Source organism: Colossoma macropomum, unplaced genomic scaffold (assembly GCF_904425465.1).
Source record: "Colossoma macropomum unplaced genomic scaffold, Colossoma_macropomum, whole genome shotgun sequence".
NCBI classification, from domain to species: domain Eukaryota; kingdom Metazoa; phylum Chordata; class Actinopteri; order Characiformes; family Serrasalmidae; genus Colossoma; species Colossoma macropomum.
Window position 1 is genome coordinate 12,719,547 of NW_023494801.1, and position 144,179 is coordinate 12,863,725.

The 144,179-nt window shown below is 37.9% G+C and overlaps 4 protein-coding genes across 9 annotated transcripts in view; 1 reads left to right on the forward strand and 3 right to left on the reverse strand.

Annotated features, from left to right (window-relative positions):
• LOC118821756 overlaps positions 1-2,304 on the reverse strand; it is a 5,880-nt gene extending 3,576 nt beyond the window's left edge. Inside the window, exons 1-5 of the mRNA XM_036590484.1 lie at positions 2,173-2,304; positions 1,954-2,052; positions 1,668-1,727; positions 1,031-1,136; positions 430-677 (exon numbers count right to left, since the gene is read on the reverse strand). Coding sequence (XP_036446377.1) covers positions 430-677; positions 1,031-1,136; positions 1,668-1,727; positions 1,954-2,052; positions 2,173-2,304 — 645 coding nt within the window. The remainder of the gene's footprint in view (positions 1-429; positions 678-1,030; positions 1,137-1,667; positions 1,728-1,953; positions 2,053-2,172) is intronic.
• A 20,959-nt stretch (positions 2,305-23,263) lies between these two features.
• copz2 (COPI coat complex subunit zeta 2) lies at positions 23,264-38,230 on the reverse strand. Of its 3 annotated transcripts, none has more exons than XR_005008308.1 (10): positions 38,131-38,230; positions 35,909-35,977; positions 35,537-35,621; positions 33,975-34,066; positions 31,570-31,625; positions 30,263-30,340; positions 30,093-30,144; positions 29,536-29,709; positions 26,572-26,610; positions 23,264-24,720 (listed from the first exon to the last, which is right to left on the reverse strand). XR_005008308.1 is itself a non-coding variant. In XM_036589494.1 (10 exons), the coding sequence occupies exons 1-10, from the start codon at positions 38,218-38,220 to the stop codon at positions 24,673-24,675; spliced, it is 642 nt and encodes a 213-aa protein (XP_036445387.1). In that variant the 5' UTR covers positions 38,221-38,230; the 3' UTR covers positions 23,264-24,672. The 3 variants fall into 3 exon arrangements, 2 of the variants coding, with proteins under 2 accessions (XP_036445387.1, XP_036445388.1); XM_036589494.1 differs by lacking the exon at positions 29,536-29,709 and adding an exon at positions 26,199-26,231; XM_036589495.1 differs by lacking the exon at positions 29,536-29,709 and having other exon boundaries at positions 38,131-38,224.
• Positions 38,231-51,553: 13,323 nt separating this feature from the next.
• Positions 51,554-62,816, forward strand: nfe2l1a (nuclear factor, erythroid 2-like 1a). Of its 2 annotated transcripts, none has more exons than XM_036589638.1 (6): positions 51,554-51,766; positions 52,578-53,247; positions 58,422-58,613; positions 59,320-59,409; positions 59,505-59,648; positions 60,026-62,816. In XM_036589638.1, exons 2-6 carry the CDS (start codon positions 52,726-52,728, stop codon positions 61,346-61,348), a joined length of 2,271 nt encoding a protein of 756 aa, XP_036445531.1. In that variant the 5' UTR covers positions 51,554-51,766; positions 52,578-52,725; the 3' UTR covers positions 61,349-62,816. The 2 variants fall into 2 exon arrangements, with proteins under 2 accessions (XP_036445531.1, XP_036445532.1); XM_036589639.1 differs by lacking the exon at positions 51,554-51,766 and adding an exon at positions 51,777-51,888 and having other exon boundaries at positions 60,026-61,348.
• Positions 62,817-64,710: 1,894 nt separating this feature from the next.
• On the reverse strand, positions 64,711-78,727 carry cbx1a (chromobox homolog 1a (HP1 beta homolog Drosophila)). 3 transcript variants are annotated; one of them, XM_036589617.1, is made up of 6 exons: positions 78,531-78,727; positions 73,684-73,774; positions 70,959-71,130; positions 68,880-69,054; positions 68,509-68,600; positions 64,711-66,123 (listed from the first exon to the last, which is right to left on the reverse strand). In XM_036589617.1, the coding sequence occupies exons 2-6, from the start codon at positions 73,718-73,720 to the stop codon at positions 65,979-65,981; spliced, it is 621 nt and encodes a 206-aa protein (XP_036445510.1). In that variant the 5' UTR covers positions 73,721-73,774; positions 78,531-78,727; the 3' UTR covers positions 64,711-65,978. The 3 variants fall into 3 exon arrangements, with proteins under 3 accessions (XP_036445510.1, XP_036445508.1, XP_036445509.1); XM_036589615.1 differs by having other exon boundaries at positions 68,509-68,603; XM_036589616.1 differs by lacking the exon at positions 78,531-78,727 and adding an exon at positions 78,414-78,435 and having other exon boundaries at positions 68,509-68,603.
• Between the last annotated feature and the right edge of the window lie 65,452 nt (positions 78,728-144,179).

Below are 144,179 nucleotides of genomic sequence, written 5' to 3' on the forward strand. Positions count from 1 at the left end.
ATCCGTATATAATTGCATGAGCAGAAATGTGTCTGCTGAGTGCTGACTAGCAGATTAGGGGATAAACAACAAAACGAAAGATGAAGGCTACGGGAAGCTGGAGCTTTCCCCAAACCAACCACCATCATATGATCCAGGAAACATCAAGGCCAAGCTTGTCCACTTGTATTGTAATGGGGAAAAGAATAAACAAAAGTAAAACAGAAAGGACATATAGTTTTGGTCAAAATACAGGGCTTATTCGAACTGCTTGAATTGCTACATGACACTGTTTTCAGTTTAAAATGCCACACTGACCCATGGAAATGCAATGAATAAAGAATACATTCTTTTAAATTATTTAAGTATTAAAAAGGCAAATAAGGAATTCACCATGAGCATCATGAACACGGACTGAAGAAGGATAAGATAATTATATAGATAGGTTACCTCTTGGTATAGAAGTGTTTCACTTCTTGGTGTTTTCTCATTTACGTCATGACCACAGCCCTGCTGAGTGGAGCTCTGCTGCTCTATCCCACTGTCACTTTGGACTTTTGAAGCAGGAATCGGACTGGGTGCAGAGTTTCCATCATGTTCTCTCGGAATACTGGGGGTCATATTTAGACTGCAGCAGTTCAACCATCCATCGCTTTTGCTGGCCATCTCCTCAAGAGTTTGCGCCAACTTTCCACAAGCTGTACAGAACACAGAAACATTGCTGCTGAGTTTAGTTTCACCTGATTCCAAAAGATCTTTTTGGACGTACAAACTTTTGTTGGAATATCACTGCTGTAACAGAAAATCATCAAATTTCACATACTAAGTTCTTCCTTTAAAGAAACTCATAAGCCTGTTTGCAAGTCCAATTTCATGATGAATGAACTCACAGAAATGGTTAAAAATAACTGATAAGAATGTTTAAAAATATTAAGAAGATGATTCTGTGTCTTACAAAGATGTCATTTCAGAGATGTGACAGCAACAATATATGGCTGCTAGTTAAGTAAGGACTGATTCAATTTTCAGACACCAGAGACCTCATGCAGACCTGTGAGAGTCTTGATTTGCTCCCTGAGGCTGTCCGTCTCCCTCTGCATGCTCAATACCATGGCGATGAGTTCTGACCTTGTGCAGGTCTGGAGATTTCCTAACACCTGGAACAAAACCAAAGGGCTTACTATTGTGATCGTGCGGGAGAACTACACATAGAACATCACACATGGATGTGAACACATGACTGAAAAATCTTACATTTATACTTTTACATATATATATATATATATATATATATATATATATATATGTACATCTCACAAACATAAAAAATATTTTGTCATGTCAAAGCCTCACAACTCCATTTTCTTTAGTTTTGATTTCTTTACATTGTTTGAATACTTCTAATGACTAATGGACCAATTTTACTTTAAATAAAATCTTGTTCCATTAATATACACTTTAAGAACATTAAGAACATGTTTTCCATGTCCTGTAAAGTTATCATTTCTGAAAGGACCAAAATAATCTGGAATAAAATCTCAGTACATGAAAAGATTTCTTCACTCTCCTATATATATATATATTGGATGTATGAGGTTTTGTTGCAACACTGTTGGATTACTGAATTCGCCCTGTAAAACTGCGTGAAGTGAATATTTTAAACTTTGCTGCTTGAGGTAAGGAGTTACCTCCATAGTGATGTCACCATCTCCAATGGTCAGTCCTGCTGTGTTTTCAACTTCAAAAGTCTGTCAGAAAAGAGTACAAAGGGAACACTGATATACTGTCAAATTTCACGCTAACATCTCACCAAAAGTGACTTGATAAAGAGGACACAGCTTTCAGAACGAGTGCAATAAGCTTCTTAGTTTCTTCTCACTGTGAATACGCCCACCATGGCACCGTGGGGCAATGAGTGGATCAGAAAGTGGATTGCTTTGAGCAGGGTGGAGGTAAAAGTAAGTAAAATCAGACCCTCGTTATGAGCTTCAGAGGACCAGCATCACATGATGTAAGCTTCTCCTGCTTGTCTCTGAGAGGGTGCAGCTGCTGCCTCATCTTCGACGGTCTATGCTGGAAAACACTTGGTATAATTAGCTACATAATAGCACATCTCCAACGGCTAGCTGCCCTGCCGGCGACAAAAGGCTAATATTTACATCCACTGAAGACTTAGCCCAGTGGCACACTCACCTCAATAGCTTCACACTGTGTTTGCTCTGAGTCTCCTCCTTCATTGTCGTTGTTCAGAAGGCGTTTGGCCGCTGTCTTCCTTCTCATCTTCCGTCCATGGAAAGCTGCTGGATGCTTGATTATGCTCATCATGGCGCGGCTGAGCTAACAGCTCGAGCACTTTCTCACAAGTGGCTGTGAGGAGCAGTTTAGCGAGCTTAAAGCGTCGGATAAACGCGCTAAACCCTTTAAAAAAACACAACAGATGTTTGATATAGATCTCTAATGATGGTCCTACAAAAAAATCTGACAAATTATCTGGTAGCTGAATGTAAAGATTTAATTTATGCTAACCGTCAAGTTTGGATTCAATAGGAAGTGATATTGCGACTTGTAACTGAATGTGTATCCGTGAAAAAATTATTATTATTATTATTATTATTATTATTATTATATAGCTATGTATCTCTAGATCCAGGAAAAATATATATATAACCTATGTAATTTTGCTTCATTTGCATCATGCTTCATATTTATTGATGAATGCAGCTATACATTTTGAGAAATTTTGTTGCAGACATTATTATTATTATTATTATTATTATTATTATTATTTTTATTTATTTATTTATTTATTTATTTATAAGTTGCCATTATTATTCCTGCTCCTGTTTTCCACAAATGCTGGCCTTGCATTCCTGGCAACTCTCTCTCTCTCTCTCTCTCTCTCTCTCTTGCTGTTATAATGGCTGCATGAGCACAGATGCTGGAGAAAGGTTGAACAAAAGTTGACCCTGTGGAGTCCCAGGTGACCAAGGGTGAAGACTAAGTGTGTCCGGAAACACCTGAGGTTCTGGAAGTGGAGGCTGAGCAGAGATTGCAGGGTAAGCCAGGGGGGATTAGTGGGGCCTCCGGGATGGACCGAAGGGGAGCTGGACACTCATTAACTCACTCAGATGTAAGAGTCAACGGCTAATAAAGTGCTGGGTTGCTTTAAATAGCTATTTAGATGGAGTAACTGACTATATACATGCTTATTTGCTGGATTTTTGGCAGTCTATCAGTATCCAGTCTCTTTTCCTGTCTTATACATAGGATGAATTAGGCCTCCTCCATAATTCCATAGCTTTTTAGGTTAGTTTGGCCATTATACATTAGACATGTATTAATAATGGATTAAGAGGCTTAATAAAAAAAAATTGAACTAGTTTAAGAAGTTTTTTTTGAAGTCTCCCTATTGATTTAGAATTTAAATGAATGAAACTACACACCACACAGGTAAGCTTCCAGGCTTTTTCTTCTCTCTCATGTTTACACATCACCAGCTTCCCTCTTACCAATGAAGATGTCAGAAAGGGTTCTTTGGAGAGATGCCACAGAAGAACTACTTTTGGTTCTCTAAAAAAACTTTCAATGGATGGTTCTTTACAGAACCAAATGAGCTGTTGGAGTATGAAGAACCTTTAAAGCATCCACATAAGGCTCTATACCAATGAAAGGTTTTTCTTTGATCCATACACCCAAGAACAGTTAAGGAACCAATAAGAGTGTAGAGAAAAGAGAGAGCTCTGTAACTGACAGGCTAAAGAATATGTTCTGCAGTACAAGGTAAGGGATCAAAGTATGAAATAGGGTTTGCTGATGGTAACATGTAGTAGTTTCTCTCAGAGGTGAAACCAAAAAGTTGAGTCACCGGAATGAAAAAATGACAATTTGTTCCACAGGACTGTCTCTTTCTTCCTTTGTCTCTATTTGTCTATTGGTCATGCTCTGGCACTGAGTGAGTTTTGATTGACCAGACAGGGTTGTCGAGGGTGAACCTTGACCCCTCTCCCATCAGCCAGAGGGATGCATAAACCATTTAGGGGACAAAGAGGAGAGCCAGTCACCAAGATGGAGACGGACCAGGCAATGGAAGATCTCCCTTTCTCTCTCTGTTACTGCTATCTCCTGTCTCATCCAGTTCTTTTCTCTCTCTTTCTTTAAATTCCTCTCTTTTCTGTATTTCTCTTTCTCTCTATTTTCCTGTTTCTCTCTTTTCCTTTCTCTCTTCCTGTCTTCCTATTTCTCAGTTTCTATTTCTCTGTTTTCCATTTTCTCTGTTTCTCTTTTCCTCTCTCTGTCTCTCTCTCAATCTCCCTTTCTGTTCCTCTGTCTCTGTCTATCTCTGTCTCTTTTCCTCTGTTTCTCTCACTCTTTCACTCTATCTTCCTCTCTTCTCTCTTCCCTCTTTTCCTGTCTCTCACTTTTAATCTCTCCTCTTCTGTCTTTTCCTCCGTTACTATTTCTCTCTTCTCTCTCACTCTTTTACCATTTCTATTTTCCTTTCTGTCCTCTCTCTCTCTCTCACTCTCTCTCTCTATCTTTTCCTCTTGTTTCTCTCTCTCTTGCACACACAGCACTGACATCAGCATTAAAGTGCATTGGTCAGTAATTATATTATTCAGTTTTTTATATTTATTAATTTTCAAAATAAAACGTAGCTATGGAAGAGTATAGGGTGTTAAAATGATGTGAAGGATTGTGGTCAGGGGTGTAACAACTCATAAAATCCATAATGCAATTTCAAACGATACAGTGATGTCTCGAGTCTATCCATTTTTCAATACATTTCAACACAAAAATAAGGAGTAGTTGAAAATCTGACTTACATCAGTATAATAATATTTCCATATAAAACATAAAACAATAGCTATGTGTGATAGTGTGGCAGTCATGTGTTCTAGCCATAAACTAATATGCTCATCCTAAGCTAACACATGCTAACATGCTAGTGACAATACAGTGACATGGCTAAATACAGTATAATACATTGTATTGGTACATCCTACATATTAGTTGTGCTCTTTCCATTTAACTTTGAATGCAGGAGTGTGTGTGTGTGTGTATGTGTTTGTGTGTTGTGTGCAAGTTCATTTGAGTCTCTTTTGCTTCAGTAAACATGCAACCGCACACACTCTGGTGGTGACGGACAGCTTGAAGGCATACTCAGCAGTCTGTGACTCAGTTAGACTCCCCGCCACGCCAGTTTCTTCTTTCACTGCCAATGCTTTACCCCCTCACTGACTTCATGAATATGCAGTGGCTGAACACTACAATGCTTTTTCAAGATCCTTGGCATGGAAAGATTGAGGATTGACATTTGGGTTACAGACAATGCGGGCCATTCCGTGTCCAGGGCAGCAATGTGGATATGATGCAATAGTGGCCAGGCTGTGTGCACAGTATAATAACTAGTCATAATAATTAGGTAAACATGAGTTCCTTTGACTTGTGTAGGAATTATTATTTTTCAGTTCAGGTTTAAGGTTAATCACTGGCCTGGTAACTACTGTGAAATCAATATATAAGTTATGTAGTTATAAGTGTAAGTAATTGAAGTGTAAGCCTACATACAGGCCTCTGCAGTTTAAGGGGTAAGTGTAACATTGGTGGTTGAGCTAGTTAAGTTTCCTTCTTTCGTTTAATGCTGGAGGTGTAAGGCTAATGTTGCTAAGACACAGTTGAAATCAGTAGTCACCCAAAAATATTCTGTAAATACATTCCCAAAACTTCTCTCAACCAGATCAAACTGCATTCAGGTCTTCAATAAGGCTGAACAGATCTGTTGATGTGGTCAGGACACAGTATGACATACCCTGAGCTATAAAAATGAAAAACTTCACTGTGTAGCTGAATTATTATGGGGATTATTATAGATTAGAAAACAGGTGTTGTGCTGAAGTCATACTGTGTTCTACAACAAATCAACAAGTCTGTGCGACTTTAATGAAGACTGGATGCGCTTTAAGCAGGTTGGGAGAAGCACTGGGCATGTATTTGTGGAAAAGATTTGAGTTAGCAACATTAGCCGCAGTACTCCTACTTTGAGATGCTTTGTGAATATTGGGCCTTGGTGATTCTTCAGACAGCCTCTTTAAAAGGCTCAAAACTAGTTTTCATGTAGGAATAGGCAAAATAAGAAAAATATTTGAGCCTTCTGTAAACTAGCTTCTCAGCTGAAGGACCAGGCCATCGTCCGCTATCCTTTTATATCAAATAAAGTATTCTATCCAGATTCCAACAGAGAGTTTAAGTAAACATTTGTGTTGGTTTTATGTATCATGGAGAAAAATCCACTTGCTGATTAAAGCCATCTTCTTGGGATGCTAATCAGAATTCTTCTAAACCTTTACAAACCCTTATGATCTTTATCAAACACATGGGGTGGAAGTTTCTAGAATGTTCCAGTGCAGTGCAATCTGCAGTTCCTCACCCGGAGAACTGCTCTGCTCAGCATCAGCCTTTTTCGGCCTTTAAGGGATTACAGTGATGTCATTGGCAAGGTCTCACCCCTATTGGCAGTCATCCTGCCACAGGTCACCGCTAAGTCCGAGCAGCGCAGCTTTTTGCATGTGCAATAATTTAGACGCTGACTTTGATGATAATAGCACTAATAACGGTTTGACAGTGACGGATGGGTGCAGGCGGTTCGGAGGCCTGTGAAGTGACCCCCAGCCCAATCACAGCACTTCCAGGTTAAATGTGACCCCAGGCAGCTTGAAAAAGGGGTCTTTTGCAGGATCTGCAGAGGTGGTGAATGGATGAAGAGGAAGAGAGAAAGAGTAGGGAGAGAAAGGAGGCTGAAGAACAAAGAGATGCATAAACTACACCCTTACATGCTTAGGAATGATGCCATAGAAGAACCACTTTTGGTTCCCTAGAGAACATTTCAGTGCATAGCTCTCAGTGGTAACACTATTGAAACATTCTTCCCGATACATAGGTTGCATGTTTAATTGTGTAGCTCCCATCTGCCTTTTTTGTTAGCTGTTGAGCTCAGGTGAAATACCCTGTTCTTTCTCTCAGTGTTCCTGCGAAGTGGTTCTTCTGTGGCATCACTGCAAAGAACTCTTTTTTGCAACTTTGTTTTTGAAAAGTGGACACCTTATACATGTTCACTGTCCACAAGACATCTGCAGTGCGTATCCCAAACCCTCACAACTCTCAACAGCATCTTAATTAGGCCCTCAAAAGATGCAATAGAAGTGCCATGGTCATCGCATCCCAACTGTTGCCTTCAACATGCTGTCCAGATTCTTTGCCAAATCCCTGCAGTTTCCGAATACAACCCTCTGGCCACAGCCGCAGCCTCTTGATCAGTCCAGGCGCCTCCCTCGGCAGTGGTGGGAATGCTTGGCCAGGCCATGTGTTAGACATTAAACGCAATCAGCGAGTGCGTTTTTCGTGAGCACGCCAAGAGATTGAGAGGAAGGCAGATCCAGGTTGATGAATAGCAGAGCCCCTCTCATGCCTGTCTGCTTACAGGGAGCCTGGATAATCAAAACGTGGCCTGTTTTCTTTATTTATGCCACACGTCAGCGTGGCGGATTTATCGTTATTGTGCAATGACTCTTGATTAGCAGGAGGACATGGCCAGCTAAGTGCAAAACGTCCACAGGCTCTTCTCATCCGCGAACAAGGTTTATTGTGAGTTGTGATGAGCAGAAATGAGCAGTGCCATGGGAAAAAGATGCATGAGTGAAATTGTTTTGAAAACCAAGAGGTGACAAGGACAAAGTGGTCTTTGGGGCTTAGATCGTAGTAAAATTTGCAATATTCAGTGATTAGCAACGAGCTGTCTTCTAGTTCAGCGCCCAAACAACTGACATCTGATTATCATATAGCCGAAACATCAAAAAAAGATGGAAACATTAAAGTACCAGACCATACCAAGGCGATGCTTTGATTATACCATAATTAAAATTTCCACACTAAACAACTGTTGAAATATATATTGACCATTCAGATAAATGCCTTTGAAAAACTGTTCTGATGTACTTATGGCTTCATTTCTGACACACATTGCTCTATCGCACCCTGCCAAAGACATTCGGTGCAATAAGAATAATCAGCACAGTGATCTTCCCTCCTCATCGACATTAAGAGTAAGCCATTCTCTGCCATTCCCGCACTCTCACATTGATCCTCCTCTATCACCCTTAATCACCACTACAGCCTCATGACTAGAGAAGTGCCAAGTAACACGCTACCTGTCAGATCCACTGAGGTAAAAATTAATGGAATCCTAAGGGTAAAGTTTGGACAGTGAAGAGTGTGAGTGGGCCGAGTATCGAGCCCTGGGGCACCTCTGCAAGTCATAACTCAGAGCTTAAGAGCGGCAGCCCGCCCAAGGAAGCACCATCTGCCAATTGATTTAGTGTCATCCCAGGTCTCACCTCCTCCTTATGATTATGTGCCTTATTAAGTGATTTGCTGAGCATGACAGATTTAGTTTATTAGCTACTTTCCATGGCCGCTTTTGCCGCTTGCTCTTGAGGACATTTGTTTGAATTGGCTCTTGGTTCCCCCTCTGTGTCCTTCAGCTTGTTATTTATTCTACCTTGCCTGAGGGATGGCCTAGATACTGACTGCTGTTACTGTAATATTTGAAAAAAAAAAGAAAAAACATAAATCCCTTTAAAGTTCACCATATTTTATATGTTTCTCAACAGACATAACAAATATAACAGGGAAGTGAGTAGTTTACAGTCAAAACACAACTACAGAATGAGGATGCACCCTATGGAGAGAATACTGATTTGCTTTCACCTTTGCGAGACAGAGGTTATGCATACATTTACAGTACCAGGATTTATTTGTTTGATATTTGTTTTAGCTTGCATGCATACATCCAAAAATGTTTAAATGTGAGTTCAGTATAATCATAAGCATTAGCCAAGTGCAACAAGTTAAGCAAGAGGCTTTTATCTTCAAAGCTGATGCTGGGGTTGCTTTTATCAGAAGTTTCAGACATCGAATTATTAGAAATTACTGGAGGAAAATGCCTTTATCTTCTGTGGAAGAACAAGATGGATATAGAGCACAGTTTCACTGAATTTATGACATACTTTTCACTCCTGTGTGTTTATCATGTCCAAAAAAAAAATCTGCATTCATTTTTCTACATCATGTGACCATAGCAACTGTTTACACTGTGTCAAAATTTCATGATAATTGAACCAATACAAGTTATTTACATTTACATTTATGGCATTTGGCAGATGCTCTTATCCAGAGCAACTTACAATTTGACCATTTTACACAGCCAGGCAAAAGTAGTGTTAGGGGTCTTGCCCAAGGACTTGTATAGGTATAGTGTAGGGTGCTTACCCAGATGTCTAAAACAACTAAATATAATAAATAACTCCTTTTAAAATTAATTTTATGTTACCTTCCTTCAAAAGTTAAGAACATTTTTCGCCTTCTCTTGTAAAGTTACTATTTTGAATATACCTAGTTTTTTTTGCAATGCAAAACTCTTTGAAAAAGTGACATGTAAAGCTGTTTATCTTTTGGAAAACACTAAAAGGAATAAATGTATGTATGTGTAAACAAGGTCCCATCCAATACCAAGATCAGCTAATCAATCCTTTATTATTAAATCATGTGTTCTTTTAACTTAATTCTTCTAGCCAAACACTCTTTCTGCTGAGATAAAAAGATTTAATCTTGGCTACCTAAGACTTTTGCACAGTGCTGTATATCTAAAAATGCTTTAGCTGGTATCTGTAGATTACCACTTTTTTTATCTTTATCATATATAAACATGTATGGTATTGCATTAAGTATGTGATGGGAAAATATCAGCTGTATGGTTTAGAGGTCAGAACTCTGAACCTCATGTCAGGGGTGTTGAGAAATATTTGACAGTATGACGTTATGTTCAATGCATGTCTTGTTTCTGAGTGTGTGAGTGTGAATGTGTGTGAACCACATCTTACGACTGCCATCAGAGATTAGAATCAGTCCTGACATAGATATTTCCCCCTTGCATTGCACTATAGCGGGTCACTCAGTGGCCTTTTCTCTAAATGCTTACTCACCAGGAGCTGACTGCACAGGCCAACAACAGAGGCAGCCGGTGGCCCTGAATGGCCTTCTGCTGACTAGACTCTAGCAGCCAATGAATGGAGCTGTCATTGCTGTCAGTCTTACTTTCTGTGCCACAATCGCCCTATCACACCCACGCATGCCATCCTGTCTGCCTCAATTACAAGCCAAAAGGGACAGCTCCAGCCACAAGCCACGCCCCCTGTGTGACAAGGCAGGAACAACCAATCAACTCATTCTCCACCCAGAGAGAGAGAGAGAGAGAGAGAGAGAGACAGAGCAAGAGCTTGATGTGCTTATCCACAATATAGTATTTCAAGTTCCTTATGGTTAAATTAAAGAGAAATTCTACTGATTTTTCCATTTTTTGTATAATTCAGTCACTGAGATTTGAACATAGTCATTCAGAGTGATTTGATGTGAAATGTTTCATTGAAGAGAAACTTGCTGACTGCTGCTTTCTTGACAGTGGTGGTGATAGGAACCATTGGTTGTAATGCCAACAGCACAAATCTAACTATTTTATTTGCTACCCAAAATGACCAGTGAACCTACATGTGTCTTCTGATTTTTATTTGTAATGTTGATAATAGTAAAATAGTGGTAAATCTTTAAAAATACATTTTATTTGTGAAATATTTTGCCTTATAATACCATGAAAAACATGCTAGGCCAAAAGCTTATCTCAGAACTATCATAAAACAATGCCAAAGGCATCATGCAATGCATTTGTTACAATTTCATTTAATAGATGAGGGAGCTTTTAGAGGCACTAAACGCTTTGGATATCTGGCTCCTATCACCACCACTGTGACAGATTCTGACCTAAAAGTTTCTATAGAATGGCACATTTCACATCAAACTACTCTGAATGACTTTGTTTACATCTTAACAATCTAATTATTCAGATATTATAAAACAAATCAGCAGATTTCCCTGTAAGATACCCAGAAAACAGTAACATTGAATTGGCTTGATTGCTTTTGCACATTAATAAAATATATGACATCAACACAAATATGTGTTTCAGTCTGCTTACCTTTAGCAATAATTATGTTGATTTAATATGTTTTGTTTATATGGATATTATGTACATATGTATCAATAATATTCAGAACAGTGCTTTTTCAGTGTCCACACCAAGTCAGATGAATCCTTTTCTGAAGTGATGTTATGTAAGTGCACATAACGCCAAGAGTGTGAGTATTTAGTCAGAATGAATGTGTTAGCTCCTATAGATTTACAGAATCAAACGAAATATTTGGTCAAAATTAAAAATATGTCACATGTTTTGCGAGCATTGATTAAGTTTGGGAATAAAATAATGCTGTGGTTACCACCCTATACTGATTTATTAATTTTGCCTAGATCGTGAAGGTTTCAGTATTCCACGTTAATAATACAATGCGTTCTCTCTTTCTTTCAGAGTGTGGTTGTGCTGAGAGGAGTAACGCATGGCAGTGTGAAAGTAGGCCCAATGGAAAAGCCTTTGCACTAATCTGCTCTAATGCTCGCGCGCCCTCTGCTGGCTGTAGTGGGATGTGGGCGCAGTGCAGGCCTTTCAGGGGTCATGCGAACAGACAGAAACACGCAGGGTTTGGGCTTTTATTAACTCTGAACAGCCAACCAGTCTTTCTTTATTAATACTTTAAATACAAATAACTTTAAATAATGGCTTAAGAAATTAGTAATAGAGTATAAAGCCAGTGTGCTTTGAGTACAGCAGTGTAAACTACATGCACTAGAAAAATGCCATATACTGTCTTTATTACTTATTATCAGTAAAATTCTAGACTAAATAAATCGATTTTCTGAGGACAATATTTTAATTTTGAGCTTCTAATAGTAAGTAAACAGAACAAAAATTTACATTCTGTTTAAACTTAGAATTTGAAGTTCAATGAACTCAAAATTTAAGGCAACCGGGTTATTTCCTAAGCTAAACCATTGAATATTTTTACATTACTACTAGTAGTTGACGTAGTAATAGTATGCTACTAACAATAACAATAATAAAAATAACAGTTCTTCTTCTTTGTAATAACAATAGTAATAATTATAATAATAAGAAGACTTTTATATAATATAATATAATATAATATAACATAATATAATATAATTTTTGTTATTGTTAATTATAGAATGCACTACTACTACTACACTTTTGTCACTGGGCTGGTCTCCTCAAGGGTACATCTCAGTATCTTTAGTCAGAGAACATAATTGTACCATAATCCACATATTGACTCCACACAGCCCGTCTCGTCTCCAGGCTTTTTATTGTATTGTTCCGTTTTAAAACATTAGGTTATGAAAAGATACTTTTCAGCTGGGATAAACTTATTTAGGGTACACAATTGGATCCTAAAACCACTGCGGTACCTTTGAGGCTAAATTTACATTGTTTATACCTTGATGAACGAAAAATGTACCTGCACATCACCTTTAATTCTAACAGTGTATTAAACGAATGTAACCACTATTCATAATAATTCACAAACTTGTTCTTTTAATGCATGATTTAAGTTAAAGGAGTTAATTTATGAGTATATCGCTGTATTTCCAGCCTGGACTCTCTGGATCCCATCAGCACCAGTCTGACCCCTCAGTGTGGGCCTCACTCACGCTCTTTTTTCGGAGCTCGAGAGCGTCATTGCGCGCGCGGGAATCATTTATTTCTCCAAAACGACTCCAGCAGCTTCACATTCTGCTGATTGCTTTCCTGTGTGCTGTGAATGCTCTGACTCTCCAACGCCAGCTCACATATTTTCAGGGAGCTGTCGCCATGTTTACCCTTCGCGAGGATAAATCGCCTCTCGTTCTCTCCTCCTTCACCTCCTCCTCATCCACCTCCTCCACCTCCTCCACTTCGCCGAGCCCGCTGCCCACAGCCGCGCGACGGTTTATTTGTTTAGTAGCGCGGCATCATTTATTTCCCCGCGCGCTCTGTTTGGGCAGATGGCGCGGTCCCGCGTGTTTATTTGAAAGGGGCCGCGTGGCACGCGAGGGTGCCCTGAGTGAGAGAGCGGCCCTGGCATCGAATTTGACGAGAAGCAGGAGAGAGAGAGGGATAGAGAGAGAGAGAGAGAGAGAGAGAGAGAGAGAGAGAGAGAGAGAGTCTGCGTCTGGCTTCACGGATGGAGTCTTTTAATGAAACATTCAGTTCAGCCATAAAAACTTAATTTAATATGATCTTAAACGGTGACGGCGCTGTATAATTTGGCGCAACATACATAACGTAACATAAGCGAATAATGACGCGAAGCAGGCCTGAAAAGCCCACACAGACTCTGCTCTGGTCTTTCCACCTGCTATGAGCTGGATTTACTTTTATTTATTGCGGTGGATTTCAATTTAGAGCGTTTTCAGCCGCGGCGCAACGTCAGCTGGAAATATGCGCCAAAAATCAACATATGGCAACAATATCGAGTTTGCATTGCTGTGTCATGAAAACCTTGCTTCAACAATCAGCTGACTGAATAATATTATCTTTACACCTGATATCTTTAAACAGTATAAGTTCATCACAAAATTCCTCTTGCAAAGTTATCCGCACGAGTCTCGCAAAGGCCCCTTTGTGTGAAAGGGCCTGATGATTGACAGCACACATTACGCTGGCCACGCCCCAGGATCATAACCACGCCCTCTTCCACGAAAACGTCATTTCTGAAGAAACCAATCCTGAAAGAGCCAATCCATCAATGTCTTCTCGTTCGCCAATCAGGTTAAACCTATTAAACGGTCTCCAGCCAATCACGCTCTCCTTATTTTCATCAGCCCCATATATACGCACGAAGGCAGTACTGACTGAGCATATGCGAAAGATTTAAAGCAAGAGACGAGCTGTTAAAAGAAGAATGAGATCAATGAAATAACGTCCTGATTGTCACTTTTAGAGAAGCACTGTTGTCTATTTATTTATGTATTCATCTATCGGGTCCGACTGCAAGTGCTGGAAAAGGCCTCGAACAAAAATAGCCCAAAACTGCACTTGAGTCTGACACACTGATGATTATGCTTACTGGTTATTATCTGTGCAAAAACGTTTTTAAAGCCCAAAATGACCGTTAAAACCACGTTCAGAAGTTTGTGAAGCGCACGAACGTACACCCCCCCAACAACAACAACAACAACAACAACACACACACACACACACACACACACGCACGCACACACACACACACACACGCGCGCGCACACACACACACACACGCAAGCGCGTGTCAGCAACATACAATAAATTGAAAAATGAGTAAGGGTTCATAAGGTCTTGCCATTCAGCAGCTGACTCTATGACATAACATGGCATCAGTTATACGTAGATATGCCATATGGAGGAGGTATGCAAAGATATACAGGCAGCAGTCAAAGTCAGTGTTTTCTACCCTTTTTTCTTTTCTTTTCCTTTTTTGTTAGACTGAAAAGAGGTGATGCTTTTCTTGATTCATGAATACAATAAATGACAACTACACAACTATTGCCAAAAGTAAGTAAAATGGTAAAAAAAGACACAATGTTGATATACTGTATTTCCTTAAAACCATGAGTGCATTTCATGCTTAAATTGTTCTTCAGATTGATGGAGAGTGTGTTGTTCTTTGGAGAATCGTTTTGAAAATTGTTCTATTATATAGCACCAAAAAGGGTTCTTCTATTGTTACAAGCTTGACATTGTAACAATAGCAGAACCCATCTTGGTGCTGTATGGAACCATTTTTAAACAGGCTCCATAAAGAACCATATATACCTCATTCTCCATCAGTCCGAAGAACCATTTTACCATGCAAAGAACTGTTCAGCAACTACGGTTCTGAATACAACCATTGCCTTGAAGAATTCAAACCCCAACTCAACCAGGGGACCAGCCTGATGTCTGGAGAAGTGAAGTTTATTCATTTGTGCACAGGTACCAGACACCTAGCCAGCCCATAAGACACTGGGCTGATGCAGTTTTATAGCAGGACTGATGCCAAGATTAGGCTCAGCCTATACATAACAAGTGACAGGTGTGACAGACATGACCATGTAGGGGTAAACAAGAATAGGCAGGAGAACGTTCTAAATACAGGCACAGTACAGGCCACACAATACTGAATATAATGACATATAACACAACACTAAACACTTTACAGAGCAGTACTACAGTTTCTACAGCCTTTACTAAAGAACATTTGAAGAACCATCCTTTTTAAGTTTTACACACTTATGTGCTTTGTCTTATCGAGCACACCTGATTCCACTAATTAACAACCTCCCTGTCATCTGGGTCAGGTGTGCAGAGTGGAGAATACACAAACATGTCCAGATGTTGCCAGGACTGGGGTTGGGAACCTCTGCTTTAGCTCCTTGAACCCCAGAGGCCAGTATGTGGACACACACTTTAGTCCCTCAATCTTAATAACTGAATAATAAATCTGGAGTTGACGTGCAAGTTCAAGAGCTTCTGTTTCAGGTGATCCTCACTGTAGTCTTCCTTAATAAGCAGACTAAAAACTAAAAATAAACACTGCAAATGTACCAACTGAAATTGGAAAGGTATTTCCAGTGGGGAAACGGAATAAAAGATTGAATAAAAGAAAGATAGAATGATTTCCTTTTAGAGCTTTTGATATGCATATCTTATATCACAATGAAATATACACTGAAAAACGTTACACGTTGCATTGACTTGTACTTTTGTGTTTTTTTTTTACTTTCAATGGAACTATTGCCTTTACTTGAGAACTCTTGAAGAACCATCTTTTCAAGTGTGTGGGGTAGAATTAAAGTGTGCCTAATACCGGGAAGGCGTGGCGCTGTCCGCGGTGCTGAAGTCGCGCTTGACAGACAGCTGTCAGACCGCTGAGCTGTCCGCGGTGCTGAATTTCACTCGAAGAGTTGATGAAGAGATTCTACACCATGCGAACAGTGAGCAACACAAGCGATTACAGGACGGACCGATAATTCAAAGCTAAGTGTGATTTATGTTAAACTTGTGAGGGAACATTGTGTCCTCTTGAAGGCATTGCGTCGGCCTCGCTTCCACTTATAGTCGCTCGTGCTGTCTGTGTTTTGCAGCTGTGGCGCTGTGAAGTCTCTTTTAGCTGGGCTCCCTTTGAAGAGCCTGTAACAGCTGGAAATGGCTCTCATATCTTTTAACACTCTCGGATCGTCTTTAATGGTCGTGGCGCACTTCCTGAGGATATGGGCACACATGTGACACATGCCTGCACTGCCTGACCCGTCTACCAGAGATGCGTGCATCGCACGAAAGGAAATGGGATCCAGTATGGTCACCGTGGGTTAGCTGATGAGGACAGGTCATAAGAGGAGGGCCTTAACAAACTTTACCACTCAGAAAAGGTTTTCACATGCCTTTAGAATGTCTGCATTGGTAAAAGGGTTCCTAAACATTGTTAAAAGGGTTCTTAGCTTGAACGTAGCATCTTAACCTTTACATTATATGGAGTTTTTTCTCGAACATCAGATTTACAAAAATTCGTCTTTAAAGAACCCTTTACTGAAAGGTTATTTGGGTAACCAAAACATGGTTCTCCTATCGCTTCAAAGAGCCCTCCAAAGAAACAACATGGGGAATCTCAGAAAGCCCGTGGTAAAATTTGCATTTGGCCACCAGGTGGAGCTAATCATTTTCCCAGGGAGACCATCTTTACACCACTCATATGATCATCTCTTGTTTCCAATGTGTGTATCTCAAATAGACTGTGCTAAGTACAGTTAACACAGATGTAAACATTGCTCTTAAATTAAACTACACGACAGGCCACACTGACCAGCGTACCCCGCATTTTAACATTTATTCACGGTTGAATCAACGTCGTGGATGAAGGTTAAATCACCGTTGGATTTTGTTTTGATTTTGAAAAGTGAATCAACGTTGATATCGCGACGTTGTTTCAACGTCTTACCTTTCAACATTGAAACGCACAGAGAGCAATAATCAGCTGGAATACTGCACACCGAGCTTGACTTCAATTTGAATCCAGGCCCAATTCTGGCCCAATTGCTCGACTCACATCCGGGTACGCCATGATATTAACACTCCCCTGCCCAGCCAGCAAAATATACTCACTTAATTCACTTCCAGATACTTTCTGCATACGTCTAAATCTCTATTTATCAACTACATGTACCTGAATCAACAGCATAGCATTTGCTCAGATGCAGCCTAACATTCACTTTTATTTAGAAACAGCATAACAGAGAAAGCAAACAACCATAAAAAAGAAAACCAACTGACCCAAGACAGTACAGCATAGGTGAACACAGCTGATCAGTCAATAGTCTGCCACAGTTTTAATGTGCATTATTTTGTCTTCAGCCAATATGTACCGTATCATGCCTTGTAAAGTCAGCAATTCTTAAAGCTCAACTGTTTGCACTTGTATGCATTCATGAATTTCAATGACAACGCTAAAAATCATTCGGAATCAATTGCTTTAATTGTCTTGATGATTTAGCTTTTACTTTTGTATATTAACTCAAGTAAACAGTATAAATAGAATACTTCCACTTTAATAGTTTCTACTTTTACTCAAGTTCAGAAGTTTTGTACTTTGCTCTCTCCTGGCTCCTGTAGCTTAAAATGTGGTGAGTTAATAGGGAGCATAGAAGTAAAAGAGGAACAAAAGACAATGACACAGGACTTATAAATTTTAAAAATAAATCTATGATTGTATGAAAATCTTACAGAACTGTTCTCTCCCAATCATTATTACAGTCAGTCAATAGTCATCATGAGAGAGGGAAAGATAGACATACTCGTGTTGACATATGGTTAAAGTATAAAATATTCAAAGACAGACATACTTACCTTGGACAGTTACACTGGCAGAAAAATGAATGAAAACAAACAAGTAACCCAGGTGAAAAAGAAATAAAAGTTGCTTCGATACCTAAAAGGTGCTCTTGGTGAATGAAGGACATGCAGGTGACTGCAAGAAGAGGGAAGTAGAGACAATCATGGCAGAGTGAAGTAAGATTTCAGAAACATTATTCTGACTGACCTCTAGTCAGTGACGCAGTGATTTCTTGTACTAACCATAAATGTTTTTATTCTGCTTACTATACATAAATTAATATTCTTATAAAGCGGATGCTTAAACCTCAGTTTATGCAACCATGTGGCAGAATGTAACCAACTTATAGCTCAGTTAGGATAACTAATTAAGGAGAAATTCAAAATTTCTAAATACTTCACTCAATGAGATGTGGACATGTGGCTGCAGAGTCATTCAGAGTGGTTTGATATGAAATGGTTCATTGTAGGGAAATGTACTGACTCAGATTTCTTTATAGTGGTGGTGATAGGAACCAGGGGTCGCCATGCCCATCACACATTTTATTTACTACTCAAAACCAACTGTGAACCTGTAGGTGTGTATTGCGTAATGTTGATGTTGGTACATGTGCTTATCCATCACAAAGGAATTCAAATTGATTGATTAAGATACATTAAGTCAAAACTTTATCATAAAACTACCATAAACATTGATTCAGTCATCATGCAGCACATATCTAACAATTTTATATAATAACTTTAAGAGGGGGCTTTCAGAGGCATTCAATTCCTCAGATGTCTCCACCATCACCTCCACTTTGAACACTTCTGAATCATAGCTAGGTTTCTCTAGGACAGGGCGTTTCACACCATATCACATCATATATTTAATCCGTGGAGTTCCCCTTTAAGTCTTAACTAACTCAAGCACCAGTCACTCGATGTCTCTCCCTCTAAATATTTCTGCTTTATCTTCTAAACTCATGCGAGTGAAGCACCAAACCTGGTCTGTGATGTGAAGCCATAGGCTTGCTAGCCAGCAAGCTAATAAGCCCACACATCACAAAGCCTGATTAGTTTCTGATTTTGGGACACTCCTGCACCATTCAACTTCACTCACTCAAATTTTATGCTCTTATTTTGAAACTTATAACATTTTTCTTCTCAGTCAGTAAAGTGATCTTTTCTTTATGCTGTAGAAAACATGAATATTTAAGATAATATCCGATTGAAAATTATTAGTTTTTTTTTAACTTAAAATATTCTGTTGTCTGACTGTTCCTGTAGTCTCTCAAACTCAAAACACAACACAACACATACCCTCATATGCAAAAGTTTGTGCGCCCCGGCGAAGTGAGCTTTTGTTGCTTTCCTTTCGAACAAAACTTCTGCACATTAAATAAATGTTGAAAGAAAATAAATAAAAAAAGGAAAAAAGTTACCAGATTACATGTTACTGTTTTTTTTAGGATTCTGTTTCTTCTGTTTATAGTTATTTGTTGTTTTATGGTGTAGTATCTTGGCCTATTATCACTTTGACAAACATAAAGAGACAAATGGAAGTGTTTGTTAATGTTGTTTATTGATGTTTAAGTGAAAAATACACATTCTGGTTCTTCACTCTCTCCCTTTACAACACCAAAGTGTTTTCCAGAAGCTAATCTTCACTTTACTCTTCACTCTCGTGTCCTTCAAGGCCTCCTTTCTAATTTTCTCCTCAGCCTTCTTTTGCATTTTGAGCTCCTTGGCCTTCTTCTTTTGGATCTTCTTCCATTCTTGTCTTTCTTCCTTGCTCATTTTCTCACTTGGGATTCGGCTTATGCGGTTTTGCAGCTCCTGCATCAGCCTGTGCTTCTGAATGACCACCAAAGGAACCACTGATAGAATCCTGCTCTCACTCTCCTTAATCACAGCTATGGGATCCCTCATCATCTCCTGTTCACGCTCCAGCTCCTCCGTCTTCTGCTTCATCATGGCCTTGTACTTGACGTTCACCACCAGATTTTTGGAGCGGAGCTCATCCGATATCGCCCAGATCTTCTCCACCTTCTTCTTTTCTTCTTTCCACATCTTTCTCATCTCCTCCATCTCTTCGTCTTTCATCAGGAGCTCACCCTGTAGCTGCTCATTCGCCTCTAAGAGCTGCTGGATGCACTTCTTCATCTGAGCTTCTAGATGTTCTTTCTCTAGTGCCTCACCAGCTTTTCTCATCTGTCCACTCTTTTTTGGGCTCCTCCCTCTCTGTCCTTCAACCTTTCAGCTGTCTCACTGGATGCTTCTTCCATCTTTCTGGCTTGGTCCACCTGCCAGTCCTTTGTCTTGAGGTCAGCACTGAGTTTCTCCACACGCAACACCAGGCAGGCCTCCTTGACCATCCACCGTCCTCGTTCCACCCTTCTAATTCTTTCTACCTGCTCTCTTTCTTTCTTTCTGTCCATCCTCTCAGTCACCAGCAGATGGTTCAAGTGCTTTATGTGATCCCGAAGCCTCTTCCATGCCACTTGGATTCTATCTTCATCAAGACAAGAGATCTTGTAATCCAAGTACTCTATATCAGTTCTTACGTTCTCCACATAATCACCTTCCATTTTTCTTTTCACGCGTCTAGTCGAGACACTGCAATGTACAGATCGTTAGTTTGAAGAAATCCCCAAATAAAGCATACAATATTTAATGCAACTGTAGGAGAGATGCTGACCTTCCACTGCTATGCGAAGTTCAGAAGTGAAGAATTGATGTTCTGTAGGCTTATTTATAGACTTTCATGAATGCCGTCACAAACGATCGTGATGACGTCACTCCACATATAACTTTGCCCTACCAAATCATTCTGCAGCAAACCCCAACATTATAATGCCTGCAGTTTCCTATCAATAGTTTCCCAATGACGTCACAATCGCGCTGCCACCAATTTTGTCGTCAACCTAAAGTTCACTTAGCGGTGCTGTGGCGGTTTGTAATGAGATAATAAAGCCATAGCCGATCCAGCAAAGGCAGTAAAACACATTTTTGAAACACCTTTTAAACGTGTAAAGCACATTAAGCAGCGTATTTGAGTGTACTGACTTGATTTCACTCTACTTGTGGTTGTACTGATGACAAACGAGAGCTAAAATCTGAGCTGACATTTCCCGCTGCGATATTATTTTCGTGTTCCAAACCGCACACTAGCACACTAAATAGTATACAAAAGTAGCGCATATATCAGTAGAAGTGCACTATTTAGTGTAGTAGGTGAAGTACATAAGTGTTTGGTTCGGGACGCAGCGTTAGATCAGCCAGTGAGACGCGACCAGCAGCTCCAACGGCTGATTCTAGCGTCGCTGTGCTGCACATTAACTGCTCAGTAAACATCTCCAAGCAAAAGTTTGACGTAATTTGTTGATCGAGGATCAGTTATTGGCGTAAACCGCTGCATTTATTGAGTTAAATTAAGGCATTTATTGAGCTGAGCTGATGTTGGCTTTGTATTCGCCAACTTTCGAAATTCGTTCTACATTTAAGGGATCTCGGTGTAACTGCAGCACCATTTAAGGTGGAACTGAAAACTCAAATGAGAAGCTGGCGGGTAAGAACTTGAGCTTGATATATATGCATGAGTTTATTATTTTTGAACTTTGGCAGCTTTGGTAGCCACTTTTATCAGTTTTTATAAAATATAACACACTGGAATGTTCTGAACTCTCGAGAAACGCAGGTTATACGGATCCAGTCCACCAATCTAGCTAATCTTCACCAAACGCGTTTTGAAGCCTTCCGAAGTTTCCAGCCAGCTGTTGACCCTTTTCCTATGTTTACTTGTAGACCTTATGTAGCAAAAGCGACACAAAAAGCTCCAACAGATCAAAAGAGCAATTCAAAAAGAGCAAACAATGTCATTCTGACAGTGAACTGTTAGTTTAACACTTTATTATCTTTTATTACTTCACTGCATTAGATGGGTTACATCACCAGACCCAACCAGAAGTACTTTGTTGCACATCTAATGTAGATGCAGTCTATCTCTTGATGTGGAGGCAGAAACAGGGGATTTGGAGGCAGCCAAATAAGTTCTTGTACGTTTGTACACTCTCTGAAATAAAGGTACGAAACTGTCAATGGGGCAGTACCCCTCTTGTTACTGGCGTGGTACCCTCAAGGGTACATCTCAGTACCTTTAATCAGGGATCATACATTTTCTAAGTTGTACTGACTCCACACACCCCGTCTCGTCTCCAGGCTTTTTATTTTATTGTTCTGTTTTAAAACATTAGGTTATGAGAAGGTACAAATATGTACTTTCCACCTGGAAAAACTTATTTAAGATACAAAATTGGACCTACAAGGGTTCATTTACATTGTTTGTACCTTGATGAACGAAAAATGTACTTTCACATTATGTTTGTGTTTCTAATCAGAGCAATGATGTGCACAGACTGGCTGAATGTACCACACTGTAAAAATGAAACGTCTGCTCAACTTAAACGTCTAAGGTAACTTTTATACACAGCGTTTCTTGAGTTAACCTGAGGACACCTAAATCAATCTTCCCAGTTCAGCCAAAAGATCTCCCTCGCATTTCTAGTTCTGCCTCTCACATAGACAAGTAATAAATCATTTATTTTTTACTCAGTGACCCCGCTAGCCTGGACTATTTCCATCACGCAGTTTCTCTTCCTGGGCTCCCTGTTTTGGGGGGCTGTGGCATTGCTGGGGCTCCTGGTGTCGGGGTGGAGGCGCGGTTGGGAATTCTTTATTATTTACATCACTGATGTGCAGAACGAAAACATCTGACTTGGGAAATCTTTTGACGAAACTAAGAAATTACTCAGCTTTCTGTGTCCATCCCAAATCCCAACGGGGTTGAACCCCAAAATGTTTTATGATAAGCAACAACGAGGCTTGTTTAAAAATAAGATATATATTTTTAATACGTAGTTCGACTTAAATGTCATTAAATCTACCTCACGCTTGCATTCGTTAGAACTCACTAACTGTTCCAAATCACTCATCTTTTCTTGTCTTTTTAATGGCGAAACAACAACAACAAAAAACATATCTACACAATCTACACTTCAATTTCTTTGTGTCGTATTTTAATTCAATTGTTCTGTTTATTAACATCTTACTAACGAAGTCGGTAAGTTTATAACGCTTCAGGTGTTAATAAAACGCTGCTCATGCTTTTGGATCGCTTGTTTGAAAAGTAGATCCTCCTACGTGAAGTAAAGCCAGTCAGGTTTGGTGAAAGCTGCTATTGGATCAAAAGGATGGGCGGAGACGCCCTGGCGTCACGCGCACAGACCTCTGGCGTCCAATAGCAGGACAAGCCACGCCCCATGAAGATATTAAAATTCATGAGATACACATACGTAAAGAATATGTAGAATGAGTCATGATGATTGGTCCGCTCCAAACGTCCAACCACCAATAGGAATAAAGGTGCCAGTTGTACAAAAAAAAGCCTCAGCAGACACCAGGCATCATACCAAAATAATATTTATTAACATCTAGTGACAATAATGTCTGTTACATCTATGAAGGAGCAAGTTCAAACTGTTTCCTAAATAAAAGTCTGTTCACACACTGTTAATGGGAGGTAACACTAAAATAACACCAAAATAAAAACGGCTTGCGTCGTAATGCAATGCAACTGTTTTAGCTGGAGTAAGGCTACCGGTCCAAAAACAGCATGTTTTAACATTTTTATTTCAACTTATTACAACTAGGTATTATTAAATGTGGCCAAGAGGCATCATGTAGTATGAATATTATACACACACACACACACACATATATATATATATATATATATATATATATATATATATATACATATATATACATACATATATATATATATATATATATATATATATATATATATATATATATATATATATATTCCTTCAGTAACATTCTTGACTTAGCATTAATCAATTTGACATTAATTTGGTGCAAATGCTCTCTAAGCTTGAACACAGATCTGTCTATTTTTTTCAAAGGGGAGTTCTTAAGTTTTCAATCTTACTAAGTAGTAAGTAAGTAGAAAGTAATAGAAAATCCAGATTTGATTGTGAAAACAAATATGAAAATTACATGTAAAAAATATATTAAATGGGTTAGGTAGGTTAGATGTTCATAACTATACAAACTTACATCTGTTCAGATCAGATTAAGAAATGTTCTGTGCCATTTTTCCTGGACCCCTCAAACTACCAAGTTTCCCTTTCTTATACTCTTTGGTTTCTGAGCATGTTTTTATTTTAGTCAAAACATTAGCATTTGGATAACATAATGTAACATAATGTAACATACTGCCACTTGTTTAACTGCATCTACATTTTAAATAGTTCACACTCATGACAAACAGATCAAAAAGTGACATTTGTTGTGCATTAAAACAGTTGCATCGCTAAATTGCAAATAACACACCAAATGAGTTGACTTACAATAAGAAAAAGTGGCCCTAGTTGCAATGACGCTTAAAATAATAAATAATTACACAGAGTTTGCCACAAAAGCCATACAGATTTGAGTACTAATTTTTACAGCTCAGTTAACCTCACTGGCTTGTGAGAGACTTATGCAGGCATGTTGGAAATATTCAGTGCAAACCAGATCAGCTTTTACTGACCACAATTCAAAATCCAAGAAAACTTATTAAATAATTGCCCTTCAGTTTAAAATATGTAGTTACTGGGCCTCTTTTGTAGTTTCATAACAGCATAATCTGTTTAACAAAGCATTCAAGTCTGAATGGCTTAATAACAAAAACAGCTACTTTCACAATTCATTAGCCTAGAGAGTTTCATAAACAAAGCTGCATAGCTACAATGCTTCCCATTCCCTTTAGATCATTTACAGGTCTGCTCTCATGGCAAAGGAGATTACTTCAGTATTGACCACTTGATCTGTTCTTTTGCAGACTGTAACACCTGGAAAAAAGTAAAAGAGTGATATGTTTAGTTTATGTAGTGATATGGCCATATGTCCTGTGAGATCTGCCCATAATGTTGTTCATGCTGAGTGAAAAAGAAATAAAAGACTATTAAGATTTGCAACACATACAGTGGTCAACTATAAAGATGATGGGAATGTGCAATGATATGTTTGAAGGGAACTTTTCTCAGAGAAAATTTTACATTTCCGCCACCAGGTGGCGCATGGAGACCACTATTCAGTAAGAGTGTTTTTTTCAGTAACATGCAACTGGATGACATCAATGTAAAGGGGAAGTCCACTGATTTTTCAAAATATCTGCATGATACTATAGTATTATTATTATAGATGTAAACAAAGTCATTCAGAGTGGTTTCGTGTGAAATGCTCCATTCCAGAGAAACTGAGTCAGAATTGTGATGGTAAAAGGAACCAGACGTTCAGGGCATTTAATGTCTCTAAAAGCTTCATCACAGAAAGCTATTACATGAAACAATAGGGGAAAAGAATTAAGAATAATGATATCCCAGACACTATTTCATGACAGTTTTATATATATCTTAAAATTTGTATGACCCCTGGCTCCTATCACCACATGGGAATGATTGCAGCTATATTCCTAATAATTTTATTCAGACCACAATATACAGTAATGTAAGATATCCTAGGGTTGAGTATTTCTCTGTTGAGCAGAGTTCAAAATCTGTCCCTTGCTCAATTAGAGAGAAGGCTCTTCTGTTACTCTTAGGATAAATGTTCTCTATAGGACCATTTTTAAACAATTCTTTAAAGAACTTTAAACAACAGATTCTCCATCATAGAGAAGAACTATTTAACCATGCAAATATCCATCCAAGTATTCAAAATCACTCAGGGCCTTTTTGAAGAACCTCTGAAAAGTCACTTTTAAGGGTGTATTGGTTTGTATAGGTTCTGAATTTGTATACTTGGATTTAAAAATAGATTTGTTGACTTCAATGTTAGCAAAAATAAATGTGTAAAGAAATGTAATCTAAGAGAGTTATATTTCGTTTGACAAACCTTCTTTTGGAACTGCAATTTTCAATTGTTTACTTGAGTAGGATTAACTATAGTTGTATGAGCTTTTGTCTAACAAGCTTTCTAATGAGCTTTTTGTCTCATTTGTAATATTGTGAGTGTCCAAACAAGCACACACACACACACACACACACACACACACATATATATATATATATATATATATATATATATACACACACACACACATACATAGACAGACACTGTCCAAAGAAAAACTTGCATCTCGATTTTTGTCTATTATTTGAGCTTAGAAGCTGCCTTTACACCATGTGAATATTCCATGATAAATGGACCAATAGAAATGCTCCCAAACACACTGGTCAGTCACTTTCTCTTACCATTCTCAGTCAGACTGCGTGTATGCATGTGTGTGTGTGTGTGCGTGTGTGTGTATGTGTGTGAGCACACTTACATTAGAGGTGAGAGCCAGTTTCTCAGTGATATGCTATGTGGGGTGAGGGTTACAGAGCAGGGTTAGTGTATAAAGCTCAGATTAGACACAAAAAAAGCACAGCTGATACTGCTGAAAATGTTAGAGTGTTAGAGCGGTGACATGCATCAAGACTGAGATGCATTTCATCTAAGCACAACATTAAGCAGCATTCTTATTAAAGCAGTATTTTGAGCACTCTACTAGCATGAGCAATGTACTAGGCTTGCATACTACACTAGGACACAGCAGTGCACAGTGTAGCGTCTGCTCAGAATTTAGTTACAAAATTAAAAAAGATTACAAAAATGTATGAGGGACAAAACTTTTGTGCGTGCAAGTGCATTTTTATTACCTGAGCCACACTCTGCTCTGATAGTGGGTTGTCATCAGCCTGAAACAAAAGACAAACTTTAGACAGATAAACCAGAGCACACTGTAACAGGTGGATGCACATACATACAATCGTATACAAAAGACTGGACACCCCTGGTCAAATGTAATGTTTTGTTGATTTTCTGAGTGAAAATGAATAAAGTGCTTCATTCCAAAATGCTGTAACAACACTGGATATAACACAGCTTTTGAACAGAAAAACAGTTGATCTGTAGTGGAAACACATTTTCATATCTCTAATTAAGGTGGTATATATCAAAATATCGCATCTCAACAGCATACATCATGAAAAAAAGAAAATTCTTCAAAGTGGCCTACAATGTTTTTTGGAATGAAACCCTTCAAGTGTGTTTCTCTCCAGGGAACTCACCTTTGCATATTTTCATACACAATTACTGTTTATTTGCTAAATTTAACATATTAAATAAAATAAAAAAATAAATAAAACAAACATTGTCTGTGTAAAAGTTATGACTCATTTTATATTTGTGTGTTTTTTCCAAATGTTAAACACAAATAAATAGAAATTATGCACTACATTTTGAAGAAAGATGCCATATTTAATTTATTCTCTGTAGAGAATGTGTTAACTTTTTTCACATAGAAAATCAACAAGATTTATTTTTTTATTTGCTTGGAGGAGTTTAAATGTTTGCATATGACTATATATAAACCAAACACAAATAAGAAGAGCTGGACAAACAACAAAACACACCAAGCAGTAAAGTAGATGATATATTGAGAAAAGGTAAATCTGATTAAATTTTAGCTATACAGACTAACAATGCCTACAAATAACAATCACAATCGGAAGATTTTTGCTCAAAACACGTAGTTGGCAATTGGCCAATTTATCACTTGATTTTGGCTAATTTGTGTTGTAATTTTATGATGTAAATTAGTCAGGTAAGTGCACTCTGGCTGTTGGAATGTCGTTGCTACACCTACAGTCATATGCAAAAGTTTGAATACCCCTGGTTTGTTGATTTTCTAAGAGAAAATGAGTTACAACATCCTCATAATTAAATATTGCATTTTATGTATATTTTAATAAATATGTATTATGTTTTTAGTGCTGAGTTTTTTTATGTGTTTAACATATTTTCATTTGAAAAATTTACAACACATGTAATTTGACATGGGTGTCTGGTATACACCTGTATACCAAAATGTGGTAGCACAATTAAGCTTGACTCATTGTGTTAAAAATGCATTACTTTCAATGCAGAGCTTTATTTCATTCATGTTGCTTAGATATACAGCTGATATTTTCATTTAAGAATTTTAAATGCCAGTTTGCCACATTAAAGATCAAATAATGTTCTTTATATTATAACTTTGGCCAACAGAAAATTACTGGAAATGTGCTTGTGTGTTTCATGTGTTCATTTAGCCTACACAGTGTGAGCTTGGGAAAAAAGCAGTTTGCCAATTTGGCTGTAAAGACACTGGAATCAACCATAAAAATTCATAATCCCCCCCAACTTAGCTTCATAAGACAGTTAGTCTCACTCTGAGATTTAGCAGGGCAAAACAAAAGAAAAATGTAATGATAAAGTCCTAATGGTGCTATTATAAAGGTCTAAATATAGTAAAAACTGCTAAGCATACGCCCTCAAACAGTACTTTAGACAGAACATGCTAATCACTGCTTTAACCCTTAGAGGTAAAAAAACAGATACATGTTGTCATACGACATTAATTACAGTACTGTGTAAAAGGCACAATTACATTCAAAAGGCTATTAATTTGGTGAGACAGCAATTTATTTGCCCAATAAACAGCCACTAATATTGCAATAACAACTTGACCATTTCCAAACATCTCCTCGAGGAAGCCCCATATTATTTGTAGTAGTCGCGCAATACCTGCTTTGGCTAATTAATGCCTCATTAAGGTAAATCAGGTGTGCTGGTGAAACTGAACAAATCAGTGCAATTGCTGGGGGCACTAAGGAAAAATCTGGAACCAAACCTGTGTTCTTCTGACCAGCTCAGAAGATATCAACTACTTTTCTGGAAACAATATATTTTTGAAATTCTTGCATAAATGTTTGTATTTATTTGGATGTTATAAGATGTTTTACCTGCAAATACACAGTTAGTGTCCATATGGTTTAAAACGACTTGCTTACAATTTTTTATGTCCCACTTGTAGTTTGTTGAAACAAAGAAATTTGAAACATATAGCACATTTGTTTCAAGTCTGATGCAAAGTTATTTTTGTGTGTATTGTGTTGCAGAAAGAAAAAAACTTTCTTTACTTTTTTAAAATGTTTTTGTTGCCTCAACATAAAAAATAGAAATAAAGTTGATGCATATTAAAAGCTACTTACACAATGTAAATTGGCTGTAAATGTGATTAACTGCTTAACTCATTGTGTCATTAAGTATCATCACTGTTAAAAAAAGCAAGTATCTCCACAATCTTTATTTTTCTACATCATTTGAACACAGCAGCTGCTCTTTAGCTTGTGTGAAAATTTCATGATAAATGGACCAACAGAAATGCTCCAAAATTGCTTGAAATAAAATCTCTTTACATTAACTTACATTGAATATTAGGAACGTTCTTGCCTTCTCCTGAAGGTTAGCATTTCGGAAATACTTGTTTTTCATACAGTGACGATATGTAAATACATGATTACGTTTAATTTCATAGCAACCAAAAGTAATACCTTGCGGCATCTAAGGGTTAACTAAGAGTTGAAAAATTAATGTGGGGTTTAGTTGTGTTAATGTGTCCAGTTAAACAAAAAACAGACAATTTTAAATATATATTGTGTTTAAATGCTCAAAAGCAAGTATCAGTGTAAGTTCTAGAAGATGGCCTATGTAAGACTGTCTTCATAAAGTCTGCTCGGGCAGCAAAGTGTCGTTTCTGCTTCAGAGAGTGAGCACACTTTTCCACACCATGCAGTTACCTGACCATATCCTCTCTCCCTCCCCCCACAGCCCTCTCTCTCTGTGAGGAGAAGGAGGAGGAGAGGAGGGGTGGTCTCTGTGAGTTATAAAAGCTGGCTCTTCTGGCCCTGGCCCTCCATGTTACCCGTGATGTAATCGAAGAGGACAAAGCCAAAGGCCTGCTCCGACACACACTGACAGGGTAGAGGAGTGAATATTTAGCCATGTGAGACTGTATGTGCGTCTGAAAATGCAAATATAGCTTGAACGGTTTGTATCATTCATGCCTAATGCTTAATAATGATGTTGCTCAGTCAACCTGAAGCTATTTTCTTCCACTGTTAACAGTCCAGACAGAAGCCAACCTAACAGCCCCAACCAAGCCCAACCACAAAACCCACAAACTCCTGGATCATCTATTCTACCTAATATGCGGCACAGATTTGAGCCAGATTCTCAGAAAAACCACAAGCTAGTCTGAACTCAGCAGGAACCTGTCCACTTCTATCATGAGGTCACAGACACAGCCTGTTGACTCAGGCTGGTAAAGTTTTCCTCACTGTGTTCGTGCTCTTACCCTGTAGTTGACCTTCTCCACTACCTGCTGAGGGTCGCTCTCCAGGATCACCCTGCCAACCAAGAGCAGTGAGGGTAAGATGGCAGCAACAAGCCACATGTACAGCAGTGAAGGTAATTAATTACTGTCCCTTTTTAAAGCTATACACATTCATAGACTCAAGCTCTTACCCCCCATCAATGATCTCATCCACCACCAGAAAGACTCCATCCAGATTATCCAGCAGACATCGTCTCTCTACATTTTTCCTGAAACAGAATGCAGGCATGTTTAGTCTCTACATTCTGTGATTTGATCACTCTACACTGAGCCACTGCTTTCAATAGCATACAGTACTGTGCCAAAGCCAGAGACCACCCAACCTTCATTGATTTAATTTTCTGTCAAAACAGCCAATAAGCACACGTTGTTCATTTGTCAAGGTCAGGAAAAGCAGAAAACATAGTGAACAGAAAATTACACTGAAACCTCAACAACTAAATATAATATCAAAAATATTTATTTATTATAATTTATTATAATATTTATTATTTTTTTGTGTCCACTTATTAGCTGGGCCTTCAGGAGCCCTTTATCATGGCTTCCATTCTTTTCAGGAGACTTACTGTCAGTTTTTATTTTAAAGGAATCTGCAGGGATGTTTTTCCACACCTCCAAAGTTCAGTCTCAGAAGTTGGTTGACATTTCTGCTTCTTACAATCCAAGTGATTCCAAACACATTCAGTGATGTTGAGGTCTGGATCCTGGGGTGGTCAGTCTATTGTTTGGACAAAATCAGCAGCTTCTTTGTTTGATTTGCAAATATTCTTTTTTGTCTATTTCCTTTTCTCAGGAATGGCTTCTTGATATCTACACATCCTTTCATTTTATAGTTTTATAGAATTATAGTGCTGAGTTTTGTTCTCACTGTGGAAGGATGGACAGAAACACTTGTGGATTTTTTCATAGCTGAAGCAGCTTGATTTTCTCCTCTCTCTCAAAGATGAATGTTTAATTGACATTGACAGTTTTGTCTACCAGGTCATATTTTCTCTATATCTTTAAATAACATTTTAAGCTTTTGGAAATTCCTGTTTTGTCTCTTATTTCGCTTTGACTTCCCCCACCCTTATGCAAATGGATCATCTCAGATCTAATCTCCTCAGAAATATCCTGAAAAATGGATTACTTTTACTTAATGGACATTTTGACTGGAAATGAAAGGTGGTCTCTGACTTGTGCACATGTGCGGGTGTGTGCACACATTTGTGACATTAAATAAAACAGCAAAAAACTTTCTTCTAGTGTCTAATTCATAATACATTATAACATAGATTGAAATATCCTATTATTGAATACAAAAACAACATTCACATGACAAGTGATTCCAAATTTCTGAACAGTAGTTTATGTCTCTTACTGTATGTATTTATCACTTAATAATTCTTGTTTTACTAGTTTGCATGTAATGTGAACTGTGTGTTTAACATGAACACACCTCAAGATCTGACTGAGTGATTCAAATAAGCAATTCAGCACTGCCATCAACATGAGCTGTGGAAAAGAAGAGAGATGTCAGATTCTTCATGCATCTTTATTTAATCTCTGTTTCTTTCTTATTCTTGATACAACACTGTAAAAGACTTAGGCCACCTGAGAAAATTACATTTAAAACGAATTATCTGAGCAGTAAGCAGAATCTGTTCAAATAAACATTATTATAAATTTTGATTTTATGTGTGCTAGCTCAGCGTGTTTGCTTAATCATTTCCAAACCTCACTATTCACAGTTACTATCCAATGATTATTTCAAGTTAAAGGGAATTCACAGATTTTTCAAAATTTCTGCTTAATCCAATGACTGAAATGGAAACAAACTCATTCAGAGTGGTTTGATGTAAATGGTTCATTGTGGAGATTCAGATTTCTGTACTGTGGCAGTGACTGGAACCGGCGTCACAATATCTATAGAACAAATATAGCCATTTTACTTACCTTTCAAAACCACCAGTGAATCTACACGTCTTCTAAATTTTAATTGCAATGTTGATAATTGTAAAGTTGTGATAAATCTGAGAACATAAGTTCTCATTTTGCCTCACAGCACCCTGCATTCACCCCTCCACCATGACGGATGTCATGAAAACATTTTAGACCAAAATTGTCTCTCAAAACTAGTGTAAAACAGCATCTCAGACATCAGGCATATTCATAACCATTTCATGTAATAAATCTCTGTGAAGAAGCTTTCAAAGGCATTAAATGCTTTGGAGGTCTGGTTCCTAACACCACTACTGTGAACAATTCTGTCTTAGTAACCTTCTCTAGAACAATGCATTTTACTCCATATCACTCTAAATGACACTGTTTAGACCTTAAAATCTTGAATTAAGCAGAACTTTTAGAAAACTGGTGGAATTCCCCTTAAAGGTAAAGCAGGTGTGCTGCTAGAGGACTACGCAATCCATATGGGGAGAAAAGGAACCAAACCGGTGTTCTTCTAACCATCTCGCAAGATATCAATAACTTCTCTGAAAACAAGGAATAACTGTTACTTTTTACTGTACTAATGTTTTTGGGCATTTTTTCTTATGTTATACAGTGTTTTTGGAAGCAAAACACACATATTACCCAGATTTTTAACAATATTTTATGCACAGCACTGTGTACTGTATATAAGGACTTGACTGATATATCATTTAGTAGATCAAATCAAAAATAAAATTAAGATTCAATCTTGTTTTATGTTCTGACAGAACTTTTTATAAGGGCTTTTAAAAATAAAAAGTAAACATGTAAAGTGCATCCAGATCTAACCTTTACCAGTAAAATAGCATGTTATAGCACAAAAGAAAATTACGTGAAGAGGGCTGATGAAAAATAAACCAAATTAAGATTTCTGGGAAACTCCACTGCCAGCACTCCAATATTTATATTATTCAAAAAGAAAAACAAATTTTCCTTGCTTTTTGAAACAAAGCAATTTGTAACATGTAACATGTTAAAGTTTTAAGATGTACCATTCACTACCCAGTCCATACAGTCCGTTTATGGAAATTATGCTACAAACAGCCCATTTTGAAGTCACTGTTTCTGTGACGCCATAACAACCAGCTCATTTACATATATCCACCTATTCAGCGAACAGATGCTTAGCTCCCCTAATTCACATTAAAGTTTTAAGGAGTGTTTCAGCTCTGAGTGTGGACAGCCAATCAGAACACAGCTCACTTATCTTATTTATCTTAAATCTGAAAGGCACATTAAGACCTGTTTAATTCTAAAGGATAAAGCAAGTTTAGAAAATAATAATGTAAAAATGAATTACTACCATTTTTGGCAAAACCACAAAATGTACACTAAAAATGTAGGATACGGGCCCTTTAAGACTTTGTGAGTTTTCCATTGTGACAACTGAAAACTGACAATTATATCCGTCAGTGAGGCTCTGTTTAACTACAACTATTGTAGTCTGTTTAATTTTTTATCCTATGGAACTGTATCACTACAATGATTGGTTATTGCCATTTTTAGCTTTATTATATCAGTTCTGGTATCAATTACACGTAACATTTTATTATATATAACAACACTGTTACTTCGGTCAGGACCCATTGTATACGTAGCAGACACTAAAAGAACAGACTCATTTCATTTTATGTGTTTATTATGATTCGTTCTATAATAATAGCTGATTATATAAAGTGAAACACAGAGACCTAGTCTGGATGTGCTCTCAGAACATTCAGCTTGACCTAGAAGATTGTTTACCTTTGCCGTGTTGAGCTGTGACCACCCATTTGGATAAACACTTAATTCAGCATACATGATAATGAGTGGAGAAAGAAACATACGGCAGCTCCAACATTTGCTTACTGACTGATTTTGCACAGAAATACCCACCTCATTCTCCTGTGCGCTGCCCACCACATAGAAGAACAAATCTATGCTGCTCTTGTAGACTATGGTCATGCCCTCCAGGAAGGCTATTTCATCTGAAAGAGCATATGGAGGCAACAGGCTGTGGGTGTTACTGAATAACATTCAATTCCTAAGGACAATTTTAAAACTCAGACAGTCACATACATGCATATACAAGCTTGGCCTGGGGACTAGCACGTAAAAGAAAGGTTTTAAACTTGATCAGTAACAACCTGCAGATACAATAGAGGACAGTCACTATTCAATTTCACCTTTTTTAGGGGGAAAAGAAAGAGTAGTATATGCATGTGTAGTGCATCTTAGACAAGACACAGCCTAGAAAAGGGTGGGAATGTGAGGGTGGGTTAGCAGTATTAATATCCAACAGTATCACCCCATGGGGCAGAGGGGAACTTTCTATTGTATAAGTGCTGGGCTTCATTCACACCACTGACAGAAACAGCTGGGAGTGGATGAACTAGTTCCCTGCCCTCTTGTTAAATTGTAAACTGAGATACAAGTGTGAAAGGGACAGCCTACAGTTTCTGATAACACATGAGACTGTCAGAGACAGTGGTGGGTCACTTGGTAAGCTATACTCACAAAAAACAGACTGTCTAGGAAATAAGCAGACATATTGTATAATTTATGAACTGGCATTATAATGCTAACTAGCATAACTAGCATTATAATGTTCCTTTGCTATGCTTTCACACTCCAATCTCTTCACATGTTCCCAAGATCTTTTGAAAAGATACAGTAGTATGCAAAATTTGGTGTGCCCCTGGTCAAATGACATGTTTTGCTGATTTTTTAAGTAAAGATCAGTAAAGACCACATCCTCTACAAAGAACACATATTTGCACATTTTAATGCACAATTACTGTTTATCTGCTGAATCAAACATATTGGATAATATATATATATATATATATATATATATATATATATATATATATATATATATATATATATTGTTTTTCCAACATATGTACAATTGAGTGAAATTAAGTGTAAATTGTGCAATTAAAACTGCAGGAAAATGTCATATTTAAGTTTGATACCTGTAGAGGATGTGTTAACATATTTTCATTTAGAATATCAACAAAATCATTTGAATGGGTTCACACTCTCACATAACTAAGCTTCCAAATAAAAACCATAGCTAATTAATTAACTAGCATTATAATGATCACTAATGTAACTGGCATTATAATGTTCTGTTTCTATTCTTTCACACTACAGTGTTGTGTGTTCCCAAAGATCTGGTAGAAAGCTAATATGAGGATTCCAGCTTTGGGTCTGGGTTTAGAGAACGTTAGAACGTTTTGAAGCTGTTTAAAACCTGATAGATCCATTTTACTACAAAAAGGCTTTTATCTGACACCAAAACAGTTCTCTTCAAACCACTGAACTCACGATATGTCCTGTATTAGACATGTTTACTTACTCTTGATGATACTGTATGCTCTTAAATAAAACTCAGGGTTAATATGATTCATCTTATACACACAATTTGGCATACAGAAACCTGAAGAACTTACTATCTGCTTTATGTGTTTTGTTGAAGACATTCTTCTCAAAATTCTTCTGCTCCTTCATTGAGGGGTACAACTCCGGGTCATAGTACTGAAAGTGCAGATTCACAACTTGTAATACACACGTATTATACATGTTATACATGCAGAGAATATAATAAAAAAGAACTAATAAATAACCCACATTTGTTTTAATCAGTTTGTCCGTGTTTTAAATGATAATGCGCACACAGGACTGTAAAGCTGTAGCTAATCTTTGCAGTTGAGGAGGGGCTTAAAGTGTACGCATTTCACTTTTACTTTATTGAGCTTCAGCTGTCTGAAAAAGAAAAATAAATCCAAGGATCTCCTCTACAGAATAATAAGATTGGCAAATACCTTTGAAAGCAGTCTGTTTCCATCGTTATCCAAGATGAAGACTGCTTTCACTGTGTACAGAGAAGGTTCCTTAATAAAAAATAAAAAAAAAATTGCATTACCATCTTTCGCTGCATATCATAACAGCTTTTTAATAGCTACAGTTATGTTTAGAGCTTAATATATGTAATCAGTTTTTGAACTGAGAAAAATATATTATGTAATATGTAATATGTGCAGTACGTTTTGCAGCTGAGAACTTCATTGGTATACAATCACATAATCATGAAAAATGAATTAGTGTCTGGAAAACCAATCAAAATGGAGCTGAAACATCAAAAAACGCATGAGAACCCTGCAGTTCATGGGAGCAGGCAGGTGTGTTGGTGGTGGTGGAGTGGGGGTGGTAGGTTGTGGATGCTTTTTATGTCTCTTCTTCCATTTCGCAGACTGAGTCTGTCCGGACCAAAGTTCTGTTATGCACTGACTGCCACTGATCCAGAGTCTGAGTGTACCACAGAACTTGGGCCCAAAGAACAGAACAGAAGAGTTTTGGGGGAGGTGGGCTGAAATAAAACTGGTTAATCACATTTTAGGAAGTGACATTTTGGCCTTTCTTAACACCTGTACAGTTCATCATGAAGCTGCGTCATTTTCACATACCTCACACTACACAGGCCACAACCAAGCAAACCATTTGGAACTACTTATACTTTATATATTTACATTATTTACATTTTAGCTTGATAAAAAAGTAAAAGGGCCCATATCCTATATTTTTTTCTCCACTCATAATGTTTTTGTGGTTTTATGCACCAAATGAGTCATAATTCAGTTTTACATGAATATTTTCTAACTACTCTTTATCCATTACAATTAACAGGTTGTTTTTGTTCCTAGGACTGATATAAGTAAATGAGCTCTGTTCTGATTGGCTGCCCTATCACATACCTTATTAAAAAGTTCAGTTTAAGCTGAAAGACTTCTTATAACTACTGCATGAATGGCATGAATGGGTAGGGCTAAAATGCTGTAGGCTAAACAGGCACATAAAAGATATAAACTGGTTTTTGTGACATCACAAAAACAATTAATTCAAAATGAGCTGTTTTTGGGGTTTAGTCTCCATATGTGGACTGTCTGGATTGGGCAGTGAATGGTAGGCTTTGTACCTTTAATAATGGTTATATAGTTCATCTATCTCTTTTATTTAAAATAAGCAAGAAAATGTTTTTTTCCATGATATAGGCCCTTTAAAAATGCTGATTTAAAAAAATAAAAATCTAATGGGCAGGCACGTACCAGTCCTTTTACATGGCGGTGGCTGGACGTGGGAGTGGAAAAAAGTAAATAGTGGTGTGTGTGTGTGTGTGTGTGTGTGTGTGTGTGTGTGTGTGTGTGTGTGTGTGTGAGGAAAAAGAGAGAGCGAGAGAGAGAGAGAGAGAGAGTGAGTGAGAGAGAGAGAGAGAGAGAGAGAGAGAGAGTTGTTTGCATAGAGGAGCATTTACGTATTTACGTGTCAACTAGTAAAACAGGATAATATACAGGATATAATGTGTTCCTGCTGCACAAAAGGCAAACTGGAAAGGTCCACCTGTGGAACCAACCAGCGCAAAAAGCGCAGACTCTCCAGTAAGCACGGACGCGCCACTACGTATCGAGGACGTGGCATCCACGTCCCACTTGGCTGGGCTCAGACAGCTCAACTTTTATCCAAGCCTACTGGTGTATAACTTTATGCAACTGGCAACTAAAGCACAACTACCATGTTGCTCTTCAGCAATGTCGCCGCTGAGGCATCCTCACAGAGAGAAACGGTCCTCATATCCTACGTGCAAAACCTGATTTTCTCTTCTGCCATACTCGCCTGAGTAACATCTGTTAGATTTGCCTTCTACTCCACACAGTATTTTTCCGCGGAGAAAGAAAGGAAAAAAGTGAAACACATATAGTCAATTGCCACTATCTACATTTTATTCCATAAAAAGACCTGTACCAGTTTTTTTCGACACCTACGGACCCCTGATAATAATGGCATAATGTAGGCTACAGGAGCTTAAAATAGTGTTTCAAGTTAGCACGCTAGCTTTTCAGTCAGCAACATATGCTGCTCGAGAACATACACAGAAACGTACGAACGTCGTCATTCTGCAAAAACGTTTAAAAACCGAAAGAATAACACCACACGGAATACAGATATCTTTCTTTCTTCAAACTGACTGCAAATGAAATCTCAGACCTACCAGAGCCCCGGAGTCCATCGCTGTGTTCAGTGTTGACGTGGACAGCTTTGAGCTGTCACTCCTGCGCTCTTGTAAAAGCCCGTGAGTCATGAAGGGGCGGGGCGACGCCAGCCAATCAGACGAGCGCGAAACTGATCTCTATCGACGTCCATGTTGGCTCTAAGATCACAGTGGCCTCCTGTTACCATGGCTCTCCGGTAGAGAAACGGAATGGAGGTGATGCTGCCTTCAAGTCCTGGCGGAAATATGAGCGCACACGAACGCCACCAGTGACTGTAGTTTAGTTATTCAAAAGCCACACATGAACGTGAATCGCTTTTTTAACGACTTTCTTTTATCCACATGCTAAAAACTGAACACATAGCTGTGCGATTCTGTGATTAAAATATTATGTCCGTTTTTGCTCATTTCTGTTGCAGAAGTTAAAATCTCTCTTTAACGACAGAAAAACAAAAGTAAGCAAACGGAAAAAAATTCGCATCCATTAGCATAACCTACGCTAACAGTGTACGCGCATGACTGCAATGAGTCATTAAATGTGTCTTTAAAGCTAAATTTAGCATAACCTTCAGAAGGTCTTGGGGAGATAAGAAATAGTTTGCTCGACGCAAACCGTTATAAAATGGGACGAGCGGTGGCCCTGCAGAAAAGTGACCATCAGAAACCTTTAGGATTGAAACCGAATGGTGTTTCTTTCTAATTGGAATTGGCTTCCAATGGAGACCACTAATTTCCTGTAGAACACCTTTAGATCCCATCAGGAAACAATCAAACGCCTTCAGAATCAGCCATTAGTCAGCTGTTAAAACATATCCTTTACACTGTGATATCAACCCACCAAAAAGTCAAGTTTCTTTAATTTTAGAAAGTAGAAGGATGTATTTCACTAAAAAACAAAGAAAACTCACCAACATATTTCCTTTTTTCTATAGTCAACGGGTTTTGGGCAGCAGGAGGCGGGCTTTACTGCTAGAGCGTGATGATTGATTGGCGAGCGGAGCAGCTCATTGGCTGTTCGCGCTCACTGACGTCATGGACATACCTGAGGTGCCGTTTTAAACTCCTACAGCTCGAGTTTTAAAGCTCTTAAAAATATAACAGCAGTGTTAAAATGTTTTATGTTGTTATGTGTTCAAGAAATTATCGAATTCTTTTACATTAAAAATGTTTAAGCATTTATAAACTATGATTTTGCTTAAATGCTCCATACTAACCCATTAATTTTGGACTCACTCGGGAGCGCCCTCTAGCGTTTGAGAAAACCGGAAGACATTGCAGAGAGCTAATTCTCCTCTCTACAAGTTCTCTGACACAACTCTCTGAGCCACAGATGAGGAAAAAAGAGATACGCAGTTAGTGTTATTTTTAATGTTAACTTATTGTTTACCAATCTGAACACTTGGTAAAGAAAAATCCACAAGTTTGGCCAACATTTCCTTGACTAATAACTGATCAGCTAATAGCTAACCTAACGTTAGCTAACATCTGCTAACTTTAGCTGGTGTGCTGTGCAGTGATGTTCTCATGTTTCTTAGCAAACGTTAGCTGTATGACACCAGAAATTTTAGCTTTTTTAGCTAAGACTTTATTTATTGACGATTGTATTAGTTTATTGATTGCTGATTGGTAACTAATTGGTTATTAGCTAGCTAGTATGCTCTCAGTTACATTTATTTTTGAGAATAAATGATCACCCTAGCGGTCTAGCTGTCCGAAGCGATGGGATATTTATTCAGACTGCATCAGGTGCACTAGTTCTACAATTACACACTGTAGTCCATCTGTTTCTCTGCATACTTTGTTATCCCCCTTTTACCCTGTTCTTCAGTGGTCGGGACCCCATGGACCCTCACAGAGCAGGTACTATTTGGGTGGTGTTGTGCTGATATGAGTGGATCAGACACAGCAGTGCTGCTGGAGGTTTTAAACGCTGTGTCCACTCACTGTCCACTCTATTAGATACTCCTACCTTGTCAGTCCACCTTGTAGAGGTAAAGTCAGAGACGATAGCTCATCTGCTGCTGCACAGTTTGTGTTGGTCATCCTCCAGTCCTTTATCAGTGGTCACAGGACGCTGCCCACAGGACGCTGTTGCCTGGATATTTTTGGTTGGTGGGCTATTCTCAGTCCAGCAGTGACACTGAGGTGTTTAAAAACTCCAGCAGCACTGCTGTGTCTGATCCACTCAGACCAGCACAACACACACTAACACACCACCACCACGTCAGTGTTACTGCAGTGCTGAGAATGATCCACCACCCAAATAGTACCTGCTCTGTGAGGGTCCATGGGGGTCCTGACCACTGAAGAACAGGGTAAAAGGGGCTAACAAATATGCAGAGAAACAGATAGACTACAGTCTGTTATTGTAGAACTACAAGTGCACCTATATAGTAAGTGGAGCTGATAAAATGGACAATGAGCGTAGAAACAAGGAGGTGGTCATGATGTTAGGCCTGACTGGTGTATGTGTTAGAGCAGGGAAGGTATAATACTGTGCAGGGAAGAGGGTCCCTAGGACTGCACGCATTCTGTGTATTAGTTTACATCTGTCTTGTACCCTAAAATTGTTGTAGTTCAGAATTAGTCCTTTGCATATTGTTTATTTAGATTTGGGTTGATGGGTTGTACAAAATGTCTTAGTGACAGACACTATGACAAAGACTGACTGCATCAACTACATCAACTGCATGCTACTGTGAAACAGCATATGTAATGTGAAACAGGATAAAACTTCACTGTAAGTACTCATTGTGTAGGTAGCTTTTGTGCTAAATCTAAAGCTAATCCAGTGGTTCCCAAACGTATTTCAGTTATATCCCCTGCCCTGCACATTTTTAGTGTTTTCCAAGCTTCCAACACACGTTATTCATCTAAACAGATAATTAACAATCCCTAACTGAATTGAAGTATAAGAGCTGGGAAAACGTTAAAATGTGTTGGGCGTGAGGAACAAACTCTTGTCTAAACTATTTATTGCAATTTCATCATCATGACCATCATATGTAGTGTCCAAAATGAACAATTTGTCCTATGTGCTTTATTTTATTAACAACAAGTAAACTGGTCGTAAAACTGCATCATAGTGAGGTGATTGGTAACCGCATCATTGTTAAGGTGAGAGTAATATAATTTTTACACACCCCTTGGAACTGCAAAGGGTAGTTTGCAGTTCCAAAGGGTGTTTGCCATGATGCTCCATTTTTGTGACAAATACAAGCAAAATACACATGCAGAAATTTGTAGACACCTGGTCGTCCAATGTTTATTTTGAAATTAGTGGTATTAATAGGGAGCTTGTTCCAGCCTTCGCTGTAATATCAGCCTCTACTCTTCTGGGAAAGGCTTTACAGATGATGGAAGATTGCTGTGAAAATTTGTTTACATTCAGCCACAATTTAGAGAATTAGCATTAGTTGGGTCACTCCAACTCATCCCAGAGATATTCAGTGGTGGTCCTGGGCCTGTCGCAAGAACGACAAATCACCTAATCTCAATTATTTGAGAAGATCTCCGTTTTTTGAGATGACTGCAATAATTTGCCACAGTAGTTAGATTTCACAGTCAAATTATGCTGCAACGAACAAGCTTTGAATTGGTTGTAATGGTTCGAGGTGAATATGTTTAAATAAACAGAAGCAGAAATGCAGGGGTGTCCAGTCCAGTCGCGCAAAGGGCTGGTGTGGCTGCAGGTTTTAGTTGCAACAAAGACAGAGCTCACATGATCAGTTGTTTAAAGACGGAGACTGACTGATTAAACTATTGGAATCAGGTGTCCTCCTCTTGTTTGGAACAAAAACCTGCACCCACTCTGGCCCTTTGTGGATAACATTGGGACGCTTACATTAAAAAGAAAGTATCCACTCTCCCTAAACTGCATGGAGTACTAACCTACAATCTCAAGGGATGAAGCAAGCAAAATTGGGACTGGGAGGTGGGACTTGTCCCAAACCTTCGAAAGTTTTTTTTTCAGTGGAGCTCACTATCCAGGAAAAATGTTTTACTACTATGCGGCAGTGCATGTACACCATATTTTAACGTTTTAATTTCCATCCTGACTCAATAATGATACTTCTTCTAATTTTAACACAACAGTTGTACCTAGTGCAATTTTAAATAAAATAAAGTAAAAGTTTAAAGGTTTACAAATGCTCAGCTTGTGACAGGCACCTTTACTAAACATTTTGTTGATGTCACACCAGAGAACAGATTTTACAGCCAATGATTGAAAAATTAGGTATACAAGTATGTAATTTTATGTGAATATTAAAAAAAAAATCCAACTTAAATTTGAGCTGACAAACTAATTTTTATCTGCACTGATGATAATTTTGTAAGTAAAAGATGCCTGATCTTTGACATAAAATATTTTTCCTTTTTTTGTGGCATCTGTCTTTGTAATTCTAGATTTCTACATGTTCCTGTTAATTGAATTCCTGGGCACCAAAACAGTGGCAGTGGTGCCCAAAAGCTGGTATGCTAATGGGATGACCTATTGGCCAAATTACAAAAGTGATAATCGGATAGAAAGAGCAGTGAAGAATGCAGAGGAACCTGGATCAGACTGGGAAAAACATGTCAGAATTCTTAAATCATGCAGTAAGCTATTCCAAGAAAATATTTTTCATTAAAACTGAGGCTGGCTTTACACTTCAAAACTTTCACACAACTAGATGTAGGTTGCAAGTTTCGTTAAACATAATTCTGTGCAACTTGACAGTTACTCACTCACTCATTTACTTACTCATCATCTAAGCTGCTTATCCTTCTGGGTCGTGGTGAACTTGACAGTTACACAAACCAAAATAAAATATACCAGTACACTGAATTATTCTACTAGTTTCCAAGATTAGTAGCTACTTAGTTTTCTCGCTAATTTAAATTCCACGCAACGTGTTGTTTACCTTTGCATCTTTATTTGTATTGCCTTGTGTTATTTTTCCAAGTATCACTGTTACATTTGCAGAATGAGAGCAGTCCTAATATGTTAAATATTCTAGATTATACCAACCAAAACGATTGTGATAACAGCAAGCTATTGTCGTGGCTGAGTTTCAGAGTGGTTTTAAGTGAGTTGTGTGAGGCTTTACATTATGCAACACAAGTGATGCAAGTTTCATTTAAGTTTCAACCAATCAAATTCTTGTGAAAATTTCATTGTATAAAGCCAGCCTAGCCATTTTAGGCAATTTCAGAAAATGCAGTTAATTTAGGGGAGGTAGCTTTCCAAGAGTAGTATACACTCACAAACACACATATAAATGTTGTTCACATAAATGCCATTCAACAAACATATCTATAGCAAAAAAACTTTTATTTTAATTTTTATTTTATTAAATTTATTTATTTTATTTTATTTAAACATTATTTAATGTTTGCAGTTAATGTTTGCAGTTATTGTATTAATAAGGGATTATGCAAATCAACATTATATTTAATTGATTTCTGTAATATTCTTCTCCCACTGCCAGTCACTTTTTTGGAGACACGGACAATGACAGCAAGGAGGAAGTGTGTCCAAAAAAAACCCAAAGGTTCACAGAAACCACCCCAATCTGAGAACACCCTTTCACCTCCTGTCACACCCCCTCCTCCAAGCAGTGGTGCAGTACCTCCTCCTCCACTGTCTCCCCTGCCAATGCTGTGCACTACTCCAGAACCTCCCTGTCCATGGGTTTGTAACATTTTTAATACTTTTTTTTTTTGGGCTTCAATTTTTTACTTTTTTTCATATTTGTGATTTTTTTTTCAGTTTTCTCCTCCCCTCCTCTTCTTAAGACTTTTGAAATGTGAGTTGTCACTTTGTATGAGTTGTAACTTTATGTAAATCCCTGCACTGCACTGTGAAACTTTGTGCTCTTCTACAGATTCCAAATAGAAGTCATTCAGCACCAATACCCAAGCAGCCCCCTACTGCAAACCTGTACAAACCTGTCTGGAAGGGGTGGAGGTCAGGAACAGACAGTATTCCCTGCTCTGGTGAGTATTACTATTGTTAATCTATATATGCTTATATTAAATTATTTTAACTGTTCTTGAAGCTTTAATGAGCATAAACGTGAAGAAATTTTTTAATCACTAGGGCTGTTTACTCCAAGTAAATAAATCATAGCAGTGTGCACTAAGTCTGGGTGATGTGTCTGGACATCAGTGATGATTGACAAGTAACCTGATGACAGTCTTCAGAGGTCATAACTGCTGTGTTGGGAAACAGAACTGATACAGAAAGAGGAAGAACTAATTTAATTTTAAACAACTTGTTTACTAATATTAAATAATATGTAAATGTAATACTATATTCCCTTTTACTGTCAAAACAATGGATTATTATGATAATTATTATAATTTCCACTGTGCCAGGGAGTTTCCCAGAATGTGACATTTTCCATACAGCTTAAGATAGTTGGGTTGAGTGTAATACCTAATATATGTAATTTTAGTATAGTAACACCACTGAAGCTCTTCTGTTATGACAATGGAAAATGCATTGTTTTTTAAAGGATAATTCTACCAATTTTTCAAAATTCCTCCATAATTCAGTGTGAACCTACATGTGTCGGGTTTACCACTGTACCATGAAGGTGTTAAAAAATACAGTTTAGCCCAAAACATTCTCAAAATGATCATAAAACAATGTCATAGACATCAGCAAGTGTGTTCATAAACTTTTCCTGTAATAACTTTCTGCGAAGGTATTAAACTCGTCAAGTGTCTAGTTCCTATCTCCACCACTGTGAACAACTCTCAGTTGGCAAGTTACAGAGCACTCTGAATGAATTTTTTTTACATCTCAGTGATTGAGTTATGCAGAAAATTTGAAAAATACGTGGGATTTCCCTTTAAACATACAGAAGTCAAAAGTCTAGAACATGTTAGAATTATTTTGAAAACATTTTGAAAAGTCAAGACATTTTTGTGCTAATTATAGTTTTTAGATATTGCCCAGACATCGTGTAACCTATATATAGTTTACCAGTAAACAGGGAATGTTCATTTTTGTTGTAATTTTTATTGTAAACTGTTTTTGCAGCTGCAGAATTGCATATATTGTCATTACTGGAGTATTTGAAGCACCAACAAGACCAGTTAATTGCTAAAGTAAATTATCTCTTGAGTAAATGTGATCCAGTTGAGCAAGTAGAAATACTGCCAAATACAATGGAATTTCCACTGGGTTCAATGGAAGAAGTTGATGACTTTGAAAATTGGCTTAAAGACCCTGCCAATTCTCGACAGAGACAGAATATGGTATGATTCATCACACAGTTAAAAAGGCCCTCAACAGCACATAGGTTTTTACAGAAGTCATTGATAAAATAGTAAAGCTTAAAATCTTAAGGAGAAGAAATGATAATAATAAATGTTTTAATATCATACACAGTCATTATATATTGATAAACTTAACAACTTAGAGCCTAAATAGTTGGGGCATTATTTGGTAAATGCCTCTGAGGGCCCTCATAAAAATGATGTGCCTATATTGTTTATATTTTTGAGTTGCCACAAGACTCCTAAATGTAAAGGTTTTTAAATTATTTTCAATACAGTTTTGTAGTTTATAGTTTATAGTTTATAGACCCTGGAACACACAGTTAACTACAGATTTTCATGTGAATTCCTAATTCATGTATAGTGGGACTGCAAAAGTGGGCTTTACACTGGTAACTCATTTGCTGTAGCCAAATGGCAAGAGAGTTATTAAGCAATAGAGCACAAGAGGGAGTGTGATGTGGCAAAAAACATCACAGCTATGATTTAGTCACAGGGTGCACAAGCTGAAGACAAAAGAACAATTTTGAAGTCTCATAAAAATGGAAACAAAATTTATAAAGTCAAGTAAAATAAATGTAATAGTCAAAAAACCTAAACAACAAAAACTTACATATTGTTTATATCAAATATCATACATGAAAAGTTTGAAATATAAAGTATTTCAATAAGCTAAGATAACCGCTTCGTTAGATCAATATAATTTTGTAACATGTTTTGTCTTTCTTTGGCCAAGAAAGCATCCAACCAGAGAGAAAAAAGTAGGATCTTTTTAAATTCTTATCTGTATCCTTATGCAGCATTGTGTAAAAGCACCTAACCAGTTTGTTTAAACATTTATCTGGGCAGTAAGTGAGTGTTTGCCAGTAAACACCAGATAACATTAGGATAAAATTAAACAATAAAAAAACTGCATTAAGAAGTTACAAGGGTTTCTTTAAACTTTCTTTAAAAAAAATCTTGTGAGCTACTTTGAATAACTCAGGTTTGGTTCCTGACTTCTTTTGCTCTCCAGCCACTGCATAGATTTGTTTCAGTTACATCATCACCCACATTAATTTAAAGGAAAATTAATTAGATAAATTAATTAGATAAATTAGGTATTAGATGGTCAAACAAACAAACTGAAAAATCACTACTTATTTTATTTGCAAGTTCTTTTGTATTCATTCTAATGTTATTGTTTTTCTAAGCAAATAAATACTTGCTGCCCTGATAAGTACATTTCAAAGTATTATCTTCTCAGGTTCCTAAAACCTTTGCACATTACTATGTGTATAATGCACATGCTGTAAAAATGATTAAATATGTATGTATGTGCCCTCCACAGACCTAATTTTTTGTCATTTTGTACTTGTTCTACACTCCTCTATCTATCTATCTATCTATCTATCTATCTATCTATCTATCTATCTATTGTTCTACAATTCTCTATCTATCTATCTATCTATCTATCTATCTATCTATTGTTCTACAATTCTCTATCTATCTATCTATCTATCTATCTATCTATCTATCTATCTATCTATCTATCTATCTATCTATATGTTTTAAATATCTTTATAATCATTAATGTTTCCTTTTTTATTTTTTATTTATTTTTTTTGCTTACCAGCACTGGTATTTTCTTTAGGAAATGCAAGAAGTTTGCATTGTAGTGCATGTAGTTACTAAATGATAAACCTTAGTATGTCACAAGCCTGGGATTTTAAGGAGTTAATTGTTTAATTAGTGCAGATATAAGAGAACTTTCAGCCTGTTGTTTTGATTTGAGGGTTTTCATCCAGAGTTGTGCCAATGAAAGTCAAGGAAACCATTGGAAAGCTGAGAAACAAGAATAAAACAGTAAGCGACATCGGCCAAACCTAAGACTTACCAAAAACAACTGTGTGGAACATTACTAAGAATGAAGAGAGTAACCACAAAGAGACTGGTAGGTCAAGGAAGACCTCCACAGCTGATGACATTCTAATGAGAATTCTCATCATAATGAAGAAAATTCCACATACCCCTGTGGATTTGTGTGTATTTAACAATGATTATTGTCTGCACAAGACTTTAGAATAGATGTACAGAGGGTGCACTGCAAGATGCAAACCACTAGTTAGCCACAGAAATAGGATGGCCAGATTACAGTTTGCTGAAAAGTAAAAATACACTTTTTGAAGCATATTGTGGATATCTTCAGTAATTATAGACCCCTGACTAGTTACATGTTTCCTTACAAAGTGAGGATAATTAGGCCTGTTTAATTGATGTAGTTCAGTGCAGTTTTGTAAAACAGTGAATAAAATAAATGACTATAGTTGTAGATATATAATTATTATAATAGTATTTTTATATGTAATACTACAGGTTCTATTTTGTCTGTTCTAACTTATTAAATCTCAGAAAAACAAAATATTGTGATGCATACATTTCTTGTATTCTGAAAATGTCTTGAAGTTCCAAATATAATATTTTTGCTATATCACTTACCCCTACAAGTGCATGGTGGAATCAGGTAGATTTCAAATTATGATCATTGGCTCATGTTACTCAAAGAGCAATATAACATGAAACTTATTCATCATACTTTACCTGATGTCTACTTTTGCTGAACCAGTTGAGTTAGACTTTATAATTAAAAGTTCTCACATTTTAGAAAGAATATCTTGTACTTTAATCCACAACTTTAGTCTTTTTGATATCCTCTCTAGCATCTATCGGGGGGCACAACACAGGGGATAAGTTGGAAAGGTGCAAATGGGAAAAAACATTCAGTCAGATGGCAACAAAAACTTTGCTACTGTGGAAGCAGTTTTAACATTTATATTCAAAAGGGTTTATTACATTTACTCGATTTTAATTGGTGAATTAAGGCATACAGAGAGAGGTTGGGTTCTGAGTGACTGTTGGGTTCTGCTGCTGTTTGACTTCTCATGTATCATTTCTCTGACAGTTTCCATTACTCAGCACAGCCTGTTAATAACAATATTACATTTCATATGCTTTGACTCACTTTACCATAATTAGAAATGTTCAGTTAAACATTGTAACGCTAAACTGGCTACTTTTGCAAAAGCTAATAATGCTGACATTAGCAAGCTGTATTCAAAAGCTATTTTGAATATATATATATATATATATATATATATATATATATATAAATATATATATATATATATATATATATATATATATATATATATATACATTCAAAATAGATTTAGGTAACACTTTATAATAGTTATGTTTAATAAGCCATTAACTGCCCATTAATAACTGTGAACAAATTATTAGTCCATAAGAATTTGAAAATGTACAGATGTTTATAAATAATTCATGTAGTTGCTGATATGTGTATTCATATTTATAAGTGATTTACATGCTGTTTTTCTATACATTTACAACAAACTCATTCAGTAACAAATAAGGAGTTAAAGAGTCTAAAATATCTTTTGGATAAGTAATTACATAACTAATGTGTGAAGTTATAACTATTCTTAACAGATGTTTGTAACATCTTTTCTTTAGTTATAGACCTTTTTGCAGTAGCTAACGTAAAGTGTTTAAAATTAGCTCATGTTTTTAAAACAAAAGCTGATCTTTGGAGTTTATTGCGTATTCAAAAACACTGTTTGGGATAGAAAAGTTAGGGCTAAAATTGCACAGGGTGAAGAGAAGAGGTGGAGACACTGCCAGAAGAGTGCAGAAACTGCAACATGATGCTCTATTTCACATAACAGGCATATTTTTGTATGATAGTGTGATCTGTTACCAGGAGTTAAACTTCACACATGATTATCTAATTACTTAGCCATAAGATGTTATATATCGCTGCTGTCAGGACAAAACCTTGTATATCCATTTTTGTAATTTTTCAGTTTTTGACATAATTTGAAAGTACCTGTTGCTCTTTACATTGTGTGTAAATTTCATGACGAATAGGACAAAGGAAATGGCCCAAAGTGACTTCTTGGTGTCTGGTTCCATTGACTTACATTAAAAATAAAGTTTTTTCCTTCTTCTGTAAAGTTACCATTTTGGAGATACAATGTTTTGTTCTGACAACAATGATATACAATATGTATATATTAATATATATACATGCTGGACAAAATGTAAAACTTATCTGTTATAAAGTTCTGCATTTTAGTAATTTGCTGCAATGATTTGTATGTGAACAGATGTTGAACAACTCATTATTTATTAGTGAAAGGGTTTGTTGTACATGAACAGCATGTACAGTGTTTATAAATGTTTACAAATTCTGGTAATGATCTGTTTACAGCTATTTATGGTCAGTTCATGTTTATTAAAGTTCATTATTAGAAAGTGTTAGCTATATTTATCATTTTACGTTGTATGGAATACTTTAAAATATACAAAATTAGCTAAGCATGGATGTTGTAATATTGGTTCATTGTATTTGTTCCTTATTGAATTGGTGTAATATAATAGTTTACACCATAAAAATGCTACATTCACTAATACATTTGAATCAGTAGATTTCTTTAATATATAATGGAATAAATTAGTGTGTGTGTGTGTGTGTGTGTGTGTGTGTGTGTGTGTGTAAAAATCTCCATTTTTTTTATTTTTATTTTTCTACATTGGCAACTGTTCTTGTGCTACAATTACATGATTACTGTAAAGAGATTTTGTGTATTTATTTTTATTTGCAGTACATTTTTATTTGAACAGTGAGGATATTTCTAGTTCAAATATGTATATATTTTTCATTGTTAATTAATAATTATTAATATCTAATGACTTATTGTATTTATGTGTGTCTTATTATTGCCCTATTATTTAAGAATAATATCTCAATAAACATGTGGCAAAGATGTCATTTGTTATGAAATTTACTTTTACATTTTAGAATACATGTTTTTTGCAATGTCACAGACTTTGGAAGTTAATTGTTACATTTGTATGCATTTTGTCTGTAATTGGTCAGCATAATTAAGCCAAAAAAGGAGTACTAGCGTTAAACAGCAGAGGATTAGCTGTGAGATTTGGGTTGCTATTAGATTGAATAATTGAATGAACATTTATGTAATTTACTCAAAAGTAGTTTTAAAAAGCTTTAAAAGCAGTTACATTAAAAAAAAAAACCTTGGTTAAGAGCCGGAGCTGATCCTAAGCTGATCCGGAAGAGGATGGCAGTAAAAGGATCCGGCCCGTATTTGGACCGGAGGAGCACAGAAACCATAAAGATCCAAGCCAGTGCCGTCCCAGTATTGTTCCAAGTCCGGAATCCAGATCCGTGCCGGATTTGGTCTGTTGTGCATGTGGACTCCGGACCAGATCTGTTTTACGGATCCGGTCCGGATTTTATGATGGATCTGGTCCAGATCCGTGCTGGATACATTTTGCTATCTGGTACCAGATGTGGCCTAGTTGACTGCCATGAGTAAAAAGGTACACCGAGGCAGCCTATACGTTCAATGATTCAAATAATTAACTGTTTTGGAGTCCATAACTAACTAGTCCATGGCCTTAGTTTGCCAGATTTAAGAGCTCATTCAACACAGAATTCATAGCCTATTAGGCTATTACTACTACTACTACTACTACTAATAATAATAATAATAATATGTATTATTATTATTATTATTATTAATATATAACGTATATTTGTCTTAGACTTTTAAAAGACAGCATCCATCACGATCAAGTTCAATAAAAGTAAAGTAATATTAAAGGCTAACCTATGTTAACTTTAATGGCCTTATTAGACATGTGACAGTTAAGGGAGTTCAACCAGTGCCGCCCAGGTTTTATAGTCTAACTTACAATACTTGCAGAGAAGCTTTCATTATTGCATAACATGAATGATCATGGCCTTTGCCTGACTTGGGACACCACATTCAACCAAGGGTTCATAGCCTACTTACACAAACAAATGCTACAAGTATGTTGTTCAGACTGGTAAACATGAGTCTAAAGTATCCAATGACAGAAAGGAAAAATGTCACACACCATATATACTAAACGTCATGAATGTTGGATGAGTTAGGCTGAGACTCGAGCCACTCCCACTGAATAAACAAGCGGGGCAAACAAGAACTGTGAGGTAACAAGCCAAACCTCACAGCTGCACTACTCGCTAACAGTCAGGGGTTTTATTGGCCGATGTGGCTGTCAGTCACCTGTAGCGCCTTTAAACAGTCAGAGCGGTGCTGTTTGGCTCTGTAAAGCAGCGGCAGACCGACCTGCCTGAGTGAATGAAAACCGAAACTGCCATCGCGTCACTTTGGGAGGAGATGTGAGGACTGCCGGGTAGAGCCTCCACACATAAATACACACTCGCTACACTTAAATCAGTTCGCCTACTACTCACAGAGGAACAAACTTCAGCCGAAACTCGCCCAGTGACGAGGTAAGGAGGGCTTCTTTATTATTATAGGAACATGGACGGTTTTTATAGAGCAGTGTGTGCGATGTTAAGGTCCTGAGTGGCGTCAGGCGAGCTGAACTTTCGGTCATTTTACACAGCAAAAGGTAAAATATACTGATTTATTTTTGACATTTTTTAAGAAGTTGATCACTTTATTTGCTAAAAACAAATATTAGACTTTAAATAACTAAATAAATAACAAATAAACAAAAACTGTATTACACGTCAGTCTTGCGTTGCATTGTGACTGTCAGTCGTTTTTCTGACGTTATTTTGAAACGTTTGTCCGAGGTTATAAGTGCAGTAACATAGAAGCAGACTGTGATTGTTTTGGTCATCGCAGATCAGCAGCTCTGCGGGTCACATCTGAGTTATGAGGGGAAAGTTCCTGGTGAATAACAGGAATGACACACCAAGCCCAAAACTGCCATGTTTCTTTTCCCGGGTAACGTTCAGATTACATCATGCGCGGTGGGTCTGAAAGCGCTGCTACAGTTCACAAACAAACAGAAGTAGGTCAGCGGGCGTGACGGCCATCGACAGCCTGCTGTCTTTTGCGGCTCACTGCTGACCAGTCTCTTATCTTCAGGCGTGAGTTTTACAGAACTGAACTACAAGCGCATTCTGGTACATTCTAGGAGCGAGAAAGTTCAATACGCCACCAAGTGGACCTGGCTGATGTCCAGCGTTGAGCAATCAGACAGCGTTACAGGGGGGAACAGACGCAGTTTGACTGTTTATTAGGCTTGTCCCGTGGTATTAACCTATAATATGTTGTTTTATTTTGTTTTAGGACTTTCCAAACACAACCTCCGCATCTACTGGACTCAAAACATTAAGGAGTTTTACTTTTATTATTGAAAGTTCCAAATAGACATTATTTGGGCTCAAACCAGCCCACTGGCAGAGATCCCTCCCCACTGGCTGTTTTTGGAAGTGCCATGCAGTCCCTGAAGAAGTACTTCACTGAAGGCCTAATTCAGGTGGCCATACTGCTCAGTCTAGCAGGGATAAGGGTGGATGTGGACCCTTATCTCCCCCCTCTCTCTGAGATCATCCAAGGCCAAAGCTCAGCTCTGACTCAAACCCAGTTCCACAACCTCCGGAACTCGCTGGATGGACACAATCTCCATCCGAAGAGCGTGGACCTGGACAGGTTCTTCACAACACGCAGGCTGCTGCGCTGGGTTCGCTCGCTGGACCACCTGCAGGTTCCAGCAGCGCAGCTTGAAACCTGGCTGGTCCACAGGGAATCTGACAACAGTGTGACAGCGATGCAGGGCCAGGCCGGAGCACTGCAGGGGGATGATGGGCTGGTGGACATCGAGGACTCAGCCAGCTTGACCCTGAGGATGGGAGGTGGAGGGATGGCAGAGCTGGGGTACAACCCAGTTGGGGACGAGAACCTGGAGGATCTGTCCCGATTCTCAAGAAGCCAGACGGATAATGAAGACATTAAAGAGGTGGGTTGAATTTACAGGTTGGTGCTAAGGGTGGGCAGATCAATACAGTCTGACGTTTCCTTCTAGGTTTTCGATACTACATAAAAAAATCTATAACGAATATTTTAAAAAGTATATTTGTTTAATCAAATTTAACATGTAAATGTGTGTTAGGACTCCACACACAGGCATTAATAAGTTATATTGTGATAACAGTTCATAAAGTGGAATTCCGTTTTTAAAACTTTCTCCATAATTAAATGGTAAAGATGTAAACAACATCATTCAGAGTGGTTTGACTTGAAATGCTCTTTTTAGAGAAACGTACAGAGTCTGAAATGTTTACAGTGGTGGTGATAGGAACCAGACATCTGAAGAATGCCTCTAAAAGTTCCCTCACAGAAAGCTCTTACATGAAATGGTTTCGAAGGCTTGCCTGAAGTCTGAGACATTGTTCTGAGATAGGGTTTTGGCTTAAAACATATTCTTTTTAATCTATTTATGGCAGAGTAGTATATGCGGGTGTTCAAAGGCAAATGAGTCCCCAAAGAAAACTTACTTTTCGGACTTTTTTACCATCATCAACATTACATATAAAACACATGTAGGTTCACTTGTGGTTTTGGATAGTAAATAAAAAGGCAGTATTTATGTTGTAGACCTTGTGACACCTGGTTCCTTTCACCACCACTGTAAAGTAAATAGAGTCATCAAGTTTCTCTACGATTAACCATTTCACATCAAACCACTCTGAATGATTTTGTTTACTTCAACCACTGAATTACACAGAAATTTTGCAGAATTGGTTCAGTTCCTCTTTTACACCCATAACTTCTTAAATACACCATTTTATAATAATAAGTTGGTGAACAGGCACACAACCCTGGAGACTGGACAGTTTAAGACTATTACAAAGACTTTCTGCTTCATTTTTATTGATGCCAGTTTTTGGCATTATTCGTGTAGGAATCACAAGCTTTCTTTCATGTCCAGAAGAGCACTGTCTAAGGTATCAGTATTGCTAAAGGCTTTGCTATTAGCCTTCATATTGTGGTCGCTGTCCCTAGTTACTGGTGTAGTTCTGCATTTTCACATCTGATTAAAATATTATGCTAAACATAATTAAAATATATTAAAATGTTAAAATATATTCAAACTCATTATTCATGCGCAATATATGTATCAGTTCGATTCTCTCAAAACCAGCAAACCGGCACTCATCTTCTTCTGCTTCTAACCCCTGAAAGCCAATAACCATTAACCATTTTCTACCATTGCAAATGTGCTTTACATTATACAGCACAGTTTGCTCTAAATGTTTGTAATGCCTCCTACATTACCAGGAAGTAGGTTATCACTGTCCTTTGCCCTGCAGGTTTATTACAGAACAAAGTTAACTTAAGACAGACATCTTATTTTCATCTTATTAACTTTTATATAATAATTTATAGACACCATGTGTGATGTATTATACCAAAAGTAGTTAAACACTAAAAATAATTGTACTTGACCACAATTTAACTTGAATTAAGTGCAGCCATTAACACCAATTGGCCCTGCAAATGACTTATTTGTTTGTTATCAAGTACTGGAGAAGAACACATGAAACAGCGTAGGCAGTATGTGTTATAGTAGGGGCTGGGCTTTAGGCAGTAAGCACTGGATATGTCTCTGGCATGTCCTCTCCGGTCTTGGTCACATTTCTCCCTGTTACTCAACAGCTGATGCTTGTGTGTTATGTTCCGCCAGCTGTGAGAGGCACACCAGGGCCAGGGGATTCTGGGTAATGGGCCCAACATATGATTTTAGGAATGTTGCTCTGGTCTTGCGCACACACTGTCTGTCACACAAACAAACACAAACACAAACACTACATACATTCAGACACACACACACAAAGAATGTCCAAAAATAGCTTAAAACTGCACACAAGAAAATGTATAAACAGAATCACTTTACATTCACTTCAGTGGCACATATGTTTATAGTATTATTTAATTAAAAAAGACCCTGAAAAATGTCTTTGCGACCTCACAGTGTAATGTTTACACAAATTACATAAATGTAGCTTTAGGCCTCAGCTTAATAGGAGTGTGGGAGAGTAACGTTTTGAGTGTTGTTATTTTCTCTCAGTGTTTAGGAGGTATGTCACCACAGAACCATAAAGATAGACAACAGCTCTCTGTCCAGACTGAGGGGACTCAAGTCACTGTCTGAGCTGGCGCTTGCAGTTGGCTTTAAGCCAAAACAACAGGCTGCAGGGGATTTTAGGTGTCTCTTTCTCTTTTCTCTTTCACTCTCTTTTGATATGCATCGATGGCAGCTTCTGCTCTTATTGCCAAGAATTAGGGTCTAATCTATTTATCGGTCGATTGATATATTGGCCAATATTGACGTTCCACAGACTTATCAGTATTGATGAAAATCCTGCTAATAAAACACCAAGTTTTAGTGACTTGTTTTATATTGTAATAAACGGACACATCTGACATGAGAGAAGCCTTTAATTTCTGAGGAATTAAGGGTTTGATGCTTGTCTACGACTGACTAGGCAAAGCTGGGCACAAATCACCACCAGGGTTAAAATAACAAACATATCAAATGTGTCCAAACCTAACCTTGTATAACATGTTATAACACAAAATAAAAATCTACAAAAAAAGAAGAAAAATAATAATAATTCTGACAATCTTAGTACTGGTTGGGCTCTACTAGGGATGTTACTCTAAACACACATAATTACACACATACATACATAATAGTAGCTTAGTGTCTCAGTCTGTCCAGCATAAAGGACAAAAACATGTAGGCTGGCTTATGTTGTTTGGCGTACAAAACATATTCAAGGTCACTGCTCTCATATTGTTCTATACCAACAGTCATTAACCCTGGTCCTGGAGATCTTCCTTCTAGCAGAGTGTAGTAGCAGCCACAACCTGCCTCACCTGCTCCAGCTAATGAACTTCTTTGGAAGTCCTTCATTGTCTGGATCAGATGCAGTAAGGTTACATAAGGGGGCAATATGTTAAATGCAGGCCGGAACTAAACTCAGCAGGAAAGTAGCTCCAGGTGGAGGGTTGATGGCCACTGTTTGATACATTCTCTTCTTTCAGAGCTGAGAAGATGAGGTTTTTTCCATTCTTAGACACAGCTGTTATATGATTGTCAAGTCCACCCAGTTTCAGTGGTCAAACAGGCTTGCCTGTACACAACCTACAACACCTATTTCTGGACAGAGGGCCTTGCTTGTTGGTTAGTACTGTATGTGAAGTGAGCTGAATTTTTTCTGGCTCTTCTGAGCTAAATTTACTAGCTGCCAAACCTGTTACTAAAAGAAATTCCTGCAGGCTTTAACACTTCTGAAGAAGTAATTTGTTATGAAAGAGAGAGAGAGAGAGCATGATGATTATCAGAGACTGTCGGTCTAGACTTATATATATATATATATATATATATATATAGACCGACAATCTCTGATAATGTATGTACCAATAATATATAATATATTATGACAGCCAATGAATGAATGCCAATCAGAACAGTTTTGTTAGACTCCACCATAAAAACAGATAAGACGAGGTTTAGTTTTGTCGTATATTACACTCCTCAATCTCCTTTCAAAGTCCTCCATTCTGTCTCGCTATAGGCTTTAAAAGGGTGCCTGGGTTTACCAGTCAGGCTTGTCGTGACCTGTATGGATACAGTTTAGTCAGAGCCTTGTTTGCAGCGTGGCTTGCATGACCCTAGCCGGGGCTGTTTTGCAACCTGAGTAGACATCACTGGACATAACTTGTGCACATTCACTTTCGCAATGCTTGTTTACCAGCTGCTGATTAAGTGACTGGCACACACACAAGACCCCTGCTGACCCTTTAGTAGACTCTAATCTTCGAGAGCCACACAAAGAAAAGACTGCGCTCAATCATTTTTTCAGAAAGACACCCCAGTGACACCTAAGTTTAACCTTGAACTTTCCAGTTCATTGCTACAAAGGCCCAGAACACAAGAGACAGGAGTACCCCTATTTATCAAATAAAACAATTCTATTACAGTTTATAAAGTTTCAGTCTGGGACAGTAAGCTATAGGTTTAGGCCATGATAATGTGGCTATTGTTCTCCTTCTGCTGACCCACTGACCTCTGACTTGCAAATTCAGTCGAACTACAGAGGGAGATGTGCCTTTGAATCTAATTATAGTAGCGAAGGGAGACAGACAACCAGTTGCTTTCACTAAGTCCTTTCCAGAGTACATAAAGGTTAAGTGTATATATAGACAGTGACTGTCTTTGTTTCAAATGTGTTAGTGATCCTATGAGGAGGTACAGAAAAATGAACAGAACTTGATAATTCAAGTAGTTAAGTACTTGACTGACCAGATTTTGGCAGTTTGATTAGATTCAAGACTGTAAATAAAGCCATTACGTTGTCCATTTCAAAAGACATATGAATTCCTGTTTGAATACCCACCTCATTTTTCATTCTCAATACAGAGGACTGATTTGACATCATTGATTGTATACATCCCAGTAATAGCCTGGAAAGTGGGGGTGGGCGATATGGCCAAAATATTATATCACAATTCTTCAAGACTTTTTTACTAAACACGATATGCATCACAATATTTAGTTTTTCTGAGATTGTTGTTGGAACAACAATCAATAATCAACAATAAGCTGGAACAGACAAAATAGTATAATAATAAAATACTATAATAATCATAATAATAACAATTTTTATTCAATGTTTTACAAACTGTACTACATTAAATGCAAGTAAACATGCCAAATTATGCTCCCTTTGTATTGAAACGTAGTCAGTCCGTACTGACAATATCCACAATATGCTCAGAAAAGAATGTCGTGGCATAATTTATCACAATAACATCATCATATTACCCACTCCGACTGGAAAGCCTAATCTAAACCACCCTTGGAGCATATTAAACAATCTGTATTGGAGTACAGTTGTCAGATGTTTTTTTGTAAAGGCTGGTGAATTTCTACTAGCAGTGTCAAATATAAATTGAAATATAAAATTAAATACAAAGGCAACTGACAATTATCTGTTATCTTGTGTGTTGTAATACATTGTTAATATGTATGATATGTAAGTAATTTGGAATGTGCTGTTAAAATGCAAAATTAAGATAAAACAGACAGTAAAGTTGAGATTTTGTCCCCCTCCCCCCCCCCAGGAGACAGATGAAATGACCCTGTGGCAACAGGAACCCAACCCAAATAATGTCCACCAGCAGCAACTGCCTCAAGAACATAACCAACACCTTGGTCAGTTTAATGAAGACGAGGATGAATTCATGGTGGATAGCTGGAGGAATGCAAACCCATTTCATAACCACATGGGCAACATCTTGGGGGAGGATGTCCAGGTACTAAAATAATTTGCCCTACCATGTTCGGACAGACAGTAATGGATACCCTTGATGGATGTCCATGCAAAAGCTTAACAAGGTGTTTTTGCACAAGCACAGTTTAGGTGGACATGTTCTTGCAAAAGAAAAATGACCCATCCCGACGGGACAGGGAAATTTTCCTGTCTCAGTCAACTGAACCGTTGGCAGCTGACTGAGGGTTACGTTTCACATGACGAGAACCACCCTATTTTCCAGCACAAGCATGTTTAATGGACTGCAGCACTTGCTGTGCGCAAAGGAGCACCCTTCCAGTAGACATTTCTGCTTTTACAGCTATCGCTTTATTTTAAATTCAATGATTATTAGATTATTTTAACTACAATTTTATCTTCTGCTTGGCTACAGCATTTAAACAGTATCTTTAGATTCCAAAAGCACCCACAACACATACAAATAAGCTTGTCCTATATTCTAACATAGCTAAAAGGACAAAATTAACCAGTTAATTTACTAGCCATCTTAGCAAGTAAGTATAACATTCTTACAAACTGGGTTTTTGAAAACCTCTTACACAATTGACTGACATTTAGGTTCATCAGCAGGCTTGTTTTTCTGTCCCAATGTTGTCTTTCTACATTCCATAGAAGCACAAGCCTGAGGCTTGATTCTGGCCTTGGCTGAGACCAGTGTTTTCCTCATGCTTCTTTTTTTTCTCTACAAGTTTGCAGGTTTAGAAGAAGATACCTCATTCTCTATCGAGGAGTGTTTGCAACTACTGGAGTCAAATTTGCCCCTAGGAGAGCGGCAACGTGTAAGTTGTCCGTTTGGAAACGTCTGTTATTGATTGTTCATACACATAACATTCACAGTTGTCAGTGGTATGATTGTACCTATGTACTTCCTCAGTCGGGAGATGCTGATTTACAGAGAGTGGAGGAAGACCCACTGCAATACCAAAGGCCTCTTCTCTCACCACTGCTCCCTCAAGATGAGCCTTTGCTGGACCTAGAACAACAGTGGCAAGATGTTTTGGCTATCATGGATCCAGAGGTAATCACTATTTCTCTTTCTTTCTGAGTAAGGTGTTTGTCTGCAGATTTTTTGAATTCCTGAGAATATTGTCTTGCTTCTAATATTAAAAATGTAGTATTTTCATAAAAAAATAATCAATTAGGCACCTTGCAGATTTCTGTATAGCTTTAATTGCAAAACTAGGAGTGTCAAACTCCAGTCCTGGATAGCCACAGCCCTGCATAGTATAGCATTTTCCCATTCTCATACACACCTCCCTCAACTCATCAGCTTATCAAGAGTGCTACCGCAGGGACAGCACTAAATGTGGTTCTCTCCAAGCTTGGGGTTTGACCTTTTAGCTCTTTTCCTTAAAACTGGATCCCCTTTTAAAGTATAACTTCACCTTTCTGCAGGATATGGATGTAGACGATTCTCATTTCAATTTCAATGTTGGAGAAAGAGCAAATGAAACAGGACATATGGACAATCCTACCCACCAGGATACAAGCCTTCACCAAACAGACTTGCTAAGATGCAGCCAGATCTCATCTGCAAGCAGAAACACCAGCAAAGAAGACCATCAATCCAACCATTACCAGAACATTTCAAATGTCTCTTCCAACATAGATTTTAATTTGAATGACTCTGACATCATAGATTTCCTTCTCTCTTCTGCAACAGACAGCTCTGCTAACAACAATCAGAATTCAAATGGATCCTCTGTGGAGGAACAGGACCTGTCAAGCCTTTTTGGTCCTCACCTGGACGAAGCCATGTTTGAAGAGATCAGTCTGTTTGATCTAGCTTTGGAGAATGAATTTAGCCAGTCACAGGTTTCCCAAAATGTAGAACAGGACCAGACAGACTCTGACTCTGGACTATCCCTGGACTTCAGCCAAAGTCCTGCTTCCCCAAGTGGATCTGAATCCTCATGTTCCTCTTCATCGTCTTCTTGTTCTTCATCATCTATGTCATCTACAGAGTCAGCTCCAGAGGAGGGGGCTGTAGGATACACCCACATCAAAGAGGAACTCACTGATGAAGAAGAAGAAGGAGCTGTTGGTGGTTACAGCCCAGAGCAGCATAAGATGTGCCACACAAATTACTTGCAGCTCAGTCAGTTCCAACATTTACCCTGGCTTGAACACATCGGCCATGATCACACCTACAATCAGCCCCAATGTATCAGTCAAAGAAAGTTCTCCAAACAGCGTTCAGATGAGTCTCTGGAGCATGACATCCAGAACAAGCTTTCCAGCAGAGATGAGAAGCGAGCGCGTGCCATGAAAATTCCATTTTCCAATGACCATATAATTAACTTGCCTGTGGAGGAGTTCAATGAGCTACTGGCTAAGCACCGCCTAAGCGAGGATCAGCTCACGCTCATCAGAGACATTCGGCGGAGAGGCAAAAACAAGATGGCAGCACAAAACTGTCGGCGTAAAAAGCTGGACATCTTACTGGGCCTGGAGCGCACCGTTGATGGCCTGCGGCGTCACCGTGCCAGACTACTCAGAGAAAAGTCTGAAGTTTCACGCTCGGTCAGAGAAATGAAGCAACGCCTTAATGACCTCTACCAAGAGGTGTACAGTCTACTCAGGGAAGAGCAAGGGATGTTCTGCTCAGCCAATGACTTTGTGATGCAACAGGGCAACAGTAGCCACATGTCACTCCCCACACACTACAGTTCACAATCCAGACGGAAGTCTGGAAAGAGGCAGAAAGAGAAGGAGTGAGGAGGATGGATAATTAATATTCATTAATTATTAATTTCATTTCTGCAGGCCAGACAATGTTTTTAAAAAAAATTCAGGGGAAAAACTCTCCTTGTCACAGTGGAGTCTACTTACTCCAAAGGTTTGCTGTAATTTAGTGGGGGAAAAACACTCAAGACACGAGTTATGTGAAAAGATGGCCAGAAAACGATGCGGCCCTGGTGATAAGGAAGGCAAGTGTCAGCATTAACAGCTGTGCAGTTTAAAAAAGGCAGTCTGTGAAGGTACAAGAGATCTTTTAAGTGCCACTTTACCACAGAGCTGGTAAAATTATTGGCAAATTTAATAGTTAAAATTAAATATAAGACAATGAAGAGGAGAGACTCAGCATCACTGCATTAGAAGAACAGGAATGGAAGCCAAATTAAAAAAGGAATTGCTTTTTCCAGCAAGGGAAGTTGCAAAATCAGTATTCTAGTGTTATGATTGAAACATACAATACCTTACAGTAATGTGTGCCTCAGTTCACAAGACATGAGTGTTATGCACTGTATTTTAATCAGTTAAAACACACTACACCTTTACCTGAATAATACACAAATAGGGCCAGACTGATGCATCTGTTGAAAAAAAAATTCAGCAGATAATGCACCAATATTTAGTGGTTCATTTAGTAATAGACACATGTGATGTGAGGAAAACTTATGTTATTGAGCTAACCCAGGTGACACATCCTGCTCAGTTCTATTACAGCAATATTACAGTTATATTACAGTAATACTCTATTACAGTTTCAATACGTAAATCTGGGGAAAAAACTGAATTAAAAAATCCAAACCTAACTATCATGAAGATGTCATGTTAACACAAAGCTTTCTATGATGACTAATGATATAAGAGGTATGAGAGCTAAAGAACAAAAACCAGCAAAAATGCTAAGAATTCTGGGAAGCCCCCATGCTCCAATATATTTATGACTTCACAGTTGACAACGTACAACAAAAACAGAAACTTTGAGTGTTTAATTTTTAAACATATTAAATCGACGAAGTTACCGCTTTCAGAATTTTAGCTCCTTAAATTGGACATCATTATCAGTCACAGAATTTTCATAAGTCAGCCCTTCAATGGAAACATCTTATTATGTTAAGCTTGAGGCTTAAAGCTTGAAAGATCACTCAAATGTGTTACTTCTGGCACCTGTTGTATGATTTATGATTCTTTTTTATATATTGTCACTGTTTAAGCTATCAGAGTTCTGGTTATCAGGGAAATTGGGAAATTTACTGTAGTAATGATGGTTTTTACTTTCCTTGACATTCTTTAAGAAGCAGTCTTTAACATTAAACCTATAAACTTGTGTTTTCACAATGCACTGTACTTGTTCACATTTTATAATGCCACGTTTTCATTTTCTTATTTGTAAATATGAATTCTTGATGACAAGCTGGGATTGTGTCCTGTTTAATTAAAGATATTTATTGTCCTACATCTGTGTATTGACTATTACTAAATGCTGCAGTACATGTCCCAATATTTTCTTTTAGAGTGACAAGCGAAAACAAACTACCACCCTGAAGGGAACCAGTCATGCTGTCAAGTAGTCGTAATCAATCATCCAGCCCCCTGTATAAACGTTAGAAGTAAAAATCATGTAAAGAGCTACGTTTTCTGGAAAAGTGAACAAAAGTCTTTACGTCAAGTCAGTCAATACGCTGACTTGTGTGACGAACGAAGCCAGTGTTTATCACACACTGCCGAAAGATTGTGAAAGAGGTCAAAAAGTTCCTGGTTGCTATCAATAACCTTAACGTAGATGAAGCACAACAGTAGATGTACTGAGTAACAGTATCATGTGTTCAAGACATTTTAAGCCAGATGAATTCAAGAAAGAATCTTCTATTCTAGTCCTGGAGGGTTCAGCACATTTTGGTGATTTACCTGTTCAAACCTGGTTCAATTCATCTGTTAACAACCAGGCTGAGTCTGCCTGTTTAAGCATGGAAGCACTAACCTGTCCTGGACACTGGACCTCCAGGACTGGAAGTGAAAAGGCCTGGTTTAAAGTTCAGCATCAAGTCTAGATAGGAACAAAAGCAGTCTTTCCATGGACCAGTGGTCAAACAGTAGCGACATTGTAGAGGTAGGCTTTAGAGCAGGGGTGCACATATCTGGTCCTGGAATGCCTGATTCCACTTGTATGTTAATTGCCAGGTTTAGTAGGTGTGTTTGAGTAAGGCAGCTACCAAACTGTGGACATTGGCCCTCCAGGACTGGAGTTGTCACCCACCCCTGCTTTAGAGAGTAGCCTACTATCAATATTGCACAGGCCGTTGAGTTGGATTTTTTTTCTTCTACAATTGGCATCAAATCCAGGTTGGAAGTAGCACTGCCAAAACGTGTGAGCTACTGGAAAGAGTGCTTGATTTGATAACATTACAACATGTTTATCTCAGCAAAGTAACTACAAACACTGAGACAAATTTGTTTTGCTTTTACAAGCTGACACTATGGACACCTGTGTGCGTTTCTCTCGTGTTGGGTCTGTCCTGTCTCATCATCTCGCTCTTCTTCCACTTTTCAACTCACTCACATCTAACTTGAACTTCGGTTTAAAATTACCGTAATTGGTCCAGGTTTACTTGTTTTTTTTCCTGAAATGGCTTTGAGGGAAAAGACTGTTTTTTTCAAAGCTGTGGCATGATACAACACCTTCCACCTCTTTAAAATTAACCTAATTTGACACTTCCCATTTAGCTCACCTGCTAAAGGTGACAGTAAAAATAACTTGCAAACATAATATCCTCTATTATGTTTGTAATAATCTTTCTATAATCTAATAAAAACAGACAACACTCATAATAAAAACAGGGATTTATTTATTAAAAAAAAAAGATACCCTCAGAAACAATGACAAACATGCTTCACAAAGATAGAAAGCATCTACAAAGAGGGAAAAGACAGACATAAGATTACGGTGGCATGTAACTGAATGAAAGCACACAAAACTAGAGCGCCTCAAAAGCAGACAAACAGAAAAGATGGAGCACCACTATAAGCACTATAGTCTTGAACAGGCTACTCTCAAAGCAAACACTAAAGAAATAAACTCACCCATCTGTTTAAGAAGTTAAGCATTTTTTAAGTAGCAAGATCGATGTGTTGCTGACATCTTGTTTCCTGTAAAGCTAAAGCCTAAGTTACTGAAGTTGATCCATTAGTATGTTTTCCAGACGTTGACTCCAGTGTCAACATTTAACAAATAAGCCTTGAAGCATTTAATTAAAATCAGTCCATTTCTGAAAAGTGTTGTGAAGAGTGCAGTACATTCTGTTTAATCACTGAGGACAACCTGTACATGTGCTTTCTCCAGATGGAAAACAGAAATGGTGTCCTTATATAAATCTAGCCACCTAAAAGAAAATAATTGTCAACTGTAAAATCTCTCTGCTGCCCAATAAACAAAAAGGAAACACAATATGATTACAGGGAAAAGTAGTTTCCAATATGATTATGGGAAAAGTAGTTTCCAAAGCTCCATAGATCCATGACCTTAAATGTATTGATGAAATTCCACTGTGTGCATACATGACTAGCAGCCTTTTAAGCTTTGAAATGCAGCTAAAACAAGACAAAAATTCTACTGAAAATTCTACTACCCAATTTTTGGTACTCCAGAAAACAGCTTGGAACAGCACACCAAGAGAAACTGATTATATGGATGTTCAACATACTTCTGAGGGCTTCCTGACTGGAACTTGTGCGATCTTCATTTCTTGTTAATTTATGCTAAAGTAACTAAGGATTTTTTCACTATATAGTTGTGAGACAAAACAGAACAAAGGCCATCACTGTGTTTAAACATAAGGAAACAAAAGATTTTTCAAACAGACCTCAGATTAAGCTGGAACATCTCTGGTCAAATATTGCATTGGTGATATTTGATGCTATGAGTATTTGTATGAACAGCTTCACACTCTCTTTGAATGATGATTTAGTTGCTTCTCTGGGTCTCATACAACCGAATCTTTCTTGAAAAAGCTCCAATAAGGCCTGTAAATAGCATGTGAAACAATACAGTGGGGGCCCAGTCTTAAACCCTGATACAAACTCAACATAAAGCATATATGTATATATATCTATGTATAAAAACAGTATGAGCAGCTCAAGTGACAAACCAGACAATTAAATGGGGAAAACATTTATCTTTATGCATGAACATCAAGCGGCCCTTGCATTAGCAAAGGAAATGCGTGCAATATCAAGGTAAAAATACTAACTTTTGAGACCACCCACTCAGTATCATCTGGTACCTTGGCAGACTACAATTCCCATAATCCAACAGAAAAAAAGAAACATTAAATGAGAAGAGTTTCTGCAATTATTACACAAACATACATTTCATCTCCCTAAGGACTTCACAACTCAGAAAATTCTGCAGATGACTCCGCCCGATGACTCTGCATGGTTGTGTGTTCTCCACAGTATCAAGTGTCCAAGGTTTATGGCAAGAAAGCTAAAAAAGAGCAAACACGTTTCTGCCCAGTCTTCACACTTCTTGTTATAACTGCCATCTTGACCCCAATACCACCCACTCTCTTTTTTTTCCACCCTGACCTTTCTGACCTGCAATCTCACTTTTGCCTGTTGGTTAGTTCTTGTCATCTTTCTTCTCTTCCTCCTCAGTGGGGTATGAATGCCACGTTAGACGTTCCTCATAGAAAGAAATGACGACCTGCGGGCACTTCACGTTGGCTTCCTTTGCCGGCACAAGATCTGCCTCATCCGAATTTTTCCTGCAGGGCAAAGGTACAGAGAGACAAATCTCAAGATGTGGTTCTTTCTGGTGTATTAAACTATGTTAGCCAAATCCTTGACTGAACATGTGGCCTTCTGTGAGCAGCTTCAAATTCACATTCAAATTTGAAATGTAGACACATCCATTTGTATGCTGAAAACCCATAGTCTTGACTTTATAACACAGACTACCTAGCCTTTGCGTGTTAAAGCTTATACTGGAAATGGACAGCTCCAGGTCGACGGAGAGCACTGTGTTCCTATACTACTACAACAATAATTCAGACATAAAACTTCATGAGAAAAAGGTGACAAGTTCAGACAACAATCCTAGGAGAAATTGTTTTTGTGATTTTAACATGAAAATTCTGATGCATTCTAAGACTAAGGCTACATTCACATTTCCAGGCGGAAGTGGCACAAGTCCAATTTTTTGCCTTAATGTGACACAGATCTTTTTCAGAGCTGCGTGGACACACAAATGTCATCTTCTCAATCAGATCTGAGCCACTTACATATGTGGTCCTAAATAGGACACACATCTGATTCATGGCCATGCGACATTAATGAGAATGCTCAGATCAGATTTGTATTAAAATACTTTCACAGGCCTGATCTGGCCTGCGGGCCTTGTGTTTGACATATGTGTGTTTTAGAGCAAATTACCTTCAAGATGAAGGCTAGTTCTGCTGGTTAGTTAGTTGTTCATGACACACATGGCTCATTTATGTAACGTTTTTGATTGAGATGTGCACATGCGGGTCATTTCAGGACACAGGTCTGTTCACAATGATGACAGATTTGAGTCACTTACCTACATGAATGTGAACAATCATGTTAGAAAGATCAGATCTGAGTAAAATATCGGAATTGGAAAGGAATGTTAACATAGCCTAAAACACAATGGTAATTTCTGTGGAAATCTTTAGGCTTATGTTCACATTACCAGGCTGATGTGGCACAAATGTGACTTTTGCCTTAATGTGACACAGATCTGATTTATTCAGATGTGTGGACACTCAAGCATCTCAAATCAGATCTGAGCCACTGTCATACGTGGCCCTAGATCAAATACATATTCTATTTGCAGCCATCATTCAGTGTTAACGTGGCAGCAACATCTAACCTGAAGTAAGTGTCAGTAAACAGTGCAAAAGCAATGAATCTGAACCTTTTTAGCCTTCGTCATGCTCTAACAATGAACTGCTGAGAGCTGTTTAGAGCAAATCATCTTCGCGACAGAGGCTTGCTCTGCTGCTTGGTTTGTTGTTCATCAGATCTGATCAAGATCAGATCTGACCAAAAAAAATTAAAGTTGACAAATAAGTCTTGTAATGAGACATAGTATTAGTTCATTGAGTTAAACTACAATCCAAATATAAGCCATTTGCAAAAACTATTGTCTTCTTGGTATTTTTGATCTATCTGTTCAAAACCTGTTGCACACCATCCCGTGATCAAAAAGGTTAATTTATAAGAAATGCGGCAGACATCTGTTTTAAGAACCCACATTTATTATAAAGAGAGGACTTTCTAAAAACAATCATTTTTGTCCAACCTTTTGAGGAACGTTGTCATAGTTCTGACGGACCTTCAAAAATTTAATACTATATCTGTGAGACAGTTGAATAATAACGACTGAAATGCCACTGTGCTGTACTGTACTGTACTTTAAGGGCAATATACTACTTTTAAGTGCATGTTCACTTGGTCTTATGTCACCAGTGTTTTGTTTAGTGCATTCAAACTTTAATAATCAGGATGGCTTCATTTAGCTCGTTACAGATGGTACGTAGACTATCGTAAATAGTAGTTACATGCAAGCAATAGCTGTCTTCTCACCAACCTTCATTAGCTAACACACTTGTGCATTAGCATCCCATGATCTAGATCAGTGGTTCTCAACCCTGGTCCTGGAGAACAACCTGCCCTGCACATGTTAGTGTTTAACCTGCTCTCAACACCTCTGATTCAACTTATCAGCTAATTAACAAGCCCTTTTTTAGTTGAAGTGCGTGTGTTAGAGCAAGTAAACACAAAAATGTGCAGGACAAGGGAAGTGAAGGACCATTAGGAACCTTTGATCTACATTATCCTTACAGGCTGCGGTTGCATAAACTTTTGCATTATTCCAAATAGTTCTTTATTCTGTTGCTTGCTCACCTCTCAATCCTAAATTCCAAAAATACTGAGGTTCTATTTTTTCCCCCCTTATGACTGTAATATAATAAGATACAAACGTCCAATGACTTGGGGCACCTCAAGGACTGCACTGGGGAATCCCCCTCATGCCTGGTCAGTTAACACAGAGTTAGACACAGGTGTAAAACCACACTTGTGTCTATTTTGAATAATAATTTGAGCAGAAAGGTATTTTTACTCACCACTTCATAAGGAACATCAGTTCTCCACTAGAATCTGTGGCTCCAATAATGCGCTCAGGATCCAATCCCCGGGCAAAACCCCTGGGCTTCTCCTGCTGCAGGAAATTGAGAGGAACTTTCAAACTGCACTTCAATTGTGGGCTTATAACTCTTAAGTGTCAACTAAGCACTTCAACTGTAATTAAAGAGCCACTTCCTTTAAATCAAAGAATGCTGCTCTAACAAAATCTCAGTAAGTGGTAGAACTTCAGAACATACATTTGATTGGTTTCACAAATCTAAAAGATATTTACATAATGTGGATTAAGCCTATTATACTGTGCAAAAAGAGGCATAACGTGTGTCCATAGTGCAAGTGCATAACGTTTTACCTCATCTTTTCTCTTCTTGGGTCTGTCTTCACTGCCTGCCTCATTGTCTGACTCGCCTGCTTTCCTTTTGCCGTCTTTTTTATCCCCATCTGCAGCTTTTTTATGTGACTGTAGGTACTCTGCTATCAGATCTGGGCAGTCGAGGTTATCTTCGGGCTCCCATGTGTTGTCCTCACTGATCAGGATATGAAATCATCAACAAAAACAAGTAATTTTACCAGGGGTGTTAATCTTTTCATAAAACTGTATATCTGGACCATTCTACCAAATTACTTCAAACTGGTGTCTATATATGTGTGTATATGTTCACACACACACACACACACACACCCGGGCATATATTTTCTATATTTTTCTATATATATTAGGGGTGCGGGAAAAAAATGATTCTTAGATGCATCACTATGCAGACGTGGACGATTCTGAATCGATTCATAAATGTCATATTATTTATATTTTCTAAATATTTAATTTATAACGTTATGTTGACGGAACGCAAAGGGCGGAACTTGGAAGTGCGGAAGTGCAGCGCCCGGACAGTCTGTGGCAGCACATAACAAAAACACTACTGGTTGAGTGAGAAATCCGACCGGCTCCCTCTGCATTAAAGCCAGGTTAGATCAGGAGTCACAACACAAATGAAGAAGAGCCATTTTGTCCTTTCAACAAAAATCAAACCAGCTTGGGAGCCGCAACATTTATGTCCAGTATGTGATAATGTGCTAGTTTAGGCTAAAAAATATAAACGAAAATGCGGACTTACTCTGCTCTGCTTTAAACTTTAGCTATAGCCGCTTTTCTTCCAACTCCACCAGAAAACTTTTCCTCAAAAGTTGAATAGTTAAAATGTCTCTCAGCGTTCCGCTGTTTTACGAGGCTGAAGTCGCTTTTCACTCGCCAGCTTCTTGCTGAACTTCCCCGTTCCACCTTAAATTCTGACTGAGGCGCAGAATGTAAAAGCGGCGCCATTTAAGGTGGAACTTCATCTTCATCTTCACAACTTGTTAGTTAGTGTTTGACAGTTTCTCGTTGCAGATTTAACGTACCAGGAAACCAACTGCGCTGCTTATAAATGCGTCCGTTCGTGTCCAAATGTTCGTCTTTCTCTCTCTTTTCCTTTTTCTTTCGCTACTAGACAGGCGAAACCTTGTTGCTAGGTGACCTGCAGTCTTTCACCCCCATCTATCACGAGACCAAAACCGAAGTTATGAAATCCCTAAAGAATATATAATGTGCTGCGTGGACATCGATTACCCTTGGATCTTATTTCACCGTAACAGCGCATTTTATCACAGATGAGTGGCAAACAAGAGCAGTTAATGAGAGCCTTCCAGTTCACTTGCCACATCACTTCCATTTGTTTTATTAATAAAAGATATTGGACGTAAATGCATTATGGATCATTACAAATACTTTGTTTTAAAACTACAAAGTTCTCAGACAGTAAGAAAGTAGAAATCATGTACAGAAAAAAAAGATGCATCGAGATGCATCAATAATCATTTTATAATCGCATCGCAGCCCTCTGAATAGTAATCGAAACGTGAGGTGCCTAGAGATTCCCACCCCTAATATATATATATATATATTTTAGTCACACCCCTGAATTTTAAAGCAGGAAGTGAGACTGCATCCCTGTCCTTTACGGGGTGGCCTTTACCCATGGTGAGCAGTTAGTTCCCATTGTTTTGAAGTAAATGTGTTTTAAAGTCTGAAAATCAGTGAGTAACATTCAGAACTGTCACTACCGAAACACACAATTCTGCGATTAAGAAAACTTTACAAACTGATCTTACCTTTGCTTACATTAGCTTTGCTAATTTCAATTTACATAAAGCTCCTTTCCATTTACATAAATTATACTTTGTTTTCTTTTTGTTACTGAAATGTTGTTATTTAAGCTCTCTCACTAAAGAACATATTTTGAGGCTATAATGCAAAATCTTATTTTGTCACAAAGGAAACACTGAATCACTAAACTGAAGGGCAGGTTACAGCAATGTTCAGCTAAAGTTCAGAAGCAAATAGTGACCAATGCAGGGGATGACCTTTCACCCAGCATGCTTCTACTGCACTCACTCTGTGAAGCCTTTCCATTTGAGCAAGTACTCAACCCTGCCCTTCACCACCCGTCTGTCCAGAACTTTCTCCACCACATATTCGTCCTCTTCCTCCTCCACCACCTCCTCCACCTTCTTCTTGCTCTGTTTCTTGCCTCCGACGGCCGCCAGCTTGTCTGTTTGAGGGGGTTCTATAAGAGGGAAAACAATGTGTATATGGTTAAAAAGTTCTTATTTTTTTAAATTTCAACAGTTGGAAAAAAAAAAAATGGTGCAGCTTAGAATTGAGGAAAGCACAGAGCAAACACAAACTGATGATGCATCTCTGGTGGGTTTCAAGCAAAAAGCAAGTAATGAAATTCAGGGGTGAATGATCCACAGGAGCAACACTCCTCCAACAATCAAAGCAATCTCCAATACTGTCCACTTAATGAAAGTGGCAATATTTAACAAAATTTTCTCCTTACCCTAAATGTAGCTCATTGGCCAGGACATATCTGTTGTCTATTGACTTGCTTTTGTGGTTTCAGGCACCGTATCATAACAATATGGTAATCTATTCAAATGACTTATGGTTTATAAACATGAGTTTGTCACTGTGTAAGAAGCTACATAAGCAAGTCTGTTTGATTTTACTTACCAACAACACTACCATTCAAAAGTTTAGTATCACTTGCCATATTAGCAAAATTTTGTTCTTTTATGTAGAAATATCGATTATACAATGTGTATTTAAATATTACAACCTATTCATAAAAGACTCAATACATCTAATAATATATGTAAAAATAATTAGTATGCTGTAATAATTCAGATTTGCCTTGAGATTTGATCTCCACTTATGAAATGATATATTCAAAGTATTCATAGGAATATATAAAGGAAAATTATGCAAATATGACTTTTTGCAGAACTATACCTTTATACGCAGTATGAGCATTAGAACACTCACCTTAATAAAGGAAGCTAAATTGCTTAATTATGCTTAATTATGTATATCAGCAAATTCACTCAAACTGTAATAATAGGCATTATTTGGTCAAAAATTGAGCTTATGGTCAAAAGTCCTTTGAATTACACTTTAAACTGAATTCTTGCAAAAACTCCTGAATTGTAGGCATTATGTCACATGGTATTTTTCACCTGATTATGTGAGTCATTAAGACTTTTTGAGGATTGCAAAGCTGTTTCAAACTAACCGTATCAATTCACAGAGCATGAGAATCACGTTGTTGTGCAGTTTAAATGCAGGGTGTTAAAAGCTCTCTATGTACCCTCATAACACCATTTCATCAAGCCCGTCTAAATGGTTCTTTTTCGTTATAGTTTAGAGCAAATAATCAGTCTGAATTTGAAATGTCAGTGCAACAGCAAAATCACACAAGTTTAAACAAGCAAGACTTACTGCAGGCCTCAAATGTGTCCAGCACTTAAATACGAGAATAGCATATCTATTTTTACTTGAAGATCCCACCTTCCTCTCCATCGTATGACTAATATGTAATCTGTTAGAAAATATCAGCTGTGTAAAACTCCCCTTGTGTTCATTCCAGAACAGGAAAAAGACTAAAGCAAACCTAACATAACCCCAGCACTGAAGAGATTTCCACACACCAAGGAAAGAACAGAGTGCAGAGGATGATGAAGGAATACTAATCAAGATTTTCCTAGAAGTTTCTTTGCTGTGTTTCAATTCTATTAAGACAATCAAATCAAAAGCAAAACATTTAATGACACTCAGTTACTCCAGCTTTTGATTTATAGATAGATAAATGGATAGACAGATATATAAACAGATAGACAGATAGATAGTAACAACATAGTATATAGTACTTGTATCTAACTGTATCACAGCCTATCAACTGTACTATATCTTTGTATCATTGCGAGCATGTTTGTGGCTACAGCATTAGATTGGGACACTATAAAGCACAACTATTACACTAAACACTAAAATACTAATATAGGGCAGATTTTCAGCCACTCCTCATTTTTGCTATCCAAAAATGTACTGAATTAAGACACCTCTGTATTGTATCAAATTGAATAGTGCATTTTGTTCATTGTTAAATCTCCAACAGAAGGACGGACAGACAGATAGATCAACAGATAGATGCGAACGTGGAAAAGGAAGAATGAAATAAGTCCCAGAGTCTCATACTGGCCTAGATTAATTCTTAAATTAATCCTTCTAATACAAAATTTTAGGTGTGTGAACTGGCAAGACAGCAAATTCAGCTCAAACAATTACAAGCAACCGCGTTAAACTTTGGAAAATCCTAGGAATCTCTTCTTTAGTTCATCTTTAGGCCTTGTATACACAATACCCCCAACAGCAACGCATTGCCCAGCTCCTTTTTCACCACCAGTCAACAACGAAGCCCAAATTAGCCGACAGCATGATCACAACATGGAAATAAAAAACAGCTGAAATGGGATTTGGAATAGGAACAACCAGACAGAAGCCATGAACTAATTGTGAACTGTGAAAATCGTCATTCTATGCACAGCACCAACTGTGGCTGCTCACTTAATGACCTAATTAATGAACTGACATATCATCACTAAACACTGGCCATTTGCACCAATGCTGGGAAATTTTAACCGCAAGCAATCAAAACCAGTGCAGTATGCAATTTACTGTGCAGCCCTATGTGAAACTAACACCCTGTACCCAAAACACACTGCAAACAAAGACAACACAGTGAATAAGAAAATTAGCATAGTAGAAAGTTATGAGACACCTGAGGGGGCACTGGTGGTGTCTGTTGGTTGGCTCATGTTCGTCGAGTAGATTCTGCGGAACCTTCCGGTTCCTTGTCAACGTCAAAAGAGCTGAACAGAGTGAAAGTGCAGATTAGGGGGGGAGGGGGGAGGATCAGGGTTCATGAATCAAATGATAACAGGGAGAGAATAACAAGGCAGGAAAAAAATGTCATTGATAACATTACATTGCATTATCACTAATATCATGAGCACAGTGTATCGTATTATATTGTCAGTCTTTCACACAGTTTAATTGCTAACTCGCCACAGACAATGTGGACACTTCTTTAATGAGCAGAGCTTTTATCTGAACGAACATTTTAACCAATCACACTTCTGAAAAACAATTCATTTTAAACAAGGCAGCAAAACTGTAACACTTATTTAGACAAAGGAGTGAACCGGTAGCCAACACAATACTCAGAATAGACATTTCATGACTAAAGCCATTAAAACGAAAAACAACCAAAAGACAATAAGTTATAATACTAATTTTTAACAATCATACTAAATGAGTCCTAAACATCATTGAACCGAGGAAGATACAATTATCTACACACATTTTTAAGCACAATCCTGCATTTTGGCAGGATACTGAAGCTGACGTGTGCTGGTTAATCCATCTCTAGGTTATTCGGCAAGACACCTTTCACTTGAGACACTTTCACTATCGAGAAGCTCTACGGTCATACACAGTGTAATTCTTCAACAGTGACTGATCAGCAAAGTAAAACGGTGAAAACCATCAGCTCTCATGCTAGAAATTTCCTTTGCGGGAACAATCTGATGAAAAAAAAAGTTGTGGGGTGAAAACTGGAAATCCCCACAGAATACCCAAAAACTGCAGCCTGAACAGAACCACTGTGTTTGAGGAAATTGTAATGACTGCAAACATTGAAGTACTACACGGGTAGGTTACCTATTTAAGAGTTGTGAAGGAAAGGACACATTAGCCTCCTTTTTCACAGTCACACATAAGCCAGAGCTAATCGCTACTCAATAGTCACCTCGAAGGGTTTAGCAAGGCTTATACATGTTGTATCTCTATCTCTCTCTCTCTAAATTTCATCAAGCCAAAAGAGACATAAGGCCAGGAGTTATGAGTACCTAATCTAAAAAGCAGTCAAGCAATTTATAAACCATGACAAAAGTACTTCTTAGGAGAGAACACAGCAGGTATACACAGGCGCAGCAGTTCACTAAGCGAGACCAAATCACTCCTACTAGGACCAGACAAATCATCACACAGACTACTAATCACAGTTTGGCCTCTGCAATGAGTTAACAGTAAAAGGCAGCAATTAATGTACTTCACTCAGGAGTACACTTGCTGCATCACAATTAAATATATTTGGTAACAACCAACTCATCAAATGATGCACTAACAAATCCTGTGAACTTTTAATGTGTGTGTCCTTTGAGTGCAGTGATAGGAGGCATGTTTTGAAAAATCACAGGCATTCACACCACCTGACAAATTGCAGGTCTTTCACCAGCAGATACTCTGCCTATTTATGGAAACGCATAATCAGTTTTAATAGCAATTAATTATAACAATCACATTTTGCACAGTAGAGTAATTCTGACTCCCAGTAAGAGCCATCCTACCTCCTAATTAAACAGTTCTCAGATTTCCTGTTAAAAATGCTGTTTATGTGGCCCTTTTTCTATCAGCTATATAGTGGACACACATAAATATTACTTTATTTTACTGATTACTAGAGCTTTCATTACCTTCCTCCAGAACACCAAAGATAACAGACGATGTTTCAGTCTGGTCAAAAATTCCATCAGCATGATGTGCTGCACCTGATAATGCAATGTGCAACTGCTCAATGTATTAGGGTTAAACAGTACGTATTTGTTTCATTGTTGTTACCTTCAAACTGTATCTAACTATTACAGCGATATATGGTATTACTAGGAAGGAGAAGGGGGGGGCTGTAAAAACATTGTAAGTGACGGAAAAGAATTTATGCCCCTTTTGTGCCATCGTCTTGTATTATTTCAATATTTCACAATTGAAAATCAAAAAAAGTTTAGTTTGTTTACATGGTTACCAAATGAGTGATCATACTGCACAATTTTCATGCCACGGTTCAATAAATGTCAAACTCTCTATCTAACAATTGCTCAACATTAAACAGTGCTGCTAACTAGGAAAGAGGAGCTGGTTAGCACTAACTTGGCTAGCAACGTTAACATCTCTGCTCACCAGAGAACATGTTCGCCTCTGGCTAACAAAAACAGCGACACAAATTTAGATTCAAATATGAGCGAGTTAAGTCAAGCAACTGGCGATGGAATAGAAATTTGACGTTCTAATTCTGAAATACAGTCATTATTTTAAAATACCTGCGTCACTTTTAAATACCACCTTACAACTTACTACCATTGTATCTCCTAACTACATGGTATTTACTGGAACAGTACATTGTATGCTGGTACCGTGTGCCATTTCAAACAAAGTCTATGGCAGACTAGGTCACTGCTCTTCTCTCAAGGAGTAAGGGGACTGTACTTGAATGTGTGTGTTTGTCTTATGTGAATGCAAAGACAGTGTAAACATTTTATGCGTGGTTTATACGACTAGTGAGGTGTGAAACCAGCAGAAAAGTGTTAAATTCTACAGGCATAAACTTACTGCTCAATCTATAAGGTCAGAACTGCACCACCGGCTAGAGAACAACTCTTAACCATAAATTATACTTTTAAAATGATTAATTCTGACATTTGTGCAACCCTACATTTTAAACCTTTTTTAAAAGTCAAGCAATTGTAGAACTATCCTTTGGAAAGTTGTAAGGTGACTTCTGACTTCTCATCTAATTTCGCTCCACTGTCAATAGACCGATTCAAAAGAGCACCTCTGTAAAGAAAAATTAACCCTGGATTTATGAAAACACGTTTCTATTAGCTTTGCAAAGAACTAATCCTTTCAGCAAATAAATGAAAAAGGTGCCAGCTTCAGCAATGGAACAACCCTTAAAACACATACAGGGCATAGTCCAAACACACAATTTGGTGTCTTATGTTCCAGCCATAGAAGTAAAATTACTACACAATAAAAAAGTAACCAAAATAACTTCAAAATCATTCACTAATCTTTATTATCTCCAAACGTGTGTTTCTTTTGCAGCATCACTACAACATGCAACCCACACATTCCAACAGCAAGTATTTTAGTAGTGATGGTACAAATGAGTGACACCGTCTCATACGTTTTGTCTGTTGTGTTGTCTGGTGTTCGCTTTCTCCAAACAGAATTACTCACACCTCTGTTGCTTATGCACACAATAATACTGTGTTTTATTACTGCGTATAACCTGATCGAAAATTAACTGCTGGAAACTAAAGCTTTTATTTTTTTTTGTCAATATCATTTCAGGAAAGAGAGAGACAGAGGGAGTGAGAGAGAGGGGGGGAGGGAGAGTGAGAGAGAAAGAAATATGAGTGGGGGGAGACACTTTTTTGGTACTATGACCCAGATTTGTCCGATATTTGAAACTGTTATTTTTGCTGATGCATTTACTGAACTCTAAGAGAAATCAACGCTTTCGTGATGAGTTATCACACTAAAAAGTCTGCATTTTACATATATATGGCTTTAGCTAACAGAAAGTACTGGCAATGTTGGCTCACAAAATTTGTCTAATAAAAAACAGCTAATAAAAATTGGCTATCAGCTGTAAAGAAATTGGAAAATTGGAAAAAATGGAACTTTTAACCAAATGTTCTTAATAGTTAAAATTGCATTGTTACGTGTAAAACTTAATCCTTACTAGTTCTTAGCTCTGATTTAGAACCAAGTCCTGGAGCTTTCTATTTCTACATGAAGTACTGAATTAACACATGTAACTACTCAATTTCCACTAGTTAGAAATGAAAACGAACATGCAATATTATTTCAGCATGTCATCCTTTATTTTTGCTCCTCCTGTTAATTTAAGTCAGCAATTCTGATGTTTACATGTTAAGTTTCATTGTCAAAATTTAGAAAAAAACTGTTTGTACAAAAGCTAATAAACTTCTGACATCAATAATCGCCGGACTAAAAACTGACATAACCACTGCCATAATCTTAAACCACTTAGGAGTTTCTACCATCAGCAAGAACGTGGCTTCCGGTGCAATAACACACTGCTAAAACACTGAAGACGACGAAGTCTTAAAGCTGCTAAAAAACGCAACAATTTGGCTTCAGTACGAATTCACACCGTGTAAAATACGATAAAGCGCAATTGTCTGTCGTCTATATCTGCAAAAAAAAAAAACAGCTCACTGCTCGAAAACGAGCATGGCTGCAGGAGGCATTCTTTCCTTTTTATAGCGGAGTGAGCTAAACCTACTAGCTACATTACGTTACTTCTAGCCCTGCGGCGAGTTAGCTAACGTTAGCTAGACAATAAAACAGGGTAACCGTGATTACAAACTTTCAAATGGTACAAATAATTGCTGCTGTGTACTTTCAGCGATATTTTAAGGAATTCGCCGTGTAAAGGCCACGTTGTCACAAACATAAAGAGAGCTAGTGAGCCGGTCCGTAGTGCTAGCAGGCTACACGCATCGTCTTTGGCTTGCTAGCTATACACGCCTGCTTCTCCATGTTGACCTGGATCGGAGCTGAAAAGTATGGACACGAACTGAAAGACCTTTTACAAATATTTCTGGAACAACAGATTTTTTGCTTCAACCAGTGGATATTTACCATCTGAAAAATGTGCAGTCCACATTTCGCTGCCATGCAGTAAAAGGTTATCACTTTCCTGGCGCGATGTTGTTCCAAAACACTACTCAGCCTTTAACAGCACAGAGTGGGACTTACCTTTAGATTAATAAAATAACGACGCAGCAACACCCAAACGAGTGTTCAAATAGTTCGTCTAAAAGTGCAGCAAGAAGTCTGAAATGATCTGCGAAAAAGTAGGTTTTGCACAATGTTTTTGTAGATCTAGTCTCCGTAATGTTAGTCACTCAGACAAAAGATACACAGAGCCTTTGCGACCCGCCAATTCTGACCGAGCGTGCTTACGCTGATGAATATGGAATCATGGGAGTTGTCGTTTTTGCTGTGTTCCAAGCCGCAACGACTTTAAAGCGAGACTGGCAAAAATGAAAAAAAAATGCAACGCTTGATACATGCCAACTCGCCCTTTTACAGCGGGGCCACAGAGTTTCCCTAGTCTAAAGACTTGGGAAACTCTCTTCTGATGTTTTTCTTTCGAAAGTGGTTAAATTTTGACAGACTACGAGTGCTTTGGTGTGGATTTTTGGGAATAGCTGTTTGAAACTTTTTTGCTAGCTGGGTAATTCTTCAACCAAATTGTTCATTTAAGTAAAAAAAGAAAAATGTTTAATGACCACTTTAGGTTAGTGCTATGTTATTAAAGCAAGCTAGTATATATATATATATATATATATACACACACACACACACAAATATATATATATACATACATATATATATATATATATATATATATATATATATATATATATATATATATATATATATATGTATGTATATATATATATTTGTGTGTGTGTGTGTATATATATATATATACATATTCCACACAAAGATATGCAATATGTTTATCGTCTCCCCGAATGAACTGTTGTATCCACAGTCAGCTGAGCTGACTGACCTTGGAAGTGAAAACAGAGCTGACCAAATAATTCAAATAGGTCAAGAAAGCAGATGCTAGACAGCAGAATTAGACTGTTTAAGGTAAACTGGAAATTACCTTTGGTTTCTCACCTTAAAGGAATGGTTTGTCAAAAAACCTTAAACAATTTACACATTGTCCCCCTTTTTTCAAATATTGTCAACAGGTCAAGACATGCTTGGAATGTGTAGTTTGCATCTTTAGTTTTGCACTGCAGCTACAATGCTAATGTAGCTAAAAAGTAATGGAAGTCTATGTCACAAAAAATAGACTTTACAATGTAACTAGACTTTATAATGGGAAAAATGTTGTGTATCAAAAAAATATGAGCTGCTAATAAATGGAGTAACTGACTGTGTGGCAAGGAACTTACTGTCAAATTGCATGAAAACTGTACTGCAGACAACTCACACCATGCAAATAGTTGTGTCAAAGATTCACCAGGTAAAGCCAGCCTAATATTTATTTCCAGTAGAAAACTTTCAGCTCTTTTGATGTCTTTTAGGGGTACATTTTTAAAGAGTGCACATGATGGAAAACTGAATGTTCCTTTTCTTTCCTCTTCAGTTGATGTAGCATGTAAATAGTTTAAAAACATATTCACATCCCCCTCCATATAGTCCATATATGGAAACTAAGTTGTAAAAGAACAACCCATTTTTGAATTAACTTGTTTTTGCAATGTCACAAAAAACAACACATTTACATGCCTATTTAGCCTATAGGTGTGCAGCTCTGCCCTTTCACATTGAAGTTACAAGAAGTGTTTCAGGCCAGACTAAATGAGACACAAAACAGGGCAGCCAGTCAGAATGAGGATCATTTACATATTTCACTCTTTAAGGCATAGTAACAAAAAACAGAAACAACAGTTTAATTCTACAAAAAGAGTGGGAAAAGGTCATGAAAAAAAAACTATGAATTATGACTTTTTTGATACATAAAACAAACAAACAAAAAAAATGTAAAGAGTGACCTTAAGGGAAAACAAAAATCAATACAAGAACAATGCAGGCTATCTTTATTGTCTGTATTGCTATGGAGACCAGCAGTCTGCACGCTAATACTTAGGGTTAAAAAGTGAATTAGCAGTTATACATTAAGTCCAGTGTTTAAGACAATTTATTGTCAAAACTGTGTTTGAACGATCAGCAGAGCTTTATTTACTGCAAAAGAGGAATATTTTTACCTGAAAATCTAATTCTGCATACATACAGGGCAGTAAAAGAGCCACATGTTGCCGACCCCTGTTCTATGGTATTATGCAAAAAAACCTTTTTGGCATCTTTAGTTTTAAGAGTGATTTTCACACAGTTGCAGATTTAAAATAACAATGATATATATCCTATCACATATTCTTCATTTAATATGTAATGTGTGGGTAGTGAGACAAGCCTGTGTAACTCAAATGAATCCAATTTGATCCCCCTGTTGAAGCCAGGAGGAGGAAGTAGGAAGGTCTGTATGCTTGGTACACTTTGATGAGGACCTTTTGAAGTCTGAAGGATGAAAGAACTCGACTGATTAATGCCTTGGTCCAGATAAGACTGCTGGTTAATAAAAATCCCCGTAAGGAAGTTTTCAATTTTAATGCGGCCTACGCAATCTGGCTTCTGAAACACATCCATACTGTGCCTCCTAAAAGTATTTAGACATTTGTGCCATTCTTAAAAATGTATTAACATAACTGTGTTAGGAAATAAAATGTGAGGCCAAGAGGAATTCATTTTAAACAGACTATTCCAAGACCGCACTGCAGTTTCTTTGCAGACTTCTGCATCCAGAATGCTTCTGTGCACTTCTGAGTTCATGAGTTCATTACTGAACACAAGCTCAGCAACACCACTGCACTCTCAGAAATGTATTAACTGTCACTGGGGCAGTACCCCTCTTATCATTGGGGTGGTACCTTCAAGGGTACATCTTAGTACCTTCAGTCAGGGAACATAATTGTACCATAACCCATTGAAATTATATTGTCTAAGTTTTGACTCCACACACCCCGTCTCATCTCCAGCCTTTTATTTTCTTGTTCTGTTTTAAAATGTTAGATCATGAAAAGATAAAAATACTTTCACCTAAAAAATATTTAAGGTACACAATTGGACCTTAAACCACTGTTGTACCTTTGAGAAAACATTTACATTGTTTGTACCTTAATGAATGAAAAATGTACCTGCACAGTACCTTTAATTCTAACAGTGTGTAAGACATTTCCTTCTTCTGTGCAGCAATCTTGGATTTTCAGTATAGGTGTCCTTTGCTTTACTTACTGCTTCCATTCCTTAAAGAAAACTGTAGGAAGTTTAATCTTAGAAGATGGTTACATTTTCTGCTTGTCGAATTCAAGTAATCTCAATAACAAATTTGAATTATCAGCCAATAAAACCTTATTTCACATTTCAGATGTCAAGTTTTTTGTGTTCTAGTACAAATGCTCTTCTTTTTCTCAATAAGGGCTTTTCTACTGCTACACATCCTTTCAGACCCATAGTGTGACATAGTGACAGTTTTGGTGGTTTCATGGATTTTAGGATTTTCTCTATATCTATATACAGGGTTGGGCAACATACTTTGAAAAAGTAGTGATGGTCAAATATTGGATACACTGTACTAAATGTATTCAGTAATGTATTCTGCATTCAGAATACATTTTGAATACATTTATGATACATCTTTGTAAGACACATGAAAAAAAAAAAAAGAATTAAATTAATTCATACTGTTCCTCCCTGTTAGTGGCTGGCACTGTTCTTCATGTAATTATTCTGTTAATATGTTTTATGTAAAACTCCTTATCATCAACTTTTTCCCCTTACTGTCTGCTTTAGTCCACTACTGCTCCCACAGTCCCCCTGAGCAGGAGTCCAGTAAAACACAGATGCTAATCACTTGCAAACATGTACTGAGGAGGTTATTAGTTTGATCATTTCTTTAAAAAAGCATCAATAACTGGTTCATCACGTGGGTTTATCAGTCTACTCAGGCTTTAGTAGGAATATCAGTGTTTGTAAAGAGGTCCTTGATCGAGGTCTTCTTAAGAATTTGTCTAACAGACATGTTTGCTACATGTTCACGGATACTAAAATAGTTTCTAAATAAGTATTGCTGGTGTTTCTTTTGAATATTATATGTTTTTAGAAGTATTCTCCTAAAAATGTAAAAGGTAACTGTATTCTGAATATTGCCTTTACAAAATGTAACTAAGACCGAATACAAATATTTCTGTATTCTAAATATGTATTCGCAATACTTGTATTCCATCACATCCTAACCCTATGGTATACATCTGTAATTTTTTGAACTCCAGTTTCGGGAACTCCTGTATTTTCCTTTGACTTTCTACTTCTTTATGCAAATGGATTATTTTATATCTAACATCCTCATAATTATCTCTAAAGAATGAACAACTTTTAGATAATGACTGTTTTATTTGAACATCAACATTATATACATTTTGAGGAGTCATTTTGACATCCAGGTGTGTGCACACACACCCACACACACACACACGGTATGCATCACAGAATGCTTACTGTCTGCTCTGTATGTGTGCTAGGGTCTCCTATATGAGAGGGGAGGGGTAAAAACAATGTGTTCTGCTTCATTAGCCCCTCGTAGCCCTTTTGATGCAGAGCATCATTTCTCACACTCAGCCCAGTCAATTAGCACCAACTCGAAGGTGACTTTGGGGAGAACTTTTGAGAGAACGGCTCTTCTTCTCTGACTTTATGGGGAAAAAGTTCTAAACAACATTTATCTCAAACACTAATAATTTAGAGAAATGTTGGACTGAAGATTCAGAAGAAGTGATAACTGAAATGTCTGGTTTTGACTCATCTTGGAAGAAAAATTCATGATCAACACTATTAACAAACAATCATAGGACAACTCTGGAGACCAGCTGAGTTGTACAATACTGATCTGGAGATATCTGAAATCAGGAGGCGAGTTAGACGCTTGATTGATAGTCATAAAATGAAGTAATAAACCAAGAGGGTATGTATGTTACAGTGATTTTATCACAGTTAAAATAAAATACACCAATGTTCAGTATAAAAATTGATTTGTCATTAAATCATCACTGTTTAAAGAAAAACAAGTATCTCCAAAACAGAAATGTTTTAGGAGAGAGCAAAAACATTCTTTACTTTCAATGTAGGTTAAGGTAAAGAGTTTTTATTCAAAGCAATTTTGGAGCTTTTCTATTGATACAATCATCATGAAATTTGCTGAGCTGCTCAGCTACTGGGACAGCAGCAAAATAATAATCAAATAAACAGTTCTTTCAACAAGCACTGCAGTTTGATGTCAAAGGTTATTCCATGAACAACACAATGCTTTCCTAATAACTTCATTTAACATTAATCCAGAATTCAATTGATGTGTACAGATGTGTGTGTATATATGCAGGGTTATTAAAAAGATTCATCCGATTTCAAAGCGCCATATTTTTACAACTGTGAGGCGCCTAGGAACCAATCACATATCAATTGAAGGAGGGGGTCATAGAGTTTCTGACTGTCAGTATGGCAGTGAACCACCAACGGCTCAGAGCATTCATCGTTGGTACCAACAGTTCCAAGAAAAAGATCACCAGCATCACCAGATCTCACATGTGACTTTTTTGTCTGTTATTATATTATTATTATTAATAATAATTAATAATTAATCATATTAATTATTATTATTAAATAATTAATTAAATAATTAATTATATTATTATTATTATTTTGTGGGAGTACGTTAAACATTCTGTTTATGTGCCACCACTCTGAATGACACTGGATGATCTCCGAAATTGCATTGAAAGAGCCGTGAGTACAGTAACACCCGACATGATCAATCGAGGATGGGATGAATTTGGCTACCGCATCAATGTTGTCCGTACAGATGGAGGAGCTCATGTTGAGCACTTGTAAAGTTACATAATCAACTTTATGCTCACTTAAACCATTTACAATTTATGGCATAGTTCTGTAATGATTTCCAAGTGAAAAAAATCATTTTGAAATCGGATTAATCTTTTTGAATCAGGGGTTAGTAGCAAGACATCAGACAGAAAATTTTTACTTTTTATTTTTTGTTTTCCCTCCTCTAACCCATTTCAATCAGATGAAAAGAGACTTGATAAATGATTGTTAAATTTGCACAAGTATACATTATCATTATCAGACAGATATCAGCAGAAAATAGATAGCTAAGTATTATGTTGGAATTATCTTTATTTTGAGTTCAATTTAGGACACATTTGCACTGTAAATGTTTGTTAAAGCAGTTTGTACTTGGAATTGTCGATGGCCATCTTAGGTAAAGTGCTTCATTTAAAAAACAGCTAAGTAAGAACAAAAAAGGGATTGGCTCCAGTATCAGATAATACTCAAGGTTTCGGTGTTATTAGACAAGAAAATGTGATTTTTTAACATTTCTGCAGAATAAAATGGTTTAGATGTAAACAAAGTCATTCAGAGTGGTTTGGTGTGAAATGCACAATTCTAGAGTAGCTTACAGAGTCAGAATTCTTCACAGTGGTGGTGAGGCAAAAGAGTACCCAAAGAAAAACTGACTTACCACAATTCTACCCTTTGCAACATTGTACATAAAAAATAAAAAACCTGATTGTTTTTAATGCAATTAAAATGGCTACATTTGCATTAAAGGCAACCCCTGGAGGAGAAACCACTCTTCCTATGACTTTATTCTCATCTCAGTGAAAACTGGTGAAATTTCCCCTTTAAAAGCAAAAACAAGTCCTACATGGTTTTGCACATGGACAAATATGGTTCTATCAAAACCTTTAATTGGTGTAACATGATATCTACATAGTTTAAAGGTTCTTTAAACTGTGAAAAGGTTCTTTACACATTCATAGCTCATTTATAAAATGGTTCTTTAAAAAGCATCTACTGAAAGGTTCTTTAGGGAACATGAAGAGGTTTTTTAATGACATCACTCCAAAAACCCTTTTTGGCACTTTAATGTTTAGAATAATCTCAATATAAAACCAGAAAAAACATAAAATGCAGAACATGGAGTCGCCAGGACTGAGAGCCACTGGAATAGAATAAGAAAGAGAAAGCATTTGTGTGTGTGTGTGTGTATGTGTGTGTGTGTGTGTGTGTGTGTGTGTGTGTGTGTGTGTGTGTGTGTCTGTGTGTGTGTGTGTGTGGGTCTATATGCTGGGGTAATGTAGAGGAAAGAGTTCTGATCTGGAATGTGTGGAGAACAAAGGAGGAGCACTAACAAAATTTATCATCTGCCCGAGCACCATGATTGAGTTAATTACCCCATTACTCACGTAAACCAGGATCGCTGTCTGGGTAACGAGGGACACACTCATACTTTCATTCACACGCACAGAGAGACAGAGAGTGTGAGAGAGAGAGAGAGAGAGAGAGAGAGAGAGAGAGAGAGAGAAAAAAAAATTATCCCTCTCTGTCTGCAAGCTCGGACATCAGAGAAGACAGTTAAGCATTCCCCTGCTTGGAACGATGTGTCAGAAAAAGGCTTTTCTCAATGATCTTTCATCGATTAGATAAAGGTTTTAAACAAACAAAACTTTCCAATATTCCTCAGAGCCTCTTAGCACCATTTCATCACGCAAGCCAACAGTTACATTAAGTTTCAGAGGATTAAACAACTGAGATGAGACCCAAAAGCACTGTAGAAGGAGAAGAAACTGGCAGAAATGACTCCCTCTCAAATGCTTTGGACACAGAGGACTGTGGTGCAATGAAAATGTTGTTTTCAGAAAAAAACAAAATGACTTTCTGAAGGACGCTCAAGCAATGTACCTGTAGAGGACACTGGTAAGTGCATACATAGTAACTGTGGAAACCAAAAACTGTACGATAGCTGTGGAAACCGACTAAAATATTCTCCTGCTTTACACATTGGAATTTTTTGTTTTGGATGAGTTCTAGCTGAATGATATGTTTATTTCTACCAAATACCATGTGTCTCTTTAGTACAATTCCCAGCCCTTGTGATTCAAGGTTCTCCACATTTTTGTGTTGTACTGTTGTCCTAAAAGTGAACACATGACCTAGCACATGAAGGCTAGATAATTGTTGAGTTAACAGGCATAGTAAAACACAAAGCACAAAGCATATTTCAGAGGAACAGGGATGGGTGACACTGCTGACTTTGTTTCCATCATGATACCATGTAATACAAAAGCTAATGTCCAGATAACAATATCAGTACATTTAAAGGTGTTCATGTACTCACACAAACGGAATAACTTTGTGAAAATTGTAACATATTTAATGGTCTTTTCATTAGTCTTAACTAAAATGTCTAATCTAGGCCTGTATGTACCTATTCATCAGTCTATTGTTGTAATATTGTCAATTAATAGCAGGTATTTCAAGAAATAATAGGTGTTACATGGTTAAAATACAATATCTAATAACTTGAGATTATTAGATAATGGCCTTAGGTCCATCACTGTATGCCTGGATACTGATTATGTGTATGAGGAGTTGATGAAGAGGTTAAGGAAATGTAATTATCCTACATAATTATTGGCTGCAATCATTTTCCATTTTTAGCAATGAGCAACAGATGGCTGTAGAGTGTGTTAAAACAGTTTAAATATTACCATTGAGGTTTAAGCTGTAGATAATGGTGAAAATGATGTTACCTGATGGCTGTAGAGTGTGTTAAAGCTGTTTAAATACTACTATTGAGGTTTAAGCTGTAGATAATGGTGAAAATGATGTTACCTGATGGCTGTAGAGTGTGTTAAAGCTGTTTAAATACTACTATTGAGGTTTAAAGCTGTAGATAATGGTGAAAATGATGTTACCTGATGGCTGTAGAGTGTGCTAAAGCTGTTTAAATACTACTATTGAGGTTTACGGCTGTAGATAGTGGTGATAATGATGTTACCTGATGACTGTAGAGTGTGTTAAAGCTGTTTAAATATTCCTATTGAGGTTTAAAGCTGTAGATAATAGTGAAAATGATGTTACCTGATGACTGTAGAGTGTGCTAAAGCTGTTTAAATACTACTATTGAGGTTTAAAACTGTAGATAATGGTGAAAATTACGTTACCTGATGACTGTAGAGTGTGTTAAAGCTGTTTAAATACTACTATTGAGGTTTACAGCTGTAGATAGTGGTGAAAATGATGTTACCTGATGACTGTAGAGTGTGTTAAAGCTGTTTAAATATTCCTATTGAGGTTTAAAGCTGTAGATAATAGTGAAAATGATGTTACCTGATGACTGTAGAGTGTGTTAAAGCTGTTTAAATATTACTATTGAGGTTTCCTCTAACATTTGAGAAACCTAGAAGACATTACAGAGTGATGAGTCTCCTCTCTACAAGCTCTCTGGCCTGTACACTAAAATGTGCAATGCGTTATGGATCTCTGACTCTCTGGAAGTTTACCGTTTAAAGCGATTCGGAACGGTATGGAATGAATCGGTTCGACTGATTCATTGAATAGAATCAGTTCAAAAAAAGGATTCGTCGCTGGCAAGACAGGAACTTACAGAGCCCCGCTGGTGACATCCTGCATAAATAAAAATAATGCGTGGCCATGACTTAGTAATGCGTGGGAAGGAGATGATTAAGTGACCACGACTTAGAAGGCCGTGATCTCGTTCCCATGCCTTACTAAGTTATGGCCACGACTTAATCATCTCATTCCCACGCCTTACTAAGTCATGGCCACGCATTAGGATCTCGTTCCCACGCGTTAATAAGGCGTTGCCATGCATTAATTTTATTTATACAGGATGTCACCACCGCTGCTTTCTGAGGTAAGTTACAACTGATTTCTGTAGTTCTGATAAATGATGGCTTTAAACTATATTTTACTGAACACATGAACATAAGTCATATTTCATTTGATGTCTAGGACATACTTCGGTATGTTTTGATACCATTTGTAGCATTACTAGTGGTACAGTTTGTTCTAAAGCTGCTTAACTTTCGTTAACTGCTAAGCTATCAAGTTAACCGAGAGGCTGCTAGCTAGTGTTAGCTAGCCGACTAACTCCTGACTGCAGTTCCTGACGGTTATTCTGCAGAGTCTGTATGAAGCAATTACTTGTTTAAAGTTTAAAACAACACGGAGAGTTTTAGTTTTTCTTGTTTTGCTTTGTAACCACATTCATTGTAGCCTGTACACAATATGACGTTAGCTAACATTAGCATGCATTTGCCGCTCACTTTACCTCACACACTACCTAACCTTAGCTAAGTTAATGTAAGGGCACAAACAAACTCTGAAGTACCATTAATTATGTTGTGTAATATTTACCAGCAGCAGACTATTCATTCCATTAGCACAAAATGGCCTAAATGTGAGATTAAATATTCCATTTATGTTTTATTTTCTGTTCTGTCTGTGTTTCTAAGTATTTAACAGGAGATTTTATCATTGACTACTTAACCTGTGTAAGTAAGAAATTTTGTCTTAGACAAATCACCATGTTAGTGTGTCCTCAGCCCCTAGGTTTCTTAGTCAATTATTAATGTTAAGACTTATGTAGTAAATATTAGCATTTTTATAATTTTCTTGAAACTGGTATGTACATCACATAGTTGACCGTTAAGTCAAAAGCGGAATTGCACCGGTTTCTCAAAATCTCTGCATAATCTAGTTACTGTGAGTCACTCAAAATAGTTCGAGGTAAAACGTTTTTGGTAAATTATACCACAGGAACCAGAAGTTGGGATGTGTACAATGCAAATATAGTAATTTTACATCTATTTTACATTTTGTAAATGACAGTAAACCTACAGGTGCCTTCTGAGTTTACATGGAATGTTGATGATGGTAAAATAGTGGTAAATGTGAAATAATAAGTTTTCTTTGGGGACTGTTTTGCCTCACAGTGCCCTGCATGTATCCCTCCATCATGAATGGACTGATAAAGCAAATTTAGAGGCATTTAACTCTTCAGAAGTCTGGTTCCTGTTACCATCACTGTTAACAATTCAGACAATTCAGTATGTTTCTCTAGAATGGAGCATCTTGCACCATACCACTCTGAATGACTCTGTTTACATCTCAAACATGTACCAATGTGCCTGATCCAGCTCATGAAGGGCTCCATAATCAGTTGATGGGCTGGAATGTGTTCAGGTGAAATATATATTGAAGGAATATGTATTGTCTCCATGAGCAGGATTAAAATTAACATGGTCCCAGACAGTTCATTAGATGTAGTGTTTATATTTTGTTTTCTTGTCTGCTTATCTTTGTAGGAGAGCTACAATACTGCGTTGTTTTAGTTCTGAAAATTTGTCTTAGCTCACTCTATTCTTACATAAAACACACATGCATACTAAATTAATGATTTTTGTGGTGGTCAAATCAAATTGCTCTTCATTTACAATAACTTGCACACTGTGACATGTAAATGTATTTGTACATCATGCTATTCTGTATTTATTTATATTTAATTCATTATCCTTTGGTTTCTGTGTGTTTTTCTTTACAGGACGTCTTTAAATCAGACAATGCTATTCTGTGTAAGTTTTGAATACTGTTTTGCTTATTAGTCTAACAAAGTTGCTCTTTATTCACAAAATACAAGCATCTCCACATGTATGTCATGACATGCATATGGAATGTTTTAATTACCTTAATCAAGAGGGAGTTCTCCAGTGTTTTAGAAAGCAAGCTTAGTTTGTTTTGGACAGTATGTTATATAAGCTTTTATGATTAATTGTCTTCTTTTTGTTTCTGGGGCTTTGTTTTCATAGGAGATCTTCATAGACAGTAAGTGTTAAAAATTTCTATCAGACGATTGATTGAGGTGCTAGGCAGGCCTACCACACACCACGCTAAAATGTACGTTTCAACAATTAACATCTCAGAAAGAAAAAAAAACAAAAAAAACTTTTTTCCAGGCACGTCATCAAAAACAGCAATGCATACCAAAGTTACTGATTTGTGTGGAACCAAAACTACATTCTTCCCTTTTACTATAATTCTTATATCATATTATTGATTATGGAGATTGAACTTGATTCTCCCAATTCAGTATTCAGTTTTCATCAGATATTAGTGATAAACAGGTGTCAGTCATTCTTGTGCAACATACATATTTCTCTGCTTACTAGATGAACTGTTTATCCTTAATTGTCATCTTGTGTATTTCTGTGTATTTGTCTTTACAGACCTTCATAACAGTGTTATCCTTTTCTCTCAGTCATGATTCTAAGCTCTCACATAAAAATTAGTAATACATTCTAAAAGTTACTGTTGCTCCACATTCTCCAAACCACATATATATTGGCATTTGAAGCCAGTATCATGCTACTGTGTTACATATAGGGAATGTTACATGTCTGTTAATGCCATCAATCCACCAGCTTTCTTTTACTTTAGACCATGTTTGTATGTTTCTTCCTTCTCCCTGATCATGGAGCTTTGTTTTTACAGGGGATTGTATACACAAACACACAACTCTGTGTAAGTAGTAAACATTTTTCTTAAAGGGGAATTGCACTGATTTTTCAAATTTTCTACATAATGTAAGCATATTGTTATAAGTCAAGGAAAGAGACCCTTGCTGACTCGAATTTCTTTACAGTCATGGTGATAGGGCCCAATGTAAATATACTCAATTTATTTACTATCAAAAAAGGTAGTAACAGTAAACATGAACCTATGTTATGAATTTTCAAATGTGATATGGATAATGATGAAATTGTGGTAAACCTGAAATAATCCAGTTTCTTCGGGGAAATATTTAACTTGAAATGCCCAGCATGCATTTCCACCCTGAATGGATTTTAAAAATATATTTTGGTCCAAAGTTTTATTGCAAAACTATCTTTTATTTTTAGAATAGGTTATTATTAGGTTATTATTAGGTTATTATTAATAGTGCAGTACTAAAACATAAACTTGAATGTCTTATTTTCTTATGTGAGCATTGTTGTAGACTGATGTGTCTTTTTTTTTGTTGTTTTTTTGGCTATTACAGGTGCCTTTATACTTCCCTGAGGGGGTACAGGGCATTCATTTAAGCTGACCAGCTTACTTGGTGAGTTTCCAGTTACTGAGATTGCCTTATACTCCATTAGTTTATTACATACAGTGCAGTACTAACATGGCTTGGAGATTGATATGGCACCTACTTGCTTCACTTATTCATTAAACTTTAGTTTGCTTGTACAGTTGTTTGCAAAGGTTTAATTTTGTTGGAAAAAGTTAACAGATGGTACAGATAGTGGAAAAAATAAAACATAAAATATGAAAAGTACTGGAACTTTTGCTCAGGCTACATTATTTTTTCTCAGCATATTGAATTCAGTAAACAAACTGTAATTGTGCACTAAAACATGCAGAAGTGTGTTCTCTGTAGAGGATGTGTAACTTATTTTCACTTAGAAAATCAACAAAACTTGAAGTTTGACCAGGGCACCCAAACTTACGTATGACAATATAATGAAACCTTTTACAACTGTAGTCAATTAGTTTGGTCAGTCATCAAAAGTAGCTGAAAAGTATGAAATATTGATCTGTCTTACATACACTACCAGTCCTGAGCTTGGACACACCTAACTGGATGTGTGCACAAGTTTGTGCCTTTGTATAGATTCATTTCTATAACAAAAAGTTTAAAACTAAAATCAAAAGGGATAACAAAACAGACTTAAAAGAGCAGTTCTATTTTTTTTTTTTTCAAAATTTCTGCATAATCAAACCACTCTGAATGATGTCCTAACAATTTAATGATGAAGAAATTTTGAAAAATAAGTGGAATTCCCCTTTAGGTATAGTAGTGCAGTGCTAAAACATAAGGTTCAGTGTTTTTCAAGAAACATTTGACCAGTAATTTTTGCCATTCTTAAGGTGAGTTGTTTAACACTTTACAGTCTGGATTTGTTCAAAGTATTTTGTTTGCATACTGTTTTTCAGTACATTATTTTTTCTATGATTGCTTTGTATTTGTTATTTTTGTTTGTTGTAGACGGTCTGCATTTTCCCCTTTTTTGGCTGTTATAGGGTGCCTGTAGGCTATACAGCACTTCCTTAAGCTGGTCAGCTTACTTGGTGAGTTAGTAACCAGGTACTGTGATGGCTTGTAGTCTATTAGTCCTTCATATACAGTGCAGTATTAACAAGACTTCAATTTGCTTGTACAGTTGTTTGCAAATATTTGAAAGCCCATGGTCAAGTGATGTTTTGTTGATTTTCTAAAATGAAAATAGTTAACACATTCTATACTGGGAACCCACTTAAATATGGCATTTTTCTAAAAAACAAAACACACAAAATATAAAATGTGCCATAACTTTTGCACAAGCCCCATTTTTTTATTGGTTATTCCAATATGTTAAATTCAGTAAATTTAGTCTGTAGGGGTTATGTTAATTATTTTAAGTTAGAAAATCATCAAAAATATAATTTGACTATGGGGGCCAAACTATTGATTTAGTTGATCATCATATTGATCAGCCCCAAATACCAACAAGTTTATTTATATAAAGTCCCTCCAACAGAAGGTTTTCAGCAGCATTTTGTCAGTATACAGTCATACAAATAGTAAAGGTGAGGACAGCCCTTCTGTATGTATTTGTGTCCAGGCCATTTAATGGTATTGTAAGCATAACTTGCTTGTTTTTTTTTTTGTTTTCAAAACTCCTGTCTCCCTCTGTCCACTTGCACCTGCAAGTAAAATGAACCACAACAAACCAAAACGCCAAACAAACCAAGGCAAACTACAAACCAATTTCTGCAAAAATGACAAACCCATTACAGAACCACAACAAACTGATTTCTGCAAAACGACTTCTGAACCACAACAAACCAATTTCTGCAAAAACGACAAACCCATTACTGAAACAAATCCTTTGAAACACACAAAAAAAAGAATAAAAAACAAGCCTAGAAAAACAAATCTATATTTACTAACACTTCTTCAGTGTTTCCTTGACTTGTTTCCTTGACTGAGCTGAAGACTGTCACCACGTTGAACCATCTGCAGCTGAAGACCGTCATACACACTGTCGCTCCATAATTCACCATATACCTGATTACCATATACCTCACAGCAGTACATTTCAACTGTTCATATTTTTATGTCTTAACTGTAAAGCATAAAATCTTCCTTTAAGTCACATACTACTTGATTACAAAGTGTGAACACAGAGTTTTTAAATATTGTGTTATTATTCCATAGATAAAGATTTTTGTATTTACAGTTTGTTTAGTAACCTTGTTCATTTCATAATACTGCAGTACTACAAATTGCCTTTGGGTTTGGTTATTTAGTTTTAACATGAGCATTTAACATTTATATTTGATTGAGTAATGCTGAGTGCATGCATTATTTCTAGTTACTTCTATATTTAATAAGTTAATTTATAAGTAAGATTGTCTTTTGTAATAGGTATAATCACATTTTTCAGATACTGATTTTTTGAAGTTCATTCCTTAGGAAGGTATCATCTTTTAGGTACTGACTTCACAAGTGATAAGGACAGCAAACGTAACTTTACTGCTGTTTCTATAAGCTTTTATTGTTGAAGTTGGACTGATCTAGTAAAGTGCAATGTTTATATCTTTTGGCCTTCAGATTTGACATTTTCACTTATTGTACTGTTTGTATAAGTCTATTATTGCTTACTTATTACAATTACAAATCGCATTTGTATGTAAACTATTAGAGTAGAATCAAACACAGTCTTCAATAGTGTTTCTTTGTGTAACGTTCATATCTAATAGAACAAGGTTCTACTGTGCTATATAGCGTCACAGAGACAGATTTGAACCATGCCAAGAAAAAGCAAGAAAGCCACAGCAGCCAAGCGACGTGAGGCAGCGAAGGTACGACCAGGAAGTGTTAGCCAGATAGTAAACTCTAAACGCACACGTTACCTCAGTCGTGGCATCTCACTGCCAAGATGATGTAAGATACGAGTTTCCCCGAGGAGTGCAGTGTACATGCAATGCCCTGATGTTCTTCCTGTACACAGTGAGAATAACAACTGAAACAGTCTCGATCTTGACAACATTTTAGCGAAGGGTGATGCGATGTATACCGAGGTCAAACGATCATTACTGAGTGAAGGGAGGTATGTTAGTGACCTACTGACAATAGAGACAGACTTGCCCTGTTACAGCGTTGTTAAACATCCACAGAGATTCGGTTTTTTAAAGGACGATCCGCCTCAGGAAATGGACGAGTATGTAACCCTAGAGAGAGCACTCAGCTGTCTGAGAGGTGATGTTAACTGATGCGCTGCTGCAGACTGGAGCCACATGCATCACCGTATTCAGAGATCGTGCAGGCAGATTCGGGTTTTTTGATCCTCATTGCAGAACACCTGATGGTATAACGGCTGATGAGCACATTGGTACAGCGGTGATGCTTACTTTTCAAAACTTAGAAGACATGATTGAAAGGTTGCTAATTCTGTATCAAGTGTGCCTTAAACTGCAGGACGATCTGCAATATGAACTCCTTCCTGTGTCCTTTGTGAACCGAGAAACAGTCACTACCGCAGATGCTCATGATAATCTCTCTTTTGAAAATCAAACCATACACTCATATCCAAAAACAACATTCTGACCTTAGCCAGTCTGTGGACCAATCCACGGTTAAATTAAGCAAAACATGCAAAATAAAAATATATGTCCAAAAAAGAGAGACAAACCATTAAACAGTGCTGAATAAAAACAGAAGAGGGAAAAACTGGAAATTTAAACTGGAAGACTAAATATAAAAATGACCCTCAGTTTAGAGAGAGAATAAAACAACGCAGCCATATTTATTATTCTGAAAAAGTGAATTACAAACAGACAAGGCAGAGGTTTATAAAGGTTAATTACAAAAATAACCCAATTTACAGAGAGAAACAGAGAAGCTACATTGTTAATAAGTACAAATACAATGCAACATACAGACAGAAACAGAAGCGGTACATAGTTGACCAATATTTAAAAAATGACATTCATGCAAAATCAGAGGCGGTATTTTACTGAAAGATATAGAAATGATTTTAATTTTTGTGAGCAGAGAAAGCAAACATTTAAAACACTACATCAGAAAGACTTACAATTTAGGTCCCATCACAGAGAACAGTGTTTACTTAGATTAAAAAATAGAAAATCTAAACTTAATATCCTACAAAAGATGCGCTGTGCACAACATATACAGAGTGAATAGTCATTTTCAGCAGCAGGGATCACAACAAAGAGATAATAATCAGTGTTTCTCTGAATCCATGAATCCAGAAACACTGACAGCACTGACCCACTTCAAGGAGATAAAAGCTGGACCAAGTTACGTTTGCACTGTCTGTCACAGAGTACTGTTTTCTGATCAGGTTCGTTTGCATGATCGTACACACTACCAAAAGAATCCGACAGTGACTTCAGTTTGTTTGACAGGAAAATATGTTCACACACGTTCTCCTAACTGTCCTGATAACTGTGTAACAGAAGAAAGAAAAGTGAGTGGATGTGCCACAGCTGCCATGATAATTTAGGGAAAGGAAAGATGCCTTCCATCGCCTCTGCCAACAAACTTCAGCTTGCTCCCATTCCACCAGAACTCTGTGATCTAAATATACTCGAAAGACATGTTATAGCCAAATACGTGTGTTTTGCCAAAGTCATCAGTCTTCCCAAAGGTCAGCAGAGAGCCATTAAAGGTGCTGTTGTGTCAGTTCCTTCAGATGTTGAAACAACAGTTAATGTTTTACCCAAACCGAGAACTGAATCACAGCTGCTCACAGTGAAACTGAAAAGATGACTGTGCTACACAGGCCATTATCAGTTTCAGACAATATCTATGCAAAAGGTGTTGTCTGATCTGCATAAATTGCAAGGAATTCATTCTGAATACAGAGATATTGTAGTGAGCCATGCAGATAATTATGACCTACTTGTGACATCCTCAAAGTGTTGTCACATTTGTGATATGCTTTGTTATTTTATTTTATTTTGTATGGTACATTATAAACCTCTGCTGTATGACCTTGAGTCTTCTAGCTTGCTGTTACATAGAGTGGCCAGTAGGCAGCGCTGTGGCATTGGGCTTACATTAGTTTCTGGAGTCTTTGGCTCTGCCTCTCAGATTCGAGAGGCACCTGCAACTAAAGCCACGGCTCTTCGTGTCTCATCTCGTCTACCCTGTTTACAGGTCAGATAATCTGGATGCACTGGCCCTGAGCTCGGGGGGTGTAACAGATTCTTGGGGGCTCATCCAGGATTGGCACCTCCTGGTGGTGGGGAGCTGATCCAGTGGTTCGTGGTATCAAGGACCAAACGAGTATCAAGGCTTCTTTGGCTACGTTCACACAGCAGGTAAAAGTGGCCCAAATCTGATTTTCTCACCAAATCCGATTTTTTTGTTTGGCTGTTCACATTATCAGTCTGAACAGATCACGCCCCTAAACCGACCCGCGTGCGCAAAAGAACAATGCTTCACGTGGCGGCTCATCCAAGGGTAAACAATCATGACGGCCAGCGAACGCCAGTCGCTCTCGCAGCTTTCAGTTTCGTCTTCACCAAGATCACAGGAGTTCCAATGACTGACAGATGGGCTCATCACCCACAATGTGAAAAAAAGGCACGTTACTCGGCCACGGCCACTTCTTTGGTTCGTGTCCTCGGATTCTTTTAACTGTTCTCTGACGCTGCAGCCTCGGTCTCCTCCGGCCGCGATCGGCCGTTCCGTTTGAATACAGAGCGGTTTGATGAGTATCTTCTAATGTTTTGGGACAGAAACATCAGCCTAAATGTTTATGAGTCTCAGCACCGCGAAATTATGACGAATGTCGAGTTGGATTGACGTAAAAGTCGCATGAATTCCGATCTGACTGTTCAGACTGAGTCGCATTGCCGCAGATCGGATACGTATCAGATTTTCAGTACCACATATGGAAGCGTCTCAAATCGGAATTGAAAATGTCAGATTCAGTGCGTTTTTTGCTGTTCACACAGCCACACAGATGACACATCTGTGTCACATATGAGGAAAAAGATTGGATTTGGGCCACTTTTACCTGCTGTGTAAACACAGCCTTTGAGGCGGTGCTGGAGCTGCATCGAGATTGTGTCAAAGCTACATGGTGGCTGCTGGACGCTTGCGCTGAGGCTGTGTGGAGGCTGTATTAAAGTCATCAAATGGGAAGTAAGCAAGCTGAGAACTGAGTGAATTCGGGACTGAGCAATAGGGGGCATGAAGTGAGGGACGAGCTGCCATGGTGGATGATGAGAGGAAGAGTCTGGTGTGGGAAATCAGAAAGAGCCTTTTCACCCTGTCAGGAGGAACTCTTCCACATCGCCAAAGTCATCGGTCCTGTACCAGAGAGAGACTCTGCAAAGCTCAGCGCTACCAACATTGAAGGCTGCTTTGATTATGTAAACTCTTCCATGTCTAGCAAGTCTCTACTTGAATCAGAAGACAAAGGTATGAGTTCATTGTTGGTATTGAGGGATACGGTTGATGAGACTATCCAGGCCCGTAGTATTGTTTCTCAGTCAGTTCACACTGAAGCATACATGAAATCACACAACACTAATGTAGTACCTTCACCAGCTAGCCCTGTTCCCGAATGCATGACCAACATGACACCACAGGCTAACCCACCTAATGTAGCTACCACTAGCACCCATGACATTTCAGACACATATTTGCAGAAAATGTTGTCCGATTATGAGGAGCTAGGTAGGAAACTCCGTCAGTATACCACTATACCCTGGTTGAGAATGCCTGTTAGGCAGGAATGAAGAGAGAAAGATACCTACTGTGAAATACCTACCTTGGTCCAGAGAAATCCAGCCCAGAGAGATGAGAGTCCCACCTATGGGAAAGGCAGAAGAGTAAAACAGAGACAACACAAACTCAGGCAAGGCAAAAGGGAGCCGATCCAACAGTTTAAAGATGAGTCATTACCGGATCCAGTTGAACCTGAGACATTGAGTGAACATGAAGCGGAACTGGAGGGAGGGCCATCAACATCCACCGACACCCCTGCTGAATATAGGCGATCCACTAGAGAGAGAAAACCAAAGCAGTTCTTGACATACGAAACATTAGGCCAGCCTTCGCTACATGTTTACCTAAGAATCAGTGCCGTTAGGGCATACACTAGGCCTCACACACTTTCGTGCAGTTCATCGAGCCACATCGTACCACCAATTCTAGTGCATACATATGTGACATACCCTTATACTGCACCAGTTCATTGAAGTACAAAGTTGAATGTTAAAGAAATAAGAAATATAATTTTTGGTACTGTCAAGGGGTCATTTTATTTTGTCAGGGAGAGTGTGACATCCTCAAAGTGTTCTCACATTTGTGATATGCTTTGTTATTTTATTTTATATGGTACATTATAGACCTCTGCTGTGACATATTTAATGATTTTCCTGATCCTGTAAATGATGGTAATGTTCCAGAAGAGGAAATGGGTACTGAAAACAACATTACAAGTGACACACCACAACAGAATCCTGAGAGTGAACAACATGATGCAGATAACGAGGCTGAAGTCACAGAACAGCAGGCAGGACTCTCCTTAGACACATGTCTTCAACCAGCAGACCTCGGTCAGCATTTGTTGTCATATAATGATGGGGTTTTTTGCATCGCTCCTGCTGAGAGGAGGAAGCCAGTAAGCATATTTAAAGAACCTAAGCTGGAAGCAATGGCCTTTCCTGTCCAGTTTCCTACTGGTGAAAACACATTTGATGAACCTCACAGACACACAGCTCTCTCACCCAGCAGATACTTCAATGCCAGACTGTTTTCTGCTGATAATTGCTTTGCAAGGGACACAAACTACATTTTCTTTGCACAGTTTGTGACTGAAATGCATTTAGCTGCTTCAAGCATGTCCATTCATCTGAGAAAAGCCAAATCAATGACCCGTGATGGGCGCAGAATCAACAGTGCACTGTTACAGAACAAACGTGAATTAGATAAACTGGTGAGAAACAACGAGGGAACCAGATTCATGCAGCCTCTGAGAGGAACACCTGCTTACTGGGAAAAAACCCTGAGAAATCTGTTTGCCATGCTCAGACAACTCGGAACTCCCACCTTCTTCTGTACATTCAGTGCTGCTGAAATTAGATGGCCTGAGGTAATTACAGCCATTAAAGCACAGCAAGGTGAAACTGTGGACTTCTCAGCCTTGAACTGGTCAGAGAAATGTGAGATTCTGCGTGAGTAATCCAGTCACAGCCATGCGCATGTTTGAGAAACGTGTAGAAACTCTCATGAACCTCATTCAGTCACCTGCACAGCCCATTGGTGAGGTGATCGACTACTTCTATCGTGTGGAATTCCAACAACGAGGCTCTCCACACATTCACTGCTTATTCTGGATGAAAGATGCACTAGAATTTGAAAATGACCAAGATAAAGACGTATGTGACTTTATGGACAGATACATCTCATGCAAACTGCCAGACCCAAACACAGACCCTGAACTGCACAGAATTGCATCAGAAGTACAAACACACAGCAGAAACCACTCAAAATCATGCAGAAAGAACAATAAACACTGCAGGTTTGGATTTCCTAAAGCACCCATGGAAAGAACAGTGATCACACGACCCAGACCAGCTCCTGATTCAGACTCAGATGAGGAAGGTGGAGAAAAAGATACCGACATGAAGCAGGCTAAATCAAAACATCAGGCTGTATGGGATCTGCTGAATGATGTGACTCAGCACTTTGAAAGCATCACACAACTGCTTGAAACAGTTGGTATGAATTATCAGGATTACAAGAGAAGTGTGGAATCTCTCTACATCCAGTCTGATTATAATGGAACGAGCACCTAAAGACTGCTGGGTGAATGGCTACAATCCACCGCTTCTAAGAGCCTGGGATTCCAACATGGACATACAGTTCATCCTGAACCCGTACGGCTGCATAATGTACATCCTTTCCTATATTTCAAAAGCTGAGCATGAAATGAGTGCCTACGAATGATGAGAGACTCATCATGCCAGAACTCATCTGAGACTGAAACCATGAAACAGGTCATGCAGGCCTATGCCAAAAACAGAGAGGTCAGTGCTCAAGAAGCTGTTGCTCGCACTTGCAGTTCAAGCTGAAATCCTCATCCCGTGCTATGATTTTCATTCCTACTGATGATAATGCTGTAAAGATGAGTTTACCTATGATGTACTTACAGAGCAAAGATCCTGATGATGAGAATGTGTGGATGACTGGATTACCAGAAAAGTACACAGCCAGACCCACGACACCAGAGTTTGAGAACATGTGCATGGCATCTGTTAGTGAATATCGAATTGTGTATGCCGAACAAAGAAAGGGTGAAAATGTTTTTCAACTGCAAAACAACATGGGACACATAAAGAAGCGAACCAGAGGGAAACCTGCCATCATTTGTTTTGCTCATTTCTAACAGCAGAAAGATCCAGAAAAGTTCTATGGAACTCTGCTAAAACTGTACCTGCCACACCAAAGCACCTCACAGCATAAAACCACCCAGTTTAACACTTGTGGTTCCTTTTATGCTTTTGCCTCTGTAAAACTGCCAGGTGTAAGCACACTGCAGCGGGTTTACAACATTGTGAATGCAAACAGAGCAAATTATGAAAAGCACAGTGAAGCTATTGAATAGGCATTTGAAAATTTTGAACAAAATTGTCCCATCGAAGATGCCTGGACTAGTTTGGATCCAACAAATGAATAAGAAATTTGATTCGATTAGAAAGCATGTTAGAGAAAGAACCACCTGATCCTGCTGGTGTAAATGAACAGGATGATGTACCAGATCACGCTGCATCTACCTCTGAAACCAGCACAGCTATGCCTTTAATGGAAGCTCCACAGCTGAGTGATGCAGAGATGAAGAAAATGTACCGCAACCTGAATGAGACACAAGCAGCTGTTTTCTACACTATGCGTGATTGGTGTAAAAGAAAAGTGCTGAATGAAAACCCAGAACAGTTTCTTTATTACGTTGCCGGCACAGCAGGAACAGGCAAGAGTCACCTTATTAAATCAGTTTATGCAGAGGCCACAAAAATACTACAGAAACTGCCGTGTGTAAGTGAAGAAGCTGACATTTCTAAACCCACAGTGCTTCTGACTGCATTTACCGGCTGTGCCAATCATAACATTAATGGAAAAACACTCAGCAGAGGATTATAAAAAGGGCCCCCAAACAGGCCAGATGCAGAAGCAAGGAGCCCCCTTTAAGGAGAAAAGGTGATCTAAAGGACACACTGCAGGTTGCAGTTGGTGCACGAGTGATGCTCACCAGAAAAATTTATATGGCGGATGAACTGGTTAATGGCTTTTTCGGTAAAGTAGTAAAACTGATCACTCACAATCATAACAGTGTCCCTGTGGTTCAGGAGATCGGTCTTGAACTGGATAAATGAATGTTGTTTACATTGAGAGAGCAGAGTAATGCCTAAAGAAAAAGGGAACAGTTCGAAGACAGTTTCCTTTAAAGTTGGCCTTTGCATGCACTGCTCATAAAGTGCAGGGAATGACCACTCACTGTGCTGTAGTTTCACTAAAGAAGATCTTTGAACCAGGTATGGCTTATGTGGCACTTAGCAGAACCACCTCACTCAGTGGATTACATATCATTGACTTTGATAAAAAGAAGATTTTCTGTGATCCAGAAATCAGTGCTGCACTGGAGAACATGCCAAAAGCTGATCTGCGCTTTATCCAGCCACTTCTGCATACAGTCAGAGAATCAAACTTGAGTCCAGCCATAAGGATTGTACATCACAACACTGAGGGACTACAGAGTCACTTTGAAGATATCAGAATCCTTCATGAGCTGCTCCTATCTGATGTCTTACTGAGACTCACTTGACAGGCTCTGCTGTTTCTGATTGTCTTCAGCTTGAAGGATACAGAATGTACCAACGTAATAGACATGTTTCCTACACCAACCACACTCACCTTTCCAAAAGAAGTAGAGGAGGGGTTTCCATCTATGTTAAAAATCACCTTCAGGCACGTCTAGTGTAATGTACAGAATGTAACAGATCTGGAATTTTTGCTTTTAAAGTTTGAGCCCCCAAAACAGGCTCTGATTACAGTTGTGTACAGACCTCCAAACTACAGACTAACAGAGTTCATGCCAAACCTTGATGCCCTTTTGACCTTCCTCAAGATCATGGACTACGAACCTGTGATAGTGTGTGGAGACTTCAAAGATCAGCTGAGTAACGTAAACAAACCCATTCTGAATTTATTCCAGTCAAAAGGATTCACACAGATTATTAACCATGCTACAACAGAGAAGAACACTCTTTTAGACCCTGTGTTTATTTCTAACCTTAACACTAGTATTGCAGCAGGCATCTTAAACACTTATTACAGCTACCATAATCCCGTATATTGTGTGTTGTAATGAAGTAATTATAGCTTTTAACTGACCAAAATGATGTACTCCACAACAGCATGTATGTTTATATACTTAATAAATCATGTATACACTGTTTTAGATATTGTTGAAAGAAATCTACTAATACTACAAATGATGGCGTATATTGTATGTTCCCTTTATGGAATCGTGCATTTTTTATATCTCAGAATTACAATAAGGTTTCTGCAGATCAGTATGAAGCAGCCTACACCCAAACTCAAGTATTGATACTTCAAGGACACAACTCAAGCAGAACTAAGGGTATCCAGCATTAGACTTGATTAATCCAAATTTAATCCAAAAAATGCAATAGAGCATTTAAGTAGAAGGTAAAGTGTTAGCATTTGAAAATGCTCCAATCTCATATTCTCTCTCTCTCTCTATATATATGTGTGTGTGTGTGTGTGTGTGAAAGAGAGAGCAGAAGGACAACTGGACACTACCTATTTCACAATAATTAATTAAAAAAATAATAAAGTGTTTTTATGTGGACTTTACTTAAATATACTGCCACCTTAAAATCACTGCCACGTTAAATTTAATTATGCCTTAAATCCACTGCCACCTTAAACCCACTGCCAAATTAAATTCACTGATACATTAAATCTACTGCCACCTTAAATCCATTGCCACCTTAAATTGACTGTGACCTTAAAATCAGTGCTACCTTAAATGCACTGCCACCCTAAATTCATTGCCACCCTAAGTTCACTGCCACCTTTAAATTAGTGCTACCATAAATGCAATTCCACCTTGAATTCAGTGCCACTTTAAATGCAGCTCCAGCTTAAATTCAGTGCTACCTTAAATGCAATTCCCCCTTTAAATTCAGTGCCACCTTAAATGGAGTTCCACCATAAATTCTGTCCCACCTTCACTTTAGTGCTACCTTAAATGAAGTTCCTCCTCAAATTCTGTGCCGCCTTAAATTTAGAGCTATGTTAGCTGATGTTTCACCTTAAATTCTGTGCCAGCTTAATTTTAGTGCTACCTTAAAGACAGTTCCACCTTAAATTCTGTGCCACCTTAATTTTAGTGCTACCTTAAAGACAGTTCCACCTTAAATTCTGTGCCACCTTAATTTTAGTGCTACCTTAAAAACAGTTACACATTAAATTTGCTCTTACATTCACCATTGTGTTAAATTCATTCAGTGTGTGGTGTGTTAAGTGTGTTTGATGTGGATTGTGTTGAGTGTGTGCTGTGTGTTATTGTGTGGGGTGAGTGGACTGTGTGTGGTGTGGAGTGTGTTGAGTGTGCTGTGTGTTAATTGTGTGGGGTGAGTGGAGTATGTGTAGTGTGGAATGTGTTGCGTGTGTGCTGTGTGTTATTTGTGTGGGGTGTGTGGTGTGAAGTGTGGAGTGTATGCTGTGTGTTAATTATGCGTGGTGTATTTAGTGTGTGGTGTGTGTAAATTGTCTGTGGTGTGTTGAGTGTGTGTTGTGTGTGTGGTGTGTGGAGTGTTGAGTGTGTGTGGTGTGGAATTTGTTGAGTGTGTGCTATGTTAATTGTGTGTGGTATGGACTGTGTTGAGTGTGTGTGGTTTGTTAAATGTGTGTGGTGGGTATGTTGAATGTGTGCTGTGTGTTAATTGAGTGTGTGGTGTGTTGAGTGTGTCGGTGTGTTAATTGTGTGTGTGGTGTGTTGAGTGTGTGCTGTGTATTAATTGTGTGTGGTGTGGGTTGTGTTGAGTGTGTGTGGCTTGTTAATTGTGTGTTCAGTGTGTGTTGTGTGTTTATTGTGTGTGGTTTTTGTTGAGTGTGTGTTTATTGTGTGTGGTGTGGGGTGTGTGGTGTGTTTATTGTGTGTGGTGTGGGGTGTGTTGAGTGTGTGTTGTGTGTTTATTGTGTGTGGTGTGTTAAGAGTGTTGAGTATGTGCAGTGTGTTGACTGTGTGTGGTGTGTTAAGTGTGTGTTGTGTGTTTATTGTGTGGTGTGGGGTGTGTTAAGTGTGTGGTGTGTTTGTTGTTTGTTGTGTGGGGTGTGTTAAATGTGTGTGATGTGTTTATTGTGTGTTTGTTGGGGTGTGTTGAGTGTGTGTGTGGTGTTTAGTGTGTGTTGTGTGTTTATTGTGTGTGGTGTGGGGTGTATTAAGTGTGTGTGGTGTGTTTGTTGCATATGGTGTGGGGTGTGTTACTTGTGTGTGGTGTGGGGTGTATTGAGTGTGTGTGGTGTGTTCATTGTGTGGTGAGGGGGTTGTTGAGTGTGTGTGGTGTGTTTATTGTGTTAGGTGTGGGGTGTGTTGAGTGTGTGTGGTGTGTTTATTGTGTGTGGTGTATTGAGTGTGTGTTGTGCATTTATTGTGTGTTGTGTGAGGTGTATTAAGTGTGTGTGGTGTGTTTGTTGCATGTGGTGTGGGGTGTGTTGAGTGTGTGTGGTGTGTTCATTGTGTGTGGTGTGGGGTGTGTTGAGAGTGTGTTGTGTGTTTATTGTGTGTCATGTGGGGTGTGTTGAGTGTATGTTGTGTGTTTATTGTGTGTCGTGTGTGGTGTTTAGTGTGTGTTGTGTGTGGTGTGTTAAGTGTGTGTGGTGTGTTTATTGTGTGGTGTGTTGAGAATGTGTTGTGTGTTTATTGTGTGTGGTGTGGGGTGTGTTGAGTGTATGATGTTTATTGTGTGTGGTGTGTTGAGTGTTTATTGTGTGTGGTGTGTTGAGTGTTTATGGTGTGTGGTGTGTTGAGTGTGTATTGTTTGTGTATTGTGTGTGGTGTGTTGTGTGTTTATTGTGTGTGGTGTGAGGTGTGTTAAGTGTGTGTATTGTGTGTGGTGTGAGGCGTGTTGAGTGTGTGTTGTGTGTTTATTGTGTATGGTGTGTTGAGTGTGTATTGTGTGTGGTGTGTTGAGAGTGTGTTGTATGTGTGGTGTGAGGTGTGTTAAGTGTGTTTATTGTGTGTGGTGTGGGGTGTGTTGAGTGTATGATGTTTATTGTGTGTGGTGTGTTGAGTGTTTATGGTGTGTGGTGTGTTGAGTGTGTATTGTTTGTGTATTGTGTGTGGTGTGATGTGTGTTTATTGTGTGTGGTGTGAGGTGTGTTAAGTGGGTGTATTGTGTGTGGTGTGAGGCGTGTTGAGTGTGTGTTGTGTGTTTATTGTGTATGGTGTGTTGAGTGTGTATTGTGTGTGGTGTGTTGAGAGTGTGTTGTATGTGTGGTGTGAGGTGTGTTAAGTGTGTGTATTGTGTGTTGTGTGGGGTGTGTTGATTGTGTGTTGTGTGTTTATTGTGTGGGTTGTGTTGAGTGTGTATTGATATTGTTGCTACTCTCACTCTTCTTTCTGCTTTAACTCTTTTATCAATGTTTTGTTTGTTCTAACAGGTTTAATTCTGTTATTACTGTTGTTATTACTACTGTTATTACTCCTATTATTACTGCTGTTATTGCTGTGCCTTATTAGGCTGTGAATGTGTGTGAGTCTGTGTGTACTGTGTGTGTCTGTGTGAGAGGTGCCCATTGTGACATCACTTGTGGCAGTTAGTTTGAATGTCCCGAACATTCCACCCATTCATTTCAAAATATCGTCTTTTAATGATGTTTTTACGAAAATCATTATTGATCTGCTCGCATCACAGTTCTCTTCGCCAGTGGACAGCCAAGATCAAAACAGCTCTAGGCCAGCTCAACACTCACTGTACACAACCTGGACGAACTGACATGGACAGACGCCTAAGCTGTGGTCAAGGTGGGCAAGCACATGCAAAGCTAATAAGTACGTCCAGATTAGTATCCAACTCCAACAATAACACTACCACACATACAGTAGCCTAGCTACTATTTTATATGCCCTTTCTCCTATTTTTCATGTTACAATAGCTCACTGCTATATCTGACGTTTATACAGGTGGACCTACATGTTTTCTTCAGTAAAGAAACGTCAAGGTAGGCCTACATTCTGCAAAACGATGTAGCTAAATGACTTAACTTAGCCTTTCAGTTTGTAACTAGCTAGCTAGTTAGCGGAGCACAAATCTCGCTAAACATGTAAACACCTTGTAATGATATGACATAGGAGCACACATACAGAGCTGAATGTTTCAGCCCTTTAGTTCAGTGAAATAATGATTCAGTAAAAATGTAAACGTACAAAAAAACTCTACTCAGTACTGAGTAACTTCGCTACAGAGCTTTGTGTTTTCATTGTTGCTACAGATCATTTTGGAGCTCTTTTCTCTACAAAGTGAGTTAGTTTAGATATACACTGTACAACAAACTCCAGCAAACACTGACACCATTACAAATTTGGTATTTTATAAAGAAAAATGATCTGACAGGCTAGTTTAGAGAACATGTTAGTCTGCCCCGGAGTCTGAGGGTTTTGGACTTTGTTGGGAGTTCAGTTTATGTGAGGATGAGCATAAGTAAACTCTGGGGCTAAGGGTGTTTGAGGCCCACTTTCCAGAGAATTAATTTGTAGAAATCGATTTTTTTTTTGTAGTATTTGCATGTACTTGCATAATGCGCTAAATTCACTCACATAACGGCAGATGTGCAGTTGAGTTTAAATCCAGAAATGCTTCTGGACTAAGATTAGAAACGCCTTAAACTCTGCTCATACGTTAGACGCCTGTCTCTGTGTGGTGTGATCTGCTGCCTCCTGGTGCCAAAAAAACAGAATACACTGGTTTCTATGTACTGGCTGCACTGGGGAAAAATTGTCCAATGGCGCCATCTACTGGCCAGAGGCCGTATGTGCTCTGAATTAATAACCTTGTTTGCACCGATGGTTGTGCTCAGTTACTGTTTGCTGCTGCAAATCATCAAACCGTGGATATAATAGTTTCGTATTTTGAATGTAATTTTGTTCCAAAATTTGACGCACTTTTTATTTTATTTTGCATTTTTTTCTTTGACAGGTTATTAAAGTTTTTGTTTTAGTTAACTGTACTAACGATGCAGCAAACAGCAGTTTTACCTAAATAAGTGAATATTTCCGTTGATATCTGTTTCGAAACTAAATGCCATTTGCTGAGAAGTCTGTTGGTAAAATATATACATTTCCACGAATGGGGCTGCAAATTAGCCGCTAATTGGGTGCATGTTGGGCAGTTTACGTAATTTGTTGTGAAGGAAAAGATGGTATATGGTAATAGGTATTTAAGGTGAGCAGAACCACATCCTACACCTTAAAGATAACTGCCAAGAGAGGGTAAATTGTATGGCAACTTTTATACACTATTAAACACTGCGGGGGATGAAACTCTGAGACTCGTTTGAGCCGCTCCGTGGATTTATTATTCTACGGCTTGTCTCGATTCCAGAAACTTCATAAATCTCCAGCCTGTGGAGAGGGGATGAATAATTTTCCATCATCGCCCGCCTGATATTCCCGTGCAGCTCTACGGCACCCATAGTAATCTACAGTATGGGCCTGGTGGGAAATAAAAATCAATATATCATCATAGCGGCTCGAGAATGTAATTCCGTTCAAGCCTCTGTTTATCGGATGTTCCGACAGATGCGTTCACACCGTGGAGTAGAGAATATCCCTCCTGTCCGCTGTGCGCTGCTTTATGGCCGGGAGCTCGGAGGTGCTGCCGGGTGCGCCTCTCGGCCGCCAGATGGCGCTTGGGAGTAGAGCGCGTCTTATGGTATTTGAAGCTGTTTACAGCTGTGCAGTGAAGGTGGTGCTGGGCATCACTGGCTAATTCATCCACGATATTTCCCAAATATATCACCATATAACTGTATGTGCTTATATTTAAGTAAGCAATAATGACGTTAATAAGCCCAGTTAATAAAACTACAAGTTAGCGTTAATAAAGTTAATGAATTCATGCTTCCTGAATACTGCTACTCAGGGATGCACAATGATAAAATATCAACATCGGACAGATGTTTAGATCCGGCCAATTTTTCAAACTGATACTTATTGTCATAATTATTGTACCCCTGAAGAACAGACTGTTTAGGTGACGCTGGCTTACTATTACTATTTTTTTTTTTATTGCATTTGTAACCCTGTGTAAATTAATGTTCCATTTTCTGCTAAACTAATCCAGATAGGTTTTAAATTTCTGCATTTTATAATTTGTTATATTTCTGCATCATCACATGTGTGCATGACAAATGTTAGCTTGAAATGCCCATATTGGTGAATTCACTGCGTACTGCTACTGTATGTTAAGGAAACCTTATAAAATATTGTAAATGTTCACCAGACAGAAAGAAATTGCTATCTGTCCTTTTCTGTAATTTCCAAAAAGAAAACATATCTTTTATTTAGTTTTTATGTATTTTGAACTGTTAAAAACACTAAAGCACTCAGCAAATTATATTCAGTGCAGTTAACTGACAGTGTGTGTAAAGTGCTTGAAATAGAATTCAAAAACTTGAAAACAAACTGCTTTGCAAAAGGAAGACAGCTCCTTAACGGGTATCATATTCTGGATATAGGGCATTATCTATGGAATAGATCCACAATAATATGAAAACTGGAAAGTATTATCACAATATACCAACACTACGCAAAGGAATTATGTTTTATGTGTTAAATACTCAGAATGTGTTTAAATAGTTAGTAATATTCAAAACAAAATATGTCCCACCATGATTATTGGCAAGTAGGACTGCAGATTGCCCCGGAACTGGAACTGGACTGCAGCTACCCGTGACTTGGCTGCACATGAATAAAATATGTTCCATCAGCGCAACACAATTGTTGTCATCATTTTCTATAATTTCATTTTTCTTGGCAAGAATTGTGCTGCTTTTATTCATGTGCAACCACACATTTGAGTCATGTAAATCTGAAGCACTAATTATTTTCACAATTCTTTGGTCCACGTTCACTGTTTTAACTTCTAGTCAAAGACCTTTTTGCTCTAAGGCCAATGCTGATTTGATTACAGCATTTATTGATTATAATGCCATATATAACCCAGTCATACCCTACAAAAGTCATGCTTTACTTAACACATCATTCCTCAAGCGTATCCACGCCATTCAGCCGAGTTCAAGACCTGCAAAAATGGAAAATAACATCTTGAAGAATGTTTTGTGAAGCATATGTCTTGTGTTGTCCCCCTCCCCTTCTCTCTCTGTGTCCTGCTGTGTTAGGTGGTATAATATGTCTATGGTCCATATGTGCAGTGCTCTTTAAAATTCTTTCCTCTGCAAAAGAAGCAGTGCTGGCACTATCCTACCCACATACATCACAAACTCACACAGAGAGACTGATACATGTCCTTTCTGTCCTCTCTCACTCCCTCGCTTTCATTTCCACTCTCCCCCGTTCTCCCTTTCTCTCTGGCTCTGTGAAAGGCTAGAGAGAGAGAGAGAGGTCACGCAGAGTTTGAAATGCCAAGGCCAAAAAAAATCTTCAAATGTTTTTTTCCTTCATCTTCTAATTTTTTTCTACACATCACTCTTTTGCCTGACAGTTTTTGTCCTCCTCTTTCTTCCTTTTCATCTTTCTTTTTTTCATCCCCCTCTTTTCATCCTACTTAGTGTATATGTTCTTTTTCTCATCCTCCCCCTGACTTCCTCTTAATTATATATAGTGGGACACTATTTTTACCCACCTCCACCCCCCAAGTCATCAACCCAGCCCACCCCACCATCAACTATCATCCTCGCCCAATTGAACTTATTTTGACTCCAGCAGCAGGATCGATTGCTGTGATCAAAATGCCATTTTCAGGCAAATGGCTATGCAATGCTGTAATGGGGGGCATAAGATCACAGCCTGTCCCCATGACCGAACGACCGAAGGAAACAACTGTAAACTGGAGTTTACTTCACCTGATTTATGATCAGACCTCTTGGGGGAAAAAGGTGCAACAGTCACTGGTAACACTTTATTTTGAGAGTCCACAGTAGATGCTTTGTAGATGCTCACCTTGTTTTTAACTAACACTCAAGTAAGTTCTCATGTATAGAAAATGCCTGTTGCTGAATTTTATGATGAATCAACAAACAGAAATGGCCCAAAAAAACCCACTATATATATATATATATATATATATATATATATATATATATATACACACACACACACACACCTGAAATAACCAGGACCCTCCTGTACAATTCAAGAATAACTATAGTTACTGGATAATAAAGATTGTGAAATAATATTTTGGGAATTATTATTATTATTATTATTATTATTATTATTATTATTATTATAGATGGTATGGAACAATGTTTTCTTTTCCAGTACTGATGTTGAAACCTTCAGCTGATACCTATTCAATAATTCTTAATTCTACTTCAAAAACTATTAAGCTATTAATGAGCTATTTTTATCACATCATACAATGCAAGTGTGTGCTACTGTATGATATATTTACAGGATTGGATACATTCTTATTTTTCCCATCAATATACAATCCTGTGCTTTCTGCTTATAATAACCTGACACTGATATTAGGTAGTTGATCAAATTCGTCTTTTTTGTGCTAACTGAGTTGTGTTAAAAACATTGGTGTCATGTTTAATTATAATTTTTTACACACACTTTATTTATTAAATGTTATTTATTATTACTGTTATGACAGACTATGCCTATCAGTAATGAAATGATGTTGAAGTGAAATGTGAAACCTCATTGTTTTACCTGAATAAAATTGTTATGTGACAGAGTAAACGTTGCACCTTTTTATTCCTAATAGGCCTTGTTTGATTTTTGGTCACTTCTCACCCAAAATTGGTAAAAGCATCTCCTTTTTCTTTTTGTCTCGATTTCTGATCAGACTCACTGTTTTTCCTTTGAAACACAATACTCTTATAGTTTAGCAAGCTGAGAAGAAGATGGTCTGGAGAAGAAGAGATATTGCTTATGGATGGAAGCTTGATTAACAGAGATTGGTGGGGTCACTTGGCACTGCAAACTCCTTGGAACATTATAAAAGAACATTCTAGCAGTAACATCACCAGATAACAATAGTTAATTTTTTTATTCTTTTCTGGATCACATTTATATTTTGAGTGGAATCAGATTTCGGAAGACTGTGAGATTCAAACAGTCATGTCAGCCTGCCCCAGGACATGATATCATCACAGGTTTTGGTGGAAACAGCATTCATGGTCAGGTCAGACCAGATATTGCCCTCAACGCATGCCCAAGTCAAAGGTTGTTGAGAACAAGGGAAGAGAAAAGAAGAAGAAAGCGTGGTGGGTCAAAGAATGGAGAAAGGAAGAGCCTAGAAGCTGACCTTTGCCCCTTGGTCTTCCTTCTCTCTTTCACTTTTTCCTCTCCCTCCCTATGTTTCTCCACTTGTTCCTTTCTGCCATGTTACCAGAGACCCTTTGTGTCCAGAGCTGACCTGACCTCAGGCTGTACCCTGGGTGACCCTTACGTGGGTCATCCAACGGCCATGGCGACGGAGGGGTCAGTCTGCGGCCTCAGGTCACCTCGTGGTCAACATCAGTTCACCTCTCGGTCAACATCAGTGGTGTGCTCAGGATTCTAAAGCAACAAAATGCTACTGATTGTTAGGACGTATCGAATTAAAAGGCACTCTTTGAACTCAGGGTTCCAGGTGTGTTGAAAATAGCATTTGTCTTCTTTAGAGTTTCTATATGAAAGTGTATATGTAGAGTCCATAGACCCAAAAATGTGTAGGTGACCATCTCTATGGTCTGTTTTTTGGCTCATGTGCCAGCAGCACATAATACATATATTTCAGCAGTAATTTGAAATGTGTTCAGTTCTATGAAGATAACAATGTTCACTAAAAATCGATCCGTGCCTTAGAGCACTTGCATTTTACCATATTCAGTATAACTGGCCTTGAGGTAACCCCTAGCCACTTCCACGTTAACGTAAGGTCATTTTTCGGTCACCCACAGGGAGATACTCAGGACTGGCAGGGTTTTCCCATGTTCTAATTAACATTGTGGGAAAACCTCTACATTTTCTACCATTCAGATCTATATTTGCCCTTGCTATGATCCCAGCCTGGAGGTCGCTCAGTAGTTACCATTAAGTGGCACATTCAGACAGCTGTACATTCGAGACACTACATTTTGTTTTTCAGCGGAATGAGCCAATGTGACTCAAACCTGAATGCGATCTGTCTGCAGCTGTGGGTCATCTGCTGGTCAGCATCACAGGGAGTGTTTAAAAAAAATGTGTTTTGTAACATTAGTAAGTGTGATGGCCTGACCTGGGTTATTACTTCTGACCTCTTATGCAATAGCGGATGACATTTGGTGATGTTGCCTTTGTAATACACGATGCTGATGTTTTTGGTTTTCAGAAGCTCAAAAGACTGTGTCATTTTGCAGGCATCCTATGATTTTGAGAGCATTCCATGAGTATTGTTTATGAACAGTTCATTTACTAATTTGTTCTACCACACTGCCTTTGCCACAGAAATCATTTCACATTGTTGACATGTTTGATAAATGGTGATATTTGACAGTAAGGGGCAGTTGAAATGGTGAACATATAAGAATAAGTGCTAAAAAGGTTTTTTTGGAGTGTTGCCATAGAAGAATCACAAGACCCATCCGTTGAAAGGTCATTTAGGGAACTAAAGGTGGTTCTACAATGGCATCACTTCAGAAAACCTTCTTTGGCATGTTTATTTTATAAAAGTATATTTGATCTATGCAGTGTAGGTAGGATACTTCTCAAGGAACTTGTTAGATGTTCCTAGACCATTGGTAACAAGCAGCCTATGCCCATAGCTTTTGGTGTATACACCATATATGGGAAGATTAGAATTTTCACACACTTTCATGAATATTCATGTGACCTCAAATTCACCTAAAATCCAGGCGGGTCGTCTGGCGGTCAGCAGTGCGGGGTGTGTTCAAGCTCTTCGCTGCTACCCAACGGTCAAAAACCCAAACTCGCTGGGTAGATGATGTGGTCATGGCTATTGAATCCTATCTAAAGTGTATTTGACCTGGATCTGACCTGCATGTAGCCTGGGTCACTCGCCGGTCAGCTTGTAGGTCAATTTTTGGTCAGGATGCGTTGTGCCCTCCAAGCCACTGTAGGACGGTAGCGTGCTCAGACGAGTGGGTGGCCTGTCAGGTGGGCCTGTGTGCTCATTCATCCTGCATCTAATCATTACAAATGGGGGACAGTGGCGTAAACAGGCATCATTAGGGCCACTCGTCACAGGCACTCTAGTCCACTTTAAAGCACCATTATGGTTCCAAGGGGCCATCTGTAATGCACTCTCCAGGGGAATGAGGGCGTAAGAAAGAGAGAGAGAGGATAAAGTATTTTGGGCCAGTCTGGTGCCATTTAGATGTGTGTGGTTTGGATGGTAATCATCCATGTTATTGTTATGTACATGATGTGTTTTTATTGTGGTCAGGAAAGTGCCAAAACTGTGCAGTATGGTCAAGAATGTATGGAGCTGCTGTAAATGGGAATTGTATATAGGAATAGATGTGCAGTACTAAAGTTGTTAAGGAAATGTAAGTTTGCAGAAAACAAAAAAACAAAACAAACAAACAAAAACAAAACCAGACTGCAATAGAGAATAGAATGAATAGAAGAAAGTTGTTGTGGAGCCATAAGTTTTGGAAAAAACAACAAATAAACAAACCCAGGCCACAATAGAGAATAATAGAATAGAATAAAAAAGAAGTGATTTGTTTTGCAACATAAGCTATTATGTGAAGCCAAAAAGCTAATTAAAGCCAATCCACAGTAGAGCAGAATAGAAAAGAATGAGATAGAGGTTAGTTGTTTTGCAACATAATATACTTGAAAACTGTAAATAAACAATTCAAGGGCACAATAGGACAGAATAGAAAAGTTGTCATGAGTAAGAAAAAATAAACAAAGCTTGACCACAATAGAACATTATAGAACAGAAATACTTTGATTAAGTAAATTGTAGGGGTGGGGGGAAAAGAGGCCACTATAGAGCAGGACACAATAGAATGGAATAGAATTAAGTTTAATTTTTCAACAGAAGCAATAATGGAAAACTTTAATTAACAAATTCTTTTTACAAAACCACTGCACAGTAGAGCAGAATAGAAAAGCATTGTATAGAAGTAAGTTGTGCAATGTAAGTTGTAATGATAAGGGAAAATAAACCAAACTAGGCCCCAATGGAGCAGAACAGAGAAGAATGGAATAGAAGTAAGTTATTTTGCAATATGAACTGTTATGGAAAAGTAAAAAATGAAGAAAAGCAGGCCATAATGGAGCAGCATAGAATAGAATGGAATATAATTAGGTTATTTTGCAACAGAAGCTATGATGGAAAACTAAAAAATTAACAAAACGATGGCACAGTAGAGCAGAATAGAATAGTATAGTGTAGAAATACGTTATGCAGTGTAGGTGTAATGAGAAGAAAATAAACTAAACTAGGCCACAATAGAGCAGAACAGAATAAAATGGAATGGAAGTAATTCGTTTTGCAAAATGAACTGTTACGTAAAAGTAAACAATAAAAAAATCAGGCCACAATAGAGCAGAATAGAATAGAATGGAATAGAACTTGTGCACTGTAAGTTGTTACGGGAAAGAAAAAAGAGGTGAAATCAGGCCACAAGAGAGCAGAATAGAATGGAACAGAAGTAAGCACTTGTGAAAGTGGGATGCTGTGGAAAAGCGAGAGATAAAAAAAATAGACTTAACCATCCCCAAACACATCACAACAGAACAGAATGGCACAGAGTTTCCTATGTGGCACTCGCTGGTACGTGTTGAGGACGTGAGGGAAAAGAGAGTGAGTGAAATCTCCGAGAGATGATCTTCAGTGGTAAAATGGTGGCATGGCTGATGATGTTCTTCAGTGTGTGTGTGTGAGGGAGGAGGAGGATCTTGTAGGCAGCGAGTTCATCGGCAGGGCAATGACAGACCCTCCATTCTCAATCACACTGTAGTCCCCTGGGGCGCGCAATGCTGCTGAGTGTGTGTACGAGCGCCTGTGTGTATGGGTGTGTGTATGTGCATCAGGCAGCGTTTGCGTGGGTGAGAGAACGAGAGAAAGCGAGAGAGAGAGGAAAAGACAAATAATACGGGACGAAAGGAGGGTATTAAGGAGACAAAAAAGGCAGAAGAGAAGAGAACATAGAGACGAACAGAACAAGGTTTGGAGAGAGAAAATGCCTCACAAAGACAGAAGAAAAGAATTAGAAGGAAAACATTAAGCATAGACATATTCAGTAAAGAGGTTACTTTCTTTCTTCGTGCTTGAAAAAAAAGCGTGTGCGCTAAATTGACTTGCGGTAAACAAATGACATCAGAGGCACACCATGTGGCATCGCCATGGCAATATCCATAACCAGCAGGCAGCTACACTTTGCTGAACCCTCGCTTTCTCTATCTGCATCTCTCTCGCTCTCTCTCTCTCTCTCCACCTGCTCTTCACCCCATCAGTGCTGGGGTCGTTGCGAGGTCGTGAGGAAAAATGAAGCGCCTTCGCTACGCTGCGTAATGCTGCTGATGGAATTCTCTCTCTTCCTCTGTAGCTCTCTCTTTCTCTGCTCTTCCCTTTTTCTCTCTCTCTCTCTCTCTCTCTCTCTCTCTCTCTCTCTCTCTCTCTCTCTACCTCTTTCACTTGCTCTCTCTCTCTCTCTCTCTTTCTTACTTTGCCCTCTCTCCTGGCTTATCTCGTCTGTCCATTCCCCTATGCTGTCATTTCTCATCCCTCCTTTTGTCCAGAAGGAGGACAGAAGATGGACAGATGTGAGGAAAGGATTCATTGGCTGCTCTACAGTTTGATGCTGATGTGAATCCTTCCTGATAGTCATGATGAGCTTTGGATGTTGTTGTCGCCTTCATAGGAGTTAGATGAAGGAAATGTAGCATAGTTACAGTTGTAGTGCAAAAATAATATCCATGCCTAGATGTATAGATATGAAGGACAAAGGTGGTAGAGTGGTGTTCAAATGTTTGGGCACCCCTGGTCAAATGACTTTGCTTTATGTGAAAGCAAAAAATAACTTAACACATCCTCTACAGAGAGCGCTCTTCTCCACATTTTAATGCGCAATTACTGTTTACTTGCTGAATTTAACATATTAGCGGAAAAAAATTAACATGACCTGTACAAAAGTTATGGCACATTTTATATTTTATGTTCTTTTTTGCAATACATCAAACAGATAAATAGAAACTGTGCAGTAACCTTTGCAGAAGTATCCCCTTTTCATGTTTGTTTTTAAAGTCTTTTTAAGGTATATCAAGTGAAATTATCTTATTGATATGGCTAGAGATGACACAACACCACTTCTCTTTTCTGGTACAGACAGTGAAATCTTGAAATTTTATGTTATGAGTTATGATCTGATATTTTTTCTCCCCTCTGCTATTTCATCCGGCATTGGCCTGATTTTGGCCTGATACTAATACCTGGTGCTCGATCAGTGCCATCTCTAGTACTGACAGGTAATTTTGCTTTCAAGAAAAAACAAAAAAAACTTGAAAGAAGTAAAACTTTCTGCTGATGTAGGAAGATAAAACTGCTTGATATGATCACTTTATGTAAGTACATGATGTCTAATATAGGTCGAATAGTCTTGTGCATCAGATATATTGCCTATATTTGGATGCATTCACTTGCTCACGTCATATTTTGCAATGCATGTAGTCTATATGCTAACTTAGTTCTGGCCAATCCTGTTTCCAATCTGTCTACATCAAGTCAAGCTTTCTTCTGCCTCTTTAGGCATGTTGAGAATTTGCCAGTAGGTCCAGAGGATAGCATGGTTTTAGATACAATCTGTTGCTTGTTAACACCTCCTTAGTGCATAATACAGGAAATCCCATAGTGCATTCCCACTATACAAACTTTGGCCACAGTAGTACATTCACAAGAAAGCCTGAACATGTCTAATGTGTTTGAGCTTCCAACCAAAGCTAGTAAGTAAGTGAATGTGCCAAACCCACTTTGGGTTCCCTAAAAAACCTTTCAGTGGATGAAATTTTTTGGAAGAGAGATGACTGTGAAGAATCTTTGTAAAGCTGAAAGAACATAATGTCAAGCCAAGAACCCCTTATTTTAAGGGTGCAGGCCCATTTCTTCCCATAAAAATCGAGCTGAACACATCGGTGTAAGCTGTAGGACTCTGACTTGGTTAGTAATTTGCCCTTGAGTTGAGTCCAGTAAAGGACAGGGCTCGTGCTCAGACTACAAAAACATGCCAGCCGCAATTAAGTGGAAAATATCCCGAGGCTTTAATGTCTTATTCCAAGAACTGCAGAATTACTGGTGTGATGCAGGGTTGTATTAGCCTCTTAAGAGGGAAATGAAACTTTTTCTCTTTGCTCTTGATGTCTTCTCGGGATGTTTTTGTTGTATTTGGCATTACACTACAGTTCTTCCAGTGTGAAAACATTCTGTTTGAATCTTCATGTTAATCTCTGTATAAATGCTGCTTTGCAGTGACATTATAATTACACTGCTCCAAATTTGACAGGCTTTTGAGATGACTGAGTGACCTTGAACAAATCCTTATTCTAACACTATAAATAATCAGTAGATCAATGTGACATTTGTGCTTTGAGAAAATGCACTTTCTTTGTGGGTTTTATAATAACTAAGACAAATGCATTTTAATTTTGTTTTTAAAACAATATAGTTGAAGCTGGTGAGGCTGGGCTGGTCAGTGGATCAGCTGAGGAAAGAGAGTACCACCATTTGGTCTCTAGATGTCAGCAGTGTCTGATAAAGACTCTAAGGGTTGTCCAGACACAGATTGAAATGCACTGCCAATGGAGAACTGCTTTTGACAGTGTAATTTAGTGCAAGACAAGACTTAATCTGTGTCTGGAAAACTGGACTGTAGATAACAACATTGATTCCCATCCATGTCTAGTAGGTTCTTTGTGTTGGTACGCCAAGACTTCAGGTCATTATAGCACTCCAAGGAGACTGAAACATATGCATGTGGGAATAAACTATTGGCCACATCAAGGCTTTAAAATCGTCTACTATGATTTTGGTTTTTTCTTTTTTTCTTGTCATTCTTTACTAAACTGTTTTTTTTTAACTATTAGTTAAATTGATCTGATTGTACTCAAAGTCACAGATAGCTTTTCTAGACTGACTCCTAACTTGACATTACTAATCTAAATCTCTCCAATGTGTAATTGTGAAAACAGATTAGTACTTTTGTTGGAAGTACTGCAAATTTTGCTTATTTATAAACAAATGTTCAGAGCTTCTACATTTAATTTTTTTTTCATTTAAATTGTTGAACAATTAATTTTTTAATTATTATTATCTATCCTTTGCTACATAATATGATGAACATAAAACACTGTCATGAACAATGTCATTGAACATAGTTAATATTACAGCTTTGCCTCTTCTAGCTTACATATGTATACATGTATATTACTGTAGTCAGAACAAAACCTCGTATCTCCGATGTGTTTTGTTCTTTTTCGCAGTATTTGAAAATGTCAGCAGTCAAATTTCATGATGAATGGACCAACAGAAAAGCTCCAACAGTACTTGAAAAAAAATCTTGTTCCTTTAACTTCCATTGAAAGTTTTGAATGTTTTTCTTCACCTGTAAAGTTACAATTTTGGAGACACAAAGTTTATATATATCATTTTCATTTTTTATGCACAACTGAAAAGTTGTTTTGCCTTGTGTTAATATTTTTTGATAAACAGAAAGATATAAATGGTCTGAAATTACCAAAATAGTTTTACATTAATGTCATTACCATTTTTCTTTCTTCTGTAAAGTTAGTTTTGTTTTACAATCTCCAAAATGGTAACTCCACAAGTGTATACTTTGAAACAGTAATAGACAAATATTTATTATTTATATATTAGATTAAATATTAGATAATCTACTTGCATAAAGAAAAAGAAAGTTGAGGGGAAGAAAACAGGTTAAAACAATTATTGAACAGAGAAAATGGTATTCCTAACAACCATGCAAAACATGGTAGACCACCAAAACTGTCCCCATTAGATAAAGAGTACCTAAAGCTTTCATCTTTGAGAAAGAGGAGAAAATCAAGCTCCACTCTGTAGTATATTTAGTCGTTAATGTTTCTGTTGTTCTGATTTTTTTTTTCCTGATGGTGAAACATATTGAATAAATTAAATAAATTAAATAAATGGTCTCTGACTTTTGCACAGTACTGTACATCATATAAACATTCAGCATTATTTTGGTTCTTCTTTGCCATTAATTTTTCTCAAACACAGAATCATTCTTTGAATTTCATGAGGAAATATAGCCATAAAGACAATCCTTCTGTGTTTGAGAGCTCAGTGGTGGGGTTTTCTCTCTGCTGCTTTAACATCACTGACTTTAATAAAGAGTACACATGGTCCAGAAATGCATTTCTGTGTTTGAAATGCTGTGGACAACAAATCTGATTAAAAACTGGATTTACAGAACAATAGTTTTTGATGAAAGAAATCTGGTCAGCCAGTCATATTTCAGCCCTGTTGACTGAGTTATATCTTTCATTCCAGCTCTCTCTCATTTCCCTTTTCCAGCCCTTTCCTCCATCGCTCATAATTTCACTCTGTCAGTTGGTGGGCTGTGGGCCGAGGTTGTCAGGGCAACTGGTGGCATGGTGACCGGGCTTGCGGTTGCCATGGGTGGCAGCTGCTGTGATGGCCAGGCTGGCATGGTTTCCAGTGAAACAGGTAGAAGAGCCAACGATTTCAACCCCCCATTTCCACCTTATCCCCCCCACACACAAATCTACTGCACACACTCCTGCTTCGAGCTACGTCTCATTTGCTGAGTGTACGCAAAGACACTGAGCAGAAATGTGCTTAAAAGAGTAACTATTTCAGCACAGATGAACATGCTGAAAGTGCACACATTACAGAGGGAATGACATTTGTGGGCCCGAAGGGTCATCCAACTTGGGAGGACCCTCTATGATAGTTATACAATTTTGTACGCAAAAGAAAATGAAAAAAAAATTACATATCAAGATAAGAGTATGTAAATTCTAAAGTAAACAATAGGTAACAAATTCTAATATAGACACAATAAAGCAAAACATTTAAAATAAACTAATATATAACTAATATATAATGAATCAAAATACATAAATACAAAATAAAATCAATTACAAAGTGCTTTTATTGGCTCTTCCCTTCACGTACTCCCAAGGCCTCCTGGATGCTTGGGGGCCCTAAGCAACTGCTTATAGTGCTTACAGAAAGAAACAGCCCTGTAAATATGACACTAGGACTCCGCTTTGCTCCAGGAACCCTAGTTTTGATTGCAAGCGTAGCAAATTTTACCCGAATCCCCTGCAGTTTCAGTGTAGAAAGTGATTTAGTCTCAGGAGTCAAAAAGCAGATGGAGCATGCTCGACTGTGCACAGTGAAGGCGCTTATATGATTCACAGAAGCAAATGGCTTTCATTTGAAACATCCTTTCTCTTCCAGTAAAAGGGAAGAGTGGTGTGTTCGGGTGTAAATCCCTGTAATTCACTTCAACCGTGATTGGTTAGGAAATGCACCATGGAAGCTCCAGTTTCACCATGATAGGGTTCTATTCAGTTTGTTTATTGTGGTACGATTAAGAACCGCTGTTGCTATGACTCACGACTGTAGTCCTCTTGTACAAATACAACTTTTAAATTGCAAGTTCCATTGATGGCTCATTTGATCTAAGTTATTTTCCAGCTACTGCAATGCAGTGAAGCAGTTTTTCACAGAGTCTGAAGTATCATTTACAAGCAAAACACACTGTTGATGTGTGTGAAATCAGTAATCAGTATCACTTAGCACTGGAGAGTGCCTCCAGCAGACCACGCTGGACAGTGATTGTGGGAGAACTAAACAGCTCGCAAACTAACAAAAGCAACGTCAGAGTGCAAAGCTCCAGTTCCCCTCGTGAAGAGATACAGTCATGGAGGAATTGGAACACACGGACATTGTCGTCATTGGGTGTTGGTGGTGATGAATATTGGAAACTGTGTTCACTCAATTTTCATGTTCCTCCTGCATTCATGTAACTTTAGGTTCAAGATGAATTACTGAAAGTAATAAATACATTCTGATGAAGCGTAGAACAAAATGGGGAAAAAAAACAGTCTTTAGAGTCAAAATAGAGCAAATAAGACAAATGTGACATATCGTGGTTACCTACTAAATACTGCAAATAATCGCTTTTAATTATTTTAATCGTTTGGCTTATTTGTGCATTTGAAAATACCCAATGAATATTATTTTGGCCAAAAAAAATATGCATGCTTTATTGATTTTTTATTTTTTTTTAAATCAGTTACAATAAATTCTACCATTCCAAAATTCTATGCAGCTGATGCATTATGTGGCTTCGATGCCCCTTTACACCCCCAGTGGAGGTGCATGAATTGCAGACCCCAAGAAAATGGAGCCTGGTTGTTTCTAAATATCTTTGCTAATGTCCCAGAACAATACGGTTACCCTTCATGCTTGTATGAAAGGTTTTGTATCAATAGTTGTGTAAATGTGCACAAATGTACAAAAAGGTTTTTTCCATTCAATCCCAATCTGGATAACTTCAACTTTAACTTCACTCTTTGCACTGAAGCTAACTATTCTATCATAGCGAACTTGTCTTATTGCATCCTTTTTCATTCAGGTCCATACTAAAGCATTTCCAAAGTGCTTGTGCTATATTTCATACAGTCTCAATCCCCGGTGTGTAAGAATGCAACCCAAGCTTAAAACTCTTATTGCATAAACATGCATATTCTGGTGTGTTTTTTTAGGGCAGGATCTCCAAAAGTAGAGCTTGCAGTGGAACACTAGGGGTATATGAGCGAGTCCACCTGGGAGTGCTGAGATGTTTTGGCTGCTGAATTCCTCCCACGGGAGCTCTGGAATGCACAAAGTCTGGCCTTTTGGGATTGGGCAGTGCTTTCTAGAATGCATAAATTAGGACCATGACATTGCACACCGGATAGGCTCAACATAAACTAGTGATCATGGAGGATTTCAAGCAGTGGGATGGAGGAGGAGCTCACAAACAGCCCTTCTTACTGTCAGCTCTTTGCACAGCTCATTTAGGTGCTCAGGAGGAACAGCCTGATTTGAGTTTGTTTCAGGAATAGTGTGTTAAGCTCTTTCCTTATACACTACAGGCTTTACGATGAAGTGGTTAGATTTTTGTAGGATAGTATCTTCTCAAATCAAATACTAATGTTTTGTCATATCTAAATGGAAATGACAAATTACCACATCATCACTGCTTTGTCTAATTATAAATTACACATTTGTTAAATATGTTTCTCTAATAGAACGTTTACACTGTCGGCCATGCCGCCTTCTACAAAGGTAAACCCCAAAAATCACAAATCCTAGAATGCATAAGCTTATTAAAACAAAAGCCCAGTCATTCGAGCGTCAGTGTGTCCACAGCACAAGCCCCACCCCTTCCCTGCCTACTTCACTCTGATAAGATGCACCCAGATGCCTACAGAAACGAAACCACTCTGTTGTTGATTTTAATCAGTTTTCTCTCTTTGATGTTACAATGTATGTGACTGAGTAGTGTCAGTTATACAGTGAGTTGTCAGATTTACTTGATAAGTGTTTGGTCAATGCAACCTTGTTAGGTAAAACTCTCATCTTTTCCATTGGCTCCTGGAATCATCCATTTGCATATTGTTTTATTTGTTTATCTTACCCTCATTGCATTGTATTCCCCCTCGCAACACATTATCTTGTGTACATACTTCTCGATACTCTCTGCTAAGCCACATAGTCTTGTTGTTATTGGCTGTTAGAGTGAGTTAATATGTAACAATTCAATTCAGTTTAGTTGCTGAGAATGATTCTCTGACTGGTGGGTTTAGATCTAATGTAAACATGTTAAGTGTTCATTAGGGTTTACTCGGATCACTTTTGTGTGACGCCAATTATCTTAGAAGCTACTTAACAAAGTTTTGCGTTCATTTAATTCTGTTTTGTGTAGTTTTGATCATTGACAAAGGCTTCTGTAAAAGACAGAGAGTCGGGGATATCAGTGGTACTGACTTTAATTCAAGACACTTTAAAATTTTACTTTTAGATGCTGCATTGTAATCATTACACCTTAAATGCTTCCGGAGTACTTATCTCACTAAGCCTGCTCAATACTTAGCAATGAAATGATCCATTATATACAGTCTCTCCAGGAATATGTAATTAGAGATTCAAGCAAATTCAAGCAACCCTCGCAATATTTGCAAGGGCTCGCAAATTTCTCCCATCATTGCATTATTTCTGCATTAAATGTTCAAATCGTGTAAGTGCATTCTTAATTATTGCAAGCGGCCTTCTTTTGTGCAATATGCTATGTGTTGTGTGGACTTTAAGTGTGTTTTTGCGGGAGAGCGGGTGGGGCAACATAATTGATAATGATGATATTTTGATGATAAGAAAATATCAGGCTAATTATATTTCCATTTTTAGATATGGTGATAGCCCTAGATAATTCACTTCATCCTCAGAAGACACGTCCTTCACCAAGTTTTGACTGAGTACCTGAGTTCTTTTTGGACATGCACTCATGATCAAATTCATCCGCTCTGGGAAAGGGTCCAAAACTCAACTGACATAATAAAATGTGCTTCTCCATGTTGTGTGCAATTACAGATTTCCACCAGAGAGGTCTTCAAATCCCCAAATTTGACATAGTGCAGCTTTAAAAAAGTGTTAAAATTTATTGAAATCTTATATGTCTGTACTCGTTTCTTGGAGATACACTTAATTTCTAGTTTATTTAGAACTAAGTAGGCTACATTTAAAAGAAGCTGGTCAGGGTCAAATTCATCACAAATATTTTCAAAATTTTTTCAGGTTTATTGCAAACTCTCGCCCCAAAACAAATCACAGATGTTGCTGCAAACATTGCATTAACAGCATTTTAGCCTGCAATAATCACAAAAAAGATCCTGGTGGGACTTCTGTGCTCTTCTAGAGTAGCTGGAACTCTTCCTGTCTTATTGCATCCTTTTTACTCCAGACTTACAGCTGTTCAGAAGTGCTGAGTGAATCAGGCCATTCACCCAGGGTCAAACACAAATCTGAAATCTTTTGCAGTCTAAAGCATGCACCAGAGAGAACTGCAAAACTTCAACACGTTTCAACACGGCCGTCGTTTTCCCGCCTGCATGAACACAGTGCGTTCTTCATTAGCAGAGGAAATCATCCCCCATCCACTCACTCCCCCATCTCCAAATGTCAGAGAGGAGTGAAGTGAGTGTGTGTGTGTGTAAAGATGCCAGATGGATGGTGGCATGAAACACTATTTCATGTTTCAGTGTGCCACACGCTGTGGGGAGGAGAGTGTGTGTGTGTGTGAGAGTGTATGTGTGTGTGTGTGTCTGCAGCGTCTGTGCACAGCGAGAGATTAATTCTGCTAAATTAATTGGGCTGAGATTGAAAATGAGAGAGCGAGCGGGTCGCAGCTGAGCGCACAAGCCACCCGCCTCGCCCCGCGAGCACACACACACACACACACACACTTATTTGCATGACACCCCTGTTTGTTTGCATGTGCGAGTGTGTGCGCGCGCACACACTCATTGCAAGAAAGAATGTATATATACACAAGCTGCTGCAGTCAGAAATGTGCTCAAACTCACACATGCGCACGCACACACACTCACTCACGCTGCATGGTGTGTGGGGACGCAGGGTGGTGCTTTTGAGATGGAAGGCTGCTATAAATCTCTCTCCATAGAGGAGCCTGTTCTGCACCGGGAGGAGAGAGAACATTACCATCTGGAGAGAGAAAGAGAAGAAGAGAGAAGAAGTAGAAGATGAAGAAAATATGTAAAATTTTACTTCAGACGTCCTAAAGAAATTACGTTTTATGCTCATTTGCTGGGTGAAAGGAGAAGAAGGAGAATTAGAAGCAAAACAAAAGAAGAAGAAGGATGAAGAGATGTTAGATTTTATCCCTGAGGTCAAAAGAAGCGACATTTTCTATTTCTTACCTTGGTAAAAGTAGTAGAACGGGATGAAGAACAAAATGTGAAAAAGAAGATAAGAGAAGAGGAAAAGAAAGAAAGAAAGGAAGAAAAAAGTAGAATTATACCTCAGATGTCCTTCAAAATTGTTATTTTATACTTCATTGTGTGAAAGAAGACAAAGAAGAAGAAAAAAGACAAAATTGAAAGAAAGAAGGAAAGAGAAAGAAGGAAAAAAAGAATGTAGAATTTTCCCTCAGACATAAAAAATGCAGAAAAAAAGAAGATGAAGAAAATGGAAGAGATAGAAATTTAGAAAGACAGGAAGAAATTATATAGATTTTTACCTCTAATGTCAAAAAGAAATACTTTATTTCATATTTTATACTCCTTTGCTCTTTAACAGACATGGAAGAAGAAGAAATGAAAGAAAGAAAGAAAGAAAGAAAGAAAGAAAGAAAGAAAGAAAGGTGTAGAGTTTTACCTCCTATATCCTAAAGAAAGGTAATTTAATGTTCTATTTGTGGGTGTAAGCAGTAAAAGAGGAGAAAGAAGTGTAAGAAGAGAAAGAGAATGAGAAAAGAAAGAAAGAAATATCTAGAATTTGACCCCTGACATCCTAAAGCAATGCCATTTCATACTGTATTGCTTTATATAAGCAGTAGAAGAAAAGGACAAACACAAAGAGAAAGAAAGAAAGAAAGAAATATGTACTCAATTACTCCGTGTAAGAAGAAGAAGAAGAAGAAGAAGAAGAAGAAGAAGAAGAAAAAGAAGAAGAGAAGGGAAAAGAGAATGAGAAAGAAAGAAAAACAAAAGAAAGAAAGAATTTCACCTCAGACATCCTAAAGAAATGCTGTATTATACTTCTTCACTGTATGAAAGTAGTAGAAGAGGAAGGGAATGACAAAAAAATCTATAGAATTCAACCCCTAAAGTCCTAAAGAAAATCCATTTTTACTCCTTGTGTTGCTTTTTCACATGCATGTGTGCAGTGAACCCGACCTTTCCACGTATTCCTTTATTTTGAATGTCAATCATGCCTTCCACAGTACCAGCAGGTCAGTGCTGAGCTGAGGAGTGGTAGAAAGAGAGGCTGTAGTACAAAGAGAATAGAGGAGAGAGAAAGAAAAAAGAAGGAGAAAAAGAATGTGAGAGAGAGAGAGAGAAGAGAGAGAGAGAAAGAGAAAGAGAGGCAGCTTCACCACTCTGACTCCATGTATCTTTACACAGCTCCGTTGCGCCTGAATGAGCAACTCAATTATCCCTGTTAATACCGCCTCAGTCTCCAACACCGATCCCATTACGCGAGAACACATTGCCTCAAGGCTGCACACACACACACACACACACACACACACTGCTGCAGTCACGACAGGACATTGCTTGCACTCACACGTACACACATACACACTGACTCATAATGAAGTAAGTTTTTTTATCAAGATGAAAATGAAGCATTTGATAGACTGAAATGCTAATGCTAGTGCTGTGTAAAGTCAACTGTGAATCCGCTAAATGTTCACAATGTATGAAAGTCCACTAATGTGTCCTAAAATGTCTTCCAGCATATAAATATTAAGAAGTGTTGCGCAGGTTGTTGGAATGAAATACATAATGCACAATACTTAAAAAGCTGCAATGTTTCAAAAATCTATACCCATCTATGAAAATAGAATCAAATCAAATCGCTAAGAACAATAGCAGCTACCATGGTGAAGGCTGAAATAGCCTAGATTTGTGCAACATGGCTAATGTAGCTAACAAGTAGTGGAAAGATATACTACCTGTTAGCATCATGCGTGCCTTTGTTGTCACACACATGCTTCAAGCGCTGAAGAGAAGGCCTAACATGTTAGATTAACCACCAACAGGATTACCAAATGACAGAGGAATCAACCAGTCACGTTTTGATCTCTGATAGGCAGGACAATTTCATGAGAAAACAGTCACTACACGTCCTACATACATCCCTGACTGTGAATATGAGCGGCAGCCAAATCAGTGGCTTGTTAGAAATGGAAAATTGCGGCTGCAGCTCCAGCTCTATACCAGGCCTCTCTACTGAAAGAGTCACTGTGAAACTGGTGAAATATGTGCTAATATGTCTGGCACAAGCTTCAAGTAAAACATGGACTGTGTTAGAAGTTTCAAGTATCTGTGTTTAATCTAGAACAGCCAAAACTACTAGATTGCTTCTAGATGTTAGCAGAAATTAGCATTATCATGAGGTTTTTCCTCATTTTTTGACCAAGTTTTGACATTAATGGCTTGTCTTGAAGGCCTAGCTGCAATAGTCATTGCACTGCACAGCTCCAGTGCAAAACTAAAGAAGCAAACATGTCTCATCTGATAAGCCACACTGATAAGAGGAATGTAGTTTCTGTTCTTTTAACTGAACTACCCCTTTAATCCTGCTGGAAGGTCCTAGTAAATGTTCATTTTGAGTTAAATGTGTTATTTATAGCTGTTTGCTACAGGTGAGAAGTAGGTGAGCCTCTCCATTGTCCTGTGTCTCTGTTCATTTTTGTTAAATTGATGACAATAACAGTGCGTTCGCTTCATGCCTCTCTTCTCTCTGAGCTTTTCCAAGGGCCTTCACCTCCAGCTCTCCTTCTTTCTCTCAGCCTCTCTCTCTCTCTTTCTACCTTTAATTGAGATGATGCAGATAATGACACATGAAAGGTCTGAGCTCTCTTTCTCTCTCTCTGTCTTTCTCTCTCTTTCTCTGCGGGCATGGGGTGGAACTCTGGCCTGGCAAAAAACAAATCAAATGTAAAGTCTGTCAGTGAGGACAGATTGATGCGTCTCTCATCTCCAGCCTGACTGCACATAGCTCATCATTACTGTCAACTGGGCTGCAGAGCGAGTGGGTGAGCGCGCAAGCGAGAGAGAGAGAGAGACAGAGAAAGAGAGGTGTGTCTGTAAGTTCAGGACAAAGAAAGAGGATAAAGGTAAAAGATGCAGGAACAGCTGAGAAATAGAGTGACGGGAGTGAATCAGGAAGGAGAGAAAGTTAGAAAAACAAGTGACGTAAGGATAAACAACATGATAATGAAAAAGGGAAAGTAAGAATTTGGAAAGTGACAAAGAATAGCTGCTAGAAAAGAAAGAAAGAGGACAAATAAAGGTGATTCTGAACAACTATATGGGTTTTGGTTGGAAGACTAGAATCTTGTTTCATAGGAAAGAAAATAAAGCTTTTCACACTATTCTCAAATGCAGATCTATGACTGGCTCGCATTACAGGACTTTAAAATGTTAACTGATGTTGAAAACCTGAGAGACCGCCCTACATACTGACAGATTCCACTTGTTTCTTTTTCTTTAGTCGTCATCCTTTATTCATCAAAGCTGCCCACACCACAAGACTAGCCAGAACGAAACAACACACGCTTTCCGATTATACTTATGAGTCAGTGGCCTGATCGATGTTTGTCTCTCAGGACCTGATATCTTGCAGACTTTCTTGTGAACAAACATAACTGTAGATACTAAAAAACAACAACAACAGGGCAGACAACAGCAAGGCACATATTACTTTGCTAGTTATGTGTGACCTAGGAGTGTAAAACGAATAAGAATATATTATATTTGTTTTGATTTAGAAAGTAGATTAAGATACATTTATTTTTACCCTTCCATTCAGCTCAGCTCTCATTGGTTAATAAGAGAGAATACTGAACATGTTTAATTCTTTAAATGGCCAGGGCCCACGGGCAGGCCCAAAGTTTTATTACACACTTCTATAACCTAAGAATAGCTTATTCAGCTTGCAGCAGTTTGAACCTGTACATTCACACTGAAAGATCTAAGGAGTGTCTCAGCCAGGACTGCTTTCTGACTTTTTAGATTTTTGAAAGATCTTTACTGAATTTCAGTAATTGCATAATTACAGCTTTGTTTTTTACCAGACAACTCCATTTAACTACTGATTTTACTGGTAACTTGCCTAACCGCATGGTATCTTTCAGTTTCCTTGAAGTAAATTTTCTTGCTAACAAGTTTAATAGACTATCATTTAAACTTCATTGTAATCTCCAAACTGTACTCTACCTCAGTATTTATCATATTAGATTCTGTAAATGCTTTGTCCAACTCAGTTTTCCAATTAAATGGGGCTCAGCAGAGGGTAGCCAATCAGAACAGCTCATTTACATATTCAAGTCTTAAAAGGGGAATTAACACAAACAGACTGTTTAATTCAAAGGCATAAAAAGAGGTAGGAGAAAGGTCAGGTAAAAATAAGCTGTGGCTGTTATTGGTACAGAAAACGACACAAATGGCCTACATGGACTTTGTGGGGAAAAAATACAAGAAAAGTGTGAGATATAGCCTCTTTAATATTTACGATTAGAAATTGGGCTGGTCACAGCTGGGCTGTTAGAGGGGTAAAGACTGGATTGTACACATCCTACAGCACAGGATAATCTGGGAAGATAGTCATTTAAGACTTTGCTGTAATCAGGACACCATCTGCAATTCTCAGGAACGGCCTCAAAGTTGGCCCGGTTTTCCTGTAGTGTGGGCCAGGCATAACTCTCCAACTCTCCAAGACTTTCCAATCAGCTTTTATCACTTACCATTTTCAGAACACGCTGAACCTGATTTCCAAAAAACACTGTAGTATTATAACCACCTCAAAGTGATAGTTCAGCCAATTACTCCCAGTTGTTGTCTATCAGCTGAGACATATTTAGTTTCCAGTTATTGTTATTTTTTTCTTTGTTTTTCACTGGCTATTGTAGTTAATGAGTATGGAAGTTTGTAGCCCATCAGTTAACATTAGGGCAACCTGCACATCTAAAACATCACACACTTGCATGAGTTGTTAACCCCGTAAAATCCCAGGTTTATTAGGGACTTCAGTGCAAACTGGCAGAGCTATTCTTAGGTTATAGAAGTGTGTAATAAAACTTTGGGCCTGTTGCTGGGCCTTGGCCATTTAAGGGGTTAACAGCATCAAGTTATATGTGGTTTTTCACTCTGTTTGACACACTGTTATCTGTAAAAATAGAAAAAAAAATACTACACATAACTATATTACCATTGCAAAGTTTGGAATCACTTGTTCATGATTTTTATTAGTTTATTGCTAATTTATTCTGTATAGAGAAGCTAGACACCAGAAGGTATTTCACAGATTTTATTCAATATTTCCAGTTGTTGTGAAAATAAACAAGTTATTAAATGATCAGTAAAATACTGTAATTATCTATTTGCAGTATTTTGTTCTGATTTAGATTTAATAACCACATTTCAAAAGACATTCAGGACATTATGTTACATATTTTATTACATATATGTCATTTTGATTTTCCACCTGCTTATCGCTTTAAGAGACAACAGAGAGAGTGCAAATGTGAACAGACTGTATGTGGTGAGCACAGGGCTTAAAAGTGATTCACTGACAAAGTGAAACAGTGCTAAAGAGTGTTAAAGAGCAGGATTAGAGGTCACTATGTACACTGCCCTGTCATGGACATCCTTTGGAATTACATTAAAGAAATCAGGGGCACTGGACGGCTGGGCAGTGGTGAGATTACCTTCCTGCTTCCTGATTGGCTGGCTCACCTACTGAAAGGGAACAGGGGTGTGAAATACAGTAGATATTTACTTCAGCATGTTGTGTGTGTGTGTGTCAGGGGTCAGGGGCTCAAGGGGAAAAAAGGGCAGGTCTAATCTTAACATAATTAATAGCATATTGCAGTTGCTCTTATAGAGAAAATCAATGTAATCATGTTTTAGATAACGTAGTGTGAGTTTTTCCAAAAGCAGCCAAAACACTAATGTTACAATCTATGTATTACAATCTATATACAGTCTCATTCGGCAGTGTGCAAGTCATGGCGTTATTAGATTAACTCATCTCTAAGTTGTATTTAGTTAACTCTGTTTAAGAGCTTCTTGGGAGTCTTGTATAAATGGCAGTTTTTTTTTTGTTTTTGTTTTTTTTTACACAAATATGAGAGCTTGGTGTCACAAGTTATTAGCACTCCTTGTGGCTAATTTGATTGTTGTTAAAAATAGCCACAATATGAAATTTGATACCCATACTGAAGTAAAACTTTTAATTCTTGGGTAAAATGTTCACACAAGTAAAAAATACCTTCCCAAAAATCAACTTGAGTAGGAGTACAACAGTATTGGGTCAAAAATCTACTTAAGTACGGAGTAACTTATAGAACTGCTGTGGAACTTCTTAGTGAATCTAGTATCTATCAGCATAGTAACTGAAGTTTGCCACACCCTGTTCTCTTTTTGGGATTCTTTTGGTCTAATAGAAAATACTAAAGCTTTAAAGTCTGAAGTGTGACCAGCCTCAAAGCAGTACAGATGTTATTACCAACAAAACACAGTGACAAACACAAAAAATGAATAAGTAATTAAATATAAATGTAAAAAAAATAATAACTGAGTAAAAGTAGATTCCTTTACTCACTAATATACTTGATTAGAAGTGAAAGTATTTTGATTTTAAAATATTCAGGAGAGTACAAATGTATCAATATTTTACTTAAGTACATATACCTAAGTAAATTTAACTAGTTACTACCCATTTCTGGATATCAGTGGTTTAGTGGTCGTTTTCCAGTGCTGTGGCATGACAGCTTGGAGCTACTGGGTCGGTACTGCACAAGAAGGGGTTGCCCAAGGGCGGTGAATCTTATAGAATCCAAGCCAACCTACGATTAGTCATTAACAACATCAAATATGGCATTTTAAAACAAAAGCACTCTTTAATGCTCTGCAATGTTCATATGATGCACAAGGTCATTATGAGAGATTGCAGCACACTATAGGAAACATAGTGGACGATATGACTTCTGTTGATTTGTTACGATATAAAGTAAGAAATTACTTGTTGCCGGAAGTGTGTAGAATAGCCTGAACACCTACTCAATTGAAAGAATTATTACTTTTGTGAAATGAGGACTCAAGTAAAAGTAAAAGTACCATCTCAAAAAATGTTTTTTTTTTTAGTATTTTTTCTTTTCTTTTAGTTAAAAATTAAGCACTAAAGCTCCAAAGTAAGAGGTATGAGTGGCAGCAAGGCAGTAAAGATTGTGTCACTAATGTAACATAATGAAATTAAACATGACAAATGAATTAGTAAGTAAAGGTTAATGACTAAAATGGAACTGAGTTAAAAAGGGATTCTTTTCCTCACATGCATGCTTGAGAAAAAAGTGGAAGTAAAATATTTAAAGTACACATTGATCAAAACATTTTCTTAAGTACATATAACTGCAAATCTATCCATTTACTGCCCATTTTTCCTTTGTCACATAAAAAATTGTGAATGATAACAGTGCAAAGCAGGCGAAGTGAGCTGAAACAGACAAAAGTGGATTGATTCAATTAGTCAATTAATCAAATAATAGTTGATAGATTAATCAGTTGTAGAAACAAGGAGATAGAGAGCCAATCTGAGCACCAAACTCCATTACTTAGAAAGTAACTTTACCAAAAGAAAACTGAAGATCCTAATTAGGCTGGAGTTGAGTGATAGCTAGTGGTCTGTTGGAACCATGAGGGGAGACCACAGCAGCAGCAGAGTTCCTCTCAGACGGACTCTCTCTCCCCTCCGTCTGCCTGTTGAAAGTTAGTCAATGACTCAGGGCTCCAGCTGTGTGTGCTAGCGACGCCGCATTGGCTAGAAGCCTGATTCAAAACAAATTTATTGGAACAAATAAACAAAACCATGGCCTGCTCAGAGATATGAAGAACCGTAAATTCAGTGGATGTCATCGTGAACTAAAGTCATATGCATAACTTTGGACTTTATGTATTACTGTGATACTCAATATGCTTTACAAATCAAATCACAGAAGTTTAACAATAGTTAGAGAAGTTTAAAAGCCTGGCTTAGTTTTATGTTCACTGTAATGTGCACTCTGTACATGAAGCTTTATTCTCTGTTTATATGCCTGTTAAAGGAGCACAGATGGAAAATAGCTTTATGGCTAGATGTGCTAGAACATCATTGAACTGTTTGATATCAAACTGTCAGACAAGTATGGTTCCTTTAGCTCTTAAAAGATGCTGTTATTGTGGGGCAAACAAAATCATTAATTATTTCTTACTCATAGTTTGTATCAAGTAGAGAAATGTCAAAAGTGCAGATTCTAAACTTTGAGTCGATACCATGTTCGTGTTTGTAAGTAGAAGAGGAGCTATTTTATTGGGATTTGAATTTGAGTTGTTGTTGCATGTATAGTCTTGCTTTACATTTTTGTCACTTTTTTTTCATTTTTGGACATCAAAACAAATGGGAAAAGATGTAAACCTGTCCATACAGAATGTAAATTGAATGTTAATGTAATTCACAACACTACATATTAGGTAAGCTGCATGCTGATTCAATATAGCGTCAACTAACTTTGCCACTAGTTAAGTGCAAACTTGTTGCCTTTACTTTCATTATGAATAAAAAACAGTAAGAGCATTCTTTCTCAATGATAGTAAAAATCTGTAAAATTACAGTAATTTAATTTCTTAAAAAAGCTGTCAGCAGTTTCTCTAGTTCAGCAAGTTATTCTGACATACAGTATTTTACCATAATAGTAACAGTAACACATTAAAATAAATGCAAATGTCTGTGAAATAAAGGTGATTGTTTGTTTTTTGTGAATTTACATTCTATTTCTGTAAATTAATGACAGCAGTGTTAAAATATAATTTGCGTGTGGTTTACATGCATTTTACCTTTTTCAATGTTTATTAACTATTAAATTTTACAGTACTTTGTCAGTGAAAATATCTTTTTTACAGTGTTGGCTTACAGATATTGCAGTAAAGATGATGATGCTTTACTGCTTCAGAAAAGTACTTTTGGTGGCTAGTTTTACAATAAAGCTGATGATACTGTATGTTTTGAGGTATTATTACAGTATTGTTGCAGTAGTTTTACAACATTACAATCATATAATAATATAATCTGAAATTGAACAGAAAAAAGCAAAATGACAGTAATGATGGTAACTCTAGACTTCTACGTGTTAAATCTTCCATCGCCAGCCTCCAAACATACTTTCACTCCCCTATGACTGGCTCTCTGGCCAAGTCCACGTCGTGTCACAGAGCTCCAGGCTCCATTCTAGGACTTGGAACAGTAATGTTTGCATCTCTTCTCTCCATTTCCTTCTGCTGGCGAGCCAGACACTGTGGCTGGAGTGGTCCAGACAGTGGAGTGAGAAGAAATGAGACAGATAGAGAAAGAGAGACGGAGACAGAGAGACAGTCCCCAGTATTTGAGTCACCCAGAGCCACTCTGCAGGCTCCTGGCCCTTCTGTTAATGACCCCGGCAGTAAACAGGAAACTATGGGCAGAGTGCATCTCATCGATTCCACTGCCTCCAGATCCTGAAGTGGTGCATCTTAAGAGGAATTTGTTTGAGTGTGCATGTGTACAATATGGGTAGGTTAGACAGTTTATTGTGGCGTAATGAGGCTGAGGTTGCGGGCCAGTTAGGAGCCTTCCCTAAATGTGCTTGGAGCCAGACAAAGTTAATCAAGACTCTTATGAGTAGAGCTGCTGGCTGCAGAACTTCGTATACATGGCAGCCGCTGCAAAGCAAAGCATATGTCACTTGAGCCAACAGTATAACCGTTACATTTGTTTTGTCTAATGATGGAGAATAGCTGAGGGAGCCATTACTTGTGGATGCAAGTACATTGGCCTCTGCTTAGAGCCGAGGAGGATCAACAAGAGTCTGGAAACAAGTAGAAGAAGCTGAAAACTAAACTTTTAACTATAAGGATTCCTAAGCTTAGGGCAGCATTACATTGCTGTCAAGAGAGAAAAATACATCTCCAGTTTTTATTTTTACTTTTCTATATCATTCGCAGGTTTCCTTTATATTGTATGAAAATATTATGATGAATAGACCAACAGAAATGCTCCAAAATTGCTTGTAATAAAATATCTTTATAACTATCACAGCATATAACTTACATTATAAGTAAATCATGTTTTTGGCCTCTCTTGTGAAGCTACTCTTTTGAAGATACTTATCTGTCATTGGACAGTGATTATTTGTAAGGCTACATGACACCCACATAAGCCTTTCATGACAAATTACATAAATTAATATAAACATTCATAAAGGATTACTCCAACAAGCGTCAGATGTCATGAAGGCTGCTTTTGTCCATTTTGATATCATTTCATGGCAGCAAGTGATGCTTGTTGAAAAAAAGCCTTAATAAACGTCTATATGTGTTTATGTCACTTGTCAAGAAAGGCTTGTGTAGGTACCTTATGAATTCTGTCCTTTACCAAATTATTATACAGTTCTAATAAAAACCTTGATATATTGTTACCTTTACACTGTAAAAAAAAAGTCACTCTGTAACTGTATAGTAACTTGCTGGCAGCAGAGTTGCCAGGTAGTTATGTTAAATATTATTTATAGAACTCTAACTGTATTGTTTGTTTACAGTAATGACAAAATACAAAACTGTTATATTTTTATATATTTTGTGTACCATTTTATAAGTATTATATATATGCAAAAATATATTAAGAAATGAAAATTAAAGCAGTTGTTTAAAACTGCAGTTTAATTGCATCTTAAATACAATTTAGAGTCTTTACAATCTGTTTCATTTCATTTTTTTCAAAAATACAAATAGCTTTCAAAGCCAATAAACTAATAGGCCCCTCTAATAATACTCACAGTTAGGCTTACCAAAGAATTCACAAAAAAACTACATCATATAGAGTAAAAATATGTTGTATACATGTCTTACAAGCTCTGTCAGTGTTTAAGCTTGGACTGTGAATTAGCATTATAGCATAGCAAATACTTACAAAGAAAAAGAGATATTTACAGCATGAACATTTCTACATTAAATTCTACTATATAATGACACATAATAAAAAAAATGAAAAATACAAACTTGTTGCTTTTACACAGTTATTAATGCAGCTCAGCTGGAGTTAGTCATGAAAAACTGAAAAACATTTAATTGCAGTGAAGATGATGGTCTTTGCTGCTTTAGAAAAGTACTGTTGCTGGCTAGTTTTACAGTAAAGCTGATGGTCTTGTATGTTTTAATGCGTCATTATCATACCATTATAATAACATTACAGTAGTCATAAAATTAGGGGTTTTATACAGTATAATCCTGTACTGTAAATGTTATTCCAGAATTCTCTACAGCATGCTGTATAAAACTGTAAAATATGTTTAAAGTGTCATACTGTATTGTTAATGTAACATACTTACTGTAGAAATTACAGAAATTCTTTATAGCGTACATTATATAAGAAAGACCCTGCTGAAAGTTTCTTAAGGTAACTAAAGGTTGTACTTCTATGGCATCCTTTTTGGCACCTTTATTTTTAAGAGTGCGGGAAGAAAGCGAGAAGGAAGGGATGCATGGGAGAAATAAAAAAAGAGAGAGAAAGGAGGAAAAAAGAGAGCAGAAGAAAGAGAGAAAGGCTCTATTTTTGAAACCCCAGGAATGCACATACACTCCACACATGGACTGCTCTGAAGGTGAAAAGTGGACGTATGGAGGCCTTGAAGCGTCACTGCAGCCCGCCCTTACCGTCCTTCAAATAACAAATCAACACACCCTCCGAGGATGTTGGCTGAATGGTTGGTTCACACGCTACGGCGGTGAGAAGCAAAAAACAACATCCGTGTCAGTTTTACGATCTGGGAACGGCAGGAGCCCCTGTGGAGCCGCAGGTGAGGGCAGGAGAACAACAGCAGGGATTCAGGGCCGCTCCGCACTGAGCATGCCCGGTCAGCCTGCAAACGTGCATCTGGGAAGCAGAGAACGAGCTGGAAGGCTCTGCGGGAAGTGACCTGATGACGTGAAGGATGACCCCCGGTGCTGACCCCATGTCGGGCCATGTAGGAACGCGGGGAACCGGATAGGAACTGGACGGGAGCAAGGGTAGCGGAGACGAAAGAGCCGCCGGACCCTGGAGGCTTCTGCAGGCGCTGGGGCGAGCCTCCGGCCCAGTGGCTCCATGTCCTCTCTGGTCATGAGAGTGATTCGTCTGAATGTGGCACAGTGAGGGGTGGACTGACCCGGAGGAAAACAGCACAGCCTGGGACGGGGGGTTTGGGGGGTGCAGGGTGGAATCTTGAGTTGTCACATGCTCAGAAAATGAATGAGTGCACGTTAGCTATATTTTAGAGGGTTGAGGGACCTTCTCTGCAGGGTACTGGCCTGCTTTCGAGAGTGTGTGTGTGCATGTCTGTGTGTGTGAAGGGATGTCAGTCATTTTGCCTCCTGCTGCTCTTGACTTCCTGTCTGTCTGAGGAGCTCTTCTGCTTCCTCTGAGCACGCAGAGCCGGTGCTTCCTCATGCACACATGGCCCAATCTTCTGATGCCTGTACACTAAACAGCCATAAATCACGTCTAGCATACTTTTCACCCTCCCTAACTCAAGTGTTTACTGTTAACACTAACTACAAATAAACCCTTTAAGCACTGTGCAAACTTCCAGTCATTAAGTACTCGTTCTTCAGGAGATATTTCTGAGGAGATATGAGATGATATTAGACATTAGATATTAGATAATCCACTTGCATAAGCAACGGAGAAGTTGAAGGAAAATAAATGAAATAAAAAAACAGTTTTCAAAACTGAAGCTCAAAAAACCTCTTAAAAAATGTAGAGAAAATGGGACTCCTAACAACCATGCAAGACCTGGTAGACCACCAAAACAGTCATCATCAGATAAACAGTACTTAAAGCTTTCATTTTGGAGAGCTAAGAGAAAATCAAGGTCCTCTCTTGCCTTAGATCTGTAAACAGCCACAGGTGTTTCTGTCCATTCTTCCACTGTAGGAAGACAACTCAGTGCCATGGGTCTGGAAGGATGTTGCTGCTTTTTTTCTCAGAACAATGGACTGAACTCAGACCTCAACATTACTGAATGTGTTTGGGATTACATGGTTTGTAAAAAGCAGAAAATGCAAGCAACTTCTAGGACTGAACTTTGGAGGTGCGGAAACATATCCCTGCAGAATTCTTTGAAAAACTGAAGCTAAGACTTCCAAAAAGAATGGAAGCCATGATAAAAGCAAGTTGCAGACACTCTAAATAATAAGCGTTAGTTTTGAGGCTACTGTGTAATTTCCAATTAATTGTATGTTTTCTGTATGTGAAAAATGAATAACTTGGTGGTTTTAAAAACTTGCCTACCATTTTGATGTCTGTAGTCTTCTGAACAGCTTCCCAACCATAAAAAAACACATCTTCTACACTTTTAGACCTCCCCGACTCAAATGTTAACTGTTAGTGCTTACTACAAAGCAAACCTACTCTTATCACATATAAAAACACAAGCTAAAGTCATGTTAATTAACAGAAAGTGACCAACCCTGACCACTTTATCAACTTACATAGACTTGATCACTTTTATTTTAGTAGGCAACTCACTAAACTGAGTCATTAGGCATTACCACATTAGTATCCTATTTCTGCTTAATTGTATATAGCCTGTGGTCAATGCTACCCCGCTGGCTAGCTGAGGACAAAGCAACTTAGCTCAAGCACAGCGAGGTGCTTATCTAGGATCCCCCCCCACCCCACCCTCCCAAGATAACGCTCATTAATTTTCATCAGCTTTCCTCAAGGTTCCTGAAAGTATCTATCCATTAACAACTTCTAAACTCTTAATAATAAAAGTCTGGTTCCATAGAGGAAAGCATAGCCATACCTGGCACTGAAGGATGCTACATTTTTCAATCAAGTAGTGGATCTAATGTAGGCTAATGCTTGTATATAATAGAAGGGGTCCAATAAAAATGTCACTGGTTGTGGTCACCATGCACTGTGGGCCTCAGTTTTGATTGGCCCGACTACTCTTCTAGTAGTTACACTACTGGCCACAGCATTCATTCTGAGCCACTGATCCATAGCAGGTCACAGATCACAATGAAATCTGCTTTTAATCACTAAATCACACCATGCCAAAGCTTGAAGAATGCTTTAACTCTGTAGTGTAATGACTTTGTTGTAATAGTTCTGTAATAACAATGTAACAGTGTAAATAGTGAAAACTAATTAAGGTGGAATATTTTTTTCAAATCCAGTCTATGTTAAAATGAAGTAAAGTTAAAATGAAATGAATATTCAATCTCTTGACTCTTTTCCACTTGGCAAATTTTAGATGCATGATTTAGTCTTTAAACAAAGTGTTTGAGAATTTTGCCTCAGTCTGCTTATAATCATTTTTGATTAATTACACCTTAAAACTGCCAGTTGAACGATATTATCTGAACGAAATTATTCTCTGAATTCAATTTTCTTTGAAAAGCAAATACTGAAAAAGAATAGCCCATGTTTTATTCCATTCAAAAAGATTTAGTATGCACACCGGTTGCTAGAGAGCAGTCATCCTGAATAGAAGAATATCTGAATTGATTACCAGCTCAAGCAAGAGAATGATTAACTAATTCATAATTTGCAGTAAATCCTAGTTACCCATCTAACTGGTTACCCTGAAGTTTGCTTTCAGATCCACATTCATCCCCTGCTATCAACCCCATGCCTGCTTGCTAGCCCATGACACATATCACGTTCCTAAAAGGGCATAATCAGAGCATGATGCCTCAGATGTATACTGTATTTATTGGCTGAATAAACACTTAAACAAATAATAGTTCCTCAGTTCATTTACATTTCAACATTTCTATGAAAGGTTCCAAGATAAGTTTGTGTAGCAGTTAGAAAGATAAAGGAAAAGTGAATCATGGTCATTTCACAACAAGAAAAAAGCAAGCTAGAGACATATAGGCAGCGATATTGGCAGAATACTGACAGCTGTTTCTCTCACTTGTTTTTCTGCTTAACACTAAATTGAAACCAGGTTTTGCACATTTGGCCTGTTAGTGTGAATTCTGCAAGAATAAATCTTGCAAACATCGCTGATCATTAACAGCCCTACTCTGTGGCATCTTTTAAAAGTTTTGTCCCTGATGGCAATTCTTCAGTGGTACAGCCTCACCGTGGCCCACCCTGGGCCCCCCTGAGCATGTTGAAAGCTGGTTCACCAAAAAACTCAAGCCGTGTCAATATTGACTCTTCTCTAATGTTGCATATCAGAATGGTTGGTGTGTTATTACTGGTGCCACATTACCATGTAGAACACTGGACATTGCCCATGTGGGACCAATCCAAAATAGCCTTTCAAACTGCTCTGAAACTCATTGCTCTTTGTCTATATAGGTGGAAATGCTAACTCAGAAAAAGCACATAGTACTGGAGTAATGCTGTGGTAGTAGAAAATGGAATAGTCTTACCAAGTTCTCAGTGATGTTTAAACCTTAGATGACGCAGTTATCCACAGTGATAATGGCATGTTGTAAGCTTACTTATAGCTTATTAAAACTAGCAGAGAATTATGTCAAAATACTAAGCTTTAAATCAGTACCTCATTTGTGTTCATAAATTGAAGAGATGTGACATCAAAAGGAAAAGAAAATAATGCTGAACTGTCAGTATGTAAATTCAACAAACATAATTTATCTCATAAGTAATTATGTAGTTATTATTATGTAATTACATTTGAATAGCAGAGCCAACTGACAATGATAAATCTACACTTCTAAGAGTTCCACTGATTTTTCAAGATTTCTGCAATATTAAATGTTTAAGATGTAAACAGAGTCATCCAGCGTGGGTTGATGTGAAATCTTTAATTCTAGAGAGGCTTACTGAGTCAGAATTGTTCACAGTGGAGGTGATAGGAGCCAGATGTCTGAAGAGTTTAAGGCCTCTGAAAGTTCCCACACAGAAAGTTATTATATGGAGTTGTTATGAATACAGTCCCTGGTGCCTGAGCTTTGATTTACGATATATTTGAGAAATTTTTGGCCTAAAACCTGTTTTAAATCATTTATATCCATGGCGGAGGGGTACATGAAGAGTGCTGTGTGGCATAATGGTCCCTCAAAATATTTATTTTTTTCTCATTTACCGTTATTTGCATTACATATATACTCAGAAGAAACATATTTGTTCACTGGTGGTTTTGGAATGTAAACAAAATAGCTATATTTGTGCTGTGGACATTACGACCCTTGGTTTCTATCACCACCACTGTAAACAAATTGAAGTCAATAAGGTTCTCTACCATGACCCACGTTACATCAAACTAATTTAAAGAACTGTGTCTACATTTCAACTGATTTGTTCAGAAAAGAGTGGATGTTTGAGAGAAAGGATCAAACTAAAATGATTCATCATTATGAGAAAACATGCTGGTCATCATTTGCACCAAGATATTGTCCATTCTTAAAAATGATAGTACCAAAAAAGGGGTTATTTGGAGCAAAACTCTAAAAGAGCCACTTTTGTCTCCATAAAGAAGTGTAAAGAACCTTTTGAAGCTTCAAGAACTTCCACACAATGTAAAAGCTTTTTACAAATGAATGCTATTTTTAGAACTGTATGTCTAAGCCAATAACCACTAGGAACCTTTATTTTTATGACTGCATGATTAGAGTGCCGTTCATATGTTGAATACATGGGACATTTCCATAAAGGAGAAAAGCATAAGAAGGCTGGAGAGGTCTTTTAGCCTCTCTCAGGAAAGACCTTGCCACTCTAAATCAATACCGCACAGCTATAGCTGTGGTGGCATTCGCAGCAGTATTGCCCTTGATGCTTAATGTGGTGAACAGGCTGGTCCATGAGTCGCCGTAACTTATAGATGCGAGTTGTGTTAATCATGAGCGATGTCATGTTGGCCTGTCGCACGCGGGCCTGTATCTGTCACTCACTTACTTTATGGCCTCTGGGAATTGTGGCGATTCGCGGTATCGATCTGTCACTAATTAGCCCTGGATTAAGAGGTGCGTTAGTGTGAAGTAAACATGAGTGGAGAGCTCTATTTCATAGCACTGCATTGATTTCTGCTAATGTTCTTCTGAGGCAGTCCACAAAGCCAGTGAAGAGCATGGTGGAGCTCTGGTGCCTGTTAGGTGTTAGCTGCTGGATTGAACTGCTTATGCGTTTTCTCTCGTAATGCTAACATGAGGACAGAGATAATGGATGTAAAATTTGACTCACTCTGAATCAGTCATTAAAGGCAGTGCTGTCCACTCTGACCTTGTTAGACTAAAAGCTGTGAAGCTGAATGAACAATATTTTTAAAATGGGCTATTTCACATTCAGTATTACATATAATAAAGAACAATAATATTAACAGTATTAATAATCTGATATTCTTCTGTGGTACTGAGAATGCATTAGGCTACAAAGCTTGTGAGAAATTGGCCTGGCCTACACAAAGCTATCATGCTAAAGGAGGTTTCTATAAAAGACTTTTTTTTTCACCTAGAGGTTTACACTCGAAATAAGCTTAATGCGTGTTAAATATTTAATCTTATGGCGTATTTCCCTTAATACAAGCAAACGAGTACAGTGGATACATTTTCATTTGCTCTCTTTTCATGCCTATTAGATTAGCTCTTTCATTTTGTTACTGACATTATTGCCACATTATATGAAATGGCACTACAGAGGCTTTTCATAGCGCTACTTACCAACAAACAGTTCCTGCTGAAAATGCTGACAGAGATGGTGAAAGATGGTTTACAGAGATGACAGGTGACCACAAAAGTGAAATACGTTCATCTAAAACTGCAAGTAGCACATTTTTTCACCTTAAACCTCTCCGTTAACCTTTATTTAGTGAGCATCAGGTTAGCTCTGATGTTAAAGCTAATTTACAACCAAGTATCTTCTGGTGGTCAGTGTACTTTGCAATGTTGTGCTAGAATTCCTGCTTTTCAAATTAAAAACAAACAAATAAAACAAACAAGTAATTATAATACATTGCTGCCATATAAAAAAAAAACAAACTCATAATTAAGAACCATTTTAAAGGTACAGTGTTTTGCTGATGTGATGCATAACTGCATTCAAATACTTAGAAGTGCATTCAAATGCCTTTAAGTGCTGGTACTGTTACACAAAACATGACATGTATTTATTTAACATTTCTCAATAGGAAGCCTATTTCTGTTAAACTGTAACTTCAAAGTTGTGCTGATGTCGTAATGTAGATATGTATGACATTTTTTTTCTGTGCATCTCTGTTGTCCTCTATTTGAGACCCGGTGAGAGAATAGATGGCCGTTTCTGCACGGTCTTGGCCTTATGAAGCAGATGGTTAGTTTACAGTGGATGGGAATAGAAGGGCTTTCTAATGGCCGGCATGGGGGAGGCACTGAAGCAACGTCCCTCAGCCACTGATTTACTGCCTTCAGCTCCTACAGAGACATGCAGAGGCCGGACTGGTTCAAGTCAAAAAGCTAGGCAGGCAGATGTTGAAGAATAAGCTTTCTCAGTGTTACTCTATCCACTGTTGTTTGAAATTTCAAGTGTTGATGCTGACCTTGAAGCAGAGCTGAAGTGTGAACAGACAGAGAATGACTGTGCAGCTTGTGCTGACTTGGCTTGGAATGGGTGGAATGCCAAATAATCCAGAAGCTGAGTGAAGCGTGGGTAGTGTGTGCATTAAAGGAACAGACTGATAAAAAAAAAATAAAAAAAAAAAATTCTTTTTAGTTACTACACTGTACAAACCAACTGAAATCACTGTAAAAATTAGAGTCACTTATAATAAAATATTGTATATATACATTACTGGAATGTAATTACCGC

What these genes read in the sequence shown, in the direction of transcription:
- copz2 (XM_036589494.1), bottom strand. Translation starts at nt 38,220, where the DNA reads ATGACTCACGGGCTTTTACAAGAGCGCAGGAGTGACAGCTCAAAGCTG. An exon ending in GATGAGATCATTGATGGGGG is followed by an intron (nt 30,145 to 30,262) that starts GTAAGAGCTTGA and finishes CTTGGTTGGCAG; the next exon opens with GGTGATCCTGGAGAGCGACC. An exon ending in AACTGGCTCTCACCTCTAAT is followed by an intron (nt 24,721 to 26,198) that starts GTAAGTGTGCTC and finishes ACTTTTTTCCAG; the next exon opens with GTGTTACAGTCTGCAAAAGA.
- nfe2l1a (XM_036589638.1), top strand. Translation starts at nt 52,726, where the DNA reads ATGCAGTCCCTGAAGAAGTACTTCACTGAAGGCCTAATTCAGGTGGCC. An exon ending in TCTTGGGGGAGGATGTCCAG is followed by an intron (nt 58,614 to 59,319) that starts GTACTAAAATAA and finishes TTTCTCTACAAG; the next exon opens with TTTGCAGGTTTAGAAGAAGA. An exon ending in TGGCTATCATGGATCCAGAG is followed by an intron (nt 59,649 to 60,025) that starts GTAATCACTATT and finishes ACCTTTCTGCAG; the next exon opens with GATATGGATGTAGACGATTC.
- cbx1a (XM_036589615.1), bottom strand. Translation starts at nt 73,720, where the DNA reads ATGAGCCAACCAACAGACACCACCAGTGCCCCCTCAG. An exon ending in CACCACCAGTGCCCCCTCAG is followed by an intron (nt 71,131 to 73,683) that starts GTGTCTCATAAC and finishes TCCCTCTTATAG; the next exon opens with AACCCCCTCAAACAGACAAG. An exon ending in CCAAGAAGAGAAAAGATGAG is followed by an intron (nt 68,604 to 68,879) that starts GTAAAACGTTAT and finishes AATTTCCTGCAG; the next exon opens with CAGGAGAAGCCCAGGGGTTT.